Source organism: Mustela lutreola, chromosome 4 (assembly GCF_030435805.1).
Source record: "Mustela lutreola isolate mMusLut2 chromosome 4, mMusLut2.pri, whole genome shotgun sequence".
NCBI classification, from domain to species: Eukaryota; Metazoa; Chordata; class Mammalia; order Carnivora; family Mustelidae; genus Mustela; species Mustela lutreola.
Window position 1 is genome coordinate 49,024,892 of NC_081293.1, and position 143,852 is coordinate 49,168,743.

Below are 143,852 nucleotides of genomic sequence, written 5' to 3' on the forward strand. Positions count from 1 at the left end.
TGGGCTGGGAACAGCAGTCAGGCCAGTAAGAAACAGCTCCAAAGCCCTTAGCTGGAGCTTTCAGGGAAAAGGTGCTCTATCTTCTGCTGGCATCGCCCAGCTAATAGGATGTAAGCACAGAGAATCTGGTGGTCATCTTCCAGATAGCCTGCCTGAGAAGTAAACCAACACAGAAGAAAGTGAAGTCTCAAGATATTCCAGAGAATAAAATGGATCCACCAATGCCTGGTTTCTTATACTTCTCACTTATAGGAGTCAGTAAATCCTTCCTTTATCCTAATCTAGTTATATTGAGTTTCTGTTCACTGCAACAAACTCAATCATAGTAATAGCTAATATTTATCTAATATTTATTATGTCCCAGGCACTGTTGTAAATGCTTGACACGGATTTTCTCATTTAATCCTAACAAATATTAAGAAATAGGCATTGATATGACTGTGTTTCCTACAGGTGAAGAAATCAAGACACAAAGAAGTTGAGTGATTTGCCAAAGTCCACACAATCAGTAAATGGCAGACCCAGCATTCAGATTCATGCATCTGTCCCTGAGCCCCCCTCAACCACAAAGCCATCCATTTCCATCATTAAGGATTCCAACCAGTGAGGCATACTCAGCCCAAACACCACACCCAATCCTTTCCTTAATCAGGAGGGAGTTCAGTAGCTGATTAATTCAGGAGAAGTTGGCCTCAAGTAATCCCAGTCTCAGCTGAATTCCCTCACTGCTCCTCCAAAAACCCTTTCAACCCACTTCTTGTCAATTCCCAACCAAATTCCCCACCTCAGCTGTTCTAAATTTTCTCTCTTACTTTACAGAGGCCCTCTGACATGATTTTCTTCAACAGCAACCTTCTCAAACTCAAAATGTTTCTTCAATTATCCTTCACTTGTCCTCCAACACAACTCCCCAAATGAGGCCTGGCACTAACCTGGATGGGGGTCCTTGTCCTTCTACTGTCCCCTTCCCTGGGATCTCACTCCCTCAGTTTAATCATCCCAAATGGAAAAATGACTTACTACACAGTGAGATACAATGAGATAGATACAATGAGATATTCTAATTATATGATTCTATCATTATTACATGATGCTATCAACATGAGGAAATAATATGCAGTATAAAAAGCAGACAATAAAGTTGTGCATGAAGTAGACTCTAATATGTAGAGATAAATGGGTAAAGAATAAAGACTGACAGAAAACCCACAAAAACACTAATAATGCTGTCCATTCTCAGCAGAACAATGGGTGATTTTTTTTGTCTTTCTGCACTTCTTTATTTTTCCAATTTTCGACTTGTATTACTTTTAAGTGAAAAAATATTTCAAATATATAAAGAGAGAGACTATAAACAAGTTCGCTAATCAAAACTCCTTTTGATTACTATTTATTTCCTAAGCCCCCAAATTTTTCGAGAGAAGACAGCTGTACTGATGCCCCCACCTTCCTCACTCCAAATACTCCCTCACTTCTCCCCCTTTGTTTTCTGGCTTTTCTTCACAGCATTCTCTGAAGAAACTCCTCCTCCCCAGGGACTTTGCTAGGTTAACTGCCACATATCTGAACCTCTGCATCAGGTAATACTGCTAATCACCATTCACTGTGTCAAGGGGATTTTTCCTTTTTAGTAGTGACACTAGTATAACGAAGTCCCTGAACCCAGCAACCAGCGTTCCCCATTACTGACTTATACAAACCCAGTTCAAATCATCTTAACTGGTTCATGGGATGAGGAAATACAGAGTGCCATAGCTTCAGAGACATGGCTGTTTCTAAGAATGCAAACAGTGTCACCTGGATCACAAAATGGGTGAGCAGGGAGAGATGAGAACTCTAGCTGCACCATCCACTACAAATAGCCAGAAGCAAAATAATGGCCCACATTCCCCTTACTCAAAATAATCACACTGGATGTTTTGGTATATTTGTTTCATTTCTTTCCCTTATGCACATTTTACTCTGCTCACATGCAGATGTTCAATGAAGCCAAGTACTGCATCCTGTAAGGTGCCAAAATAGACACAGATTTTCATCAGCTTCATCCCAAGAAGTGACCAGTGCACCACACATCACCTACAGCCCTCGCAGGAAAATGTCTAGGAGGGTGTGCGGTGCCTGCCCCAGTTCTCTGCAGCTACCATTCTGCAAATACAGGGCTGTCCAGCAGAACTTTCTGCAATGACTCACGCTGTACAATATGGTAGCCATAAGCCACATATGGCTATGAGCCCTTACAATGTGGTTCATGTGACTGAGTAAGCACACTGTTAATTTTATTTAGTTTTAAGTAATTTGAAATGTCTAACAGCTTTATTGACCTACTATAACATTCAACTTTTTAAAGTGTACAATCAGTGGGTTTCAATATATTCACATAGTTCTATAATTATCACCACTATCCAATTATATTTTTAATGTAATCTTTTCTTTTTTTTTTTAAGTAAGCTCTAAACCCAACATGGGACTTGAACTCATGACCTTGAGATGAAGAGTCACATGCTCTACTAATTCAGCCAGCCAGCTGCACCACCACTATCTAATTTTAAAACATCTTCATCACTGCCCCAAAAGAAACCCTTTACCTATTATCAGTCATTCCCCTTTCTCCCCTCCACCTAGCCCTTGATAACCACCAATCTACTTTCTGTCTCTATGGATTTGTCTATCTGGACATTTAATATCAATGACATCATACAATTTGTGACCTTAAGTAACGGACTGCTTCCATTTAGCATAATGTTTTCAAGATTCATCCATGTGGTAGCATATATCCACTCTTTATTCCTTTTAACTGTCGAATAACATGCCATTGTATGGATATACCACTTTTGTTCAATGATAGACACATTTCAGATGCTTCCATCTTTTGGCTATTCTGAATAATTCTGCCACTATGAACTTTCAAGAGGATGTACTCTTGGATATATGACTAAGAGTAGAATTTCTTGGCCACATGGTAACTCCATGTGTAATATTTTTGAGGAAGTGTACAACTGTGTTTTCCAAAGCAGCTGTGCCGTTTTACAATCCTACCAAAATGTATGAAGATTCCAATTTCTCCAGATCCTTGCGGACACTTATCATTGTCTGTCTTCTTTATTACAATCATTCTAGTGGGTGTGAAGTGGTGTCTCGTGATTTTAATCTGCTTTTCCTTAAGAATGAATGATGTTGAGCATCTTTTTATGTGCTTCCTGGACATTTGTATGTCTTCTTAAGTGTCTTTGCGTATCTTTTGCCCATTTTTAAACTCAGTTATTTATCTTTTTATTATTGAGTTATAATAGTTCTTTCTCTATCCTGGACATAAGTCCTTTATCAGATCTATGATTTGTAAATATTTCTTCCCATTCTGTGGGTTGCTTTCATTTACTTATTGATGCCCTTGGAAGCACAAAGCTCTTTTATTTTTTATTATGGCCAATGTATCCGTTGCTTGTGTTTCAGCATCCTACCCAAGTAACTATTGCCTAACCTAATATCACAAATATTTAATTTTGTTTTATTCTAAGAGTTGTATAGTTTTAACTCTTAACTTTTGTAAATGTTATGAGGTAGGGGGTCTAACCACTCTTCTGCATGTGGATATTCCATTTCCCAGAACCATTTGTTGAGAAGAATATTCTTTCCCCAATTGAATTATTTTGGCACCTTTGTCAAAAATCAATTGACTGTAAATGTGAGGGTTTATTTCTGGACTCTCAATTCTATTCCATTGATCTATATGTCTACGCTAGTACCACACATTCTTGATTACTGTAAGTCTGTAGTACATTTTAAAACCAGGAATTGTGAGTCCTCTAACTTTGTCCTTCTTTTTCAAGATCTTTTTTGTCTATGCTAAGTTCCTGGCATTTGCACATGAATTTTAAAATCCATTTGTCAATTGGTGGTAAGGGGAAGCCAGCTGGGATTTTGACAGGGATTATGTGGAAGTTATGGGTCAGTTTAGGATGTACTGCCATTTTAACAATTTTAACAACCTTGAACATGGGAAGTCAGTCCATTTATTTGGGTCTTATTTAATTTCTTCCTATAACATCTTGAAGTTTTAGTTGTACAAGCCTTACATTTCTTTGGTTAAATTTATTCCTAAATATTTTGTTCATTTTGACCCTATTATAAATGGAATTGCTTTCTCAATTTTCAGATTGTCCACAACTAGTACATAGAAATTCAACTGATTTTTGTATTTTGATCTTATAGCTCACATTCTTGCTAAAGGCAAGAGATCCTTTCTTGCCTCTTCCCACTTTCGATGATCACAAGCCACTCTGTGGCTTATGGTTGCACCACTCCAATTTCTGCCACCATCTTCACATGGCCTTCTTCCCTGTGTCTCCGTGTCTTTTCTATCTCTTAGCAGGACATTGGCTTTGGCGTCCACTTGAATAATCCAGGATGATCTCATCTCTAGATCCTTTTTTTATTTTTAAGATTTTATTTATTTATTTGAAAGAGATCACAAGTAGGCAGAGGCAGGCAGTGAGAGAGAGAGAGAGAGAGAGAGAGAGAGAGAGAGAGAGAAGCAGGCTCCCCGCTGAGCAGAGAGCCCAATGCAGGGCTCAATCCCAGGACCCCAACCAAGATCATGACCTAAGCTGAAGGCAGAGGCTTAACCCACTGAGCCACCCAGGCGCCCCTCATCTCTAGATCCTTAGTTAAATCTGCAAAAGAACTTTTTCCATATAAAGTGACATTCACAAGTTCTGGAATATGGACATATTGGGGAGGGCGATCTTCAACTCCCTACATCTTTTTTTCTTTTTTAAAGATTTACTTATTTATTTATTTATCTGGAAGAGAGGGAGAGGGACAGAGTGCACAGTGGGAGGGGCAAAGGGACAGGAAGAGAGAATCCCAGGCAGACTCCATGCCCAGCACAGAACCCAATGCAGGGCTTAATCCCAGGATCCCAAAACCATGAACTGAGCCAAAACCAAGAGTGAGACACCCAACCAACTGTACCACCCAAGAGTACCTTGACCCTCTACATCATCTATTCCTAGTTTGTTGAGTGATTTTAATTATAAAAGTGTGCTGGATTTTGTCAAGTGCTTTTTCTGTGTCTACTGAGCTGATCATGTGGTTTTCATCTTTTCATTCTATTGATAAAATACCCTGGTTGATTTTTCAGATATTTAACCAACCTTGCATTCCTGGGATAAATCCCACTTGATCATTTATATGATCCTTTGTATGTGTAGCTGAACTTAATTTACTGGAATTGTGTTTAAGATTTTTGCATCTGTATTTATAAGGGATACTGGCATATTATTTTATTTTGATGTGATATATTTGCCTGGCTCTTGTATCCACATATTATATCTGGCTTTATAAAATATGCCAGGAGTGTTCCCTCCTCTCTTGCTATTTGAAAGAGATTGTGATATAGGTATTAATTTTTCTTCAAATATTCAGTAGAATTCACTAGTAATGCTATCTGGGACTATTATTTTCTCTGTGGGAAGTTTAATTACCAATTCAATCTTTTTACTTGTTATAGATTTGTTCAGATTTTCTATTTCTCTTGAGTCAGTATTGATAGTTTCTGTGTTTCTAGGAATTTGTCCATTTCACCTAGATCATCAAATTTGTTGATGTACAGCTGTTCATAATGCAGTTATAATCTGGTTTCTGAAAAATCCATCATGATCTTATTCTCCTATAATCTATTTATTTCTGTAAGATCAGTGGCGACATTCCTTTTTCATTTTTCACTATAGGCACTTGATTCTTTACCTTTTTACTCAGTCCTAGCTAAAATTTTGTCAATTTTCTTGATCTTTTTAAAGAACCAACTTTTTGTTTCATTGATGTTCTCTATTTTTCTATTTTTTCTATTAAACTTACTGAGATTTGTTTCATGGTCTAGCAAATATTCTAAACTGGAGAATGTTTCATATGCACTTGAGAAGAACATGTATTTTTTTTTTTGTTGGATGGAGTGTTCTGTAGATAGTTCTTTATTGATTTCTGCCTCATTCTATCTGTTACTGAAATTGGGGTATTAGAGTTTCCAACTGTTACTTTTGAATTGTCTATTTCTCCCTTCACTTCAGTCACCTTTTTGTATTTGAGGTTCTATTATTAGGGGCATGTATTTTTATAATTGTTATACCTTCCTATCCTTCTATCATTATTAAATGTCCTTCTCTATTCTCTGTAATTTCCAACTTAAAGTCTCTTTTGTGTGATAATACTATCACTAACCCAACTGTCTTTTGGTTACTGTTTGCATAGTCTATCTTTTTCCATCCTTTACAACCTATGTGGTTATCTTTCAATCTCAAGTGTGTCTCCTTTAAGATAGCCCACCAGTTTGGGACGCCTGGGTGGCTCAGTTTGTTAAGCGGCTGCCTTCGGCTCAGGTCATGATCCTTGCGTCCTGGGATCGAGTCCCACATCGGGCTCCTTGTTCCGTAGGGAGCCTCTTCTCCCTCTGCCACTCTGCCTGTGCACTCGCACTCTCTCTCTCTCTCTCTGACAAAAAAATAAATAAAATCTTTAAAAAAAAAAAAAAAAAAGATAGCCCACCAGTTTGCTTTATTTTTTTTTTAATTTTATTTATTTATTTGACAGACAGAGATCACAAGTAGGCAGAGAGGCAGGCAGACAGAGAGAGAAGGAAGCAGGCTCCCTGCTGAGCAGAGAGCCCGATGTGGGGCTCAATCCCAGGACCCTGGGATCATGACCTGAGCCACCCAGGCACCCTAATAGTTTGTTTTAAAGCAAATACCAAACATGAGATCATTTCACAATACCATTACCACACCTAAAAACACTCATGAAGCCTCTTAATACCACCAAATTCCCAATCAGCATTCAGCATTTATTTTTAATTTCCACCTCATGGGCTCCTAGACATGGTGTCCTCCTGGTCTTCTGCTATATCTCAAAGCACTCTCCTTTCTCAGGTGCTACTCTAGCCCAAACCTCCCAAATCTGTCTCTTTTCCCCAGAGACACTGTTCTCAGCTCTCTGATGGGTCCTCACATTCCCTCAGGCATCTCATCCTGTCCTAGGCTCCCTAGGCTCAACACAGGACACAGACCAGATTTTCTCAGAGCCAGGGGTTTCACACTTCTAACTGACTGATGGAACATCTGTATAGGAGCCTCCACCCTCCAAACTTCACATTTTCCAATTTTAATGCCTCATCTGGCCCCCAACTTTGCTCCCCTCACAACTACTCCATCCTGGCCATTCACATCATCTTCCCAAAAAGCTACACTCAAAACTCCTGTCACATTGGTCGCTCACCTTCTACCTCCACATGTGACCATCCTGCCAATTCCACCACTACCTGCAACTGCCAAAGTCTCTCTGGTAGGTCCTTGGGGTTTCAGGTCTCATGATCGATCCATCCTGCAAGAAATTCCTATCATCAGACTAATGCTCGGCTTGCCTCATCAGCAATGTCCTCAATGAAAACTTACTTTCACCGGGCCTTAGGTTTGTGCAGGGTTTGGCATATCCTATTTGAGTCACAAAATGCACAAAAGGAAGTGATGGCCCAGGGAAGTTAATTATGTTACCAAGCATAGCCATCAACTGGGGGAGTTGAAACCTCAACTAGGTCTACCCATCTCCAGATTGTTCCATCTAGCTTAGCAATGTAAAAAACTTCACCAGGCTTCTGGAGAGAATGAAGACAGCTAAGCCATGGTCCCTGCTTTCCAGGGATTTATGAGTCTAATGGGAAACAAGACACAAAGAGGAGAAAAGTATATTTTGTTAAAAGTATTAAAGATCAGCAAGACAGCAACAAACAGGCAGAGAAGGTTTCCCCAGGTGCCTGAGGGTGCCATTCGCTATAACATAATTATCAATGATGGGCCTGGGGGATATGTCCAAGAGCTGTTCCAATCAGCCATGGAGAAGCAGGACCAGGAGATCAACCTATAAGGATATGGCTTGGATAGGGCAAGAGAGGAAGGAGTCTGAGGCAACAGTAAGAAATGTTACAGGAGTGTGGTAGATTCATACTGGGGAGGCTTGTGCTGCCAGGATAAACCTTTTTTACTTAATTTAGCAATGGTTGTGTTTCCATTTGTTTAGAAACTTCACATAGTAGAAGTTCATAAAAAAGGATTGGTGCAGGGGCTCTAGGTGGCTCAGTCGTTAAGCATCTGCCTTCAGCTCAGGTCATGATCCCAGAGTCCTGGGATGGCGTCCCCCATCAGGATCCCTGCTCAGCGGGGAGCCTGCTTCTCCCTCTCCCTCTGTCTGCTGCTCCCCCCTGCTTATGCTCTCTCTGTCAAATAAATAAAAAAAAAATTTTAATCATTTTTAAAAAGAAGGGCTGGAAGATAAAGTCAGGTTAATTCTCCATATGGTAAACCAAAGAATAGGTACAAAAATAGTTGAATTAGAAATACAGTTGATTAATCTATGGGCTCCAACATTTGAATAACAGTTCAAAAAAGATAAAAGAGAAGGGATGGAATCCTCCACAGAGATGTCGTCTGGTAAGGAAGGACAGGCATTCCGGGCAGAGGAAACAGCACGTGTCTGCCTAAGAGAGCATGAGCTATTTAGGGAACAACAAGCAGTTCTGTGTGACAGAAGGACAGGATTCCTGAGAGGAAAGGCAGGGAGATGAGATCGCAGAGGTACCCTCAGAAAGGCCTTGCATACCACACAAAGGTGTTTGATCTTTAACCAGCAGGCTTTTGAGGAATTTTTAAGCAAAAAGGTAAGATGATCAGGTTTGCAGTAAGAGAAGTTTGGTCTATAGTCCAAAATATGGAAAATACTCTGTTCTGGTCAATTGACATGTAACAAATCACCCCTGATTTAGTAGCTTAAAACAGCAATAGTCTTCTTTTTGCTTATGAATCTACCATGTAGAAAGGTTTCAGTGGGGACGGCTGTCTCTGCTCCACATAGTACCAGCTGGGGAGGCTAAAACTCTCGAACTGACTCAATGGATTGAAGGCTGGAATCACAAAATGGCTGCCGCAGCTCCTACCTCACACCCCTTTGGGAAAAGTTACAGAATGCCCTTCCCTAGGTTCCCATCAAATGTCTCACTGAGTCTCGGGGTATCTGATTTATCTGATTGGGTCACACAGATACATCCGTGAGCCAATCACTGTGGCCTAGGCAATGCAGTTCACTGATTGGCCCAGATTTGGCCACATGATCTCCCAACCAACTTGAGCCAGGGAGGAGCCCCGCCCTAGCATAGACTGAGAGTGGCGAAGGGGAACCTCTCCAAATGATAAGCTGTGGAGAAAGAGGGATGGAAGCTGGAAAGGCAAACATCAGGTAGAAGAGGTATGGAAGCTGGAAAGGCAAACATCAGGTATGCATGCTTCCCACCCCACCCTACCACCCCCCCCACCTCCCTGCTCCTGGTTCCTCCCCCTCTGCCTGTTCTTCCACGGAAGGAAGCTCACTGTTCCCATGTCTTGCTGGGTGGAAGGAATGCTAATTCCCCTAACTGGAGAGCTCTGTACTCAGAAGGGCCATTTACACTCTGCTCAATACGACTGATGAAGCATAAACTAATTAATTCTTAGAGTGAGAGCATCCCTATCAGGTTTTTCCCAAATAGTAATGAATCATTATCAGCCAAAACCTTAACATCTGCTTACTCAATCAACCTACTGCTAGTCACATGCTATTAATGTCGTTTGCCGTGTTCTGCATCCCCAGCCCCCAGAGTCTCATTAGGCTGTGTAGCCAAAGGACCTCAGGCCAGCAAGGGGGTGCGGATTTTACTCTGGGTACTGGGATACAGCTTGTTGGGGGGATGGCTGAGGATCCAGTGAAAGAATGACCTATTCCCAACTCTCAGAAATTCTCAGAACCAAAGGGATCTTTGAGCCAAATGATCCTTCAGTCTTTTCTTACACACCTCTGACGGCAGTGAGCTCATAACCTCACAAGGCAGCATATTACATTGTTCTGCTCATCTGACTTGCATTTCGTAGTCTGTGCCCAATTAGTTATAGGTTAGTTACTTAAATCCAAATTTGAGGCAGCTTGAATGAATATGTCAGATGCTGAAAGAGAATATGATCAACAAAGGGTCAAAAAGGCAGGAAAAAAAAACAAAGCAAGGGCTAAGATGAGCATGCAGAAATGTGAACCATCCCATTTTACAGAGCCACAAATTTGACATTAGATTTCCTTGTGGCCAAAAAGAAGAGGGAACTATGATTAGTTACAAATTCACATCAGTAAGAGATAGATAAATGACAGAAAGATACAGACCTCAAAAAAAAAAAAAAAAAGTTAAAACAACTTGTTGCAGAAATCAACTTTTCCTGAAATCCTTCGCTCATATTTAACCAAAATCTAATTTCCCTTCAATTTCTACACATAAGTTCAACTCAGAGGCACTTAAGAAATCCCAAGGACTGGGACACCTGGGTGGCTCAGTTGGTTAAGCCGCTGCCTTCAGCTCAGGTCATGATCCCAGGGTGTTAGGATCAAGTCCCGCATCGTTCTCCTTGCTTGGCAGGGAGCCTGCTTCTCTCGATGCCTCTGCCTGCCTCTCTGCCTGCTTGTTTGTACTCTCTCTCTGGCAAAGAAATAAAATCTTGAAGAAAAAAAAAAAAAGAAAGAAAGAAAAAGAAAAGAAAAATCCCAAAGACTGCCTCATTCCAGAAACTTCCAGTGTGTGCTGGTGATGGACAAGACATTGGACTACATGTTCTATAGAGTTCATCTTCCCCACGTTACCCATGTGACCTTAAGCACATCATGAGTCTCTGTCTCCTCATCACAAAAGAAACAAATAACCCTGGAATATCTACTTTGCAGGACAGGGAGATGTAAATGATGCAGACCCCACCTTCATCGCCCCCTCCCTGCCCCCTGTGGATTTAGTGCCACTCTACCCTTCCAGCTGTATTGTTAACTACTCCCCTTTCACAAATGCTCTGCTCAAGGTCAGTCTAATTTACCTGGTGTATCCCCAGTTTCCAGCTTCTCAGTCTTACTTTGCTCAAGCTGGGCGGTCCATCTGGAATGGCTTTCTCCCTAATCTTACACCCACCTCGATCTCTAAATCCTGCCCACCCTTCACATCCCAGCTCAGGTGCCAGCTCCTACAGGAAGTCTGCCATGAGTCCTGCAGCTGTGCATTATATTTACCTTCCCCAAACCTGCTAGCTTGTATCTGCACCTCCCTCAAGACCAAGGTCTCCATTCAGAAACTTCCTGTTCTTTCTCAGGAAATTTAAATATTCCTCCAAATCTCAACTCCTGAGAAAAAACAACGAAGAAAACCAAGAAAAGTATCATATTCTCCTGTGAGAATCAAATCCTATCAGTACAGAGGCATTACTGGTTTGAAGGAATCTGCCAATGTCAAGTCAAAGCAAGAGCAGGAAAGACTGACAGGCAGAGTTGAAGGTTAAGGTTGACATGAGTCAGTCTTGCTCAAGGCTGTTGTGTTATCAGTGTGTGTTTGATGCCCTTTTTGCTGCTAATAGTGAGTTATTCTTGCAAATAAAATAAATATTAATAAGTTTATATGCACAGTATATTTTACATAAATCCTATGAGTGGTGTTCCAAGAAATAAATTTTGGAAGACAAGGAATTCCTTAGTGTTGTTAACCTTGCTAGGAGATCTCAATGTGACATTATTCAGACACTACCCAATTATGTTCACTGGCATTTTCCATGTTTTAATACACACTCTAGGCTACAGTTCTACTCTACTAATTTAATATCTCTTATTTCTTCATCAGAAAGTTTAGTTATATATAAAAGTGTATAAAGAGAATGAAGAACATTGGAAGTTTTGTGGTTTTTTAAGATTTTATTTATTTATTTGACAGACAGAGATCACAAGTAGGCAGAGAGGCAGGCAGGGGGCGGAGGAGGGAATGGAGGGAGGAAGCAGGCCCCAGGCTGAGCAGAGTCCCAGGACCCTGAGATAATGACCTGAGACAAAGGCAGAGGCTTTAACCCACTGAACCATCCAGGCACCCCAGAACATTAGAAGTCTTAAGAATAACTTAGGATTTTGCAAAGTCCCTGAAATTCTCATGGTTTGGCCCCTGTATCCCAAAGATTCACATCATTACATGTAGATGCTCCTCCCTTCTCCTTTGCATTATGGTTATCTACACAGCGTCAGCTCCTCTAATGGGCTGCTGGGTTGGATGACAAGATTCACACCTGGTCAGTGCTCATCTTCTCTCCACCTCCTGCACTGCTCAGCATGGCCCCACACACAGGAAACCAAGACAGTTTCTCAGAATACAAAGAGTGGGGGCATTGGGGGGGTTGTCTGGGCTTAATATGTGGCTTACATGTTCTAAACTTCAGCTTCCTCGTCAGAAAAAAATGAGGGTATTAATAATGCCCACCTCAAAGGGCTGCTGTAGGAATCCAATAAGATAATATATATGGAACACACCCAGTGCATATTTTACCTTTCTTTGAAATAAACGTTCAGAGCTCAGAGAATCCATGACTGGGTGGATGGGTGGCTAGCCTAGTGACAGAAACAGCAAGTGCTTCCCATACCGCATTCCCCACTCCTACCCCCAACTCCTTCCCCCATCACCAGAGGGAGAGTCTAAACTTAAAGAACTTAATGAAAGGCAGTGACATTCCCTGGGATGCAGAGAAAGCAGCCCTCAAAAGCTTAGAGTGCTTTTTGTGATGCCACAGGCCCCAGGAAGGACAAAAATAAATCCCACATTCCTCAGCAAAACTGAGGAGATCTGCTCTATCTTACATGGCAGGACCACAGACCAGCTAACAGAGGTAATGTTGCTTTTTAAATTCTTCTGTATAGGTTTAGACTGTGCTTTGGAAGGAAAGAAGGAAGTGAGGGAGAAAGGGAGAAAAAAGGAAGGAAAGAAAAAAGGAAAGAATTAAACAGTGGGCTCACTTAATAGTTCCTCACCCCATGAGAAGACCCGCAGCCCCACAGCTCTCACTCATGGGAAGAGAGTAAATTGGTGACCTGTGCCATGTCTTTTCTTCTTTGGCATGGAACTCCTACTCAGCTACACACAAGCCTGCAAGGCTGGGCCAAGTCAGACCTTGGATTAGTCATGACTCCTTCAGTTGCAAGTGACAGGAATCCAGCTCAAAATGGCTTCAGCAAAAATCTATAAATTTATTGTCTCCAGTAGTATCCATGGTAGACCTGGCTTCAGCCTAAATGGAATACAGGAGCTCAGATCTTTTCTTCAGAGCTCTCTCCCTCTCCCTCTCTCTCTGTGTGTCACTGTTTCTTCTCCCAGCTTTCAGCTCTTATCCCCTCTGTTTTGAATTCACTCTCAGGGAGACCACCTCCCCATCATGTCTCTTGCATGACTCACCTCCCACCAGCTTAGCAGACACTAAAAAGAAAACATCTACGCTAGCCACTGGAAAATGAAATTTTTAAAAATACCTTTATAATAGCATCATGAAATACAAAATACTTGGTAATGAACATAAAAGACTTATACAGTGAGAACAAAACATTGCTGAGAGGAATGAAAGAAGAACTTAAAAAAAAAAGGTTGGGGGGAAGATATACCATACTCATGGTTTGGAAGATTCAATATGGATAAGATGTCAACTTTCTCCAAATTTAGCTACAGATTCTTTGACATTCCAATCAAAATCCCAGGATGTTGTATTGAACAAATGGAAGGGTAATTCTAAAAGTTATATAAAAATTCAAAGAACTTAACAAAAACAGTCTTAAAAAAAAAACAAAATTGAAAACATTTATACTGCCTAACTCCAAGGCAATATACCAAGGTACTGTGATGTTGGATTAAGTAATAGGCAAGTGGATAAGTGAAACAGAATGAAAAAGCCAAAATGGAAAGTAGAACAGGAAAAGTAATCTATAATGATAAAAGTCAGAATAATGATTTTCTTTACTGTGTGTACTGGGAAGAGAGTGGTATTGACTGGAAAGGACAAGAAGAGGCTTTCTGGGATTGACTGGAAAAGGGCCTGAGGGAACTTCTGAGGGTGATGGGAATGATCTATACCTTTATCTGGGTGCTATTTACACAAATGTCTATACATTTGTCAAAACTCTTCACATTAAACACTAAAGACCAGTGAATTTCCCTCTATATGAATTATATCTCATTGTTAAAATTTTTAAAGGAGCTTCTCTGTCCTAGGTTGGGTTTGGTTTTTTTTTTTTTTTTAAGATTTTATATATTTATTTGAGAGTGTGAAAGAGCACAAGCAGAGGGAGAGGGAGAAGTAGGCTCCTTGTCCAGCAGGGAGCCCTACATGGGGCTCGATCCCAGGACCCCTAGGATCGTGACCTGAACTGAAGGCAGACACTTAACAGACTAAGCCACCCACGTGCCCCTGTTGTAAGTTTGGGTTTTGTTTTTTTAAGATTTATTTATTTACTTGAGAGAGAAAGAACAGGGAGAGGGGCAGAGGGGCAGAGGGAGAGGGACAAGCACAGGGCCCAAAGCAGGGCTCAGTCTCATGACCCTGAGATCATGACCTGAGCTGAAATCATGAATTAGATACTTAACCCTCTAAACCAACAGGCACTCCTCTAAGTTCTAATAAGTTCCCAGAGCTATCTCTCATTGCACAAATGTGGTCACATGTCCATCCCTGAACCAGTCACTGGCCAGGAGAAGAGAATGGGTGTGGTTATCCAGGCCTTAGTTATCTGTCTATCTCTGGAGTTTAGGCATGAAGTCAGTACCCTTGAACCACATGACTTGTGGTGCCATATTTCCCCAAAATAAAAGTCAGGATGTTCATCCCTTCACATTCACAAAGCCGTGAGAACAAAAGTTGGAAGGGACACTCGAACCATTGCATTTTACCTTCCCCCTCTAACTGCAGTTTCACGTTGAAGAGATAAATTTGATAGGTCAAGGATAAAGCCAAAGTCAACCAAAGAAGTAAAGGCCCACTCACTTCACATGTCTACTAGCAAGAGTTTTTCTCTAAGAAAAGCCACTCAAAATCTCTCCAACATGGCAGAGTGTGGTGGCACAGCAGCAACTGTAGGAAGAGGCCAGAGGACTGAGTCAGGCAGGTCCCTGACTCTCCACCAAAGAGGCGATCAAAGGAGGGCACACAAAGGTACTAAGAGGGCAGAGGCCTAGCATCAAGAGATAGAGGCCATCATCGACAGGAACTTATTTGTGATCTAAGGGCAAATGGCCAAAACCACGGACTCCACTAGCACATCACCCAGAAGGCCAGAAGAGATAAGTCACACCTTAGGGGCCACCAGTCCAGGGAGCAGACCAGACTAGCTCGTGGATATGGAAGATACCATGCAAATCCAAAGCCTGTCCCTCTGTTATCTGGAGAATGCAGTAAAGCCCTCAAATACCCAGGTGCTATCTTGGAGAGAAGAGAAAGAAATGAAAACTCTGAAAGACCATTTACTTAAAGAGTTATTCATTAATCCCAAAGGAACTATTTAAGCCAGCTCTGAGAGGAAAATAGGAATGAAGAATGGGAACATTTTCACTGAAAGGTGATTGAATAGGCTAGTGGAGCCTGTCAGCTGATGTGAGGTTTCCCTCACAGTGTGAGTCTCTCTTGGTCCATTCCAGAAGTAGTAGTACTCTACTTACATCAGAGTAGTGTGACAGAGTACAGCAAGTATGGCTTTTAAAAGTGTACTTGGGCGGCGCCTGGGTGGCTCAGTGGGTTAAGCCGCTGCCTTCGGCTCAGGTCATGATCTCAGGGTCCTGGGATGGAGCCCCGCATGGGGCTCTCTGCTCAGCGGGAAGCCTGTTTCCCCCCACTCCGCTCTCTCTGCCTGCCTCTCTGCCTACTCGTGATCTCTCTCTGTGTCAAATAAATAAATAAAATCTTTAAAAAATAATAATAAAAAAAAAGTAAAAGTGTAATTGGAACCAGACAAATCTGAGTTTGAGTTTTGGCTAGCTGCTGAAGCTGTGTGCCACTAGGCACATTACTTATCCTCTCTGAGCCTCAGTTTTATGATATGTAAAATGAAGGTAACAGGGACTGACTTGAAGGATCATTTTTAGGATTAAATGCATGCAAAGTTGGATTCAGTAGAATATGAAACTATACACACATTAAAAAAAAAAAAAAAAAAAAACAGCTTTCAAAGTACTGCCTTCATCCATGCCCTGATGAATCTCACATTCCTGTTTTTTGTAATGATATCACAGGAAGACCCCTCAGTCTCCTTTCATTTTCAGTATCTAAGTGGAAATGTCAGTCTGGTTTAAAATCTCAATCACCAGGGCACCTGGGTGGCTTCTTTGGTTAAGCATCTGCCTTTGGCTCTGGTCATGATCTTGGGATCCTAGGATGGAGCCCCATGTAGGGCTCCCTGCTCAGAAGGGAGTCGGCCTCTCCCTCTGCTTCTGCCCTCTACTCATGCTTGTTCTTTCTCTCTCCATCAAATAAATAACAAAAAACAAACAAACAAACAAATAAATAAATAAATTTTTAAAAAACAAACAAAAAAAGCCCCTCAATCGCCTATCTCATTTAGCACTCACACGCTTCCCATACCACCCAGGCAAGACCTATGGTCTATTCTTCCATCCTCCCCCCCACTTCCTCTCCTGGGGCCCTTTCTCCTTGGGAGCTCTTCGGAAGGCCCCACCGGAAGGAGAACTCTCCATTACACATCCCCAAGGGCTGCTCCAAGTTGACGTCCTCCACTTCCCCTCAACTACCACCCTTGGTGGTCTACCTGAAAGCCTCTAGCTGCTGCTAAGCTTCCTTCCCTCCGTCCAGGGTCTTAGCAGAATGGCTGAAGCCTGGCTGTGTTCCAAAAGCTCCACTCAACTCAAGAGAAACTCATGCAGTTTTATTTTGCCAAAACACTATACTCTCTCCAACCCAGTGTCTCTCTGTATTTGCTTCCTATTGCTGCCATAATGAATTACCACAAACAGTGGCTTAACACAACACAGATGGATTGTCTTACACTTCTGTAGGTCAGACATCCAGCACATATCTCCTGGGCTAAAATCAAGGTATTAGCAGGGCTGTGTTCCTTTCTAGAGATTTTAGGAGAGAATCTGTTTCCTTACTATTCCCAGCATTTAGAGGCCACCTGCATTGCTTGGATCATAGCCCCTTCCTCCATATTCAAAGCCAGCAGTAGCAAACCAAACCCCTTTCACACCTCTCATTTTTCCTGCCTCTTCTTCCGTCATCCCAGTCATACCATCTCTCTCTGATGGCAGCCCAGAAAGGCTCTCCAACTTCCAGAACTCAGATTAGGCCCACCTGAATAATCTAGAATAATCTCCCTGTCTTGAGGTCTTAACTTCATCACAACTGCAAAGTCCCTTTCACCATATAAGGTAATTCACAGGTTGCTGGGATTAGGACATAGACACCTTGGGGTGAGATGGGGGGCATTTTTCTGCCTACCACACTCTCCGATTATCTTTTCCTCCTGTTCAAATAAGCACAGGGAGCAGATCAGCAATTCCCCTGCTAAGAAGAAGCTAAGCCAAGAATTAAAATGTCAATCTTCTTTTATCCAGGACCCTTCCATCTCTGTGAGTGATTCTCTTAGAATCCTTTATATGGAGTGGGGACAAATGCCCCTCTAGCCTCCCGCATGAGAAATGGGAGGAAGAAAGCCACATTACTACCCTCCTAGTACACCCCACTCCCATTAGAAAAATTATTCAAATATTTAAATATTCTTGAAATAATTTAAATATTTCTATTTCCAATAGAAATACAATGTAGGACCACATAACTTTAAATTCCCTACTATTCAAATCAAAATAAGCCAAAAGAGGTGCCTGGCTGGCTCCGTCGGAAGAGTGGACAACTCTTGATCTTGGGGTTGTAAGTTTGAGCCCCGTGGTGAGTATAGAGATTACTTAAATAAGTAAAACTTTTCCAAATGAGCCAAAAGAAACAGGTGAAATTAATTTTAATATTCTATTTCACTTAACCCAATATATCCAAAATATTACAGCATGTAATCATATAAAAAGTTACTGAGATACTTTACCTCCTTTAATTGTGCTAAATCTTTGCAATCCAGTGTGTATTTTACACTTACAGCACATCTCAGTCTGGAATAGCCACATTCCAAATGTTTGTTTATTTTATAAACTTTAAGATTGTATTTATTTATTTAACAGAGAGAGACACAGAGAGAGAGGGAACACAAGCAGGGGGAGAGGGAGAAGCAGGCTTCCTGCCGAGTGGAGAGCCTGATGCGAAGCTCAATACCAGGACCCCAGGGTCATGACCTGAGCCGAAGTCAGATGCTTAACAACTGAAGCACCCAGGTGCCCCTGCCACATTCCAAGGGTTTAATAGCCATCTGGGGCTGGCAGCTACCATACTGAACAGTGCCACATCTGGACTTCCATCTCTCTAGGCTGGGACAGTGTGAAGCCAGGGTCTGGGCTACAGTAATGGACGGAGGTAGAAGAACCCATGCAGTAGCTTCTGGGGAAAGTCTATACCTCTCTGCTTTTGGTGTTCTTTATAACACAGGTGTTTTCTGCCTCTTATCCCTACATTTACTTGGCCCATTTCCAAGCAATGGGAAAGTCCTATTCACTGTGCTCTTAAATACTGAAGTGATTAGTACATAGTTTGTATTCATAAATGTTACTATTATCCTACATAATGCCGAGTACAGGGACAGACACACAGAAGATACCCCCAAAAGAAGCTGTTGAAAGAATCAGCTTTTGTTCATTCCCCAAGTATTATTTCCCACATTCCACGAAGTCAAGCCAATACCAGGCCCAGGACCAAGCACAAAGTGAAGTCAATAAGTATATTCCACACACCCCACAACAGGGCCCAGTCCTGAGCACTGAGCACAGCAGATGATCAGTAACAGTGTACTTTCACTCCACAAAGAAGTGAGAAGAGAGGGTTACAGTCTGGAAATGGAAGCTAGACTTCCTTCCTAAAAGTATGAAGCTATAGCCAGCCAGTCGGGGAACTTAGAAAGTGGATGGTGATGTGGAATGTCAAAGCTAAAATAAGGGAGTCTGAAGGGTCATCTCATCAGCCCCTTTGTTGTACAGACAAGGAAACTTAGGCCTAGAAATGGAAAGGGATTTGCAAAGCCAGGAGAGCAACCCAAGTCCCCCACCACGGAACCTAGGGCTCAGTTCTGGACTAAACACTCTGAAATGCTCCCCATGGCTTTTAGTGCAGACAAAAAGTAATGTTCTGATTTGAGGGATGAAGGGGTAATGAGAAGTGGGTCTGAAAGTTACATTGACTCTACCTCCAATTTCCCGTTTGGTCTTGAGAAAGCCCCCTCCCTCTGGGGTTCCCATCTAGACGGCAAGGAACAAAATCCAAGCAAATGACACGCTGCTGAACTTCTACCAAGATTTCATAAAATCACACAGACCACCCAACACAAGACCCATTTTTCAGATGGGAAAACTAAGGCCCAGAGATGGAAAAAAGTCTTGTGTAAGATCAACTAAATAGCAGCAAATCTTCACTTAGGGATCTTTCTTCTCTGCCAGGAAGTGTCTCCCCCAGTGAGGGCACTCCTACCTCTTTACTCCTGTTTTCCATAGCAGGGGCAACCACCACACCTTTGAAAGGCAGAAGAGAAGAAAGAGGCATCTGGAGGAAAGGGAGGCAGTCAACTGACTTTTCTAAGCAGGGCTCTGACTCTGGGGGGAAAAAAAGAGAGTTCAAGAGCCAGGCTGAGGTGAAAGCTGACAGCCAACAATCAGACCTAGAGAAAAATGCAAATGAGAGAAAAACGCAGCCAAGGAGGAGAAATGCAGAGAGACCCAAGGCTGGTTACACCAAGCGTACATGCGCGTGCGCGCATACACACACACACACACACACACACACACACACACACACTCAGCCTCGCGTCCCGCGTCATTCAATTCCCCTGCGTGTTCTAAACCTAGATGATCAGATAATAAGAGGTTGAGTGGTATGCATAACATCAAGTTGATTAAATTTGTTTACTGATAATTCTTTCAGGTTCCCATGAATATCATGTAATTTCCTTGCTGTATTTCAAACAGATTTGGGCTAATGCATTATTGACAGCACCCTTGCAGACCATCTCGACAATGTCATTCAGGATAATTATTTCACAACAGATTTCCAGAGCCCCTGGTTCCTGTTGGGATTCACTTGGGCATAAATTACAGAGCCGAATATTTAATCAGTGTCCCCATTAGAACCCCGCGGCTTATTTTTAGGAATGGAGGAGGGAGAGCGGGTGGGGAAGAGGGTATTTGTCTTATTACAGCATGAATACATTTCTTCTGTTCCGGGTGGGTTGGTTTTTTTTTTTTCCCCCCCAAAGCTCAACCAAGCTGAAAAGCAGCCTGAAGCATCCTTGCCTTTTTTAGAAATAAACACAAGCATTAATCTTTTGACTGCATTAAATTAAATATTAATGTTAACGGATCACATAATGTGAAGTTAAAAAAGCGATTAACATTTATATCACATTCTCTCTCCGTGACTTTTCCATTACACAAATTAGTCCCTCCCTTAACCAGTAACACCTAAGCAATGGTACCTTGGAAAGGTAGGAGCAGGAGGCAGGGGGCTGTGTTGACTGTTTCTGGCATTTCTTGAAGAGAACGGTGGTGGGGGCAGGGGGAGGGTGTCAATGGGCAGACGCTGCTGACCAGACCTGCCTCCTCGCTTGCTTGCTCAGCCAGAACCAAGGTGTGATGTAGTTGCTTCCTTGCAAGGAATAATCTCAGGGCTAATTAGCAATGCCAAGGGGCGCTGTGCTGGATCCAGCAGTGTTTACATTTCCGGCTATTTGTGTTGTTCCAGCAGCAGAATCAATCAAGCAGCCAGCCTGAGCTGAGCGCCCACTCCCAGCCCACGAGCCATGCCTCGGCTGCCAGCTTCCCACTGCAGTCTGGCTTTGCCACGGTCACACCCCAGAAGGCGACCACACAGCACTGCTAGTGGCCTCCCACCTGCTGGCTCCAGCCACCTCTCCCCTAACCCTCCAACAGAGTGACCTCTGAAGACTGTGAAGTTGGCCATCACCCCTCCTTTGTAAAGACTTTGTTATGACTTCCTTTGACCCCTCTTGTTACTTGAAATTCTGTGTTACCACCGCGTGCCCATTAGAAGCCACCCAAGCACTGGGAGTCCTCCCGGGCCTTTCTTCCTTCTTCCTCTCCCCAGACTGCTGACCCCTCAGTTCTGGCTGCCATCCCCCAGTCCTCCCCCCTCTGCCTAATTCAGATCCATGCACAGACGTAGGCCTGTTGAGTCCCTGGCTGGCTACATCAAGGCTCTCCCTGTAGTCCCAGGTTTCCCAGCCTACCGCTGCCAGAGCGACTGCGCCTCTGATGGCTCCCACGGCCTCCAGGATGAAGTCCGCCTGCAGCCCGCACAATAAGGGCGTTCACAACCAGCCCCAACTCCGAACACTGGCCCCTGGCCACTCCCTATCACACGCCCTCTGTTCTAACCATATGAGACTCATCAGCATAAAGGATTTCTGTCTGGAGAGTGGAGAAATGAGGGCAGAAGACCTTTCAGCCTTCACAAAACAGGATTGGGCCCCTATAATTTGCCAGAGGGTGGGCAACCTCAAGGAATCCAATCCTGGCTCTCTGCTTGGAGGAGGACTCTGAGGAGACCGGCTCACTCTCCTTGGGGTTCCTGCAAGGTCAGAATAGAGTGATCCAGGCCATTGGGGCTGATCAGAGAACTTTCATGGAGGACAGGCATTTGAGCTGGACCTTAAAGGAGTAACAGGATTTCAATACGCAGAGGATGTTCATCTTACGTATTTATCTGGCCTGACGGGCACTTGCAATGAGAGGAGGGAAATGGGATTGGGCGGCAGGAGAACAATCTGAGAGGGTTCCACAGCCTTCTTCATCCTCCCCGTGAGGAGCAGCTGAGGCCCCAGCCTGAGGGAGTTCCTCCAGGTCAGCCGCTGCCTGTGAACTACCGGTTCTACCAAATCCACTTCTCAAATCCAGGACCCTGAGTTCTTTCCTGTTTATACCACTCACTCAGAGACAGTAACTTGAGTTCCAATCCCAGCTCAGCTATTAACCAGCAATGCAGTCTTGAGCAGGTCCTTAGGGAAAATGAGTTTCTTCATATGCAGAAAGGGGTTAGCAATAATGCCCCGCATGGGTACACAGGAGATCACGTAGGGAGAAGGGCACTGTGATCGGGATACCCTGTTGGTGAGCCACCATGCCCCAGCCCAGCCTCACGCCCTGCCCTCTGGCGCCTCTGGGGTCCTGGACTCCCATCATGCAAGTGTCGCTGGAGTCCACAGTGAGGTCAGTGCTCTGCCTGCCTGGCAGGCACAGCTCTGCCTTCTAGAGCTTTGGTGTGCGGCCTAGTCCACAGCCTACCCGCAGAGGCCCTCTGCACCTCCGTGTCCCCCTGTCCTTGCACTGTGCAGACAGAGGCTTGGACAGGGGGCCGTTTGTGCGTGTGTCCCAGTGAACTCTGCCGACACCCGCTGCCCTACTTTCCTCTCCTCCTCGCTCTCAGGGCACCACAGGAGCCTTGTTCATCTTTGACTTGCAGACTTGGCTGCCACTGCTCCAAGATCAAAACATCAGAGAGCCAGACAGGACTGTGGTTCTCTATTGCAGGTGCTTTTTGTTGCATTTTCATTTTTTTACTAGTATGAGAACAGTTGGTCCTTGAACAACGCAGGGGGTTACGGCGACCAACCCCCTGCGCAGTTGAAACTGCACGTGTAACTTTTGGTTCCCCCAAAACTTAACTACTAACAGCCTGCTGATGTCTTACCAATAACATAGTCAATTAACGCTATTTTGTATGTTATATGTATAATATACTGTATTCTTACAACAAAGGAAGCTAGCGAAAAGAAAATGTTACTAAGAAAATGATAAAATACATTGACAGTACTGAACTGTATCCAAAAAAAAAAAAAAAAAATCCACATATAAGTAGACCCATACAGTTCAAACCCATGTTGTTCAAGGGTCAACTGTATAGGCTTTAAAAACTCAAACAGTACCAAAGGGAATTCAGTGACAAGTGAGTCTCACTCCTATCATCCCCAACCCCAGTCCCTAAGGGGCCTTTCCAAGAGGGATCTGCTATTGCCAGAGATATCTGACATAAACTCAAACATGTATTTGTATCTTTTCACACAAATTTTAATATATATATTGTTCTTCACCTTGGTTTGTTTTTTTTTTTTTTTCACTTATTTTGAGAGATGAGCCCCAATCAGTACAAACACATTGTCCCCCCTCTCTCTGACACTGTAGAATATTTTATGGCACAGATGCAGCATAACTTTGTGTCCTCCTTGTTGACCTGTGGCTGTTTACAGTCTATACTGGTGCCACAGCAAACCACCTTGCAAACACACCACAGCACACAGCAGGGGCCACAGGGGACCAGCAAAGTCACCCAATCCTGTCCACACCCCAAGGTGCCGCCTCCTCCATGAAACTGAACACCGTCCCTTTGCTGAGAAAGGAAATGGTCCCCAGAGAGGTTCTGTGACTCACCCAAGGACGTTCAGCTAATTGATAGCAGAACAGGGTGAGGATCCATGGAATTACTTGAATCTGTACTTTTAAAAAAATCATTCAAACTCTACCTTACAGAGAGGGGGAAACTTGAGGCCCTTTAAAAACGAGAGCCTCTCCTCAAAATCCTAAAGCAGTTGTTCTCAAACTCAAGCACCAGCATCCCCTGATTCATTAAAACAGAGGGCTGGGCCCTACCACTGGAGTTTTTGCTTCAGTGAGTCTGCCATGGGGACTAACAGCTTGCATTTTTCACTTGTTACCTGGTAATGTTGACGCTGTTGATACAGAGAACTCCACCCCCTGAGAACTAATGTCCTAAGGGTTCCTGGTATTTGGGTGAGGCAAGGGAGGCCATGTGGGTTTTCCCCATCCAGCCGGCCACCCACCCATGATTTGAATGCAACAGCAATACTTTTTTCTGCTTGTGTGGATAAGATTAGCTTTCATTTTTTCCTGGTGTTTGACTGCTTCAGTGCTGTTGTTGGGGAATGACTGGAGTACATCAGAGTCCTTATCATTTGACAATGGGAATCAACTTTTCATTTCCCTAGAGTGGTCATCCCCCATGGGGAGCAGGGGTTAGGTGAAGACCCTGGAACACAAGGTGTGCTGTCAGAGCAGGAAAAGGGCCTTTCCAGCCAGTCTCCTCCCCACTGGACACACTATCCCATGGGGGGGCCTGGTGAGGAGGGGCATCACAGCCCAAGTGTGTCCCCAGAAAGGCATGGCAGCTCCCATCTTAGCTGCACTGCCAGCTCTCCCTCTGCCCTCAACTGTGGCTGTGATTCACTGGTTGTCTGGACAGCTGGACTCTGCCGTTGGCCTGAACTTTTTGACCAGCTGCCTTCGAAGGCAGGGAAAAGTCCAGCCATCACTGATACCCTCATTTTCCTCCCCGACCCGAGTTCCCAAGCAGCCTGTTGATGCCTTCGAGATCTGGGCCTCAACTTCCAGGAACAAAAGTCCCTTTCTCGACACAACAGAAGACAAAGAAGTACCAGTCAATGCAGAAATATGCCAGAAATGTGCCAGTGAAGGTTTCAACATCCTTATGGTCCACTGCACGGGGATGTAGAAGACTGCTGGTATTTGTCATTGACATATGTTACATTAGGGCTGAGTCTTCCTACTAGGGAACATCCTACAGTATGAGTCTTTGGGAGGCAGAGCCCTCCTCCTAAGTCAGAAAACAATGGAGGCCTGATAGTTGTCTCATAGTTCCATTCTCCTCTTTGCGGCTGAAGCCCAGTGTGTCATGCTCATGACTTGAAGAGGCATGGTCAGGAGAAAAATGCATACCGGAAGCAGAGGCAACTCCCAGGTCCTAAGGGCATCACAGTGGGGACAGAAGTGGCACCAGCTTCACACCAAGATACCCTGCAGCTCATTCAGACTGCGGTCCTGGTACCCAGCCACTCTTACCCTGCTTCCCCAGCTATCCTGCTGAGGTACTGATAGGTCATACTCTTGTTCAACAAATTCCTTTCCTACTTAAACCAGCCTGAAGTCATTTCTGTTAACAGTGAACTTGGACTAACATCATACCAATGTCAGAATCCTCTGAAACTGATGGGGCTCCTGGGTGGCTCAGTCAGTTAAGTGTCTGCCTTCAGCTCAAGTCATGATCCCAGGGTTCTGGGATCAAGGCCCACGTGAGATTCTCTGCTCGGTGGGAAGCCTGCTTCTCCCTCTGCCTGCTGCTCCCTTGCTTGTGCTCACTCTCTCTCACTCACTCTATCTCAAATAAATAAAAGAATCCTCTGAAACTGAGGAGAAATTTTGTCCTGAACTACCCCCCCTACAAAGTGATTAGAGCAAGCCATTCCATCCCTGGAATGTGGGAATCTGCAGCCTTCAACTTCCCTTGTTAGTAACAATAATCTCTTTTGCTTCAGCACCAATTTTGTCCTTTTCAAAGCTGTCCCCTCCCCTATCCTGCTCACTATCACCAAGCACAGATGAGGGTGAGAGAAGCCAAAGGAGAGGAAAGCAGAGAGAGACTGGGACTTGGGGTATTTTTTTAAAATCACTACTATTAACAACAATAATAAAAGACACTATTTGTTAAGAGTTGACTATCTGCAAGCACCAGCTAAACACTTCATTATACGTTGTGCAACCCTGCAAGGTAGATGTTTTGCTACGTGTTCTAGTAATAGGAAAACAAGCTCAGAGAAGTTAATTTGCTTAAGAGCATCCAGTTTTTAAGTAGAGAACTTGGACTTGAATCCGGGTCCAAAGCCAGAATTCTTAGTCATTATATTAAGTGGCTCCCGACTGTTCTGCCTCTGCTTACCTTTCTGACAAACCACTTAATCCCCTCTGAACTCCAGGGTCACCAGCTGCAGTAACTGCTCTGACTTGCAACACTGAAGTTTACATTCTCCAGGAAGAAACGGAGTGCCCTTGAGACAAGGTTCTCTTCAGCCAAGCTCTGCTTGGGAAAGGAATTGAATTAGAACCCAGGTGTCTCAAACCCCAGCATCGAAGCTGACTGGACAGGCTCACATCCAGCCAGCCACGGAGCCCTAGTTTTGCACTCTCAGCATTAGTAAATCCTCTCTCTGACTCTTTGGTAGTCTTGTGCAAGGTGGCTGGCTGGACAGGTGGGCACTGCCACATTATTAATTTGGATGCTGATTCACCGCACCTCCTGAGAAGGATTCTAATTACAAAACCCTGGAAAGTGGCAGGTCCTGGGAGCTGACAGAATCAGCCCCTTACTGCTCCTTCCCTTGCCTTGCCCCCGCAGTACAGAAAAGGAGCACAGGGCGGAGGGAGTGCTGGTCAGAGAGGGCATGTCTCTGCTGGTGGAGGGAGCGGGCAGTAGGGTCTGCTGCATAGCAGAGAGGGGGGCTGAGTTCTGGGCAGCTCAGCTGGGGAACCCAAATAGCTGACTCTGCCCTTTCCCTGTGCTCAGAGGAGGCGGAGCCACACCCCACCTTCAGCCCAGTGGGACCAATTAAAGCATTTACAGTAAAACACAGGAAGGGATGTACCTCCCCGGCTCCATCTTGCCACGTTTGTTGAAGGAGCGCCTATGACATTACACAGATTAATACTCCACTGAGCAAATTAATCCTTGGGATTTCACTCACTACCTGTGGCTTATAAATTTTAATTGGCTCTAAACCACCACCTGAATTGATGTGGGAGTGTAGTGATGCAAGGCAAGACATCAGAAACAGTGCCAGCCACACGTGTAGCTTCAGGAAGGAGGAAGGAGGGGGACGCCATATTCCAGGTGCCAAAGGGGTGAGGGAAGGAGAAAATCTTTCAGTGGCCTGCCAGCAGTATTTCCCTGGGCATTCAAGGGGATGGGCAAAAGGATGAAGAGGCAGCCTTGGCCTCCTTCCCTCTGCTTATCTCAATCTTGTCCATCATTCAAATCTCTCTGGAATTCCACAACTGGACAAGCTTTGACTAAACATTTGTATGTGCCACATCCTGGGCTGGGCAGTAGGGAGTCAGTGTATTTAGAGATCGCTGGGTTGTAAGAAAGGGAAATTCACGGAACTGGCCCCACCCCTGCCCCGCCCTTGGTTAACATGGCTGTGAAGACGCCCAGGTGTCACAGGGAGAAGAGAGGGCCTCAAGGGAACTAGACGGTGATCAAGCCATGCTGTCTGCCTCTGTCCCTTTCAGGAGCGTGGTCCTCTTCCTTTCTGCCCATACACCTACTGTGTTCCACTCTCTCCACAGACAGGCTGCTCATCTTCCCACACAAAGCCTTCATAGCCTCCCAAATACAGCAGCCTCAGCGGCCACAGTTAATATCCTCAGTCACTGTGTCCCAATTCAAGTTTCCAGGAGAAAGCTGCTGACCAGCCCAGGCTGCATCTCTCCTCACCATTTCTGCACATTGCTAGCTAGCCTCACCAGTGGCTTCTACTTATTGAAACTTCCTTCTTGGCTTCTAGGACTCAGCTGGTGCCAGCTTTCCTCCAACCTCTAATTAGGCCTTTTCTGGCCACTACCATCATTTTGGCCCTGTTAACAGCCGGCTTCGACTCCACCCACCTGCTATCCCTGAATGTAGCTCCAGTCTGGTCCCCTCTTGCCACACCCATCTTTCCCTGCCACGAGTAGTGCATGGACCCACCCAGACAGCGTGGTTCTGATCTAACTAGTGCTGTCCAATAGAACATTCTGCAGTGATGAAGTCTATATGCACTGTCCAGTGGCAGTTACTAGCTATGAGTGGCAAACGAGTCCTGGAAACATGGCAACTACTGCTGAGGAACGGAAGTTTTATTCATTTACTGATTTATATCTTATTTTCATTAACTTTGCCTCCCAAAGTCTCCCAGCCCTGCCAGACTTCTCTTCTAATCCCACCCCCGCCTAACAGCAGCCTGAGTCACTCTCCTTGACTCTGTTACCTGTATTTCAGAACGAAGTCTGGCTTTTCCGCTTAATAGTCAAGGTTTTCATAATCCTGCTTCCTCTCCCAGCCTTCCTCCTTCTTCTCCCCCCAGCATATACAGCAATATCTGCACCCACATTTTTTTTTAAGATTTTATTTATTTACTTATTTGAGAGAGAGAGAGAGACAGCCAGAGAGGGAACACAAGCAGAAGTGGTGGAGAGAGAGAAGCAGGGTCTCCGCTGCACAGGGAGCCCAAGGAGGGGCTCAGTCCCAGGACCCCGGGATCATGACCTGAGCTGAAGGCAGACGATTAATGACTAAGCCACCCAGATGTCCCTGTACCCCTTCTTTATGCTCTTTGAACAAGCTCTGCCTTTTCTCACTTCAGTGCCTTGCAGACGGTCCTTTCTGCCCAAAATATTCTTCACCCCACCTTCACTCCAGTCCTAGCAGACTCTTATTCATCCTTTGAGCCCCAGGTAGACTGAACTTCCCTGATCTAATGTGTCTTCTTCCATGCCTACATATCAAGGTCAGGCCTATATAAACTTTGGGTAGACTGGGGCATGTGTAGATTAACACTGAGATGATATTCGCATCACTGCTGGGGTTTTTTTTTAAGATTTTATTTATTCACTTGACAGACAGAGATCACAAGTAGGCAGAGAGGCAGGTGGAGAGAGAGAGGAGGAAGCAAGCTCCCTGCCGAGTAGAGAGCCTATGCAGGGCTCAATCCCAGGACCCTGAGATCATGACCTGAGCTGAAGGCAGAGGCTTAACGCACTGAGCCACCTAGGTGCCCCATCGCTGCTATTTAAATATTAACTCCACCCAAGGTCCCCTATATGTGTGAGCATCCCTGGAGGCCCCTGCAAAGGCATAACTTGTCATGTTGTACAAGTGTGGACTTGAATCTCATTCTGGAAGGCTACTGTGCATGGGATTGTACAGCTGTTTCATGAGACTGACCAGCCACTTGACATCCATTTCTCGACACATACTGCTTATTTTCTATTCATTATTTATGAGAAAAAAGTGATTTTTTTTAAAGATTTTATTTGTTTATTTGACAGACAGAGATCACAGTAGACAGAGAGGCAGGCAGAGAGAGAGAGGGAAGCAGGCTCGCTGCTGAACAGAAAGCCCGATGCGGGACTCAATCCCAGGACCCTGAGATCATGACCTGAGCCGAAGGCAGCGGCTTAACCCACTGAGCCACCCAGGCGCCCAAAAAGTGATTTTTTTAAATGGAAAAAACTTTATGAAAAAAATGCCTCTCTCATCTGCTAGCCAAAAACATCTCTACAGCATATATAAATATATATACACATATATATCATATATAAATATATAAACATATATAAAACATATATATGCATATATATAATTTATATACAAATTAGCTTTATAGCATATATATAAATTTAGATACAAATCTTTTCTTTTTTACCAATCCTACAGTGTTAGTTCAGGTGTACGATATAATGATTCAACAATTCCATACATTTCTCAGTGCTCAAGGCAAGTGTCTTTTTAACCCCCTTCACCTATTTCACGCACCACCCCTCTGGTAGCCATCAGTCTGTTCTCTGTATTTAAGAGTCTGTTTTTTATTTGTCTCTTTGTTTTGTTTCTTAGAGTCCACATGAGTGAAATCATACGGTATTTGGCTTTCTCTGGCTGACTTACTTCACTTAGCATAATACTCCCTAGCTCCACCCGTGGTCTTGCAAATGACAAATTTTCATTTTTTTATGGCTAATATTCCTGTATGTGTGTGTGTGTGTGTGTGCATTCTTTGTGCATTCTTTATCCATTCATCTATCAATGGACACCTGGGCTGCTTCCATATCTTAGCTATTGTCAACAATGCTGCAATAAACATAGGGGTACATGTATCTTTTCAGATGAGATCGGGCGCGTTCAGGGTGGTATGGCCGTAGACAATGTATCTTTTCAAATCAGTGTTTTCACTTTCTATGTGGAAACAACCAGCATAATAACTGGATCATATGGCAATTCTATTTTTAATTTTTGGAGGAACCTCCATACTGTTTTCCACAGTGGCTGCACCAATCTGCACTTCCAACAACAGAACAACAGTGCTAGAGGGTTCTTTTTCCTCCACATCCCCGCCCATGGTTATTTCTTGTGTTTTTTATTTTGGTCATTCTGACATGTGTAAAGTGGTATCTCATTGTGGTTTACATTTGCATTTCCCTGATGATGTCTGTTGGCCATCTGTATGTCTACAGAAAAATCTAGATGGTCTTGGGATATAATTTCTAAGTCCCATGAGTCTCCCAGTGTTTCTCAGAGGGAGATCCCTGGACTAGAGCATCAGTGTCACCTGGGAGCTGTTTCAATATGTAAATCATGAGCCCTCCCTAGTCTTGCTGTATCAGAAACTCTGGGGTGAGGCCCAGCACCCCAGCTTTAACAAGCTCTCCAGTCTCTTTCTGTATTATGAGAGCTCCTGAGGGGGGGTGCTCCGCCACCCTCAGCTCTCTATGCCCAGCCCCTAGTCCAGTATTCTCCTGTGATGCTTGCTGTGTGTGTACTGAATGAGAAAATGAATGCATACATGAGTGGATGAACAAAAAGATAAAAACAAATAGAAAAGAAATTGAGCAACAGATGAAAAAGAAACTAGACTAACTTCTGGTTAGGCATTCATTCAGACCTTCTGGTCCAATGAGTAGGAAGAGAAGTGTGAATAGACGATTCAAGCATTGTAGATCCCCCTAGACCTGCTCCTCTCCCATCCCCCATCCCCTCGTCTTGTTCTGAGACCTGAGTGCCAATGCTTGGTCACTCAGCCTCTCCAACCCAAGTCTCAGGTAAAAACTCCTAAGTTCCTCAAAATAGAACCCAGGAGCAAGGAAGCACTGGGTCCTAAATGGCCTGTGCAGGACCCATAAATTAATTACTTAATATCATTTACAGAAGGCCAGTTGGTCTCAGGATGAATGGAACTAATGCTGTTCCTGGCATCCAACTTAAAGATTCAAGACGCCAGAAATACAAAGGAAGGCTTCTTTCAACTTCCAGACTAGGCTGCTGAATAAAGCTGGAAGGATGGGTTGGGGGGAGGAGGGCTATTCAAAGAAGGAAGAAAGGTTTCTTTGGTGAAGAAATATTAATCTCAATATTCACATGGTGTTAAAATATATGTTTGAGATCTCTAGAATGAGATGTTCATAAATAGATAAGCTCTAAGTGGATGATTTTTTAGCCTTGATTTTCCTTTACTGAAATATAATTAACACTTCCTGAAACCAGCTAGCTTGGAATAATTTAGTTCAATTGTAAGTATGCAAAACACTTAACAATTAGCTCCATGAAATGAGACCAGCCAGCGCTGAGCCGACTTCATTAATGCCCTAAGTGCATATGCCCTATTATAAGAGCTTTCAGAAATATTGTATAAATCTGAAATGCCCCCATAGAATGAAACGGGGAGGGAGTTTCCGATTATTTCCATTCATTTGAAAGCTACATCTCATAAACGCAGCGGTCTGAAAGATGACGGCAATTGGTTTTAATATTTTTACAGCCGCTTCGAGGTGGTAAAAAGAGAAGAAACCAAGGTATTGTAATGGGGTCTTTAAAGGCAGAGTGATTTAACCTCCCATAAAGAGGGGCAGCTTGGGCGGGAAAAGCTCATGGGATCTGAGTCCAGGGCCCTGGGCTCAGTTGCAATGCCTGGCACACGTCCTTCATCTATATGGGTTTTCTCACCTGTAAAATGGGGATGACCAGGGATACTATCCAAATAAGTAGCCATCAGTGCAGCACAAGCCCAGAGCAATCGGAATGAATGCTGGAGGAAACGGCCAGAACCACAGGCAGAGTGGTATCGTCTGCACACCTAGTACCCTTGCCTGTTCATCCTGCTCGAACATCAGAGCAGCAGATTGAGAATACAGCCCTCAGAGAGCTGCTGAGAGCATTACAGGAGATACTGAATGGGACAGGGCTTCAAAGGGGGAATCTGCCTCTTCAAAAACAGATAGGTACTAGCTGGAGGAAACACCAGCTCAGGCTACTTTTATCTTGGAGCTCTGAGTGGAGTGAAAAATGAAGACTTGCCAAAGCAGAATTTAAATTAAAAAAAAAAAAAAGTGGGCAATTTTCAGTGTGTACATTTACCAAAATACTGTTCTAACCCACCAACCCAAGACAAAGTGCAATCCATGTGATTTTGCTAGTCCTGAAATAAAGCCTGTATTCCTGAGCAGTGTGGAGCTCTACAGACATGAAGGCAAGGACAGAGACACGAACTCCAGACTGTAAGATGCCCATCTTTCAGTCACACCAGTGAGCTCTAGGACGACATGTGACCACGTGGGGTGCTGACATCAAAGATCCGCATCCGAAGTCCTAGGATGGGCAGCCGTAACACCTGGGTCCCCTGAAAACCAAGGGGGCAAGTTGCTGGCTCCAACTCTGAAGAACGCTGGCTGAAAGGGAGCTCTTCCCCACATCTGACACTAACCCTGCCCTGGGCACTGCTGGGCAGGCCAGCTGCCCATTCCCCAGGAGAACCCCAGAGACAGGAGGCACTGAACACAAAACCCACGAGTCTGCTTTCCCCAGACAAGGGCTCTCCTGGGGAAGCATGGTGCCATGCATCTGAGTTGGAGGAAGCAGGCAGCAATATGAATTATGTTAGAAGCTACTGAGTATCTAGCCATGTCAAGTACTTTCATGTGTAAAACTCTCTCCTTTACAGACATGAAAACTGAGGCTCAGAGAGGTCAGATGACTGGCCCAAGGTCACACCACTAATGAGCAGTAAGGCTGGGATTCCTGCTGGCCTCTTCTGCACGGAAGCTCCTGCACCCATTCATCACACTGTTTATAGAGACACATTTAGGTGAGGTACCTAGCACAGTGCCTACTCCGGACAGGGTACTTATAAATGCCTATGGAATTTGAGTAGAAAATACTAAATACAGATCTTGTATTGATTTCTTACTGCTCCTATTAACAAATTAACACAAACTTCATGGCTCAAAACAACATAAATCAGGGCGCCTGGGTGGCTCAGTGGGTTAAGCCTCTGCCTTCAGCTCAGGTCATGATCTCAGGGTCCTGGGATGGAGCCCTACATTGGGCTCTCTGCTCGGCAGGAAGCCTGCTTCCCTTCCTCTCTCTCTGACTGCCTCTCTGTCTACTTGTGATCTTTCTGTCAAATAAATAAATAAAATCTTCCCTGTAATTTAGACATTATTACCTCCAATTTACAAAGTAGGAACCAGGGTTTTAAGTTACATGATTTGTTCAAGGCCACAGTTAGTACATGGTGGAGCTAGGATTTGAACTTGGGACTAACAGAGGAGGAACTGGCCGTCCTGATTGTTGGTTCAGGAATTATCTCTACCAGGTGGTCTGTGCATGAAAGAGAAAGCACTCTGGAAAATATTCATAAAGAGGTCTTAATATTAAAAGGACACATAAGGAATATAAGTAAGAAAGCATTTAGAGCCAAATTCTGGTTCTGCCATTTGGGCCTCAGTTTCCTTATCTGTAAACAGTCTTAAGCATCTTGGGTTGGTCCGGATTTTAAGTGGAGACAATCCAGGTGGAGCATGGTAACAGTGTTCCATCTACATTAGCTGGGCAGGGAGGAAGGCCAGGTGTGGCCCTAAGGGTCTCAATGCTGGAACTAGTGCCGGTCAACCTCAAGCCCCTCTTTCCCCTGTCTGGACCTGAGCTCCCTCTCCCCCCAACCCCTCAATGTGCAGTGAAAAAAAATGGGCTCAGCAGCTCTGCAAGCAATCTTCTCCCTAATTTCCAGTGAGAAGATAGTACAGGCTTCCTGACTCTAGACCAAAGGCCTTCCTGGTACTGTGAGCATTCTCATTTCTCAGTCCCAGGGCAGCCTCAAAATGGATAGAAATTCGTAAAAGGGTCTTAAAGAATCTTGCTCAGAACCACTTTTCACAGACGCCCTTCACGCCTCTTCCAGCAGAATCGTTTATCAGGCACATGAAAACATGAGAGCAACTACAGGGTCTGGAGCCTGGTCCCAAATTGTGTTTTACGTGAGGATTAATGAGTAGTGTGATCAACCGGGAAAGGCTGGCTCTGGCGGCTATACGATGACATCATCTGGGCAGCTCCTTTGTCCCTGGGAAGAGAGCTCCACCCCTTGCTATCTCACACCCTTGGGAGAGTCCAAGGCCAGACTGCCGTGTCAAAATGTAGCAGACAACAACAAGCAGGGTGCTACAAGACCAGCTACTCCATGGGAAGAGGCCCAGAGCCCTGCTCCAGATCACACAGCCAGCTAGCATAGCCACTGACTGTCCGCTCAGGGCTATTGTGACCTTGGGCAAGTCACTTACTCTGTGCCTCAATTTCATCGACTCTAAAAGAGGTAATAATGAACCTATTTCATAAGGTTGTCATGAACACCAAATGAATTAAAATATGTAAGATGCTTATATAAGGTATTCAACCTACAATAAGACTGTGTTATTATTAATAACTACCTTCCTACAGCTTGGCTCCAAGCCTCCCGGATCCTGTACTCATGCTTCCCATGATATCAAAGCATGTCCTTCTGCCAGGTCAGGGCTCTGACATTGCCTTGTCTTCTCTCCACAGCTAACATGGAGGTCCTGGGCCAGCAAGGACCTCAATGTCTCCCATTCTCCTAAATTACCCAAATAAGACTATTGCTTCATCAACACTCTCCCTGGCAGTTTCTGGGATCACTAGAATACAAAAAGTTAGAAAAGCCTAGGAGTTAAACACTCTGGGCCAGAATTTCCTTTTCTCAGTAGTGATGAAGGCCATCAGGTACGATGGAGAAGGGAGAAGGCCCTCACCCCAGTTCCAGAAAGCTGGGCTCTCAAAATCAGAGGGAAGGCTGTTCCTTGTTCTCCAGCCCCGCCTGATTCCTGCAGAGCTCTAAGAGCTGGCTGCCACATGGTTCCCAGCACAGCTGCCCTTGAAGGAATCAAGAGGACTGTATGGATGTAGTAGGACACAGTTGGCTCTTATGCTGGCCAATTAAGGACTGTCACTTTGTCCCTTTGCCCATCAAAAGACCCTATGCCAAGGCCTGCTTTGATGTCTAATACTCTCTCCCTCACACACACAGCTTGTCTCTTCAGTGAGCACACAACCCCAGCAGAGGGGAGGTCCACAGTAACACAGAGGAAATGGCTGGCAGGGGCAGCCACAAACATGGCCCCACTTGGTCATCTGGGTCAGCAGGGCTCTCAGACACACATACAGCACCCTAGTTCACTTGAGCTACTATAAAACAGGGGCACCTGGATGGCTCAGTGGGTTAAGTGTCTGCCTTCAGCTCAGGTCATGATCCCAGGGTCCTGGGATCAAGACCTACATTAGGCTCCTTACTCAGAAGGGAGCCTGCTTCTCCCTCTCCCTCTGCCTGCTGCTCCCCCTGCTTGTGCTCTCTCTGTCAAATAAATAAATAAAATCTTAAAAAAAAAAAAAAAGGGCTACTATAATACAACACCACAGACTAGGGGGCTTATAAACAACAGGAACTTATTTCTCGCCTTTCTGGAGGCTGGAAATCTATGAACATGGTAGCAGCACTGCCTAGTGAGGACCTTCTTTTGGGCCACAGACTTCTCACTGGGTCCTCATCTGGTGAAAGGGGTGAGAGAGCTCTCTCTGGTTTCCTTCATGAGAATATCAATCCTGTTCTTGAGGACTGAACATCTTGCAAAGGCCCCACCTCCAACAATACCACCTGGGAGATTATGATTTCAGTACACGAATTTTGGGGGCCACAGACATTCAGACCACAGCACATGATGTGATGATGTGGCCTACAAGAAGGCTAAGAGTCTCTGTGACCTTGGCATGGGAAAACCACACAAGGAAGACTAGCAAAGTACGGAGAAAGCAGAATGAAGCTCTGGAAATGAAGGGGGAAGATGGGAGGGGCATGCCCAGGACTCCTAGTCCGCACCACTCCTTCAGGAATGGAAGGAGCCAGCTAAGACAAAGGCCATAGGAACTTTACTTCCCAAGAACCCCTTGGCCAGCAAAATCTATCTCTACACAGATTTCCTGGCCTAAATTATAAGAGGCCAGCAGGCCTGGGTTCATCTTCAGACTGTGCCACTTACGAGCTGTGTGATCTTCTACAAAAGATTAACCTCTCTGGACTTCATTTTCCCTATCTGTAAAATGGGTTAAAAACACATATTATTTCATTGGGTTGTTCAGAGTACTAAAAGGGATAAATATGCAGCACCCTCTTCCTTCCCATGGTCTCTGTTCTACAGTTCGCTCGCAGTAATGTGAGCCACTGCATACCGCTGTATCTTCAACAGTCAACACAGCCTCGGCACCCAGGAAGCACTCAGTAAATGCCTCATCAACAAATGAACATGTCACCATTTGTGTGACAGGAGTCAGCAGGCCCATTTTTCCTGGCAGGTTATGAGAATTAAATGGGATTGCAGGTGGTATGTTCTCTCACAATGCCTTCCCTCCCTTATGGGCTCAAAGTGATCTGAGTTCAGGAAAAGCCCACCAGCAAACTGTGCTCTTTGAGGCCTCCTTAACAGTACAACCTTCCTGCCCAAAGACTTGAGGAGGCGGCCAACTGCCCATCAGGAGAAAATCAGACCCCAAGAAACTGCTGTTGGTTCTGCTCTCCTGCCCACAGCCTGGAGTGAGACAAACAGCTTCAACTGACCCTTGGCCTGTGGCAGGGCAGTGGTGTATTTGCCTGCCCGCAGCCCCATCTACAGGGGCAGCTCTAAGTGGCCCTGCTTGTACCACCTGTTCTCCTCTGACTCGATTGGAGTTGGATACCTGGCCTAAAAACATCAAGGTTCTTAAGACATCTGCTGGCTACCAGCAATCTGTCAGGTTTTTTCCTCCTAAGAATTTGGACCAAGTTAGACAGGGATAGGCACTGTGGGTTATGTAGTCATGGACACAGTGGGCCCCACAGCAAACCATGCCATCTGCAAACAAGCTGGGGGGTGGGGGGCAAAGAAGCCATGAGTAAGCAAAGGAATCCTGCCTACAGAGCAGAAAACAGCAGAAAGGCTGCTCAGAGATGGTCAAAGGACAAAGACCACACAGCCCAAGAGAGATGGGAGAATAGAGATACAGACAGAGGGGAACTGCCTCCCTCTCTGGTGGCCTCCTTGACCCCACCACCATAAGCCCCACTGGCCTCGCTTTCCATCTACAGGTCCTTGTCCTTTTCCAACCACCATGTTCTGCCCAGCACAGGAGCGGGTTCACATGACTGTAGTCTATGCAACCCAATGGTCCCACCTACAACAATGGGCATGGTGCTTCCCAAGGGGCAAGGTTGCCTCTTGGCCCCTCTTGTCCTAATGTCCTTCTTTCCATCTTTCTGAGGGGCCCAAGCCCCATATCTCACAAGGACTTCCCCTGAGTTCCTGGGCAGTATGCAGACTAGGCTGCCACAGAATTCAGGGCATCATGGCTAGCTGTCTAGAGATAAGAGGAGGCATCTGTAAAATACTCCTGGAGTTACTGTTGTTCAATGAGGAAGGTTCAGTGCAGCCAGGACATGATAGATTATTTGTTTGGGTCCCCTAGAATTGAAAGTCTTCTCACCAAGTGAAAGAAAAATATAACTCCTCAAGGCACTGCATCATTAGCCAAGCAATCGTCTGGAGTCAAAAGACTTGTGTTCAAGTTCTGATCCCACTACTTACGAGCTCTGTGACCAAGGGCAATAACTTAACCTCTCTTTTGTTCAAGTTTCTAACTGGTATGGTTTGGAAAGAACTCAGTAAGATAATGCATCTAATTTTAAATATTGGAAGAGGCTATCTACCCATCTGCCTGCCTTTCCTTCATCGTAAGTGACTGGCAACAAACAGGTATTAAATAAGTGTATTGTGAAAGCTAAGCCCTCCTCATCCAACACAGTGGCTAGCTGTGATGCCCAGTGCCATCAAACACATGTCACAGAATCCACTCCCAGCTGCACTAGACCAGGAACCCCTGGAGAAGAGGAGCTGTATCTTATTCTTCCCACCATCCCCCAATTCCCAGCACCAGCTTTAGTACAGATTGGAGGAGTGAAGAAACAAATGAATGGGTTCCTTACACATGTCCAGCTCTGGAATGGTTCAGCTATGGTTATCATGAAAATGCATTCTCTAAGTTTGCACCTGTCGCCTAGGAGAGTCATGCGTAGGTATGGACTTGGACCAGGCCTTCTATCCACCTAAGATGGAACACTCCCACTGTGGATAATGTATGTGTATGTGATTGAGTCAGCACCCAGGGTGCCCAGCTTCCTGTGAGTCCTGGGAACAGATTCTCAGCTGGAACGCTGGCTCTCTACCAATCTCTTTCCATACACACACGCACACACATACAGGCAGCAGGGAAGGACGTGTCCAAGCTGGCCTCACCTAGAAAGTCCCAATCCTCCTAGACAGTTGGGTGGAGGCCAGGAGTTGGGGGTCCTGGACCAGGTCCCATGGGGATACCTTGGGGCCCAAAGGTGGGTCCTTTTCTCTGAGGGTATATCCTATCACGTGCAAAATGCCAATACCAACAGAGATGGATCCAACTAGACTGCCTATTCAAGTGGCCACATGGAATCTGGGAGCCAGATTCTATAAACTCAGAGACCAAGAAAGCAAAGGGAAGTCAAGGATTAAGGAGATTCAGAATTCAGACCAAGAGCTGAGCCCAGAGGAAGGTTAGGATACAGGAACTGGCCATGGGGTAGCAGCCTTACTCCAAAGAGCCTCCCATCATCATATGGCTCCCCCAGCCCACCTCCCCTAGGAGAGACATCATTATACTCACCTAGGATAGGAAAGTGGGAAGTGGGAAGATACCATGTGATCAGTCACCTCAACCTCTCATTCATCCTCTGGTGGGATGGATGGCAGGGGTGATGACCTGCTAAAGAGAGTCAGCCACAACTCCTTGCACATGGGAGACTGGGAGGACAGAGGCCCAAGAACACAGAAAGGAAACCAGCCTGTCTCTTACCATTTCCTCCCCACATATTAGATCCCAGGAGCATGGAAGTGCTTCAATTTCTCAGTGTACCCCATGCTATGCCATGCATCCATGTCTTTGTTCTCACTCTTCTCTTTCCACAGGATACCCTTCAAATATTTCTTACCCTGCCTGTTACTACAATTCAGGACTCGGCCCAAAGGTCATCCCCTCCAGAAAGTTCTTCCTGAGTGCCCAGGAGCTTAACGATTAGTGAGCTAACCCATGACAGCTCTCTACCCCCATGCTTGCCTTACCTCTTTACATTTCGTACCAAGAGTCTTTGTAGATGGATGGCCCTCACTGGGCCAAGAGCCCCTTGAGGGCAAGCACTATTCTCACTGGGCCAAGAGCTCCTTGAGGGCAAGCACTATTCTTTGCCATCACTAGATCGCCAGCATCTATCACACAGCTTGATGCTCTAGTGAGTGCTCCATCAGTGCTCGCTGAGCAAGTTCTTAATACACAGAAAACAGTGGTTTGGATCATGGAGAAGAGAGGGGAACGAGAGAGAAAGAGGCTGAATATAAGCATATCGAAATTTGGTCAGATCTCCAAGTGGAGACAGAGCCATGGAGAGAACTCAGGGCTGGTGACACATTTGGGGGTCTCCCATGTGGAGGTGGTAACTAAAGGCATGGGAGCAACTGGAGCTCTTTGGCTTGACAGGTAGCTTAGAGGGGAGGATAGAAACCCTCATGATGCTCCTAAAATTGTTCCTGTCATACACAAATCCTCTCCCTCAGTGTGTCTGCAGGATGTCAGCTGTGATTTTTACTGTTGCCCCAGACTGGTCATGGGGACATAGCTAAAAAGAAAGAAGTGTCAGTATCATAATCTAGAAAGTCACTAGTAGCAGACACCTCCCCAAAGGTTTTATCAAGAAACTGAAATAGGCCCTCTAACACTAGGCCTCAGTACAAACCATGACAGACAGACAGTCTACATAAGAGACAGGAGAGGAAGAAAAGAGGATCACTGGGGAAACTGGTCTCAGAGAGAACATACTGTTTCAATGAATGGGGCTCAAGAGATCCACTCATAGAAATGGGAGTTGGGGGTTGCCCACAAGAGGGGAAGCTGGCATTTCCCTCCCCAGCTGGATGCTTGCTGAGCTGCATTATCTGGAGCCCCACCTCACACTGCCAGGAGAGAGGAACCAAACCCAGGGAGGTAGTGATGCCAGATGAAGCTGACATGGGTCCCCTAGAGCCTGGGGATTTACATGAGCATAGAACAAGGCATCCACTTTCCCCGGGAGATCGCTCAAGATAGAAGGCTTGGAGGAGGAGCCCATAAAGAGGGCAGTGGGGTAGAGTGCTTAGGAAGAAAGAGTGCACCCACAGCGCGGATCAGAAGGCACAGTAGGCCTCAGCTGCCCCTGTGCAGACACATGGAGGTGTAGAGAGAGAGGGTGGGCCAGAGCCACAAGACAGCCCAAGAAATGCTGCCCCTCATTCCCCCCATAGAAAGGAGGCAAGTGTGCACCCTTCATGGGGCTGAAGATACCTGCCGCCTCTAAGGGCATCCTCAGGGACAGATGGCACTGGCATAAGCTAGACTCTGCCCCTAGGATGCCAGCTTGCCATCCACGCAGAGACCACCAGGTCAGCCATGGCAGCAAGCCGAAGTAGAGATGCCTCCCCCGCACACAGGGACCACTTCTCTAGGAAGCCTGCCTCCACAGCCCACTGTCCCTGCCCCCAAGAGGTGGGCCCCAAAGCTCTGCAACGGGAAGAGAAGCGAGAGCATGAACACTGCCCCCTCCTCACCTGCATCAGCAGGCCCAGCCTACAGTGGGCCAATGGGAGAGTTTCAGTTGAGACGCACACTGCAGTTCTGACCATTTAGCCATGGCCTCCGCTCCACGTAAGGTTAAGGGTAATTTGACAGAGTCCAACAGAAAGCAGTGACTAGAGAAACATCAAACCGCTGCACATCTCTATGCCACCAAGTTGACACTTGTCGATGAACCAGTCACACGGAGGTCAATGTGAAAGCCCTCCATAAACTGACGAATAAAGCAAAGTGGGAAGAGGTGGGAGCTCTTGGCCCCCCACCTCGGTTTCTCAAGAAGATAGAACTTAAGTCAAAACCTCCTCAGTCTTAATTACCAAACAAAAAAATAACCAGACGAGCTTCTCACTGTATGTCTTTATTTATACTGTCATCTGCTCCGGCATTTTAATATCCAACTTTCCGTTGGAAGACAGATGCCTGGATGTTCACACCCCGTTCTAATGGCTTAATACCCTGGGTACTGGAGCAGGGAGGGGGCTGCAAGGAAGGAGGGGGGATGAAAGCCACTGCCACATTGAGCACAACTTTGGAGCAAATGGGTTTGAATATTCATTAAACAACATTTAATTTAAACACCCAAACTCTGAAAGCAGCAACATATGGCCTGTTTTATTTTACATAAACTGAATAGGAGGTTGGGCCATTCGTTTCTGCAGACATAATGTTCATTACCAATGAAGAATGCTTCCCTTTGAGGACACCCCTGCGCTATACTGGGCCTACTGCCTCACGGCCCCCATGGGCTCAGGCGAGCCCACTCATGGTGGCACAGTAACATTAACCAAATCCCCATCACCCTTTAGGGGCAGATTAGGATTTCATTAAGGAAAAGAGAAGACTCTGAAGGCCTCCTGGCCCCTTGGTTTGTACTTGGGAAAGAGGATTGGCAGAATTCTCGTCCTCCTAGATTGGGCCTTCTTGGTGCCTGGAGGCTAGGTGGCAGCATCCAGATGGTGTGAGCCTGACCTCCTCTGCCTGTGCGTGCTGCCATGCACCAGTCACACCAGGCCCCAAGGCTCTGCCTAGAATCTACGATTGTGCACATTTCTACAGAAGTCTCTGAGTATAATGAGTTGTGTGTGAGCATACATGTACATGCCTGGGCATGCACTTTAGTGGGGTGGGCCCCATGTACTGCTTATGTGTATGTCCACGTGCACATATATGCAGTGTCTCTATGGGTGTGCCTACAGCTGTGTATGTGTGTCCATGTGCACACCAGGTCCATCTGGAGAGATACAATATGTCCTCTGTAACTCTGTGCAGGTAGAAAAATTCTAGTAGCTGTGCAAGTTCACACATCTACAATGCGTCTGAGTGACAATGTGAGTATGTGTATAAGGGGTTTTGCTTTTCTTTTTCTTTTTTCTTTTTTTTAAACAACGGTCACTCAGTGGTTCTTAACTTGGGACCCACAGACATCTCCCATGGCATCCGTGAACAGAGTGCTGGCGGGGGGGACATAAACTTGGATGGGGAAAAAAATGATATCTTTATTTCACTTACTTCTTTTTTTCATCATGAATACTGACAACAAACCCCAGCAGCCTGATCAGTTACAATAACTGTGTCACCAACAGAAATCAGAGATATTTTCATACAACACCCCAGATGTTACAGATCTCAGAATGTCCTTTATGCTCTCGATCGCTACTTTGAATTAAAAGGTATTAGACCTGCCACAAGATACTATTATCTCATTAATAAAGAAGCATATGATACTTCATTACAAATTATTTAATATTTTACTAAGTGTACTTGAACAGAATTGGTTTTCTTTTTTTTTTTTTTTTTTTTTTTTTTTTAAAGATTTTATTTATTTATTTGACAGAGGGAGATCACAAGTAGGCAGAGAGGCAGGCAGAGAGAGAGAGGAGGAAGCAGGCTCCCCGCCGAGCAGAGAGCCCGATGCGGGACTCGATCCCAGGACCCTGAGATCATGACCCGAGCCGAAGGCAGCGGCCCAACCCACTGAGCCACCCAGGCGCCCCCAGAATTGGTTTTCTTTATAAGCTGATGTATTTCATGCATTTAGAAATATTCTGGGAGGAAGACCCTTAGTCAACAGCCCACCCAGGGGTGAAGAAAAGGTAAAGGACCCTCTGTGGGGGGATGGAAGGAGCCACCTGTGGTCCAGGAGGCATTCACAAGACATCACATGGACAGGACTACAGAACCCTGGCAGGGGTGGAACCAGCATCTTCTGAGGGAAACCCTCCTGAAGTGGCATGTGTCCACAAGGGAAGAGGGGCTAAAAAGCCAGTAACCCTCTAAAAAAGACAGCTATCTCTCCATAGTCCCAGAGTCCCACAGTCCCTGTGCCAGACATGCAGACAGCCCAAGCTGGCATCTCCTTGACACTACCCCTCCAGGACTATGGGATAGGCTTCTTGAGGAGCAGCGACTTGCACAGGGCTGTGGAACATGCTCCCAATGAACAGCCACACCAGGCTCCCCATCCCCACCCATGGCTCCTCATCACTGCCTATCCACCCAAGTATCAGTTGGGCTTCCTTCAATGACCAAGACAGAAAAGCCAACTCAAACTCCCTCACACGAGAGACAGCATTCATTAGCCTCCCTAACTAGAGTCCAGGTCAAAGGGTGCTTCGGGTAGGTTTGAACAGGGGTCTGCCCTGCTCCAAATCTCAACTTTGTCCTCGGGCTGGCTTTCCTCATGGTAACAAAATGTGTAGAGTGGTTCTAAGTTTCATTTCTGCCAATTGCACCACATGGATCAGGAGAGATCTCTTCCCAGCCATCAAGGGGAAGCCTTCCCACCAACTGCAACTGGCCTAACCTCCCTCAGCTGCTTTGGCCAGGGGCAATTCCGTGCACCAATCGTTTTAGGTCTGGGTCACTGCACGTCACCAAGCCATTACTATTCCAGGAGCCAATGCCATACTTTTATTAGCTTAGGCCAGTGAAGGCCCATTCCCCCCACCCCCAAGAAAAACAAGTGGGCAGAGTGGTAAGGGGATAAAATGAATGCCTAGTGAGGTGACTGGAAGATCCTCTAACATCTGTCTTTCTGTGAACTGCTAGCAGGCATCTCAGCTTCCAACTGAACCAGCAGTGCTGGGGCAGGGGCCATCTCATGCATATTCACCAGTCCCATAGTGACCACTGAGAAAAGCACTTTGTATGTGCCAAGTCACCATGACATGCCCTCAATCAGCCACTGAGTACACTAGCAGCGCCTCTCAGTCACTGCCACACCACCTGAGGGGGCTCCCCTCTCCCAGAGACCAGAGCTCTTCAATAAGATACTGTCTGGGAGACAGGAAGGCTCGGGAATTCCTTTCACAGGCCTCAGCTTCCCCACACGATCAAAGAGGGAACTGGACAAACTAAACCTCAAAGTGCTTCTCAATTGACAGTGTGCACATTACAGCAAGGGCAAGAGGAGTTTTGTAGACCCAAGAACCCCCACCATCTCCTGTCAGAGATTCTGCCACAGCCTCCTAGCTGGTTTTGCCACTCCACTCACACCCCCGAGAACAATCTGCTCGCCATACAGCCACCATTCAGTTGGTCAGTGAGTCATTCAGCAAATATTTACTTCTCCTCCTGGCTACCAGGCATTATTCTAATCACGGGGGATATAGCAATGATGTACACACAGGAAAAAAAAAATTTTGTTTTGTGAACACACACACACACACCCCCTGCCTTCATGAAGCTTCCTTTCTAGACAGAATGTAGTCAAGAAATGAGGAAACAGGGGCACCTGGGTGCCTCAATGGGTTAAGCCTCTGCCCTTCAGCTCAGGTCATGATCTCAGGGTCCTGGGATCAAGCCCTGCATTGGGCTCTCTGCTCATCTGGAAGCCTGCTTCTCCCTCTCTCTCTGCCTGCCTCTCTGCCTATTTGTGATCTCTCTCTCTGTCAAATAAATAAATAAAATCTTTTTAAAAAGAAGAGAAATGAGAAGACAAAAGATGTGAATGCTGAGGAGAAAACACCAAAGTCAAGAAGAAAACTTGAAGATTACAATCTTTGATAAAGTGGTCGGAGAAGGCATCTCTGAGAAGGAAACACTTGAATGAAGATCAGATGAAAAGGAGAGCATGACCCGCAAGGTTAGCTGGGACAAGAGTGGGCCAGGCTGAGGGAAGAACACATGCAAAGGTCCTGGAGCAGGAACAGGGCTGACAGGCTGCAGGAGCAGAGCTAGTGGCTGGGAGGGAGATGGGAAACCAGGTTGCAGGCTATGTGGATGATGAAGAGACTTTGGCATCTCTTTAAGTGACATGTATAGCCCCTGGGGGGCTTCTGAACAAGAATGACCTCATGCATCTCTCATTCTCACAGCGCACTCCAGTTGCTGCATGGAGAATACATCTAAGGGGTAAAGGTGTAATCAGGAGTGCCCTGAAGTGCCACAGCAGGAACAGGGTGAGAAATGTGCAAGCTGTGATCAGAGAAGCCACCAAAGTGGTGAGAAACAATCAGGTTCAGGATAGATCATTTGAAGGAAAAGCCAGAAGATGTGGAGATGAACTGGACATGGGAGTGAAAGTGGAGGCTATGTGCCATCCATGGGTGGGGGCAGCCAGCAGAGACTAGGAGAAGCAGGACTACTAGGGCCTCGATTTCTTGCCAGTGCCCTCTGTGAGAGGCACATCTGATGCACCATTCCTCTGCAAAAATTTTCCAGGGGCTTCCCCTTGCCCTCTAAGTCAAGTCCAACCTGGAAACACCTGCTACAGCCCCTTCATGGGCCAACCCCTCCCACCCTTTTGGCCACATTTCTATACGCTCCCCATTCCTGGCTCTCCTACCTCCTACAAATCCACCTACCTTCTCTTGCCTCTATCTTGGCATCTGCTCATCTCTCTTCCTGAAAAATTCCTCACCTGCTTACAACTCCAAGCCCCAGTCACCTCATCTGCAAAAGGGGGAAGCAGAGTATAGTACCCAAAGACTTGCAAGAGACCTTCCAGCTGCCAACAATCTGCAGTCTGTGGCCAAGAGTTTCCGGGTCCTCCCTTGCCCGGGCCCAGGAAGATCAGCAGCAGAGGTGCACCAAGAGTGTCCCCGATACAGGCTGCAGTCTTCACCAAGGGCCTGCCTGGAGGACAGAACCAGGCTTGAAGAGGAAGAGCATGGAACAGATGTAGAAGAGCCTGAGTAGAGGTAGAAGCAACAAACAGCACAATCTGAAGTAGACAGGAGACCCAAAGCCAATATGCTGTGGTACAAGCAGAGCCCTCCACCTGGGGCACTGTTCCCTTCCATCCCTGCTCGTCCTTCAAAGCCCCTGGTGTAACTCGGCTCAAATCCCCTCTCCCTGAGGAAACCTTCCTGCTGTCTCTGGACCTTCCAGCTCTGCAAGCCAGCTGGTGGTAGACACATCAGTCTTCCCTCTCACCTCTATGCTCATCCACTCCCACTCCTGACAGAGTCCACTTGGAGACTCACACACCACGGTGTATCTTAAAGCTTTTCTTGGAATCAGATCACTAATATACTTTGTGTAAGGTATGAGCTTCCTGCCAAGGCAACACATCCTTTGTCCCACGCGGAACCTGGTCTTTGTGCGGGGAATAAGCCAGAGGGCCTGTGATTAGGGCCATAACACCAGCCCCTGGCCTGCACCTAAGCCAGCCATCTCCTCTCACCTTCAGGATGTGGAGAAGCCAGAGACTCTTCCCTCACCCTCCCTCACCTTCCGCCCAGGGATGTTATGAGAATTAATGGGATAACAGATGAAGTGCCTCCAAGGAAACGGGCTACATAAATCCAAAGTGTTGTTATTAAATTCCAAATTTAGCCCTCGGGATCAGTGAGACATGACAGATCTGGGCTGGGAGCAATCCCAGCTGTGTGGACAGGAAGTCCCCATAAAATCAGAGGCCATAATATACAGCCTCTGGGGGTCAAAGAAAACCCTAAAAAAATCCCCCAGGCTTACACCTTGTAGAAGGCCCAAAGAGCCTCTATAGCAACCCCACAAAGTAAGCAGCTAGACTCTGCTGTACAACAGCAGTGACAAGAAGCTCACTACTCCCAAAGTTAGCTCCTGCCCTCTTCCATTAGCTCTGGGTTTCAAAAATTTCCTCCTGTCCAGCCACACCAGTGAGCCATATTTTCCACACTCCGGGACAAATCTCACCCTTTTCCACATTATAGCCCTTAACCAATAACACCTATCTCTGCTCATTTCCAGCTAAATACCTCCAGACCACACTAGATATCATCCTGATACTCTTTCTGAAAGCTCGGCTTCACAGCTTCCAAAAATAACGTAACCCCAAGAAGCAATCCAACAGGACAGGGCAAAAGAGAACTCACTACTCCTTCAGTCTAGGTGCCCACTTCCTATGGAGCAGCTGGAGGCAACAATCTGTGCTTTTTTTAGCATCCAAATCACACCATGAAATCATATAATCTCCATTTAAGTTTCAGGCCATAATTCCTGCCACACTATCTATCTGGCTAGTTATGGTCCTGAAGGACCCCAGAAATGACACCCAAACTAGGTGGGTGGGCCTCCGGGGAGCAGAGAACCACCACAGGCATGAATGCAGCCTTTGGAGCCAACACTGACCTAAATTCAAGGCCCAGCTCTGCCACTGACTGAACAACCTTCAGCAAATGACTAAAATCCTGAGTTCCAATTTGTTTATCTCTGAGATGAGGACAATAATGTTCACCTTGCAGAAGTCTGGTGAGGACACAAGAGAATATATACAAGGTGCCTAGCACACTGAGCACTAGATACTCAATAAAAGGCATTATTGTTACATCCAAAGTCTCACAGGAGCCCTGACAGGAGTTTCCAAAGACAGAAAATCCAGGAAGTGACAGCACAGTCCACTGAGTTTCAGTGGGTTCAGTGGGTGCCAATGAGTAATGAATAATCTTTTCAACAAGTTTTACGAGAATGAATAGTCACATGAAAAAGAATGAAGTCAGACCCCTTCCTCACACCGTATATAAAAATTAACTCCAAATAGATCATAGACCTAAATGTAAAAGCTAAAACTATTAAATCTTTAGAAGAAACCAAAGGAGTAAATCTTCATGATCTTTCGGTTAAGCAATAGTTTTTTAGATTTAACAACAAAAACAGAAGTGACAAAAGAAAAAAATAGATAACCATCAAAATGTAAAACATTTGCCTTTTAAAGGGCACCATCAAGGAGCACCTAGCTGACGGTCCATAGAACTTGTATGCGGCTTTTGATCTCAGGGTTGTGAGTCTGAGCCCCACGCTGGGTATAGGATTTACTTAAAAATAAAATATTTTAATTTTTTAAAAAATAAACAACACCATTAGAAAGTGAAAAGACAGGCGTGCCTGGGTGGCTCAGTGGGTTAAGCCTCTGCCTTTGGCTCAGGTCATGATCCCAGGGTCCTGGGATTGAGTCCCGCATTGGGCTCTCTGCTCCTCGGGGAGCCTGCTTCCTCCAATCTCTCTGCCTGCCTCTCTGTCTATTTGCGATCTGTCAAATAAATAAATAAAATCTTTAAAAAAAAAAAAAAAAGAAAGAAAGAAAGAAAAGAAAGTGAAAAGACAACCCACAGAATGGGGAAAAAATTTTGCAAACCATTTACCAGATAAGACTTTGATCTTATATATATGAGGAACACTTCGAGCAATAAAAAAACAATCCAATTTTAAAATGAGTTAAAGACTTTCTAAAGACATAGAAATAGCCAATAAACACATGAAAAGATCCTCAACACCACTAGTTAGTAGGCAATGCAAATCAGAACCATAATGAGATACCACTTCACACCTACTTGCATGGCTAAAATCAAAGATACAGATAATAGTAGGTGTCGACAAGGATGCAGAGAAATTAGAACTCTCATACACTGCTGGCAGGAACAGAAAATGGTGCTTCCTCTGTGGAAAATAGTCAGGGAATGCCTCAAATGTTAGAGTTACCAAGTGACCCAGCAATTCTACTCCTTGGTATATATCCAGAGAAATGAAAATGTGCATCCACACAAAAACTTACACATGAATGTTGACAGCACCAGAATTATTTATACCAGTCAAAAAGTAGAAACAGTTCAAATGTCCTTCAACTGAAGAACGAATTAAGTCTTCAGTCCTTCAACTGAAGAACGAACAACCACACAATGAAACAGTATTTGACAATGAAAAGGAACAAAGAACCACTGCATGCCACATGAACTTGGAGAACCTCGTGCTCAGTGAGAGAAGCCTGTCATAAAGTCCTGCACATGATAGGATTCCACTTACATAAAATGTCCAGAAGAAGCTCACCCACAGAGACTTTCAAGCAGATGAGTGGTTGTCAGAGGCTGAGAGAGGGAGAGACTGCTCATGGGTAAGAGATTTCTTTTTTGGAGTGATAACATTCTCTGTGAATATACTAAAAATAACTGAGTTGTACACCTCATAAGGTGAATTTTATGGCATGTAAATTGTCTCAATAAAGCTGTATTTTTTAAAAGGAATGAAATATTGATACATGCTATAATACGAAGACTGAAAACATGTTAAGTGAAAAAACCAGTCACGAAAAGGTCACCTATTGTATAATTCCATTTACAGGAAATGAAAATGTCCAGAACAGGCAAATCTATAAAAAGAGAAAGTAGGAGCATCTGGGTGGCTCAGTCAGCTGAAGGTCTGCCTTGGGCTCAGGCATGAACCCATGCTCAGCAGAGAGCCTGCTTCTCCCTCTCCCTCTGCTGCTCCCCGCTTGTGCATGCTCTTGCACTCTGTCTCTCTGACAATTAAATAAATAAAATTTTTAAGAAAAAGAGAGAGAGAAAGTATACCAGTGGTTACCAAGGGTTGGGGAGTAGAGACGGGGGGAAACAGGGCATGACTCCTAAGGAGCACAGGGTTTCATTCTGGCACAACGAAAGTGTTCAAAAACTAGGTGGTGGTGATTAGGTGCTAGATTCTGTGAATATACTGAAGCTCACTGAATTATACTCTGAAAGGATGACTATTATGGTATATGAATTATGAATAAAGTAGTTTTTAAAAAGAATTTTTTTTTTTTTTAAATGGCAACATGGGGTGGTCTGGAAGTGATGTGGAGAAAAGGCAGAAGTCTTAGCAACATGAGGGACGGCTGCTGTGGACCCCTCAGCAGCCCTCTCTCCTCACTGCCTCTCTGCCTCAGTTAAGTGAAGACGGATCCATGAGCTGGCAGGACCAGGGAGGGACCCCTGTCCTGAGTGGGCCAGTCAGTGTCACAGTCCTGTGAAGTGATAAGTAGGATGCAGGGTCTAATGAATGGTACTGAATGCCTGGAGTGGGAAGCAATGGAAAGGGCAGCTGTGAGAAAGAAAGGAGAGCGTAAAAAGCTGCCTGGAAAGAGAGTGGGAGTGAACTCAGAGAAGGTGAAGGAAGGAGGGAAGAACTGATTTCTTAATCCTGATAACAGGGAGGCCACCTAGGACTACCTACACCTTGGTTTTTAAACCTCTCAGCTTTCCAGTAAATTCCTTTTGCTTGGGAGACCCCTGTTCAAAGAGTCCCCATGATGCATCCATTACCTTCTTCCTGCCATGGCAGAGACTTGTAGCTATCCCCCAAAGCCATTCTCCCCACCTTTCCCCCAACTAGAGCTAGCCTACATTTCCCAGCCCTCTTGCAATTAGGTATGCCAGGAGACTGAGAGCCAGCTAATGTGACAGGAACAGAACTGATGTGGGTGACTTCTGGTCAGGTTGTAGAGAATGGGTGCCTCTCCTCCACATTTTCCCCATTCTGCCAGGCAGATACAGGAGACCATGAGGCCCTAAAGATGGCGAAGGCACAAAATAGGAGGAGCCCGGGTTCCTGACTCACCACCTGCAAGGGACAGCTTCCCGCTGACCTGGAATACCCCCACCGTAATTGGCAACCATTTACGAAATGGAGCCAACACTGTGATTAGCAAAGCAGAGGAAATGTCTAGGTCTTCGTGACACTGTTGATCTGCTGCATCCATCAACCCTGAACACCTCTTTGCATCTAGATGGCTTCTTATGTAAGCAAATAAATGTCCTCATTGTTCAAGACACTTTAAGAGGAGCTCTCAGTGTTCTGTAGCTTCAGCTTCAGCCTTCAGGCCTCTTACCTAATACACCACCTAAACCAGAGACAAAGCCAGCTCAGGGAGCAACAGTAGGCATCTCAACTCTTAGCTTCTCAGGGAGCACTTGTGTACCAGTCTGCAAGACAGCAGAGGGCAATGAGGTGAACAGCACGGAAAAGTGCCCCAGACAAGACTGCAGTGCTTTGTAACCTTAACAAGAGAAGAATGGTATTGAGAAAACGAGCAGCCACTTGCAAAAGAATAAAATTAGACCTCTATCTAACACTGTGCACTTAAGACAAAAATCAACTCAAAGTGAATTAAAGACTTGATGGTAAGACCCAAAACCATAAAACTCCTAGAAGAAAACCTAGTGGGTAAGCACCTTGATATTAGTGGTGGCAATGATTGTTTGGACTCAACACCAAAAGTAAAAGCAACAAAAGCAAAAATAAACAAGTGGAACTACATCAAATTAGCAATGGAAACCATCAACAAAATGAAAATGCAACCAATGGAATGGGAGAAAATATTTGCAAATCATGTATCTGATAAGAGGTTAATATCCAAAATATATAAAGAACTCCTACAACTCGACAGCAAAAGCAAAACAAAACAACAAAAAAAACACAATCCAATTTAAAAACAGACAGAGGAACTGCATAGGCATTCCTCCCAAAGAAGACATACAAATGGTTGATACATGAAAAGGCGTTCAACTCACTAATCATCAAGGAAATGCAAACCAAACCAAACCACAATGACATATCACCTCAGAATGGCTATCATCAAAAAGACAAGAGTCTGAGGCACCTGGGTGGCTCAGATGGTTGAGCATCCACCTTTGGCTCAGGTAATGATCTCCAGGTCCTGTGATCAAGCCCCGTGTCAGGCTCCCAGCTCAGGTGGGAGTCTGCTTCTCCCTCTCCCTCGGCCTCTCCCCCTGTCTCTCCCCACTGCTTGTGCTCTTTCTCTCTCTCTAATGAATAAAGTCTTTAAAAAAAAAAAAAAAAAAAAAGAGAGAGAGACAACAGTTAAGTGTTGGCAAGGATATGGAGAAAAGGGAACTCTGCACTGTCGGTGAGAATGAAAACTGCTGCAGCCACTCTGGAAAAAAAGTATGGGGTTTTCTTAAAAACCTAAAATTAGAACTACTCTATGATCCAGCAATCCCATTCACAGGTATGCATCCAAAGGAAATGAAATTACTTTCTTGAAGCAGTATCTGCATTCCCATGTTCACTGAAGCATTATCAGCAGCTAAGACATGGGAATAACCTAAGTACCCGTGCACAGATGAATGAGTAAAGAAAGTGTGGAAGACAAATACACACAATGGAATATTATTCAGCCACTAAAAATGGAGGAAATCTTGCCATTTGAGACAACATGGATGGGCTTGAGGGCACTATGGTGGCATTAGAGCAAGAAAATACTGTATGATCTCACTTCCATGTAGAATCTAAAAAAAAAACCCAAACTCAGAGAAACAGAACAGATTGGTGGTTTCCAGAGGCAGGGGGTAGGGAGTATAGGAAACTGGTAAAGGCAATCAAAAGGTGCAAACTTCCAGTTATAAAAATATGCCCTGGGGATGTCATGGACAGCATAGTGACTATAATTAACGATACTTTATTGTGTATTTGAAAGTTGCTAAGTCTTAAAAGCTCTCATCACAAGAAAAAGAAAACTTATAACTCGAGGCGAAGGATTTTAACTCAACTTACTGTGATGATCATTTCACAACATATACATGTATCAAATATGCTGGACACCTTAAACTAATCATATTAGATGTCAGTATTAGCTCAATAAAATGGAGAAGTGAGAACCAAAGGATGTTTTGGTTTTTTGTCTTAAGAGAAGGAAGAAATGACTCCTGAGTAGCAAATGGCTCCTTCTGTTGTTGGAAGGAAAGTGAGCTCAAGGTGAAAAGGCCCAAAGCTCAGTCCTCTGCCCACCACTGTTGAGCTGTGTGAGCTGGGGAAAGTCACTCTGTGCCTTCATGGCCTCATTCATAAACAGAAGAAAATGCAGTGATACCTGCCTACAAAATGGAGGGGCCAGATCAGCTAAAGAACTTTCTTCCTCCACAGAGCCTTGCCAGAAATATGCATCTTGTTTAAGACTTTTCCTCCATGAACAAGAGATGCAGTTCAATGATGTTCGCCTATGAGCTGCACAATTTCTAACCAAACTTTCTAACATCCTAGAGGATGGGAGCCAGCACAGTGCTGGACTCAGAGCCTCCCTTGACTCCCCCACGGCCCTGTGATATGAAGGTCTACAGCCCTTTGAAAACACAATTCCAGAGATTAACGCCCAGGCACAGCATCTCGATACAGTGAGCTGTAGTAGGCCAGTCCGTGGATTAATGAGGTGAATGCTGAACCCCCCTCCGCTGTGACAGACCCTCCCTCCGAGGCAATGTATATTCGGAATGCACACTGCAGCTGAGAAAGGGTGTAAATCTTTCCTTCTTCCAAGAAACGCAGAATAGAAATCTATAGCAAACGTAACATCTAGAGATCTGTACTTTTTTAAAAAATCCAATTTGATAAGTTCCACCTTACTGCCTTGCACCAAGTCCCTGGCAAGGCTTACTTAAGTGGATACAGGAGATGGATGTCTTCCAGCAGGGCTTGCAGCTGTCCTGCAATCCAAGATCCTTGAGTAGGACAAGTCTGTCTTCTGGTTCCCCAGGACAAAATTTTATGAAAGGTACTGAAAGCCACCACTCTCAGTGTCACTCCCTCATCCTAGAGAGTAGGGAACTGATGCCCACAGGAGAAAAGGGACTTGCCTGAGGTCAGGAAGTATGGCTGAGACAGAGCTAAGGCCTGAATAAGGTCTTGGACCCCGTACTCTGGCATCCCACCCAAACCATTCAAGAACTGAACCAAGCCATCACACTATAGGGAGAACAATGAATCATAATCAGGCCAGTAGGATTCAAGTGTTCTTCCTCCCAAATAAATTGCAAGCCCCTTGGCTGGGGCAGCTTACAAAGGAGGAATGCTATTTGCACTGGATCTGCAGAAACACTGCAGCACGGATGGGTAGCCACCACCAAGCGCATGTGAACAGCAGAAAGCCCTGCCGGTTCAGCTTCCCTACGAAGGCCGAATCCTATAAACAAGATTACCACCCCCATTAGACCTTCTCTGAGAAGAAAGAGTGACCTCTCCAGTTGATGTGGCATCAGGCTTTTTTCATGCTTCCGCAAGGATAGCAGCCAGGACAACAAAGCAGGCAGCTTCCAAGTCTGTGCCCACAGTGCCCCCTCGTGGGAGTCTTTGTGGCTCATCAGACCTCTTCATGCCACCAAAGCAAAGGCCAGTGATTGGAGCAGTCCATAGCACCACCCTTCCTTGGGGAGCTGCCAGCCCCTCTGGAATGTCCTCCCCTTCCCCTAACTCAGTGAGTGGTTCTCAAACTTCAGTCTGCATCAAAATGGCTTGGAGGACTTGTTAAAACACAGGTTGCTGGGAACCCGCCCAGTTTCTGATTCTGTAGTTCTGGGGTGGGGCCCGAGATTTTACATTTCTAACAAGTTCTCAAGTGATGCTGACAACAGCCTGTTCAGACTCACTGCCTCTCCTAATCTCTCTGCATCCATCAAGGCTCAGCACAAATTCTAGCTCTTTGAGATGTTCCACAAATGTCCCCAGGCCTATCATACAATGTCAAAGCTATGTAACTTTGATCAAGTTCCTTAAGCTCTTTGAGCCTGTCTCATCTGTAAAATGTGGGTTAGTAGCTCCCTCATAGAGTAGCTACAAAGGGCAAATGAGATACAGATATACCCCTCAAAAAACCTACATTAGCACCTGTTTCTACTAACCAAAAGAAATCCAAAGAGGATTTTCACTTTTGCAGGGGAAAAAAAAAAAAAAAAAGGGAAAATAACATTGTTTTGCAGCGCTCCCTGAGCAGCAAGAGGCACCACAAGCCCCTGGCCCCAAAATACACTCAGCATCTCGGCATCAAGACGCTATAGCTGTGAACGGTATTGTGAGCACCTGTGCTTTATCTCAGTGTACTTTGGGCATCCATTAGCAAGATGTTTTCTAAAATGCATCCTAAGGCTGGAAGGTTATTTTCTGGATCTGAGAACACTCCAAAATTTTCCCATATAAAATTAGTTCTTCTCTTTACACCTTTTCAGGTTCTCAAAGTTTTCACAGGATCACTCTAATTTCAAATACCTGGGAAAACCTAGAATTCATGCAACAGGGTTCCTGGCACATAAAAAACAATAAAGGTTAGCTCTTCTGTCATTATTTTACTAGCAGTAGCAATAATAAAATTACTGTTCATCTGCCAGCTTTCATTTATTTGACTGAAAGAGATCACAAGTAAGCAGAGTCAGGGTGGGGTGGGGTGAGTGGGGAACAGGCTCCCCGCTGTTCAGAGAACCTGATGCAGGGCCTATCCCAGGACCCTGAGATCATGACCTGAGCCAAAGGCAGAGGCTTAACCCACTGAGCCACCCAGGCGCCCCTCATCTGCCAGCTTCTTGAAGGCAGGGACCATTTCTCCTATTCAACAATTCACAGAGGCAGGAGGGATCTCAGGGACCCATGAGTCCAAAATACCCATAACGTAGCAGCACCTAGGAAGTAATCACAACCTTAGACTCTTGCCTGCCACCAGAACTCACCTGGGAAACTGGAGCAGGAAGTCTGGGCATTTGTATTTTCAACAAGCCCCCAGATGCCAAGTTTGGGAACTATTCATCCATCCCTGTACCTCATCTAGACACAGGGAAATGGTGGCTCAGTAAAGTCCCTGGCCACCCATAACCCCAGATGGCAAGAGGCTGAGCAAGGATCACAAACCAGGTCTCCAGATTCTAATCTAGTTCTTTTCCATCAAGCTACATGGCATGGATGCCATCTTTTCAATGCCTGGCCTCTGGCACAAATCCCCGCTCCACTATGCATGATGAAGAGCTTAAGTATCTCCCATGCAGAGGAATTCAACATGTGACAAGGACACTCAATCCAGTAGTTTTTATTCAAACAAAGTGTTGAACAAGAAAAACCCTTAGCCTGAAGTACGAGATCCTCTTTTTAACTTGCTCCCTGCTGGCCTCTGTAGTCTCAGTTCCCTCAGGACCTTACTTATACCCTAACCCTCAACCAGACTGTTCACACCCTGGACCCACACTGCAGAACTCCAAAACTCAGGAAAGCCTCTACTTTTTGTCAGCACAAATGAATCAAGCATACCTGTGCCCTTAGAACCAAGCTGAAGTCTATTTTTGAAATGGAGTTTTTGGTACCAGGTGCATTATGCAAAACTGCTGGAAGGCACCACAGTCACCTGAGATCTTCCATCTCACCTATAAGCACTCTGCTCCCACCCTCCCCAACTCATCCCACTTGTACACCATGAGAATGACTGGGTTCATTTCACCCCACAGCTGCTACTTGTTCCCACCTCCCTGCTTTTACCACCTTAGATCAGAAAACCCTGCTCCCATGCATCCAGATCAGGTTGTTAGTGATATTCCTTCATAAGCCTTCCAAGACCCAGTCAACCTTCAGATTCTCTTGCCTCAGATTCCTATCATGTAATTTAACACAATTATGCACTGTGTGCAGCTTCACAGTGAGGAACCAGGCCATGAGACTGCAGTGAGTTGTTAAACCCCCTGAGCTTTGAGAGAAGGGTTAGTTCATTCATCTCCCCAGGCCCCCCACAGGGACCAGGGTACACAGCAGTCTAGCCAACAGGAAATTCAGTTGGCCATCTACCACTTCAATTATCCCATTGCAATGGGCACCTTGTTGAGCACACAGTGGGTATACGAATCACAAGTCTTGTTCACCTTTAAACTTTACATGCCCTGCAGAGACCTGCTCAATTCGTATTTGAATGAATAAAGGCACAGGAGTCAGGGGCACCTGGGTGGCTCAGTCCTTAGGTGTCTGCCTTCAACTCAGGTCATCATTCCAGGGTCCTAGGATTGAGCACCACATGGGCTCCCTGCTCAGCAGGAAGCCTGCTTCTTCTCCCACACCCCTCTTGTGTTCCCTGTCAAAAACCTTCAAAAATTAAAAAATTAAAAAAAATTCTCTAGAGTCAAGACAACTGTGCCCTACTCCCAGCCCCACCACTTAACTGCTCTAAACTCTCCTCCATAGGCCCAGTGAGATCCGTCTCTTAGGGTTATTGTGCAGGATAAAGGAGAAAATCTACACAGAATTTAGATGGTACTCGCCTTGCCTCCAAGACTATGACCTACTAAGATGCTGTTTTTAAGAACCCAAAATAACTTACCAGGAAACAAAGAAAGAGCAGAACACTGTTAAAAGCTGCTTGACTGCTTGGGCACATGCAGCTAACTATAAATCCAACTTCGGTGGTGGGATAAGAGGCCAAGCAGCACCCTAGTATTCACTGGAGACTGTAAAACCACCCCATTCAGAATCACTTCTAGCCTCTTCACCACTCTAAAAATCCCTGCTTCCTCTCATGAATCCACAACCTCCCCAGTGCCAAATTAAGGAACGGAAGGTACTCTCCCTCCCTGCTGACTCTGCTTAGGAAAGGCAACTTTCCATTTTCCCAAAAAGGCTCTTTCAAAAACTTTTGACCAGCAGAGAGCATGGTCTGGTTACTGTCTGGAGCAACAATGCTGGATCTCTACAAATCCTCAAGTTCAACAGCACATACCTTGCACAATTTTGAGTGAGTTCCTGTGTGTCCTTCCTTCCTATCACACATTGCTTAGCATTGCAGTTTCTAAACTGTTCTTACAGGTCCTCCATCATCTGGGCCTCAAAATAGCCTCTTCAGTCCGGTCAACAGAGCAGGTATCCTTGAGTACACCAATTTAAAGTTAATCCATGGGCACCTGGGTGGTTCAGTCAGTTGGGCATCCGACTCAGGGTCTGCTAGCTGATCTCAGGATCTTGGGCTCTCTGCTCAGCAGGGAATCAGCTTGAGATTCTCTCTCCTCTCTTTGCCCCTCCAGAGACCTCCCTCTCGTGCATGTGCTCACACTCACATACTCTCTAAAGTAAATAAATCTTAAAGAAAAGCTAACCCGGAGGCACCTGGGTGGCTCAGTCAGTTGGGCATCTGCCTTTGGCTCAGGTCATGATGTGGGATCCTGAGAGTCCTACAACCAGTCCCTTCCTCAGCAGGGAGCCTGTCCCCCTCTCCCTCTGCCTACCACTCCCCCTGCTTGTTCTGTCAAATAAATAAAATCTTAAAAAAGAAAGAAAAGCTACTCCATCAGTTGACCAAGTGACTTGCCAACACCCAGCTGGACTAAATGGAAGAATCTTGGAGAAGGGAAACAAAACCAGAGGGCAGGCAGAGAGGTTACAAGCTAGCTGTAGGAGCAGAGACCATGGAGGCCATGGTGGACTGCACAACACCTATCCTAAGGCAGGCACCCAAGCATTTAACCTTGCAAACTATCATCACACAGGAAGGTGAGAAATTGTTGGTGCCTGGTATTTCAAGAAGCTGGAAATCTCTATCTTTATGTGTAACATGTCCAGTTTCAAACATGTTGTGCCTGTGCAACAGAGCTTACAGACAAGAGTATCAGTTAGTGACTTCTGCAATAGCTCAGCCTAGGCAGCTCCCCTGGAAAACCAAGCCCAGCCAGAGTTAATAGTAACTCCCTTCCCCAAAGAGGCTACACTGGCTGAATGACTGTCAACTCTGCCCTTCCTGAGTACATCCCAACAGAAAAGCTTCTTCATCTTGTGAATGCTACCAACCTTCACCTCCACTCAGGCTGGCCACAGCTGTCCCCTCTATCTTCACACCAGTCTCTAATACCCCACTCTCAAAGCCACCTCATACCCTTTATTTTGCTTCTCTTAGCTCTGCTCCTCAACTTTCTAACACCTCCCCCACCTCCAATTCATCCAGTGCTCTACCCTGGGCCAGCCCAGGTGTCACCTCTCCCAGCTCTCCCTTCTTTGCCCCTGCATGCTGTTTACATCCTCTGCTCCCTCAACCTCGCTGCCACAGGAACCCCATCTTCCGCAATGTTAGCCACCAGGCAAGAATGGCTTCTGCACTACTAGCTGAAAAATCCCCCACTCCACATCACCTTTTAGCCACTTTGGTGAAAACTGACACTAGCAGTCCTGAATCCCCTACTCCTCCACACTCTCCTGTCAGTACAGCCAGGCTTAGGTCCTGGCCCTAGCAAGGGAAACCATAGGGCCATCAATTCCACAAACCCAAAAGCACAGCCTGAGCTTAGCTCCAAGTGAAACTACACCCACCATCAGCAGGCCCCAGCCCTTACATCCCTGCTCTCTATTCTGCATGTCCCTCTTCAATTGAGGCCTCTCACCATGTTCTCCAAAACACACAACCATACCTCCCAGCATCCTCATGCCTTCTGCTATCATGATCCTTCCTTCTTCCCGAATACCCCATCTACTCAACCAAGCAGGTCCTTTACTCCTTTATAATTTCCTGAGGTTTCACTGGTGCTTTTCATCTACTTACATAGCTCCTAATCATATTTATAAGCTTGACTCCCAGATGGACTCATGTAAGGTACAAACCAATCCTATACCAACTTCAGGGGAAAATGGAATCCAAAACCCTTAAGCCATTAATGCCTCTTCACCCCATTCCCAAATACCCAAGCACTCCCAACTCCTCACTTTCTACCCCCTCATCAAAAGGCACCCCAACCCTTACAGTAACCCTAAAACAACTGCCCTTCAAATCTCTCAAAGCCAGGGCTCCTTGAGTGGCTCAGTTAAGCGTCTGCCTTTGACTCCCAACCATGATCCCAGGGTTCTGGGATCAGACCGCACATCAGGCTCCCTGCTCCATGGAGAGTCTGCTTCTCCTTCTCCCTCTGCTGGTACCCCTGCTGTTCTCTCTCTCCCCAAAATAAATAAAAATCTTTAAAAAACAAAACAAACAAACAAAAAAAAACACCTCTCAAAGCTGAACAAGTGACCAATAACCCAGAGCTCAGGGTTATCAACCTGGTTATCAACTCTGATACCTGAAAAAAACAAACTCAGAAGTGACATTCAGCAAAGAAAAAGTGAAACTACATAACCCTCCATGTTTCACCAAAAGCACATACAGATTTACCAAGCAATTACACACTACATCCAAATATTCATTATATTAACTTCTTCTTCAAATTCCCCACTCATAATACACCATTCACTTATCCCACAAGCACAAACCTACAATGCACAGATAATTTTGGCAGATCCTATTTACTTCATGATAAATAATGAAAATGTGGACTAGTAATTTTTTGTTGAGGTCGGCAAATAATTTTTCAGTAATAAGAACGATGTCAGGTTCTAGAGACCAAAAGGAATTAATTCAGATTTCAAGTGTGTCTTTCAGATAATGATCCACTAGACTGATGGCAAGTATTAACAATGAGCACACGAGGTTGGCCCTATATGATCCACTAGACTGATGGCAAGTATTAACAATGAGCACACGAGGTTGGCCCTATATGCTCTCATGTTGCTGATACCCTATACATACATTATTTGTGCTACTAAAAGAAACAACAAACATACCAAGTTTTCACTAAAAGCGTACTGGAACATGTAAACTTGGGCAGCAATCTAAATCTAGTCTAACAGTAGAGTAATTTTCTTGACACTCCCAGTAAATTTCAAATACATTTCAAACAAACAGACACATTAACATTCTTAGTTTATTAATCCTCTCATGAAAAATCTGCACAATCACCAAAGATAAAGCCACTGCAGCATCTTTACTCCTTCTGTGAAACAAAGAAAAGGAAAAACTTAGTTAGTTAACCACCTTTAAAACTCTTTGAAGTTCAAAATCTTCAGCTAACTCCAAAATTAATGACACTCATGCAAAACAGGTATTAGTGACCTAAAAGGTTAAGTTTGCGATAACACAATGAGAACATCAAGAAATAAAGCTTGGAAACATTCACATTAGAAATGAAACAAACAATTAAATATTAAGTTTTAAAAACAAAACCAGTATTTAAAAAGCTATGATTCTTGAAAGTATTTGCGAATCAACTTCTAAAACTATTTCACATGCAAAAACAAACACAAAAAAACAAACTATTTCACATGCTCTAGACTTTCAAATTATTGTTATCAGTAAAGCCTAATGATACACATGAAAAGCTTGAATTATACCTGTTGTCCAATCTCCAGCTCACTGAATCAGTGGCAGGGAAGGGAGAAAGGAGGGAAGAAGGAAAACAAACATTTCATTAATAGTCCCTTTTCAAACTCCAAAATAATCTGCATTTACATGCATGCAATCAGTCACCTTAAAAATAACTGTTTTCTTTTTAACTGTATACAGAGCACTGCTTAGACACACTCTTTATTCCTCTCAATTTGGAGAATACCTCATGTGATTACTATGTTTCTTATGTAAACAAAGTGGCATAATGGTTTCACAACCAAGAGATCATCATACCAACAGCAGTGCCAATCCAGGCTGCCACTGCCTACGGATACATGAAGCACACATACCTGACCCTCCACCCTCCTGTTCTGCTCAGCAACATCATGTTGGGCACAAAAGCACCACCAAAAGAGCCAGGAATCATCTCACACTAGAGACTAACCTCAAAGAGAGTTCTAAATGATCAAGCTATGTCTTTTAAAACCTGTCTCAGCCGAATACTTTAAAAGCTACTGTTCACAGCCACCAAAAGTAGTGCAAATTAGTTTTTAAAAAGGCAGAACTGGGCTGAAATGAAAATGCTTCAAGCACTCTTCAAACAAGAACAAGTCCTTAATTTGAAACAATTCTATTGTTCCCAAAAGGTAAGAGCAAAAACCAATTCCAACATCCAAACAATTAACAGTTAAAAGTAGTATTAGTAAACCTGGCTAGTTGGAGCCAAAGAACACATGTGCTCATTCATGCATTCAATTCCCAGCCAATTTTCCAGAGCTCTGCTAATGAAATGCACCAGTGCCATGTCAAGAGGGAATAGTGATGGCTCAGGTCCCTACAGGGAGCCCCTCCACACGTCACTGGCGAACACTAATGAGCACAAACATACGGGGCCCAAAGGCTGAATGAAGACGAGAATGGGTTAAATGTCCTTGGGTTCTAGATCAGTCCACTAACTTTTTGCAACCTCAGCAAACTCCGTTGATAAGTGTAAGCCTCACAAACAGGGAGCAGTTCTAAGCAGAAGATAGTTCCTCTGGCAGGTCATCCATTACTAGAACTCCATGGCTGGAAAGACAATGGGATTAGAGAGGCCTGGGCAGGCATACCAGATTTACTGCCTGGCAGAGCAGGGAGTCATTGTTACAGGAAGTAAACAGGGGCAGGACTACCAGTGTTTCAAAACCCTACTACTCCCAATCCCTCTTAAACCCACTTTAGATGATTTAGGCTGCTCAAATATGCAAAAATGTCACGGGGTAGTGGACCACTCTGACCAAAAATTTACAGAGAAAGTATATCCTATATCAGTATATCTTATCATATATCATATATCCAATTACCTTGGAATTTTTTCAATTAAAAGAAAAATGGACATCAGATGAAAAATTAGAGATCAATAAAAAGCAGTATAACCGTAAAAGGCAGATCCGAGTGAACGCTTTCTAGACAGAAGCTTCGCCAGATCTCCTAGGCCATTTTATTACCAGAGCTGCCAAAGAAATTGACCAGTCCTCAGGGTCCCCAAGGGAAAGACTGTTGATGACAAAATGAAAGGCCCTTTCTCAGGCCCTGTGTTAACTAAAGCTGTTTCCTGGGTATATAACTCCGGGACACAGCATTTCCCAACTACAAGTTAAAAGATGCCTACTCAGTAGAGTACCCACCTTCCTCCACCAGGTCACTTCGCATCATTAGCATGCATTTTTGAGTTTCCAAAATAAACGTGATTAAAAGTTTCTCTTCCTTCCTCATTATACACCATTTTAAAACAAAGCAGTTAAATTATAAGAGATCATACTACATAAAACTCTTGTTGTCCAAAAGCCAACACATGCAAAGCATCAAAGCAAACTCAGTGAAGGTGATGCATCCCCACACCGTGCTCACAATCTCAGTACCTGCTAGACACTTCATTTCTGATGAATAAGAAATCCAAGAAAGTAGAGGGAAAAGGCAAAAAAAAAAAAAAAAAGTTCACAGAACACTTGATTATTTGTTAATTTAACAACCCAACACCTTAATTCAACTATTATTTACAGTTAGCTGGCAAAGCTGGTAAAAAGCTGCTTATCATTAAAATCACTTAAGTCTTGGCTAACTGGAGAGGAAATCAACTGAGATTTCAGCTGCCTCTCCAGCATGCCAGGAAAACATGGGCCACATTGATTCAACTGCTTCTTAAACCAGTTATCTGTTTTAAGCAAATAAGTTTAATCTTCCCCTTTTAACAGTCCAAACCAATTAGCAGAAAAATGAAAACTTTTTCCTGACAGGGCTTGCTTGCAAGGTGCCTACTAGGATCACTGAACCGATGTGGCCCCTGTGTTGTGCTGATCTGTGAGCTGACAAAGGGTGGGCAAAGCTACTCTAGTGAGGTGTTAAGATACTACACATCATGTAGCGTCTCAAAACACGTTACCTTCTGTAATCCAGAAGAAGTGGGAAAAGAAAAAACATTAAAAAAGGTTATTAAGGAAACAAATCCCTCCTTTCTAGAAACTAAAGACCTGCAACTGACATTTCTGTATTCTTCTTGATGAACAATACCTTTTTGCCAGCACCAACATTGGCTTTCGCAGTCCCCCTGACTTTCTTCATTCTGTTCTTGCGTTCTTTTCGCTGTTTTCTTGAGGTCTTTTTCTTCTCATACAGACCATGCTAAAGGAAAAAGGAGTACCTCTAAGTGACCTGTGAACATCAACTCAGCATTAACTGATCTGGTAGGGACCATAAGCAAGTCAAGCAGCTCAAGAAATGCACCTTCCCAAATCAAAAGTGTTTCAAGTACATTTAACAATGCTTGTTTGTACTAAAACAGGAAAGGTAATCCAATTGAGACACGCAGACTGCTTTCAAATCTTCACACAGATTTCAGCTTAAAGGTCACCTCCTCAGCAAGGCCTCCGAGGGAACCCAACTAATGAGTACAGCATCTGTCTACCACACCATCATTTCCCCTCAGCTGTTCTACTGGAAGACTTACCTGATGGCAGTGGATAGAGAGAAAAACACAAGTACTGCTTTAAAATAATAATCGATAGTTTATAATCTAGAATCTAAGGGAACTTGCTCCACTCATTGCTGTAATTCACTAGGAAAATGATCAAAAGCCTTTTCACGATTCCTGGCTACCTATGAGGGTGGAGTCCAAACTCAAGACTTGGAATTAAGGATCTCAATTTGGTGCCAACCTTTCCAAACCCATTCCCCCTCCTTGTGTTCCCTCTCTCGCTGTCTGTCAAATAAAAAAAAAAAAGAAAAAAAGAAAAACTCAGTCTTCAGCAACTACTGAACAAATGAGAACACCTACTCTTGCAAGTCTATGTTTGGGTTCATTTTTCTTTGCATAATCCAAGGAATCATAAATCATGCCAAAGCCAGTTGTCTTGCCACCACCAAAATGGGTTCTGAATCCAAATACAAATATGACATCTGGTGTGGTCTTGTACATTTTGGCTAGTTTTTCCCGAATTTCTGTCTTAGGTACTGTTGCCTTTCCAGGATGAAGGACATCAATAACCTAAAAAAAAAATAACAGGTTTTAGTGCTTATTATTACAAAATGAATCTCTTAAAGAGAAAAACAATGAAACTTTGATATACCCGCCCTTACCATTTGTTTGCGCTGAAGTAGTCGGTTGGTCATGAACTTCCTGGTCCGGATAGTTACTGTGTCGTTCTAAAAACATACATAAACCATGAATTAGCAATCCACTCAAACTTTTCTTGACCCTGCTTAGTTTCCAAAGTACAGAACTGCCAATGGGTACCTAAGAGCCACATGTGGATGATTTACAAACATAAAGTCACGATTAAGATGCAATTCCAAGGCTGCAGGTGCCACATTTTAAACCTTCAACAGCTACATGAGCTAGTGGTGGGAACGCTTTCACTGAAAGAAAAAAAAACCACAACCCCCCCACTGCCTAACTCCTAAGACACACCTAACACACATATGCTCAGTATCAAGAGAACATACTCCACAGCTTTATGGAATCTTCCTTTTGCTATGGGAATCACTATGGAGCAGGGTTTCTCAATCTCAACATTACTACTCTGGCCCCACTACTTCTCTGTGGGGGCTTGTCCTGTGCATTTTAGAACGTCCAGTAGCACCCTTGCATTAGAAGCCAGTAGCACCCCCAACTCTCCAGTTTGGATCAAAAATGTCGCCAGATTTTGCACCGTCTCCTTGGGGCGGAGGGAGACCACCCTCACCCTCATGTAAGGACCCTTTCTGTGGAGTAAAAACTGCATGAACTTGTACAAACCTTACAGCCTCCATTACATTCATAACACCCTCACAAATTTGACATAAACGTTGCCACTATCTGCATGTCAACTACCCACCGTGCATGGCCAACTTACACCCCCACAAGAAAACCTACTCCCTTCTAAATGGCCCAACAGCTTTTACACAAATAAGCACCTAGGAACGTGGGCATTCAGCATGCTTACACTGAAAAGGAATTTCATCCAAAAGAAAGGAGAGGCTTTCATGGCAACGACTGGTTGCTGAATTTCTACTTCAGTGCGAAAAGCCGCACCGAAGTAAGTTCACTCTAACAGCCCCCACCTCTTGAGGACATTGGAGGGAAGAGGGAACTTGCACGTTCGGTGGAATTACGAACGGGTGCTGAGCCTTTACTGACAGAGCTCAGGGGTCATGTACTCAAGACAAGCTTTCTGCGGGCCTCCCTTTCCAAGGTCTCGGTTTCCGCAAAGTACAAGAGGTTCCGTCCAGTTAACAATGTTCTAGCTTAGACATGCGGACAGCTTCGCGACACAATCGGCCGGGCGCCAGCGGCGCCCGCTTCATCTCTGGGGCTGCCATCACTTGCAAGCCGCCTATCCCAAACCGAGAACGCAGGTGAGAGGAGTCTCAGACCACCCCGCCCGATCCACTAGACTCCACGACGCCGACAAACGCAGCAAGCGCCCTCGCAATCCCCAGGCCCTGGATTCTGAAGCCCGGCGTGTCCGGGTCAGGTCCCTGCCGACGGCTCCGGGACTCTCGGCAACCAGCCTCCGTCAGACACAGCCAAAAAAAGAGCGACAGGGCTTCGGGTGGCTGTAGCACAAATGGCAGGACCCGGGGACGAAGGATGGCTCAGATACGTGCAGGATGACTGCACGGGTCTGGGGAGACTCACCATGATGGCGGCCGAGCTTCAAGCAGCCGGAGAGGAAAAGAGACCCACTCTCCGCCGGCCAATCATATCAAGGCGCAAGGAAGGCCCCCGCGGAGGCGTGGGGGCGTGGCCAGCCCGGCGAGGGCGGCCGCACCAATGCCTGATTGAAAGTGCCCAAGGCCCGCCCCCACAGACCTTACATAGACTAGATTTACGAAGGCAGACGTTCAGTCTCAATTCAATTCGCTGTCCTGAATTTCCCGTACTTAAAATTACGGTAAACCGAATTATAGTTTAAATTATCTCAATGCGAGTTAAACCTTCGTAAAGCTAGAAGACATCTTAGGAGATCCTGTTGACCAGCCTCATTTTATAGCGAGGGAAACCGCAGAACCAATTCAAAACCTTTTGTTATTTCAACTGCACAAAACCGACCGTTTTAGTTTCTTGCTAAATATTGCTTTTTTTGAGATCCTGTGGTAGTTTTCTGAATTAAAAATAAAAGAATCTTTCTTTAATTTGTGTTTTTTCTGAAAACCTTAGTCCTTACCAAAAAAAAAAAAAAAAAGACTTATGAATATTTGATCCATAAGTTTGTTATTTAAAGTGACATGGCCATGCAAAAATAAGGAACATAGGTGCATGTTCAAATACATACATTAAGACCTCCAAAGATTAGTGTGGAAGAGGCGACAAAGGTGCAGGCTTTGAGGATAGCTTTTCTACGTTTTTCAGAATAACAATAGTTAATGTTCATTGAGTGACTGCTCTGTGCCTGTTACATTCTAAATACTTTCACATTCATTTTGCCATTTGACCTTCCCCATAACTCTAAGAAGTAGGATACTTATTACCTCTCTTATAAGGTGGGGAAACCAAGACAAAATAAGACCAGCTTTAGGTGGTGGTACCGGAGGAGCGACTGTGATTCCAGAACCTTTGCTTCTGACCTCTATGATAAAAGCCACTCGTCAAATCTTGTTAGTACTGTCTATATTCTTCTAAAGAGATTTTAAGTGATTAACTGCTGAAATAAGTAAAGTCTAATTTGCTTTGCTTTTGTTTTACATTTGTGTTTTCCCAATGAGGATCCATGGAGTCTGAATAGCATCCCTTCTTAAAACTCAAAGGTGTTGAACCACTTGATTCAGTTCTGTCTAGAGTTTCTTACAAATAGTAAAGAAGTTTCAGGCTCTGTAGCACTAAATCCTACAGTGGTGTGGTTTCCTTGGTAGTCTCATGTGCTGAGATGTCGCACTAGGATCACCTCCCACAGGTTGTCACAGACTGCACGCAAGTTGTTTATTTCTTGACTACGTTAATGATCTCCAACTCCTATTCTCCCTTCATCTTGCTCACCATGACTTACTTTTCACAGATTTATAGCTTCGAGTTTTGTAATCAATCATATAAGTTTAATTCATTTCTTTTTTATTTTTTATTATTTATTTATTTGACAGATAGGGAGAGATCACAAATAGGCAGAGAGGCAGGCAGAGAGAGAGGGGAAGCTCGATCCCAGGACCCTGATATCATGACCTGAGCTGAAGGCAGAGGCTTAACCCACTAAGCCACCCAGGTGCCCCTCATTTCTTTTTCAAAGAAAAATGTAAACTGCACACATGATCTTGTTTCCTGACCCATTTATTTCCTTTGGTGGTCTTCCAGTTTGGTACTTCTGTTCCCTGGGAAGATCCCAAATTAGAGGATCGATCTTAATTACGGTGGTATTGATGTGGATAATGGCGATTTTCCACTTTATGCAGTTTTTGTCTCTGATGGCCTAAACGTTCTGAGGCAAGGCTTTGCAGTGTCTCTGCAGGGGTCACATGACCTGGAGAAACGAACCTCAAAAAGGCTTTTGAAATTACCAGAACCGGCTCCGCTGCAGTTTCAACGAGGTGCCGCAAGATGGCAGTGTAGGGAGAAGGCGGAAAGCGGTCTGTCCGAAGCCCTCTCCTGACTGACAGACGCGCCAACGAGTAGCGGAAGAGGAAGTGACCACGTGGGGCGCTCTACGGTGGCCGACAGGATGCCACGGAGGTGTTAGCAGCGAGGCGACTAGCAGCCTCAGGAGGTGCGGGGACGTACGTTTCTCTAGCTCCCCGCGTATTGGGGAGGGTACCTCGGCAGCCGTCACCATGGTGAAGGAACAGTTCCGAGAGACGGATGTGGCCAAGAAAATGTAAGGAGAAGCAAGAATGGTCAAAGGGTGGAGAAATGAGGGGCAAGGGGGTGCGATGTCAGGGGTCCCGGGTCTCGAGGAGTCGGAGATGAGATTCGGTTGGAAGGGGAGGGCCGGGAGGTCCGCGGAAGGTGTGGGCAAAACTCAGAAGTATCAGGATAGGCCAAATACTATTGGTCAGGCAGAGGGTAATCCAACACCTGGGGGACTGCAGGCTGGGGGTGGTCCCGGGGCTTGCTGTGTGACGCGTCCTCCCGAGGTCAAACGATGACCTTTCCCAGCAGATCTTTTTGCCACTGCAGCATGGGGCGCAGTCTCGGGCGGGGACTGTGTCTAATTGTGGTTTTGCTGCAGAGCATGTAACACGGAGGCGATATTTGCTGACCGAAAGGATAGAGTTTCCAGTTAGAAAGCTATCCCACTGGGCTATGTGTAGCAGTCTCAGATATGGGGCAGCTCTTCTGGACCTTTTATCCCTCAGAACTTATTTATCAGACCGTGGCCTCCTCTTAGAGCTGACACGGAAAAAATAAACCAGTCATTCTTGCAACAGACGCTTAACTGAGGAAGGTGTTGTGTGCTAGGCCCCGCCATAAGTATTAGAGCTAGGACGCGAATAAGACCTTACTGCCTCTTTTAGTTGGAGAAGGTAGGCAAGTCAGTGTTGGCAAGTGCAAGGACAAACACCTAATAAGAAAGGGATTCAAACAGAAGAATGCAGACCCAGCAGCCTATAAGGAGCATGCTGGAGGGAGAAAGGGGTGATGAGAAGGAAGCAGGAGATCTGAAGCTGTGTTCCAGAATCCTCTTGCAGGCCATAACGAACCTCTGAAGCTATTTAAGCAGGGGAGTGTCGGTAATAGAGTTCTCCTGAAACGTCCCTCAATTCTTGGGGGACAGAATGAGAGGGAGATCTTGGATGCCACTGCAGGGGTCCAGGCAGGGGATGATGATGTCCTTCTGCATGAGATTGGTAGAGTCACTGGAGAGCTGGATTTCAGAGGAGTTTAGGGTGTAAAATTGACACACAGAATCTCTTGCTTGGGCAGCTGTTTGGTGGGTTGCCGTTCATGGGAAACAAGTGTCTTACTTGGAGGAATCCTTGCTAGTGGTCTCTCCGTATTCACCCTGGCCCTTCATTCCCACCCCCCAAACCCCACCCATATTCAGATGTAATCTGTTCTCACAAAGGAGCCCAAGAGACCCTGTTACGATGCAAATTAGATTTTCTGACTCCAGTTTAAAACGTTCCTGTGGCTTTCCATTGTACTAACATGTAAAATATCTACCAGCCTTCCCAAGCACAGCATGACTGGACCCCATACACCACACTGATTTCATCTTGTGCCATTAATTTTCTGCACTGTATTATGCTGGCTTGGTTTTGTTTTGGTTTTTTGGTTTGTTTGTTTGTTTGTTTTTAAGATTTTATTTATTTATTTGACAGACAGAGATCACAAGTAGGCAGAGAGGCAGGCGGTGGGGGGGGTGGGGGGGAAGGTGCCCCGCTGAGCAGAGAGCCCGATGCAGGGCTCAGTCCCAGGACCCTGAGACCATGACCTGAGCTGAAGGCAGAGGCTTAAACCACTGAGCCACCCAGACACCACCACCCCTGTTTTTTTTTTTTAAATTCCAGAAGCCACATCTGTTTTGGAATGAAGTCCCCTGAGGAGATGCGCCAGCAGGCCCACATCCAGGTTGTGAGTAAGAACCTGTACAGCCAGGACAACAACCATGCTCCCCTGCTGTACGGTGTGCTTGACCATAGGATGGTAAGGCCTCATCCCCTCCCAAGCCATGTGTTTTGACATGCTGATGAAGCTGATGATTTGCCAGGTTCAGAAGAAGCAAGAGCTTCCTTCCTCCCTTATTCGTTCTGCACCATCTCAGGGAATCTTTGGTCAGTGGGGTGTGAATACACTGCGCCTTCCAGAATCACCTGGTCCCACTTTCCGGTCCAGTAGTCTCCGTTAATAATTGGATATGCTCTTATCCAAAGGGTACCAGTGAGAAAGATCGTCCTTGTGAAACCTGCGGGAAGAACTTGGCTGACTGTCTGGGCCACTACGGGTACATTGACTTGGAGTTGCCGTGCTTTCACGTGGGCTACTTCAGAGCAGTTATCGGCATCTTACAGGTAGGTGCAGACATGTTTGTTTTCAAGGCGTAAACTTGGGAATTACTGCTCAGGGATATTGGAGTGAGTTTAGGATTGTGAGTGGTTAGGGATACATATAGGGAGAATGTTTACATTACACTCATAATATTGCATCTTGCAGTAAATTAAATTGCATAAGGATTCTTTATTCTTTATTTTTTCTTGAGTAGATGGTAGATAGAACACTGTGAAAAATAATCATAAATCCAGCAGTACAGAACAACACAAAATTAACAAATCAGTTAGCAAAAATCCTGCCAGCAAGCTGTGATGCTGAACATCACCCAGCTCTCTGGGCATGTTGCTCCGTTTCCGTGTCCTGGGCATGAGGTAGGGGTAACTTTTTTTTTTTTTTTTTAAGGTGCTGTTTTCTTTTTCTTTTTCTTTTTTTTTTTTTTTTTTTTTTTTTTTTTTTTTTTTTTTTTTTTAAGATTTTATTTATTTATTTGACAGACAGAGATCACAAATAGGCAGAGAGGCAAACAGAGAGAGGAGGAAGCAGACTCCTTGCTAAGCAGAGAGCCCCGATGCAGGACTTGATCCCAGGACCCTGAGATCATGACCTGAGCTGAAGGCAGAGGCTTAACCCACTGAGCCACCCAGGCACCCCGGGGTGACTTTTTTAAAAGAAGACTTTTTCATCTCTCATCCTTTTCTCTGTTTTAATTTTTAAAAGATGATCTGTAAAACTTGCTGCCACATCATGCTGTCCCAGGAGGAAAAGAAGCAGTTTCTGGATTATCTGAAGAGGCCCGGCCTGACCTACCTCCAGAAACGTGGACTGAAGAAGAAAATCTCAGATAAGTGCCGAAAGAAGAACATCTGCCATTACTGCGGAGCGTTTAATGGTGAGCAGTACACGTAAAAGGCTTATGAAAGCCCTTTCCATTCACTCTGGCCCATTTAGCTTATTAGTTTAATGCAGTGTTGGGAAGTCAGGTTTTTTTCTTGCAAATGATGCTTTGGAGCCTAGCAACCGATGCCCTGTTAGCAAATGCATTTTCAGTGATCTCATTACCCAGACTACAACCTTGGGGCAGCCTGACCAACTATCTCATTAGTACAAACTTGGTAAATAAAATCACTCTTAACAGGTACCGTAAAGAAATGCGGATTGCTGAAGATAATTCATGAGAAGTACAAAACCAACAAAAAAGTGGTGGATCCTATTGTATCGAATTTCCTTCAGTCTTTTGAAACAGCCATTGAGCATAACAAAGAAGTAGAACCCCTGCTGGGAAGGGCACAGGTAAGTCTGAGCACACATGCCTGTCCTCTGCCTACCTCCCCGTGCATCACATGTACCTGTTCTCACCCCCTCCTTCTCTCTGATCTTCTCTCATCTTTCAAAATGAGAAGTCTGATTAAGTTAGATCTCTAGGAATGCTTTGTGTAAAGTGCTTATGGTACACTATGTTTAAGATAGACTGGCCTTGTAACTAACACATTTTTCATGGTACAGATAATGTGTTTTATCCTAAGAGATTGTGGCTATATAGATCATAAATTGAGAGATGCTGTTTTTCATGTGGGTATTGAGATCTAAGAAATTGTAGGTAACTCCCATTACTTAACTTGGCACTGAGTTAACTAGTAGAATTTTATGAGAGACCCTGTTCAGTCTTGCTCTGATTTCGAGTAGTATTTAATTCCCACAGTACAGTCTAGAATTGGTAGTATACAAGACTAACAAACGAGTTGAGTTGTTACTGAGTACCAAGTTCTGTCAGACTTAGGGGGAGTATCAGGAACTGCAAGATAGTGGTTCTACTATCACTGGTCCCACAGTTTAGATGCGTCGCAGGCAATTAGTCTGTGAAAAGATAACTGGTATCCCTAGGGTAGAGTGTTGACCATCACACGAGTGGTGGAGACAGGAAACTCAGGAGGAATGGGGAGGAAGATGTCACTTCGGACTTGGTTAGGGAAGACTGAGGAAAGACATGGTGGGATCTGGGTGAGTCAGGTTTACAGAGTCAAGGGCCGTGAGCTCAGCATGTCCAGGCAACAGTGTCTAGGCTGATGCTGAAGCTGAGGCTTTGAAAGACCAGGGAATGCTAATAAAAGCACCCTGCCTTCAGCAACTGCAGCTAGGGTCAGGCACTGGCCAGGCTCTTCACATGGATTGCCTCCCGTGTAATCCTCAGGAACGCCTGAGACAGCCTTGTCTGAGATGACCCAATCAACTGTAGCCCAGGGAACTGGAATTTTGGGGACCAGACAGGTGAGAGCTTATCCTGCTCTGAGAGTGTGGAGCCAGGGAAGGCATTAAACAGGAAGGTTCATGGTGAATAACTGATGAAATTGCAGAAGAAGAGCCTGGCTGCTCCTCCAGAGACCCCATTACCGGAGTAAAAAGGCTAGGCCATGGGCTGAGAGAAAGCAGTCAACGTTTGTGTATCTGACAAAGGACTCTCCTATCCAGAATATAGGAAAGGGTCCTTTAAAATCAACAAGAAAAATACAACCTGATTTGAAGCCATGGGAGCAAAACTTGAATTAATACTTCACAAAAGGATATATTCAAATGGCTAATAAATAAGTGAAAATTTGCTCAATATGATTAATCATCAGGTAAATGCTAGTTAAAACTATACACACACCAAAAAAATTAAAATGTGAAAAAAAAAAAAAAACTGTGAAAACCACTTGCTGGCAAGGATGTGAAGCGACTGGTACTCCTGCATTGACAGTGGTAGTGTGGACAGTTATCACCACTCTGAACATCCATTTGACGATTTCTTGTAAAGTGACATCTACGCTTACCATACGGCCTAGCAGATTTACTCTTCAGTACATACCCAAGGGAAATGGGTGCCTGTGTCCACGGAAATACTTGTACAAGAATGTTCATCGCAACTTTCTTAATAAAAGCCACTATTGGAAATAGTCCAGATGATTGTTAGTAGGAGAATAAACAAGTTGTCATAGATCCACACAGTTGAATACTATCCTGTGAAAGAAGTGAACTCTTGACACACACAACCTGGCCAAATGTCAGAATCCTGCTGAGAACAAGGAACTCCGTACCAGAGGGTCCATGATGTACGATTCCAGGTAGATCAAGTCCAAGAACAGGCCAGACTGATCTGTGGAAACAGATGTCAGAGCACTTCCCCTGGGCTGAGGGCTTGGTACTGATAAAAAGAATTATCAGGGTCCTTTTATGAAAATATGAAAATATTCTGTATCTTGTTCTGAACATTAGTGTGTGCAGTGTATATGTGTTAAAATGGGTCAATTTCTTTAGGATTTGTGCAATTTACTATATGTGAATTCTGCCTTGATGTTGTGCGGGTTGTGGGGGTGGGTTAAAAGGAAAACAGACCCTGAGCCTAGGTGGCAATGAAGGAACCAGAGACCAGAGTCACTGTGTATGATAACGGACAGGAGTTGATAACCAACCACCAGGGAGATGGGCGGGAGAGGAAGTGGTCAGAGGTGAGTGAGCACATGCACAGACATCTGGAAAATGGAAGTGATCCTGGAAATGGGGAGACAGGGTGTCAGCGATTGATTCAAGCAGAAGCATCTTCAAGGCAGTTACGGTGAAGCTACTGCAGGGGAAGTAAGGGTGTGAGCTGAGGAAGATGATCTTGCCCTTGTACAGCTGTGAGAAAGGCACTTGGCAGGCTCTTGGCTGTTCACAGACCTGTCAGAAGCCTGGGGGCAGCCTCAGTCTGTGAGTTTGAGGGGTGTCCAGGCTTTCTTGGTGGCAATCTTACTTGCCATCCCCCTGCACGCACTCTGCTCCTTCCAGATCAGCCTCCCAGGCATCCCACCACCACCACTTCCCCTGGCCAGCTCTCTGCCCAGGCCCGAGCTTCTGCTTTCTGCTCCACACTGTGTCCACAGCAGCACGATACTCCCATATGGCCTGGGAGGCCTCTTGTTTGGGCATTCTCCTAAATGACTCAGCTCTGGAGGTAACCTCCTCCCATTTAAGTCACTATCCTTGAGCATCCAGCTCGACTCTCAGATCATTCCCCCACTACCACCGCCTCCCTGTGGACCGCACCCCACTCTGCCCAGAATGACACCCTAGAGGTGGTTTAGGATGGGAGTTTAGAGCCCAGTTCTGCTTATTTGTTCAGTGACTGTAGACATGTGACCCAACCTGGACTTGAGTTTCCTCAACTATCAACAGGGATTACAAGAGTATCTGCTTTAATACTATCGTAAGGATTAACAGATGAACTCCAGATACTGTGCTTAGCACAGTGCCCAGTGCAGAGCAGGTGCTTAGAGTGCATTACCCAGTTGCTACCCACTGCTACTGACGTTATCATGATGATAATGACAGGATGGGGCACCTGGGGGGCTCAGTCGGTTAAGCCTCTGACTCTTGATTCTGGCTCAGCTCATGATGTCAGGGGTGTGAGATCGAACCCCGAGTCAGACTCCATGCCAGGCTTAGAGCCTGCTTAAGATTCTCTCCCTCTTTTTTTTTTTTTTTTTTAAAGATTTTATTTATTTATTTGACAGAGAGAGATCACAAATAGGCAGAGACAGAGAGAGGAGGAAGCAGGCTCCCTGCTGAGCAGAGAGCCCGATGTGGGACTCGATCCCAGGACCCTGAGACCTTGACCCGAGCCAAAAGCAGTGGCTTAACCCACTGAGCCACCCAGGCGCCCCTCTCTCCCTCTCTTTAAAAAAAAAAAGTCTTAGTAGTGACAGGAGTGCCTGGCTGGCTTAGTCAAAAGAGTGGGACTCTTGATCTTGAGGTCATAAGCTCAAGCCCCACATTGGGTGTACAGATTAGTTAAATAATCTTTCAAAATAAATAAATAAAAAAAAACTTTTTTAATGCAACTATATGATCTAATTTACAACAAAATTCTAAAAATGACAGTCACGGTAAAGACAGGTGAGGATTCCTCCCCTCTCCACGTGTATGCTGGGACTCAGCGTCCTCTCGGCTTATTTTACTGATGCTGCTCTCTCCCCTCACTAGAGGCCCCCTTGCCCTAGCTTTTCTGCAGCTTCTGCTCTTCCGACCCTTTGATCTCACTCACCTTTTCTCAACCTTTTCTCATTGTCTCTGCTTCATGTAACACTTGTATTCCATCTTGTATTTCTATGAGTTTCTCCTTTTTTTTTTTTTTTTTTTTTTAAATATCTTATTTATTGGGCACCTGGGTGGCTCAGTCAGTTAAGCATCTGCCTTCGGCTTGGGTTGTGACCTCAGCGTCCTAGAATCGAGCCCCACATCAGGCTCTCTGCTCAGCGGGGAACCTGCTTCTCCCTTTCTCTCTGCCTGCCTCTTTGCCTACTTACGATCCCTCTCTGTCAAATAAGTAAATCTTTAAAAAAAAAATTTTTTTTTTTTTAATATATGTTTATCTGACAGAGAAAGAGAGCACAAGCAGAGGGTGAAGCAGGCTTCTGGCTGAGCAAGGCAGCCCGATGCGAGGCTTGATCCCAGGACCCTGGGACCATGACCTGAGCCACCCAGGTGCCCCAGTTGGTTTCTCCTTTAGTGTGGTCTGTAGCAAGATCTGTTTTTCTGAGGTCCTGTTTGAGGCCTTTATAGTGCTTGGAGCAGTGGCAGTGCCACCAGAGTTGTCATCCTGGTTCTTACGCCAACTGTGAAAGGAGGGAGGGGGCGAATCAGGAATTCAGCATTGCCAGATTCCGAATGGCCCTCCCTCAGAGAGGGCCCCGTAGTCACCAAAGTGAACAAAGCATCCATGAGTCACTTTTAGCTTTTGTAGAGAGAGGTGTCATGCAGACAGGTGAGTGTATTACCCTGAAGCTCATTAATCTCAGGATGGTCCAGATCCCAACATGTTTACCCATTTGATTTCCAGGAACATGGAACCTCATGTCCCTTTATGGGCAGCACAGCACCCTTGAGTTAGACAACACCTTAGAGCAGTGGTTCTTGACCTTTTCTGGGTCACAGACCTCTTTAGGAATTAAACTCTGGACTCTGTCCCCAGAAGACTAGTGTATATCTACTCCCTGTTTTAACACAAATCCAGGAGTTGGCCAACCTCAGATAAGACTCTCCATAGAGGGGCATCGGGGTGGCTCAGTTGGTTGGGTGTCCAGCTCTTTTTTTTTTTTTTTTTTTTTTTTTTTTTTTTTTTTTTTTTAAAGATTTTATTCATGTATTTGACAGAGATCACAAGTAGACAGAGAGGCAGGCGGGGTGGGGGGGTGGGGGGGGGAAGCAGGCTCCCTGCTGAGCAGAGAACCCGGCACAGCACTCAATCCAGGACCCCAGGATCATGACCTGAGCTGAAGGCAGAGGCTTAACCCACTGGGCCTTTTTTTTTTTTTTTTTTTTTTTTTTTTTTTTTTTAAGATTTTATTTATTTATTTGACTAAGATCATAAGTAGGCAGAGAGAGAGGGGGGGAAGCAGGCCCCCTGCCGAGCAGGGAACCTGATGCGGGGCTTGATCCCAGTACTCTGGGATCATGACATGAGCCAAAGGCAGAGGCTTTAACCCACTGCCCAGTGCCTCGGATGTCCAGCTCTTTTTTTTTTTTTTTTTTTTTTTTTTTAATTTTAGGGTGTCCAACTCTTGATTGGGTCTTGATCTCAGGGTCTTGAGTTCAAGCCCTGTGTTGGGCTCTACCCTGGAGATGGAGCCTGCTTTTAAAAAAAAAAAAATTAATAAGAAAAGAAAGAGTCTTCTTTTAAATAGCATCAGTCTTGCCTCCCAACCCCACAAGGTAGAAATGCCTTCCACAGCATCCCTAGCAGACTGAGCAGCAAGCTAAGCATCTCTGCCAGCCAGGACAGCCCACACACTCCACCAGGGAGCCCAAGCTATTTAGATATTGTGCCTCAGACCAAACAGCCCTTCTTCTGTCTCTCCAGTGGTTTCTGACTAATGTTTTCCTAGTATATAACAATAAATCAGGCCCTCTTCTTGTGCCCTATGGAAGGCAAGTGTTAATTTCGTTCTCGAGTAATGGCTCTGGCCAGGAACTGGTCTCCAGGTTCTTGCCAGTCTTCCTGCCCTCCTGTCCTCTAGACCTCAGTAACATGATATTTTTTTTTTTTTTAAGATTTTATTTATGTATTTGATAGAGAGAGTGAGAGACCATGAGAGGGGAGAAGGTCAGAGGGAGAAGCAGACTCCCTATTTTGCTGGGAACCTGATGAAGGACTTGATCCCTGGTCTCTGGGTTCATGACCTGAGCCGAAGGCAGTCGCCCAACCAACTGAGCCACCCAGGCACCCCAGTAACATGATGTTCTTGTCTAGCCCTGACCCTGGTACTGTAAGTGACATCTGGCCTTCACCCTGTTCCTAGAACTCTTAGTATAGATTTCCTCTGACTGCCTCATGTAGCGTGCGGTGCTCGTTGCTGGGAGGCAAGGAAGGTGAGGAAGGGAATTCTGTGGGCAAGGACCTGGACTGCAAATCTTCAGGCAAGATTCCTTCTCTCTCCCCAAGTCTGCTGTCATGTCTAGGGTGAGCCCACAGAAACCTGCTCTTGGGACAGTATCTAATAGAAGTGGATTATGGGACTTTTCTTAACTTTGTTCCCTGTCTCATCAAGTTATGCATAGCAAGTTCTGCTTGTAACATGTATTCTTTGTCACACAGTCTTTAATCCCAAGAAAATATAACTTAGAGCAGCAGGACACAAGCTGACCATTCCTATCTTTGATCTTTGAATATCTCTGAGAAGGTGCATAGTTCTTATGAGTAAGTTGTTACAACATAGCAATTCTATAACATGAAGGTGATACAAAGGCAATATAGGGCGCCTCTTCCAGCTCCCTGCTCAGTGGAGAATTTCCTTCTTCCTCTCCCTTCCCCGTGCTCATGCTCTTGCTCTCTCTCAAATAAATGAAAAATAAAATCTTTAAAAATAATAAGGCAATATATGTTCATTACAGAAAATTTATTTTTTAAGATTTTACTTATTTATTTGACAGAGCACACAGCAGGGGGAGGAGCAGGGAGAGGGAGAAGCAGGCTCCCTTCTCAGCAGGGATGTATGCCTGATGTACAGCTCAGTCCCAGTACCCTGGAATTATGACATTGAGCCACCCAGGTGCCACACTGCAGAAAATTTAAATGTAAACAACGATGCAAAAAGATTATAATTCCATTCATCTGTGGACAGTACTATTAACACCTTGCTAAACATCCATTTCCTCTTTTCTGTACAGATACACATTTTCCCCCCAAAATGAGATCATATCGTACACATGCTTCTTTCATTTACCAGTATGTTATGAACTTTTCATGGCAGTAGCTAAACTTCTGTGGTGTCATTTTTTTAATGTCTACATGGTTGCTCACGTAGGGGTATACGATGGTTTTATCTAGCCAGCAACCTGTCAGGCTGTTTCCAACTTAGCACTCTTAACAGCTTTAGAGAACATCCCTATAGCTGCTGAATCTTTGTGTTGATTTCTAAAGTCATTCCCTTTGGAATAATTAGAAGTGGAATTACTGGCTTAAATAATTGAATTAAAAGGCATGTACATGTTTAGGGCTCTGCCACTGTAGCATGTTACTGACAGAAATTTCTGTCAGTGCGTATAGTTAACACTGAGGTAAGTGGTGAATGGTGTGAAGAGCATGGAGAAGTAAACCCTTGCCCAGACTAGAAAGTTAACGTGTCTCTCCATTCTTCTTTCCTCTTGTCCATAGGAAAACTTGAATCCCTTAGTAGTTCTGAATTTATTTAAACGAATCCCAGCTGAGGATGTCCCTCTACTTCTAATGAACCCAGAAGCTGGAAAGCCCTCTGATTTGATTCTCACACGACTTCTAGTGCCCCCTTTGTGTATCAGACCCTCTGTCGTGAGCGATTTGAAATCTGGCACCAATGAAGATGATCTGACGATGAAATTGACAGAAATTATTTTCCTAAATGATGTCATTAAAAAGGTCAGTACTTTCAGTCCCTAGGTTTAGGAGCCTATATATGCAAACACTGCTCATCAAGAAAGTCAGGATGACCCAGGATTGTGTTTTCTTCATACTTCGCTCATTTTTAGCATCGGATATCAGGAGCAAAGACCCAGATGATCATGGAAGACTGGGATTTCTTGCAATTACAGTGTGCCCTCTACATTAACAGCGAGCTCTCAGGCATTCCCCTCAACATGGCGCCCAAGAAATGGACTAGAGGTTTCGTCCAGCGTCTAAAGGGAAAACAGGGTACGTTTCCAACAAAATGTGCAGAAAACAGTCTACTGCCTTTGTCACCTTTTTCTGGAGTGTATGTCCAGCTTATCTGATTGGAAATCACAAATTTTCCTAGTTCTCTGCAGTCATACTATTCCGAAACAGCACATGTTTGTTCCAGGGAGATCTATGACGTGTCTTTATTGATTTAGGTCGATTTAGAGGCAATCTCTCAGGAAAGAGAGTGGATTTTTCCGGCAGAACAGTCATCTCACCTGACCCCAATCTCAGGATTGATGAGGTAGCTGTGCCGGTTCACGTGGCCAAAATTCTTACTTTTCCTGAGAAGGTAAGTACCATTCAGCCACTCACTTCTGTGTTTTCAATCTAGTCTTTTATTTTGAGATTCCAAACAATAGACACTTGGGAAATCCCAGGTAATGCACACACACCCCAATTTGGTGTGTGTATGTTATCTTCCAGTTTCATACATCTACCACCGTGGATGCCATCTACAACAGTACAACAACAGATGGGTCTGGCTCTGTATATATATAATCACAGATACATTAGACATAATCTGCTACAACTTATTTTCCAAGTAGTATGGTCTTTGACCTCTTAGTTCATTCTTACCTCATTTTTTTTTTTAAAGATTTTATTTATTTGAGAGGGAGCACAACGGGGAGCAGCAGGCAGAAGGAGAAGCAGACTCCCAGCTGAGCAGGGAGCCCAATACGGGGCTTAGTCCCCAGATCCTGGGATCATGATCTGAGCCGAAGGCAGACGCTTAATGACTGAACCACCCAGGTGCCCCTACCTCATGTTTTTAAAGTAACTAACTAATAAGCACCACACCTAGTTAATTACCTTGGGATGGATTTTTTTTTAACTTTATAATCACTGAGTCAAATACTTTGAGTATTTTAAGGCTGTTGATGCATAGCCAGAAAGGCTACACCACTTTACATCAACTCACACTCATCATGAGTATAAAATGGAATTTATACTGAGGTATAGAAAACTGTAAGCCCTAATAATAGGAAGATATGGGCTTTAGCTTTGCTTTTGAGATTCATAATTAGCCCCGTTCATGGAATCTTCTGGTAAAGCTTTTATAAAAGAGCCTCAGATACTTTATGTATCTAATCCAGAGTTTCCTTATCTGAGATGGTGTCCCACAAGATTGCTGTCTGAGAGGTTGCATGATGTGACAGTGCAGAGCAGGGCATAGTGGTATTGGAGTCACGGCTTTTAAACCTCAGGAGCCCATGGTACTTCGTTGCTAGTGAAGATGCTAACTGTTCTTAGATCACAGTGTGTGCCAGAAGGTCCCTACAGCTGAGTCCAGCCCACTCATTTTACTAATAGGGAAACCAAAGGCCAGTAAAGGACTTGGCCATTTCACCCCACCAGTGATGAGTTCAGATTGGAACCTTGGTTCCTGTGTGTCAATCTGCTTTTGTCATTTAACTCAAGACAGGGGCTCCTGGGTGGCTTAGTCATTAAGCACCTGCCTTCAGCTCAGGTCATGATCTCAGGATCCTGGGATTGAGCCCCACATTGGGCTCCCTGTTCTACGGAGAGCCTGCTTCTCCCTCTCCTACTCCCCCTGCTTGTGTTCCCTCTTACTGTGTCTCTTTCTGTCAAATAAATAAGTAAATAAATCTTTTTTAAATAAATAAATAAACAAACTGCAGTGGGGGTAAGAAAAAAGACCCAAGACAGCACGATGCTGCCTTTCTTTCTCCTGGAGTCACCCAAGGGAAGTCAAGATTGAGACACAACTCAGGATAATGCTCTATCTTACAGAAACCTCATGGTATCTCCTCATGTCTTCTATTGTGCTCATGCAGGTGAACAAAGCAAACATCAATTTTTTGAGGAAACTCGTTCGAAATGGCCCAGAAGTTCACCCAGGAGCCAATTTCATTCAGCAGAGACACACACAGATGAAAAGGTAATGCTGGCCCAGGATAGCTGTATGTAACGACGTTCTTGCCCCCAAGGTTGCCATACTCAGCCACAGAATACAGTCCAGAATACGTCTGTCACATGTTAGCATGTGGAAAATACTGTTTAAATTGCAATGAGTGCAGGTTCATCATTTGCTGTGTTTGCTTATCGCATAGACACAAAATATCCTCTTGTTCCCTAGCATTTATCGTTGGATCTAGGTAGACAGAACATGTGGAGTTAGGAAAGCCAGTCATTTTCTATGTCGCACACGCTCTATGGGGTTACTTATTGTACTTCCAGCCTTGTTTTGCCTGCTCTGGCTTTCCACTAATCACTGGTGCCTTTGGATCTCTTGAGATACACCAACAGGCCACTATGGGAGAAGCGGACTTATTACTGCATTTCTGTGATTCTGAGACATAACTCTTTTCACATTTTAACATACATGAAAGGAAGATATACTGACAGTGCGTCATAGTTTAACTGACGGGCTGGTGGAGGCACCTTCAGCTCAGTGCAATGTGATTGTTTTCGAGACTGAACCCTGACGTGAAGAGGGAGCGACTGGGTGAGGAGGCATTACTCTCACAGGTCACGTTTCTTATCACACACTCAGGTTTTTGAAGTACGGAAATAGGGAAAAGATGGCTCAGGAGCTCAAGTATGGGGACATTGTGGAGAGACACCTCATAGACGGAGACGTGGTGCTGTTCAACCGGCAACCATCGCTACACAAACTGAGCATCATGGCGCATCTGGTGAGCGTGACGTTTCTGTTTTTAGCTTCTGTTGGGTGGGAATTGGCTGGGCCAGCGATGCAAAATTCCAGGCCCCTAAAACTCAAGATTGCCAGTAATCTCAAATTTTCAGGACTTCTGATTTTACTCTATACTCTCACTTTTTAGTTGGAGTGAAACTTCTACATTTCAAGCTTCCTTTCAGTGTTTTTCATATTGATAAAATCCACACACAACAGTGAAACAGAAAGGCGCTAATTGAAAATGAGCATGAAAGTGACTGGCATGATTCCACTTGCAAACAGAAATATATACGTATATGTGTGTGCACAGACTTGTGTAAAATAGATGTGGCAGAGAGTCGATTACAGGTTTGACTTAGCATATTAACTACGGAACAAAAACGCTTAGGAGATTTCTCGTCACAGTGGCCCTCCAACGAAGACCTTCAAGCATATTTTCTTCGGTGATTTAGTTTTGCAGCAACAGCAGTTCCTTTTTCTGGAGATGTAAAATGGAAATTAGATGCAACTTTGATTCGCTAAATATGCATAAATTGTCCTATCTCCAAAGCCGTTAAATCCATGAGCGTTTGCAGACAGTGCTTAAACAGGCTTTTTGGTTAGTGCCTTTCTAGATTTAGTTTTTCCCTTCATGAACATGTTTTGTCAGTCTTTTTACTTAAGTCTGGAAATCCCAAAGAAGCAGTTATGATTATGGGGGTTACAATATGGGGATCTAGGGAGGGAAACAGAAAGCCTTCCCTTTCTAGAAACTTTTGCTTGGCTTTCAGGCATTCTCCAAATGAAAATTTTTGTGTGAAAATTTCAAATATAAATACAAAAGTAGGAAGAATCCTATGAAGAGTTCCTATATTCTCATCCTCTGTATTTAATAATTTTCAAGGTTTTGCCACACCTGTTTCTCTCCCTTTTTCCCTTGATGGCCCCAGATGCCATGTCCTTTCTTCGTGTGTATTCAGTTTACTTCTGTAAAACACACATAATCATAGTGCCATACCACACCACACAAAATGAACACTCACTCCTTGGTATTGTCCAGCACCCAGTCCATGTTCACATTTCCACAAGCTTCTCAACAATCTTTTCATGGCTAGTTTGTCCATATCTGGATGCAAAGTCTGCACGTGACATTTGGTTGACATGTCTTCGGTCTGTCTTGATCTAGAACAACTGCCCCCAGCCTTTTAATCTCTCTGTTACTGAGAAGGCCAGGTCATTTGTCCTGAAGAAATGTCCTGTGTTCTGTGTATGTATACACATGGCATTAAGAGTTTCTTCATTCTTCCTTTTATTCCTGTAAACTGGACAGCTCTCAAGGCAGGATCAGATTCATGTTCAACTTCTAGCAAGAGTAACTCCTAGGTGCTGCTGGCTAAATCCTCTTGCCTTATTTCAGAAGGCATATGTTGTCTGATTGCCCCACTCTTTGGTATTAGGGCATTAGAAGATTAGGGCATCAGATACTTCAGCCTGGTGTCTCCCTTGAAAGTTTCTTTATTGACCTTTTTTCTAAACGCTTTCTCCACTTATGATTATTGCCAGCATTATATCATGGGGTCTTCAAAAATGGAGATTTTCTAATTTGTCATTCCTCTCACATTTCATAGCTACCATTTGTATAATGAATTTTGTTTTATTAACTAGGGTTATTTGCTTATCCAGAAATATAATTCCTGAAGGAACAAGCATAAATGCCTGATTCTTTTTTCCTTTATTATCAGTTTGAGGAGGAGAAAGTTGGTGTTCAGTTTCTTCCAACTAGGTTGGTTTGGGTTTTGTGTGTGGTTTTGCTTTCCTTTTCTTCAGTGTCATTATAAACTCATGGGTTTTTATTTAGTCTGTTTGTGTGGTTTTTTTGGTTTTTGTTTTAAGATTTTATTTTTTTATTTGACAGACAGAGATCACAAGTGGGCAGAGAGGCAGGCAGGCAGAGAGAGGAGAAAGCAGGCTCCCTGCTGAGCAGAGAGCCCAATGTGGAGCTTGATCCCAGGACCCTGGGATAATGACCTGAGCCGAAGGCAGAGGCTTTAACCCACTGAGTCACGCAGGCGTCACTAGTCTGTGTGTTTTAATCAACTTCTGCCATGAATCTGTTTGATATCAAACTGTGACATCATTGGCCAGGGGAGCCCTTTCTTGTGGCTCTTAGGTTGGTACTTGCCTTTTGTTAAACTCATTGCATTGTTTTGATCTAACAAATCTACTTGAATAAGTCCACAAGTGACATGTTATCACTGGACCAAATGTACTAGAAATTTATTTTCTTAATCTAAAGTATCCAGTTTTCCAGGAAGCCATTTATTAATGTTTTGAAACCATGAAGTTTTTGAATAAATGACTAAGTCCTTCTCCATTTTGTTTTGTGTGTGTGCGTGTGTGCATTCCACAGGCCAAGGTCAAGCCACACCGAACCTTCAGATTTAACGAGTGTGTCTGTACGCCCTACAACGCGGACTTCGATGGTGATGAGATGAACCTTCATCTTCCTCAGACGGAGGAAGCTAAAGCAGAGGCCCTTGTGCTGATGGGAGTACGTAGGGTGGCAGCCCTGCCTCTGTAGAACAGCTTGAGAGGAGGGGAAGGGCAGTGGGTCCTGTTTGAAAGCACCTTAGAGTGTGTAAGGGAGTGTCTGTGACAGGTGGGGAGTCAGGGGAGTATCTTCTGGCCTATAATGTGCATCTCTAAGGGAAAGTTCCTGTGCGAGCTCTCGCAACAATAAGACAAGTGTGTAGCCCTAGATCCTTTAGTTTACATTTAACTATTAGGTTTTATCACAGGTCAGTCCCTTCAATCCATCCTTCTCTCTATCCATAGTCCATCTTATATCTGGAAGCATTTAACCGCGAGTGGCAGACATTTAGCATACTGCCTAAACTCCGTCCTCATATAGTTATTTTTAATTAGTTAATTAATTAATTAATTTAAAAGATTTTTATTTATTTATTTGACAAACAGAGATCACAAGTAGGCAGAGAGAGAGAAAGAGGAAGCAGGCTTTCTGCTGAGCAGAGAGCCCGATGTGAGGCTCGATCCTAGGACCCGGAGACCATGACCTGAGCTGAAAGCAGAGGCTTAATTAACCCCCTGAGCCACCCAGGCACCCTCTTTTTTTTCTTCTTTGTTAAACATTCTGAACAAAAATCTTCTAACAGTATATTACATGCTTGTTTGTTGTCTAAAGGACATGCTAAACAAAATCATTCTATAGAGGTTAGGTTTTCCTTGTTTCCAGTATTCTGGTTTTCTGTGTTATGGGCCGATTTGTCTGTCGCTGTCCAGGTGCCTACTTCTAAAACAATTCACACTATTTCTGATTCCGTGCTTTTTAAATCTGTTTTAGTTTAGGGTGTTAGTATTGATTCTAAAGTGAAGGCAATTAACTTCTGCAAGCATATCTATTAAACTACAGAAGGATTCGGTAGAGACAGGCAGGAGGGGCTGCATTCTTGGCCTCTGCCTGGGTTCTTCATGCTTGAAGTTCACATTGTTTTTCTGGTAAAGTAAAGTATTTAATGTGGTGCAGATTTTATGTACACGCTTAACTATTAAGAAATTCATGTGGCTAAAATGCACTGTGATCTTTAATTTCTTTTAAAAATTGACTCTTATTTAGTCAAATGTTTCAGCATAATGAAGTGATTTAAATAAGATAAGGTTTTTCCATATCACAACTCCTCTGGGTTCTTTCTTTCCACCTCTTTTATCTGTTGGTTCCTTCTCTGGAATTTAGATACTTGTGGTCATGGTTTGTGATAGTAATACTTAATGTATTATAAATGTCCCCATTTGGGCATTGGGTGGCTCAGTTGATTTGTGTCAGACTCTTGGTTTTGGCTCAGGTCATGATCTCAGAATTGTGAGATCAAGCCCCTCCTTGGGCTCCATGCTAGACAAGGAGCCTGCTTAAGATTCTCTATCCTTCTCCCTCAGCCCCTCCCCCCCTTAAAAATTTAATAAATATAAATTTAAAAATAAATTTCCCCATTTGTTGTAAAGTCTTCATAATTAATGATTATAATGGCTTCACAGAATTTCACCAGGTTAACATACCAAAATTCATCTACCTTCTGTTAAAACTTGAGGGTGTTTTCCCTGTTTTGCCATGAGAATGACTCCCTCAGTGAGGAGTCATACACTCCATCTTTGTGTATTTGGAGTCTTTCTTCTTCTGAATCATTTCTTCAGACTCCTCAGCCTTTTTAAATGATTTGGTTGATACTTACTGAGCACCTACTATGTGTCAAGTACTCTTCTAGGAACATAGCACAGAATAAGAAAGTCAGTTTTTGTTCTCATCCCTATTCAAATAGGGAGAACTAGAGTATAAACAAATGGAAAATAGTTGAGGTGGTAAGTGCTGAGAAGAGAATAACGAAGCACAACAAGGAGGAAAGAAAATGAGAGAAGTCCTATTCCATAGAGGATGGTCAGGGAGGGCCATTGGAATGATAACACTTGACCTACCTTCTGAAAGAAGTAGGAGAATGAGCAGCGTGACTGTCAGCATACGAGCAGTCTAAGCGGAGGAACCCGGTGGTACGATCATACCTGGCGTGATAGGAGTCTAGCCTGTTTCCTCCTAAGCATCCGTATTTGTAGCAGTTATCATGAGCACCAGGTTAGGTGTTGACAGAGTTCCATGCTCCTATAGTCAGACAGTATGTTAATCATTCCTTTTGACCTAGCAATCAGGCCATAATCAGAGTTGGAAAATTACTTGTAATAGTAAAACAGTAGAAACAGGCAATGTCCACTAGTAAAAAAATTGGTAAGATTAAATTATGTCACATTCATACCACAGAACCCTGTGCAGCCCTGAAAAATGAGGACATAGTTTGTATCATTGTTGGCATGAAAGCTACTTATGATTTATTTTTTACTTAAAAAAGCAGGGTTTGTGTATGACATGATCCAATTTTGTTTGGCAAAAAGATGCTTCTATGTTTGTAAAAACATTTATAGCCAGAAGTTGGAAGGGTTATATACCAAAATCTTATAACCAGTTCTCTGGTTCCTTGGAGAGATGTATTTTTGGATTTTGGATTTTTTTCACCTTTTTTACGTGTTTATATTTTTAGGGTGTTTTTTTTTCTCTAAGGAACATACTATTTTTGTAATAAAAAGTCATGTTTATAATGTTCCCAGTGGTATCAGCTGTGTAACTGGTTTCTAGTGATAACAGCCTGTCACCAACCAGTTAGACTTCAGCATTGGCTTTGTACTGAGGGCCCATTTTGTGATAATAACATATTTCATCAGTTAAAAGTGACAACCATAAAACACAGGCTCCAAGGATATTGGGATGGAAGAATCTTAGGTATCATGGGGACAAATCCCCTCCATTTCATATAAGAAAATTGTCAGCTATTGTATTGACTCAGCAGTTCTGACTCAGAGGAGTGGGTATGGCCCTAGCCTAAGTGTAGTCCCAAGTTACCCCCGAGACTTGCAAAATACGCAGATCCCAGCTTCATGTCCTTAGCCCTCAGACCACCTCCCTATCCCACCCCAGAGAGATTCTCAAAAGCAAACACAAACAACTGTCTTCCAGCCCTAGTTGGAGGATCACTGTTCGTGCAGCATTCTCAAGAAGTCAGGAGAGGTCTCTCCCTTCGGGGGCCTCTTACTCTAGGTGAGGTTGCCCAGGCAACCCACAATTAACACGAGCCATCGCCATGTCAAGATTTGAGCAAATTTATCTGTTAATTACATCTCAACAATAGCAAAAATTGACCAAATGCATTCTGATGCATAGAATCTTCTTTTAACTTGTTAATTATGCCCTGAACAACTAGCACCCCTTTTTGCTCAGTGCAGGCACTCATTAAATTTTAATTAAATCCTGTTGTTAATTATTGTTAGAACCTAGTGTCTTAACCAAGAAAAGTTCAGTAGTTCTGCCATTGTTGTGGAGAGGTATGAAATTGATTGACCTCAGAGGTAACTGCTGCTCATCATTTATAGAAGTGAATTTTCTTTGAAGAATTGCATTTATTAATAACTACAAAGTCTTACACATACACAGTTCTTGTAGGAATCCAAAACAACTTCACTCAGTATTGATTTTTGTGTTGCTATGTCTGAGGTCATTTTCTTGTCTCCCCTTGGTGAATAAAGGAAAGAGGAGCTGGTGACAAAGCTGGGATTGGGACCCCTGGCTTCCGTTTTTCAGCCTCTTTTTTCCGCTCGCTGGCTATTCTGTATATGCAGTGGTTCGTCGTCTTTCTGGTGCAGTTCCGTGGCCTACATCATGCAGTCCACAGAGATGGATGGAATGGCTAACGTATTTCTGTTTCCTTCAGACTAAGGCAAATCTGGTAACGCCGAGGAATGGAGAACCACTAATTGCCGCTATTCAGGATTTTCTAACAGGTGCGTTTATGAATTCACTTGAAAGGAGACTGGAACACCAGGATTCTCATTCACAGTGAATCATTCAGCGACTTGAAAAGCTGTGTGATTTCCTGTGTTTAATTCTGTTGTTTGTATATCAATGTGATTGTGAACCAGCTTGAGATATTTTGTGTTGATTGGTTATGCCTGGAATTAGTAAGCCTTTATTGAGCTCCTAAGGTGCCCTAGACATTTTTCTAAGCACTGGAGATATGGCAGTGAGTCAAACAAAGTCCCTCTCCTTGCGGAGGTTTGATTCTGGTAAGAGAGAGCCAGCAAGCAGCCAAATGTTTTAATTCACTCTTTTAGTAATAGCCCAAATTCATTTTAAAATTGAAACCTTGTGATTTTTCTCACAATTTCATTCCATTTCTTTGTGTTGTGTTGTTTCCAACATTCTAGGTGCCTATCTCCTCACCCTTAAAGACACCTTCTTTGACCGCGCCAAGGCTTGCCAAATCATTGCTTCAATATTGGTTGGCAAGGATGAAAAAATCAAAGTTCACCTCCCACCCCCGACAATACTGAAGGTTTGTGTGGGCGCTGGAAGAGCTCGTGGCAGGTTAGCCCGCAAACACTCTGCATTTGAGACCAGGCCCAGCCAACTAACACTGTGGCTTCCTTCTTCCTGCAGCCTGTCACCCTGTGGACAGGAAAGCAGATCTTCAGTGTCATCCTCAGACCGAGCGATGACAACCCGGTGAGAGCCAACCTCCGAACAAAGGGCAAGCAGTACTGTGGCAAAGGAGAAGATCTCTGTGTCAATGATTCCTGTGAGTGAAGGTCGCAGGTTGGAGGGAGCGAAAAGCAGGTGGCCAGTGACTTCCTTCCTGGTGCAAGCAAATCCGAGGTTTCTCTGAGGCAGGAGGTTTTTTTTTTTTTTCGGGGGAATGTAGTAGGCTTTTCTCCTCTTAGTGTGACTCCCCATTTCTCGAGAAAGTAGAGATCATGTAGATCTGTGGTCCAGTGATTAGAATGTTCTTCTTCAGAGCTCCAGATGTGTTTTAGGGACTAGTTTCTTTAAATTCATGCCATTTCTTTTATTCCGGCCCTACTTTTTTTTTTTTTTTTTTTCTATCAGCAGGGGTCTCATTATTTAAGGCATATAATTTATCATTTTACATCCAAAAATGTGCTCATTGTCTTAAAGTATAACTAATAAGATTGTTTTTTTACTGCTTCCTGGTCATTTAATTTTTTATAACATGAAGATCAGGTTTAACCATGAGAGAAGTTTTTTTCCAAGATACTTATTTATCTGTTTATTTATGTATTTGAGAGAGAGAATAAGGTCTCTGACAGCAAGGGGAGCATCAGGCAGAGGGAGAAGCAGGGTCCCCACTGGGCAGGGAGCCTGCAGTTCCCCAGCAGACTACTCTGAACGACACTGACTTTGAATGGGCTTTGTTAGCCAGGCCTGTGACAGGGAGTAGATCTCCAGGACTTTGTACTGAAGAACTGAACTGCAGAGTCTCTGAAGGTCAAGACTTGCACTGTTTTGTCATGAGTAAATGTTATGAAGGGCACCGATTTTTCTCGGGTTTATAACCGTTAACTTTGAAAATACATTCTCAAGCCTTTTAGGTGTTTTTGGCTTCTTGTTTTAGACTGTGTTTTGTTTCTACCTAGATGTGAATTTCCTTTTTTGGTATAGGCTCTTCCAGCTGCCATGGGTTTTCATTCTCTTGTGTGAATAACAACGTGCTTTGTAGTTTATAGAGTATACTGCATATGATTTCATCAGATGCTCAAAATATCCCTGTGACATAAAGATGATGTGGTCGATACTTTCATTTTCAGCTCATAGCTGAAAATGAGGGTCAAATAGTACATTTCAGAGTTAGGATTGTAAAGTAACTAACTGGACTTTTCATGCTTTTCAAAAGTCCCTAGATGTCTGTTTTTTCTCCTCAAACATTTTTAAGAGAATTTTTATTTGCTCTGCTTTAATTTTCAATATGGGAAGGTATTTTCTCAACTGCCTCATGTTGTTTTAGAGCAAGGCTAAGTAGTAATTGTTCATTTAAGTGCATGGTCCTCATTGTCCTTGTAGACGTTACTATCCAGAACAGTGAATTGATGAGTGGCAGCATGGACAAGGGAACTCTGGGGTCCGGATCTAAGAACAACATTTTCTACATTTTGCTGCGAGACTGGGGGCAGAATGAAGCGGCCGATGCGATGTCACGGCTTGCGAGACTGGCTCCTGTCTACCTCTGTGAGTATCTTACCATCCTCGTTTTATTGCTATACTTGCTGAGGTATTAGGGGCTCTGTGCTATTTCCTTCTTTTACCTTTGACTCCCCCCACCCGCACACACCACACTCATACCTGTGCACCCAAAAGGAGACTTACTACCAGCTAAATCATTTGTGACTTCACTCCACAAAATTAGCTCAGTACTGACCAGTTTGGTTCAGATTTGAATTTGCTCTTGGGTTCTTGTCTCGCATATGCCATAGGTCTCTACTGCCCATCAGACAGGGTTGTTAGACCAAGGGCCCTTCACGGGCTGCTTCTCAGATGTCTTCACTCCGACCACAGCCCACTGGGCCCTCTTGACTCATCTCTGCCAGGCCCTCATCTTTCCCTTCTCTCCTTGCACTGGTCTGTTTCCTTTGTTAGCTTGGGCTTTGAGCAGGCCGTAGGTCCAGATTTTTACATGCCCAAAAGCATTTTTATTCACCTCCTACACTTGATCATTTCTCTGGCTGGGTATAGAGCTCTGGATTGAATTCTCTCTTTCCTTGGAATTTTGAAGGTCCTGCTCTACTCTAGCCTTCAGAACTGCATTAAAATGGATTTCTGTTCTTATTTTCACATTGTTGTATCTGTCTTTTCATTCTGGAAATTTTGAGAGTCCTGTTCTTGGTGTTCTGAAAGTTCACAGTGGTAGACCCTTGGTATGTATCTTTTTTCATTTATGGTGCTGGGCACTCTGTGAGCTCTCTTGATCTGCCACCATGTGTCTTTCAGTTGTGGAAATTTTCTTGTGTTTGGTTTGGTTTGGTTTGGGGGTTTTGTTACTACTGTTGGTAATTTTCTCACCTTAATTATCTTTGTTCTTTCTTTTTGTAGTTCCTAGTCATTGCATAAGTTGAACTTCTAGATGGGCTGTCTGATTTCCTTATCTTCTTTTCCCTGTTGTCCATCTCCTCATTTCTGGATTCTTTTTATTTTTATTTTTTTAAGATTTCATTTATTCATTTGAGACAGAGAAAGCAGGAGTAGGGGGATAGGGAGTGGGAGAAGCAAACTCCCCACTGAGCCAGGAGCCCAACATGGGGCTTAATCCCTAGACCCTGACACCATGGCCTGAGCCAAAGGCATCAGACACTTAACCATCTGAGCCACCCAGGTGACCTTCCTTTTATATTTTAAAATGAATTGTTCTGTTGATTTTTTTTTTAATTTAACAATCATTTATTTAGCTTCCAACGATATTTTCCATTGTTCTCATTTGCAGGTAATTTTTTGCTTTTCAGGGTTTTGTGTTGTTTGGGGTTTTTTTGTTTTTTTTTTTTTTTTTTAAAGATTTTATTTATTTATTTGACAGAGATCACAAGCAGGCAGAGAGGCAGGCAGAGAGAGAGGAGGAGGCAGGCTCCCTGCTGAGCAGAGAGCCCGATGTGGGACTCGATCCCAGCACCCTGAGATCATGACCTGAGCCGAAGGCAGCGGCTTAACCCACTGAGCCACCCAGGCGCCCTGTTTGGGGTTTTTTTATTTTTGTTTTTTTGCTACCTGTTTTTGTTTTTTTGTTTTTAATTTTTATTTATTTTTTTGACAGAGATCACAAGTAGGCAGAGAGGCAGGCAGAGAGCGAGAGGAGGAAGCAGGCTTCCTGCTGAGCGGAGAGCACAATGCGGGGCTTGATTTCAGGACCCTGAGATCATGACCTGAGCTGAAGACAGAGGCTTAACCCACTGAGCCACCCAGGCACCCCTTGGCTACCTGTTCGTGATCTCTAGATACATCGTCTCTATCAGACACAGTATTTTTCATAGTTTCATTTGCCTCCCAATTTTCTTTCCTTTTTTTTTTTTAAATTTAATTTGACAGAGATCACAGGTAGGCAGAGAGAGAGAGGAGGGGAAGCAGGCTGCCTGCTGAGCAGAGAGCCCAGTGCAGGGCTCGATCCCAGGACCCTGGGATCGTGACCTGAGCCAAAGGCAGAGGCTTACCCCACGGAGCCACCCAGGTGCCCTGCCTGGGTTTCATTTTTCTGTGTCTTTGTTGTCTTCAGTCATTCATGTTGAAGACTTTCCTCAAACATCTGGTGGTCCCTGGCTATCCATTCATAATTTTAGGAGTAAGGCACCAAACACTGATTAGAAATGGAGTCTGTTAATTTATGGGCTTCTTTGTTCCTTGATTGAGCTGCAAACCAGCATTTTTGTTGAGGAACTGCCAAATGCCCCTATCAGTAATGCTTTTCTCTAGGGAGACTTGGTTTCTCCAGGAACGTATCTTCCAATCTCAGTCTCCCCTCCCCACTGCCTGTCCGCCAGTGGTTGAGACCTGCTTGCCAGGATTCTGGGAGCCAGGCAGGGAAAGTGTCCAAGGGATCACAGCCATGAAATATACTTTCCCTTGTGCCCTGCTTCCCAGTTGTTCCCATCTTTTTGCACCTACTATTCCCCAGTCCAGAGTTCTCTAGTTCCATTAGTAAACTTCCATCTCCCACAGGAAAATACTGGTTTTCCACTAGGTTTCCTTGCTTCCAACCCTTATATTATCTCCAGCATCTGAAGAAGTTGGTGATATAGTTTCTGAGCCTTCCCAGTCTCGTGGGTCCTCATATCCACAGCCACTCTTAAGCATCCCTTCCCCACACTGCTTAGGCAGGTGCCTCTCATCCACCCATTTCTATGCATCTTAGGTTAAGTCATTGGAGGGGCATAGTTCCCTCGAGGATGGGGTTTTTCTGTGTTTGGGAATGATTTCTGAAGAAGGAAAGGGGGTGTGGGCAGAAAATTCTCTAAGATGGTGTCTTAGAACCAGAAGTCACAAGGCTCACTTTCCATTGCTGGCTTTCTCTGGCTGCTTTTTAGTGTTTAATATTGGTCTCCTTTATATTGTAATTAGTTGGGGCAGGACTTGCCCCCCGCTGGGTTGTAAGGTCTCTGACAGGATTCAGTGAGTCTTGGTCATTTTTACGTAACTTGCGAGGGACTGCCGTGATACATTTTTATTTAATTGGATCATGACGCCTTCTTTGAAGGTGTAAACTTGTTTCCATGTAGTAGGTTGACGACCATTCATGGCCCTCTCTTTCTGCTCCACCTGCCAACTGTTCTGCAGCCAACCGTGGATTCTCCATTGGGATTGGTGACGTCACACCTGGTCAGGGACTACTGAAGGCCAAGTATGAGTTGCTGAATGCTGGCTATAAAAAATGTGACGAGTACATTGAAGCCCTGAACACTGGCAAGCTGCAGCAGCAGCCTGGCTGCACCGCTGAGGAAACTCTGGAGGTGCGTCAGGCTCTTCAGCTGGGTTAGCCACGTGGTCCGCGTGGGCCTGTGCTGCAGGCCGGAAGAGTTGGTAGCAGAGGGTAGAGGGACGTCAGCACGGTGTGGCTTTAGCCCCAGGTCAGCTCTCTGCTCCTTGGGTGTGTGCTCATTCATTTAATGAGGGGAGCACTCTCGACTAGATCCTTTATATCCCCTGGTGGCTGTCTCAGTCCTCAGTGGGGCCGTCGGCTCACTCTGACCACATGGAGCCGCTCTTGCCCCAGCATCACACTTAGACCCCTGCTGTAACTGGTACTCGTGCTTCTGCCCTTTCTGTTTCTAGCATCTTTCCAGTAGAGCCTGGCAACCATAGCTCTTTAAATGAATGGTCTGATGGGACTCCTGGCTGGCTCAGTCGGTAGAGCACACAACTGATCTCCGGGTTGTAGGTTTGAGCCCCACGTTGGGTGTAGAGATTACTTAAGCATTAAATCTTCAAAAAATAAAATAAAAAGCAACAGATGTACTTCGAAAGAGACTTGGACACAGAAGAGGGAATATTCATGTCCGAGAGTCACATGCCTTTCTCCTGCCCTTGTCCCCTCTGGAACTAGGTTAACTGAGAACTTGACCAGCAGGTGTCAGAATCAGAATGACCATCAGCCTCTATGAGCCCTACATTCTCTCTCAGGCAGTCAGTATCAGCAGTCTGACTGCACCGGGATTTTGCTTGGCTCTCTTCTGCCTCTCCTATAGCCCCTGGCTAAGGGCTTTTAACTCACCTAAGTTTGCGAGAACAGATAAACAGTTAGAAATTTTCTGATGGAAGGAATTTTTTGTGAACTAGGAAGAAAGAAGAGTTGTAGGCCCTATTCACCATTAGCTCCTTCTTAATCTCACCGAGTCCTGAGAGAGACACACAGGTTTCTCACTGACTTGTAACTTGGGCCTTCAGCAGCACTTGGCTTTCATGGAACCTGACTCCTCACTGATTCAGCACCCTAAACTGTGAGTTGATAAAGGACAGCCTGAGCTCAAAGACTAGAATATTCTTGTAGAGACACCTTACCACACACTCTTAACTTGTGGGAATTCACGTTTGTGCCTGGAAAGTAAAAAACAAGAAGTAAGTACAAGCAGTTCTCCTTCACTATATGCTACACGTTAGCTTATACTTCGTTTGTTTATTTAAGCGGATGTGGATGCATACGGTAAAATATATACAGACATATTGTATTGTAGGCCACTCTCTATATACAGGGCCATTCGCATTCTACCTTATGGGCCATTTTTTTTTTTAAGATTTTATTTATTTATTTGTCAGAGAGAGAGAGAGCGATCACAGGCAGACAAAGTGGCAGGCAGAGGGAGAAGCAGGCCCCCTGCTGAGCAAGGAGCCTGATGTGGGACTCGATCCCAGGACACTGGGATCACGACCTAAGCCAAAGGCAGCTGCTTAACCAACTGAGCCACCCAAGTGTCCCCCTTATGGGCCATTTAAAGGATTTTAAAAATAAGGATTTTTCAAGGTTTTGTTACTTATCAGTTTTACCTTAAGCACTGATTTTAGAACCTTGTGGAAGATGTGGGTCTTTATAGATAAGGCATACTGGTCTTCAAAGGCTCAGAAACTTAACTTAGAAATATGACCTCTGGCTTAAATTTTTTCAAATTCCCTTAAATGTCAGATTGAATGTTGGTAGTTGGCAGAGACCCCACTCACCTTTCACCTCTCTTCCCCCACCCACCAGGCTCTGATCCTGAAGGAGCTGTCTGTGATCCGAGACCACGCCGGCAGCGCCTGCCTCCGGGAACTGGACAAGAGCAACAGCCCACTCACCATGGCTCTATGCGGCTCCAAAGGTGAGTGCATCTTGGGCTACCGCGACCATCGTACTCTCTGTGTCGGCTGGCCAGGGTTGTGCCAGCACATGTATGCATCACAACTTCAGACCTTCTGTTTATAAGGGGATAGCTTTTTAAATCACATGTACAGAAAGAGAATTGTCTGCGCTGCAGTAGTTTAACTCCTCTGGAGGAACTTGTATAATATGTGTTGATTTAAGAGCTCAAGGATGCTTTAAGCCAACTTGATCTTATTTTTAAAAAATAACCTTTCTGAACTAGTATATTTAATGCAATAGCAAAACACTCAAATTTCATAGTTATTTAGAACCTGCATTAGGTTTCATGGTACTGCACTCAGATTGAAAAACTCCATGCTTTTATTTCTTTAAAAATTTTTAGCAGAATGAAGTCCAACTTTGCTGCCTTTCCCCTCAGTATTCTACTTCCTGCTCCTGGTACACATACATGCCCCCCACTTTCCTGTGTCTTTCCTTCCCATTCTTCCCCTTACTTTGGAATTCCTCTCCTCATCCTTTTCATGTCCAAATTGTAGTGTCCTGCCACAGTTCAGCCCGGTTGCAGCCTCACCTACAAGTCTTTCCTCCAGTCCCAAAGTGCTAACTTCCTGCTGAGCTTTGCCCACCCTCCTTCTGCTTTTGTTCTGTTACCGAGGGCTCTATCTTATACTATTCTCTTTCTGGCTCTTACTGTCCCTAGACTGGGAGCCTGGTACGTCATGGTCCTGTTTTATCCCACAGATCTGCTCATGCTTCAGTTAATGTGATTTTGGTAAACGAGTATTATATTCCTGACCTGTTTTCCCAGGTTCTTTCATTAACATATCACAGATGATTGCCTGTGTGGGACAGCAGGCCATCAGTGGCTCTCGAGTGCCAGATGGCTTTGAAAACAGGTCCTTGCCTCACTTTGAAAAGCACTCAAAGGTAAGTGTAGTGGCTCAGGCAGAACTTTGAAGGGCAACCGATGGCACAGGAGAGGAACAGAAGCACATGCCACTAGCCAAGGAGCCCTTAGAGGAGGGGTTGTGAGGCCAGGGCTGCTCAGGGGTCTACTTTCTTCATCCCCAACAGAGTCCTGTAGGAGCCTTGTAAGACTCGAAGCTGTAAAACTGGAAGATCAACACCCTCTCCTGTTTTCTCTCCAAGGAGGAGGATTTCAGGGTCCTATCGAGCCTACATTCAATAGTCAGAATATAAAGTTACCTCATGCGTGATCAATCTCTATGCTTATTTGGGGGGCACTGACATCAAAGTATGGTGATATTAAAATAGTGATGATATATTGGCCGGCAAATTCCAGATTCTCCTCTTGAGTTCTCAAACTCATTTTTTCGGTTTATTTATTTTTGAGAGAGAGTGAGCCCGTGCTTGTTGTGCATGTGAGCAGAGGGAGAGCGGCAGGAGAAAGAGAATCTTTTTTTTTTTTTTTTTTAAAGATTTTATTTATTTATTTGTAAGAGAGAGTGAGAGCGAGCACAGGCAGACAGAGTGGAAGGCAGAGTCAGAGGGAGAAGCAGGCTCCCTGCGGAGCAAGGAGCCCGATGTGGGACTCGATCCCAGGACGCTGGGATCATGACCTGAGCCGAAGGCAGCTGCTTAACCAACTGAGCCACCCAGGCGTCCCAGGAGAAAGAGAATCTTAAGCAGGCTCTACCCCCAGTGCAGAGCCTGACACAGGGCTCAATCTCACACCTGAGATCATGACCTGAACGGAAATCATAACCTGAGCCAAAATTAAGAGGCAGATACTAACTGACTGAGCCACCAAGGTGCCCCTCAAGCTCAGTTTTTATTTTATTTTATTTTTTTAAATTCATTCTTTTTTCTTTTTTCTTTTTTTTTTTTTTAAGATTTTATTTATTTATTTGACAGAGAGAGATCACAAGCAGGCAGAGAGGCAGGCAGAGAGAGAGAGGAGGAAGCAGGCTCCCCGCCGAGCAGAGAGCCCGATGCGGGACTTGATTCCACGACCCTGAGATCATGACCTGAGCCGAAGGCAGCGGCTTAACCCACTGAGCCACCCAGGCACCCTCAAGCTCAGTTTTTAAATGACCTCTTGGTTTCATTGGCTTTGTGGTTTGAGCGCTGATATAAGCAGAGATAGACAAATCTGTGCTGGGCTTTTTCTGGAACTCAGGGGCAGACAACTATTAAATCTAGTTGAGGAACTTAGAGTAGATTTGGTTACTCGGATTCTGTATTTGGAGTCAGCTCTTACTCCCATTAAAGCACAGATGCCCCAGCAGTTCCTGTCCCATGGGACTGCAGGATTTCTGTCCAGCCCCTCCTGAGGAGACAGGACTGCTGTCCTAAGAGTGTGTAGGTACTGTCTGTATCCAAACAGCCCCGGGGCGCCTGGGTGGCTCAGTGGGTTAAGCCGCTGCCTTCCGCTCGGGTCATGATCTCGGGGTCCTGGGATCGAGTCCCGCATCGGGCTCTCTGCTCAGCAGGGAGCCTGCTTCCCTCTCTCTCTCTCTCTCTCTCTCTCTGCCTGCCTCTCCGTCTACTTGTGGTTTCTCTCTGTCAAATAAATAAATAAAATCTTTAAAAAAAAAAAAAAAACAGCCCCAGGAACATTTTAGGGTCTCTGCCCAAGATCAGAATTCACTAGAAGTTAGACAGCCAAGTGGTCATTGGAATGGTGCCTGCTGTGCATGTCAAGCTCAGAGTTCTAAGGGAGACTGACGAGTTTGGAGGAGAGGCTGGGGGTGTCCCAACTTCCCTTGGTCCACTTGCCTGTCACTGGCACCAGCACCAGCCCTGACTGGGACATCACCCTTGCTTGCCTCTGGAAAGGATAGTTTATGCCAAGTTATTCCTCCTTTAGGAAAGCGCTTATAAAGTCTCCCCCTTCATAAGAGTGCACTGACTGGGTATTTATAGTCTAAAGGTGGGGCATTTTGTGATTTGAATGGGTTTTAAAATTGTGGACCTTGTAGGTTTTTTTTGTCTGATTCTTCTTCTCTCTCCCCAACCCCCCACCGCCTCTCTTTAGCTCCCAGCTGCCAAAGGCTTTGTGGCTAATAGCTTTTATTCCGGTTTGACTCCAACTGAGTTTTTCTTCCACACAATGGCTGGCCGGGAAGGTCTCGTTGACACAGCCGTAAAGACCGCTGAAACAGGGTACATGCAGGTAATTCAAAGAAATGTAGGCCATTTGAGGCCGAGCACTACAGGGTTCCAAGGATTTTGACTGCTGAGTGTTTACATATTTTGTACATGAGCTGTAATTTATCGAGTCCTACAATTAAAAAGGAAAACTTGAGAAATTCAGGTGCCATAGAAATAAATAGCCTAACAAGGTAATGTGTTCCCTTCATCTGTGTACCTTGAGGGAACTAGATAAGGCCAAAACCACACGCACCAAAGCTCTGCAGAGAACATACTGGAAGTGCATCTGGGGACACAGCATTGAGCCGCACTGGGCCTCTGTGTCCCAATACATGAAGATGGGGATGATAGTACCTCCCGATCACTGAGAGGATTCTGTTTCTCACATGGCAACTATTTGTGTAACCTGTTATTAGGATAATTTTAACTGACGCCGAGAACTTAACTCCAGTGCCAGCAGAGGCCTTGGCCACTTGGAGGGATGGCTCTTTCTCCATTGTTTGCACAGTTCCAGGATAATAGGCTTAGGGGGGAGAATGAAACTAGAGGGTTTTGCAATGCCTGCGCTTCTCCAGCCGCGGTAAAAAATACCCTGGATGGCAGAGGAGAGAGAACACATCCCGACTTTGTTCTTCCACAAGACCACAAGCACAGGATTTCTTTTCATTCTCTAATTATCATTTTCTATTCTGTCCTCTATGATCTGTGTTTGCTTTTACATTTTTTCAATATTTTTGTTTCCTCATAACACCAGATGAAGTTAAATCTCCCAGTTGTGGGCCATGCTCTCGCTGTGGTTTTGTGTCCCCTCTTTCCCTGCTGTGGACCCCAGTTTGAGAAGCACAGCCCTTTGCAGGCTGGGAGAGCAGGACTGATAAAGCAGGGTTGTGGCTGAGGGCGCCAGAGCAAGCAAGGCTGAGGGTGGGATCAGACTCGCGTCAGTAGGCAGCTGTGTCCAGACGCTCTCCTGCACGTGCGTATCCTCATCTCATCTACTTCCCTTCTCGTTATCTTTGGGTGGGAAATTGCCCTTCAGTTTTGGAGTGTGCTGCTTTTGTCAGAAACCCAACAGACTGTTAAATGCTTTTCACCACTCTTGCCACAATGTGTTTTGACTTTATTTTCTGACTTTACCTTTTTGAAGTAGAAAGTATGACTTTCCCAGAGCACTGTGTTAACCTAGAACAAATTTATTCTGGCATGAGGGATTTTTGTTTTGAAGTTGCCTGGAGGAAAATTTCGCTCTCTTTTAATTCACTGAGCCACCATCCTGTTGCTAGCTGGAGTGCTCCACTGGTGGAAGGTTCTCCCTAAGCAGATTTGGGAAATGGGCGGCTGCTGCCCGCTGGTTCAGACACAATGCTGTCCCTGTTCTCTCTTCTTCCCCCTGTGTCCCAGAAGAGGGCCTGCACCTGATCCTCTGTAATTCATATTAAAGTCCACAGGGGTCCTGGATTAAGTTGTGTTTAGAAATGCAAAGCTGTTGCATTAATTTATACTTTAGGGAGAAAGAAAGGGAAGGCAAAACAGCCTAGGAAAACAGCTAGTGTTTGCAGAGTCCTTTGGGGGTGATGAGGCTTAAATTGCATGTACTCAAAAGTACACTAGGATGCATGAGGTTGGGGCATATTCTAAATCCCCCTGCACAGGCTGTTGGGCCACTTTGAGCTTGTTGTTCTGAGTATCAGGGGACAGTTTTTTAAAATTTTTCCTTTTTTTTTTTTTTCTTTTAAGATCTTCTTTATTTGACAGAAAGATCACAATTAGGCGGAGATGCAGGTAGAGAGAGGGGGAAGCACGCTCCCTGCTGAGCAGAGAGCCCAATGGAGGGCTCGATCCCAGGACCCTGAGATCATGACTTGAGCCGAAGGCAGAAGCTTAATCCACTGAGCCACCCAGGCGCCCCTAAAAGATTTCTGATAAAATGTTTTAACTGGTGAAAGTACTAGTAACCTTGAAACTTAGTGTGCAGATCCCATCCTCTGTACATGTGACTGGTCTTCTGAAAGCAACTGAGCGTTTGTTTCCTCTCTTTCTTTTCCTTCAGAGAAGGCTTGTCAAGTCCCTTGAAGATCTTTGCTCACAGTATGATCTGACTGTTCGAAGCTCTACGGGTGACATTATCCAGTTCATTTACGGGGGAGATGGCTTGGATCCTGCAGCTATGGAGGGAAAAGATGAACCATTAGAGTTCAAAAGAGTTCTGGACAACATCAAAGTAAGATTTAGTATTATATCTGGGGTTAGAATGTTTCTGAGGATGTGTTCTTAGAATGCAGGTGTCCTCTGGAGTTTCACACACAGTTAATGCCTCAGTTACTTCTACCCAGCTACCGGGTTAGTATTTTTCTTCTTGTGTGCTCTGCTTAATTTTCCCAAATATTAAGGGAAAATATTTTTCCAGTTTCAAAGCCTAGCACTGGTAGTGATTGAATGCACAAAAGAGGGCTTTGGGTTTCTCTCTGTCTAGGGCAGCATGTCACACTCCAGTGTCAAAAGCCGTGGGTGTTGAGAAGAAAGTTTACTTTAAATTTTTACTAAAACCATATTTTAACTGGGGGTATAATTTAGAACAACCTTTTCAGAAGGTAGTTTGACAATAGTGATCTGAATTTAAATGTGAGTGTCTTTTGACATGGTAGTTCCACTTATAGAAATTTGCCTTACAGAAATGATGTAAATGTGCCAAGACTGTTTTTCCAGCATCATTTATAGTAAAGGCAACCATCAGTAAAGTATAAATCAGATACATAGTGATTTACCCATATATTAGGGTAATATGCAACCATTAAAACTTTGGGGAAATCCCACAAGCTTAGGGATGGGATTTTTCACTTCTGAAGTGTTTGGGTTTTTTTAAAACAACAATATATATTTTTAATACAAATCTGGGATGGGGTGAAGATTGAGGAGTAACGGAACAATGCCCACTATTCCCTAAGTCTTTGTGTGGGGTGGAGTGGGGCTATCGTCTTTTGACCTTCACACTAAAGGTAGGATATAAAATACGTTTTGAAAGGAAAAAAAAAATCATAGGTTGGTAAAAGTTCGTGCTGAGAATAGTCATTTTGTCTCTTATAAATTCTTTCGCTTAATATTGCCTCCCACCCTTGGTCACCCCCATACACATCACACTATCTCCTTTCGATACTCGAGGCAGTCTTCCCGTGTCAGAGTGAGCCTGCACTAAGTAAAAATGAACTGGTCCTGACCACTGAATCAATCATGAAGAAGACTGAGTTCCTCTGCTGCCAGGACAGCTTTCTGCAGGTGAGTTCTGCTCCCAGGGGGTTGTGGCAGGGGAGCAGTGTGGCCATCACCAAGAGTTGGTTGGCACAGGTTGGGGAGGAGGACATTAAGAGTATTTCTTTGTTAAAAATTTCAGGATTGGGGTGCCTGCATGACTCAATCATTTAACCGTCGGCCTTTGTCTCAGGTCATGATCCCAGGGTCCTAGAATTGAGCCCCACATCAGGCACCCTGCTCAGCAGGAAGCCTGCTTCTCCCTCTCCCTCTGCCTGCTGCTCTGCCTGTTTGTGCTATCTTTCTGTCAAATAAATATTTTATTAAAAAAAAAAAAATCAGGGGCACCTGGGTGGCTCAGTGGGTTAAGCCGCTGCCTTCGGCTCAGGTCATGATCTCAGGGTCCTGGGATCGAGTCCCGCATCGGGCTCTCTGCTCAGCAGGGAGCCTGCTTCCTCCTCTCTCTCTGCCTGCCTCTCTGCCTACTTGTGTTCTGTCAAATAAATAAAAAAAAAAAAATCTTTTAAAAAAAAAAAAAAAAAAAAAAAAAAATCAGGATTGATCCAGACAAAATTTCACCAGCCAACATATAAAGAATTTATGTCATGACCTTAGTGTATGGGTCATACATACCCTGCTAGAAAAATACTCCTTTAGAACTCATTTTTTTTTAACCTTGTCCTATCAACCCCTTTATTTACTTCCCCATCTGGAGGGACCAGCTCTTGTCACAGTCGTTGTGAATCCCTAGTGATTTTTTCCTAGTGGTGTGTTTACTTTTTCTTTTTCAAAGATTTAATTTGTGGGGTGCCTCAGTGGCTCAGTGGGTTAAAGCCTCTGCCTTCAGCTCAGGTCATGATCCCGAGTACCTGAGATCGAGCCCCGCATCGGGCTCTCTGCTCGGTGGGGAGCCTGCTTGCTTCCCCTCTCTCTGCCTGCCTTTCTGCCTACTTGTGATCTCTGTCTGTTGAATGAATGAATAAATAAGTAAAGATTTAATTTGTAAGTTATCTCCACACCAATGCAGGCCTGGAACCCAGAGTCACCTGCCCTACCCACTGAGCTGACCAAGCGCCCCTAGTGGTGATGTTTTAAATTGCTCTTCCTGTTACCATAGTGTGAATCCGAAGTTTATTGAGTTAGCCAGCCTCCTTCTTCCAGGGAACTGTTACCGTGATAGCCTCTTAACGTTTTTTGTTTGTTTGTTTGTTTGTTTGAATATTATTTATTTATTTATTTGACACAGAGAGAGAGATCACAAGTAGACAGAGAGGAGGGAAGCTGGCCCCCTGCTGATGGAGCGGGGCTCTATCTCAGGACCCTGAGATCATGACCTGAGCCAAAGGCAGAGGCTAAAGCCACTGAGCCACCCAGACACCCCTCTCTTACGGTTTTTTAGTTTGTTGTTTTTTTTGTTTTTTTAATGTCACTGACCTGCTCAGGCAGCTCCTTCCTGTTTATAATGATGGTTACAATCAAAAGCAAAGGGGTACAAAAACCAGTAAATAGTTACCTTTGTGTACTGACTGGTGACTCAAATGCAGCACAGGATTGTCTGGAATCTATCCCTTTCAGTATGTAAAACGAAACTTAAATGTTTTAGGTAAGGAAGCTCTTGACTCTTTTTATATATTGACTCTTTTATATGTTAAGGTGGGAAAAAGAGACTCTTCCAGATTTTAGTAAGTTTAAAATCCAGAGTATGGCTGGGCTGAGTGCCTTTTGTTTTGTCTTCTTACCTTTTTGGTTTTTTAAGATTTTATTTATCTATTTGACACACAGAGAAAGAGCTCAAGTAGGCAGAGAGGCAGGCGTGGGGGGCGGGGAAGCAGGCTCCCTGCCGCTCAGAGCCTGACATGGGGCTTGACCCCAGGACCCTGAGATCATGACCTGAGCTGAAGGCAGAGGCTTAACCCACTGAGCCACCCAGGCGCCCTTACTCTTCTTTTTTAACACATTAGAATTGTGATTTTGTTTTTATATATGATTATGTTCACTTACTTACTTTTTTGTTTATCCTCAAAGACCTTAACTGAGACAGGCTATGAGAAGTATAACGAGGTACTGCACTGAGCATGCTGGGAATGCTGAGCATTAGGGGTGAAGTCTGCAGCAGTGCGGCTGTCGGCCAGCCCCAGACTCGACAGGCTTCTGCCTCACTTCTGGCACACGTGGCTTCCCTTTCCATCACTCTGGCTCCCTTCTTGCCTTTGACAGGGTTTAACGGGTGCCCACCCCCTGACCCGCAGTGTGTGCTTCCTCAGCAAGCACTCCTTCTAGCCCTCAATACGTGTCACGTGCCTCAAAAGATGACTAAATGTGTCTATACCCTCTAGGGGCTTACCACCTAATGAACTCAGGTCCAAAATCATGGGCCAGAACAGATGTGTCTGACCCCCTCACGTGTTCTCCAGCCCCAGCCTGTGCCGGAGCTGAGGCCCACCAGAGGCCACTGCCTGTGCTCGCAGATGTGCTGTGGAGTGAGTGTGAGAACGTAACTGCTGGTTAACCGTGTAATTAATTGCCTGCCAGTTGTCATGTTGTGAGTCCCTTTTAGTATGCATGGATCGATTCAGCTGAACTCTTAGTAGCTTATTTCAGTTTTCATTTCTACAAAGTGAGCTTTTTTTTTTTTTTAAGCCTAACTTTGAGAAAATCCACCCTAATTTTTGTGTAAGGAAAATTGTTCCTTTCAGCAAAGCCATGGAAGCATGTCCATTTGGGTGGTAGCTGAAAGACCTCCTTTCCAGTTCCCCTACCAGTTCCCCTAAGCTGAGGAATGGTTTTTGGTGCGTGTTCTTTTACTCGTGTATGCAGAGTTCCTCAGATGAAAATGCCCTGGGTCTGCTGAGCCTTCGACTCCCGCTGTGGTTTTACTAGGTCAGCAGTGGGGCAGCCTTGACCAGCTGCCGATCAGCAACTTGCCCTAAATAACACAGCCACAGCTAGATGTGTAGGCTGGGGGAGGAAATCACCAATGCCAGAGAGGCTCTGCACTGAATGATGCAGAGGGAAGATGAGGCGGCGGCAGCTAAGAGTGCCTGTGTTGAGCAGAGCCGTGCAGGAATGATTGTCTCACTGCCCCCTGCAGTCTAGATTCCCCCCTCTGGTTTGCAGTCACTGACTACCTAAAAGTGTGGTCTCCATCTCACAATCAGTAAGTAAACCCGGAGAGCTTTTTTTTAAAGAGAGTTTCTTGAAAACTTTTAAGATCTTGTAAATTAATAAAAGTCCTTTCCTGTATGGAATGACAGTGGAAAGGCACAGTACCCCTCACATATTCCACACTTTCTCAAGAAGGAAGAGAGTTGGCCCATAAGTGCAGTCATCACAAGAAAGCTACGTTCATGAGCAAGGGATAGAATATGATGGACAAGCAGCCCTTTGGTTAGCTGAGCTTCAAGGAAACCGAACTCGCCAGTGGGCAAGGATGACATTGCAGAACCCCCTGTCCCAAGAGCAGATTTCAGAGAAAGCATCTGACTTCAGGGAGACGCCTGCCACCTTGGCCAAGCCTGTGACCTCCCTGAGCCTATCGGTGCCCTCCGCTCTAGAGTGATGGGGTTGATGCAATGCCACCTCATGGGGAGGGCTCACCTTGCCAGGCAGCAGCTGACTGGGAACCGCCCATGAGCCTTGGACCATTTGTATATTAAAAGTTAAGGCTACTTAAAATACAAACATTAAGAATTAGGGTTTTTGCTTTCAGGAAACATAGTAACTAGGATTGTTACTCACCTCCCACAGGTGGTCTGTGGGAGGCTAAGGAGACTTATTATTGCAAGGTTAAGGTAGAACTGGGTTCTGGTAAGTTTTAAGCTCTGCGTGAATACCCGTAGGGTTTTATTTTTCCAAGAGTAGGCTGCTGGTTCCATCTGCTTTAAAATATTTATTTCACACAAAACAGGTATTTTCAGCTATGTGATATAGATGGAGTAGACTTTGGATAGGGGGTTATGTTGGTCTTCTCCTTGTGGTCCCTCAGCCTGCCTTGGAATCAAGAAATAAGACTTCCTAAAGCTTTGCAGCCATGACGGTATTCCCTTCACCCTTGGACTGCCTACATGTTTGGATCTGCCCTCAGCCAGCCACACAGAGCAGCTGGGTACCTGCACTGACATTCAAGAGAAACAGTTAAGCTCACTGCCACTGTTATTTGTCCAAACTCAATGAGGGAAAATACATTTCCAGGGGGGCTACTGAGGCGAAGTGCAGTCTAGCCACTCTTTCCCATTTTCTCAAAAAACATCCCTGGATCAAACTAGAGTGGCTGATGGCCAGCCCCCAGGCCTGTGTCACAGCAGCTTCTGGAAGATTGCTGTCACTGCATGGCGTGTGCCATCCACTCACCTGGGAAGTATTCTTAGAGTTGGTCCCACAGTGCTTGATGCATGAGGCCCTGGGAGCAAGGCTTTGATGGGCGTAGCTCTCTAAAGCCCATTACCTCCTCCATAAGCTCTCCTTGAGTGCTGGCCAATCCTGGTTCTAGATCCTGGCTCTAGGGGTGACTGAGGGCTTGTCTGTGTCAGAGATACACCACAAATTACAAAACAGATAAGTTTTACAGCTTGAGTGATTACGAGAAAATGTAGGTCTGTGGCATCTAGCCCTGTCCTGTGCTTCCTCCACATGATGTCCTTGTCACCTTCCTTGCTCCATATAGTCCCCATCTGGGGGCTAGAGTGCTACTCTGCAATGCAGAGGGGACCACAGACACCCCGATATTCAATTCCCAGCCTGGTTTCTCAGAATCCTTACCAAGTCCTGATTGTTGGGAAGGGCAAGTAAAACTGGGGGTAGCGGTGATGCAGAGGCAAGGATCAGAGAAAGAAAGAGAAGTAGGGATTCGGGAGTGTCTTTGAAATGAAGGCAAGCCGAAACCATGTGTTTGAAATGTGTATGGCATCTACAAGGCTATGCCTTAGCTGGTACTTCAGTCGACAGTAACTTCCGAAGAAAGCCTCAAAAATAAGCCTGTTCAGAAACTGCAGGTTTATAAGTTCTAACCGTTCTAAGCTGAGAGGATGGGAGGAGACAGCCGACAGGTATGCCTGGAGGGGAGGTGGCTGTGTCAGCCTCTCCTGCCGTGGCTCCCACTGGCTGTGCAGGCGGCTGCGTGGAAAGGGCAGAGAGGGTGTTGTGAACCATCGTGAGGCTGGTGGGCTCATCACACTGCCGAAGTTTATAAAACAAACTGCCATCCAAATCCCCACAGATTCACAACTGATGTTTGCTATGTAATCTTTCAGGAAATAAAAAATTTCATCAAGGGCGTTTCCGAGAAGATCAAGAAGACCAGAGATAAATATGGCATCAACGACAATGGTACCACAGAGGTAGTGCTCGGCTTCCCCAACGGGCTCTGGTGCCTTCATGGGCTCGGGTCCCGCAGCCTGACCCCTCACTTGGTTTCTGTCCCTCCAGCCCCGTGTGTTGTACCAGTTGGACCGGATCACTCCCACCCAAATCGAAAAGTTCCTGGAGACCTGTAGGGACAAGTACATGAGGTACAGATGCTAATTTGCCTAGACTGTGGGGCAGGCGCATGGGGCTCCTGTCCTTCCTGTTGCCCACTCCTTTTCCAGTGCCAGCATGCAAGCAGGTTCCATTACCTCTTCTTAGGGGTTCCAGTGGGGAGGCAGGCTGGATGTTCCAAGATGCGGAAATAATTGCAAAGGCATTTCTGAGTGTCTTTACTCCATGGAGTCACTCCCAGTATGCTTTGTGGGTACCAGCTACACTGTCTACTGTTGGCACCGTTTGTTAGCAGAGCTCTTGGATCTTCTCCAGGCTGTCGATGTTTGGGCCCAGTCACTGCAAGCGGACCACAAGTAGCCACACAGCGTTCACGTCAATTATTGGGCCCCTTGGACTGTGGCACCCCCACCCGAACCCCCTGTCTACACCTCTGGCTGATCCATGCCAGGTTCTTCCCGTCAAAGCATGGCTTGGCTCATAGCATATTCCCTCCTGACCCAGACAACACCTGCATTTTTTTCTGTTGAAAAGAGATAATCAGAAGCCTCTTCCCAACAGTTTTGCTGGACTCTTCTTCCATGCCCTTACCTTCTAGGGCGCAGATGGAGCCAGGTTCTGCGGTGGGCGCGCTGTGTGCCCAGAGCATTGGTGAGCCAGGCACCCAGATGACCCTGAAGACTTTCCACTTTGCGGGCGTGGCCTCCATGAACATTACTCTCGGTGTGCCCCGGATCAAAGAGATCATCAATGCTTCCAAGGCTATCAGGTGCTTCCCTCCACCTCCCTTCTATTCTCCTGCTGCCTGTCATGTGCTTCTCTAACTACGGCTGGTAGTCTAGTGGGCGGTATTGTCAGCTCTGGTGGCATGCTTGCCTTCATCAGATCCAGATTGTTTAAAAACCCCATTGAGAAAAAGAGAAGTGGAAACTGGGTATAGTCACAAATGAGGCAGTCATTCTTTGTGGCCACAAGTCACATGAAAGAAAGAAACATTAAAAAAAAAGTAAAAAAGAATGACTAGAAAGACTGTATCAATATGTCTGTATCAGTTTAAATTTCAGATGTTATTCCCAGCCTAAGCTTGACTGGTGAGTTTGTCACTTGAGCTGTGGCCACAGTCTTTGACTCCCTAGTGATTTCGTGGTAGGATTTATAGGTCATCTGAGACCAGAAAAGATAGAACTACGTTAACAGTGCATTCTGTGACCTCATGATGATTCACCTGTGATCTGAATCCTCCAGAGTGATGACAGATAGCATCCAATGAGGGAACACGACACTGTGTTCTAGAGCAGCACTGGTGGGCGTCCAGGGTGGCAAGAGCTCTACTGCCGCTCTGATTGCTCTGGTCTCCCAGGAGTGCATGGCCAGGGGACACCAGCCAGGACAGGGAGGGCAGAAGCTCAAGCGAGTGATTGGCAGGTGTCAACCTGGAAAGGGGGTGATAGGATTGGACAGAGGGGTGGCAGAAGCTCTGATACACGAGCATGAAGTGTCAGTACAGAATTGAAATAACTACCTGCTAGGACCAGAGAGGAAGAGGTCGGTTCACTTGGTCAGGAAGAATGTTCCGAAAACCACCTCATTCACTGATGGAGTCGGTTGCATGTGAGTTCTAAACAGAGAAAGTCTGGATAAGAATGTGAAGCCTCCCGGGACGCTTGGGTGGCTCAGTTGGTTGGGCAGCTGCCTTCGGCTCAGGTCATGATCCCAGCGTCCTGGGATCGAGTCCCACATCGGGCTCCTTGCTCCGCAGGGAGCCTGCTTCTCCCTCTGCCTCTGCCTTCCACTCTGTCTGCCTGTGCTCGCTCTCACTCGCTCGCTCGCTCTCTCTGACAAATAAATAAATAAATTCTTTAAAAAAAAAAAAAAAAACCAGTATTAAAAAAAAAAAAAAGAATGTGAAGCCTCCAGTGAGTGCTTCAGAAATTGTAGCTGGTTTTAGCACTAGGATTCCTATAGTGCCTCGGCCTCCCCATGGGCTCCTTCCTGGGCTGTAACCGCTACCCCTGCCTTCTCTCAGTACCCCGATCATCACAGCACAGCTGGATAAGGATGATGACGCAGACTACGCTCGCCTCGTGAAGGGCAGAATCGAGAAAACCCTCTTGGGAGAGGTAAGAAATCCGTCTTGGTGACAAGAGCACTTGGAGCAGCAGTGTGGCAAGCACGCACATGTAAACTCTGGTTGTGGTGGGCCTTCTAATCAGTGGGGCCATTCTGTCCTGGGTCCCTCAAAATGAGCAGCGTATGCTTTTTAAAGGGGGAGAGTGACCGTGTAATGTTCTGATCTTCTGACATGACAGATTTCAGAGTATATTGAAGAAGTGTTTCTTCCGGATGATTGCTTTATCCTCGTCAAGCTCTCCCTGGAACGGATCAGACTTCTGAGACTAGAAGTGAGTTATATCATTAAATGTAGGTAGGAGGTCATCCTCTGTGAGTCCCAGGTTGGGCACTGATCACCGAGCAGGAGCTAAGCCAGGCGTGAGAAGCATCGAGGAGGCAAGGCTTTGTTGGGTTTCTGTTCTGTAAGAGTCTATCGTACCTTCCAATTCTCTCTTTCTGAACCTGACCCTCACACACACATTCCCACCTAAAGACACACAGGAATTTTGTGAGGCCACGATAGCCGTTTGCTGTGACACATATTAGAGGGTCTGGCAGGAATATAGGACCACCTGTATCTTACTCATGCGTGGGTCCCAGCATGGCGCCTGGCTGGCTCTGCCAATGTTTTTGGCTGGATGGACTAGTCTGGCTTAGTATTACTGGTGTTCATGGTCAGGTAAAGATCGAGAGATTGTCAGCCTTTCTCACAGAGCAGCTGAGGCAGGGATGCAATCTGAGTGACTTTCTGGCACTTTCGTCTTCCTGACCACATTGTGTCTCAGCCCATTCTCTCAAGTATCAAGTTCGTGTTGCCCAAAGACTATGATTCCAGAATTGAGCAGTCAGGTTTCCAGGCTAGGGACTTCTCTGGCTTACCTCTGGCCATGTGCCTTATGACTCTTGAACTAGGGCTAAGTTGCATCCAGGCATGTGACCCGTGAGCAGTTGTGGTGAGGTCAGGTGAAGGGGAGGCTTCACTAACACAAATTGTCCTGCTCTCCAGCCCACTGCCTCCTGGAACCACCTCAGAGCTTGTGTGTGTTACTGTGAATGCAACATGCATTTTCAGTCGGGGCGAAAGTTGGTTTAGGGTGAGAGGAGGTTGTGAAGAAAGTCTCCTCTGTTTATAAGTAAAATAGACATACTTATGCGGTACATAAGCAAATATACGATATGTCACATGTTAGGACTTTATGGTGAGGAATAAGAGTAAGGGGAAAAAATGAGGCTTGTCAGGGGGCAGTGATGGAAAAAGGCCAAGAAACACTGGAATCAAAGCCTCCAACCCTGTTAGTAATATCCTGGGTGGGTGGGCCGTGTCTGGTCACCTTGCAGGTAAACGCTGAGACCGTGCGCTATTCCATCTGCATGTCCAAGCTCCGTGTGAAGCCTGGCGACGTAGCTGTTCATGGCGAGGCTGTGGTGTGTGTCACCCCCAGAGAGAACAGCAAGAGCTCCATGTACTATGTGCTGCAGTTCCTGAAAGAGGATCTCCCCAAGGTGAGGAAGAAGTTCCCTCTTGGAGGCTCCACCCAGCCTAATGCCTGGACATTTGTAGGTGGAGAGACTGTGTTTACTTGTGGCCCAAATACCCAGGTGTCAGGAAACCTGAGGACTGTGTCACTACAGAGACTGAGAGGGGTCCCCATTTCTTCTTTCTTGCCATATCCCACATCTTTTTTGCCACATCCCCCTTTGCCCAGCCACACAAACTTACCTGTTAGATTCCTGTGTGTTCTGTGGTAAAACTGGTGTAGACTGAGGCTCAGCCGCTTGAACTTGTGCTTTCTCCCTAAGCCCTAACAGCACCCGGGTACTTTCAGGTTTGTTATGTTCCCGATAAACCCCACTGAGAAACAGGGCTGGTCAAGGTGACAACCCAGGCATGACGTTCCCAGTTCTCACAGCCATGTGATTTCAGAGGCTACCAGGATGGGGGAAGGGGGGCGGCCGTCGGCCCCACTGGGCCTTGAGCCTTCTGTGTCTCTGAGTCCAGGTGGTGGTGCAGGGCATCCCAGAGGTTTCCAGAGCTGTCATCCACATCGACGAGCAAAGCGGAAAGGAGAAATACAAGCTCCTGGTGGAGGGTGATAACCTGCGGGCAGTCATGGCCACCCACGGTGTGAAGGGTACCCGCACCACCTCCAATAACACCTATGAGGTAACATTCATGCCCCGAGTCACCTCAGGGTTGTCCCAGCACACTGGTGTGACAAATGCTACTGTTTCTTCTGTTTGAAGAAGAAGATTGCCCAGCAGCCTGTTTCTGGTAGAGGGCCTATAGTATGCTGGGAAGCCGCTGAGCAGAGGAAGATGTGGGGAGGACTTGGGCCGCCGTGTCAGAAGAGGCTGCTTGCACTCAGCCTGGCTCTCTGTAGGTGGAGAAAACCCTGGGCATCGAAGCTGCCCGGACAACGATTATCAATGAAATCCAGTACACGATGGTCAACCACGGCATGAGCATTGACAGAAGGCATGTGATGCTGCTCTCCGACCTGATGACCTATAAGGTTTGTGGGTGTGCATGGCACACCAGCCGGCTCACAGCTGCCTGGAGAACACGCAGCTGTGATGACCACCGCAGAAAGAAAACAGGATGTCCCCATTGCTCAAAGACCAAAGCATGGGGTTGGGCTGGGTGTCCTGGTGAAACTCTGGTATGAAACTTACAGCCTTGTGACAGGAGGTGGGGCATTACTATTTTTGTCCTTATTAGAAATGTTGCCATTGCCAAAAGCCCAGGGATTTCCATGGCAAACCAAGGTGTTTATTTCCTATTGAACCCATTCCTCACATTTCTGTAGCCATTTTCAGGTAAAGGATAAGTTACCATGATCTGAAGGGGAGGCTAGGTGGGAAATGAGGTTGGTCATTTTCTTTCTCTTTTTCTACAAAACGTATCCATTCCCCATAGTAGTATGCATGTCCCGTAGCAGTGCCATAAGGTTTTCATGGTGCCTCCCCATAGGAACCTGTCCCTGATGACAGAGCAGATAGAGAAATGACCTGTTTCCTCCTCCCTGTAGTAAAGGCTGTCACTTTTAAGTCTTGCCTCCTGGTCTTCTCTCTGCACATATTGTGTTATGTACTTGCAGTGAATAGTGGGCTTATGGGTTTTCTCTTATTTCATGTAACTTTCTGCCTATTTTCCATGTCACATAGTTTTTATAAATATACTTTTTTTAAAGATTTTATTTATTCATCTGAGAGAGCACAAGCATGGAGAGAGGCAGAGGGAGAGGGAGACGCAGACTCCCCACTGAGCAGGGAGCCCGATGTGGGGCTCCATCCCAGGAACTGGATGGAGATTGTGACCTGAGCTAAAGGCAGACACCCAGGGGCGCCTGGGTGGCTCAATGGGTTAAAGCCTCTGCCTTAATCAAGCCCTGAATCCGGCTCTCTGCTCAGCGGGGAGCCTGCTTCCCTTCCTCTCTCTCTGCCTGCCTCTCTGCCTACTTGTGATCTCTGTCTGGCAAATAAATAAATAAAATCTTTTTTTTTTTTTTTTTTTTTTTTTTAAAGATTTTATTTATTTATTTAACAGATAGAGATCACGAGTAAGCAGAGAGGCAGGCAGAGAGAGAGAGAGAGGAGGAAGCAGGCTCCCTGCTGAGCAGAGAGGCAAAGGATGCCGATGTGGGACTCGATCCCAGGACCCCGAGATCATGACCCGAGCTGAAGGCAGAGGTTTTAACCCACTGAGCCACCCAGGCGCCCAATAAAATCTTTTTTTAAAAAAAAGATTCCTTAAAAATAAGTAAATGAATAATAAAGGCAGACATCCAACCATCTGAGCCACCCAGGGGCCCCATAAGTATACTTTTTTTTTTTTTAAGATTTTATTTATTTTTTTGACAGAGACATAGCGAGAGAGGGAACAGAAGCAGGGGGAGTGGGAGAGGGAGAAGCAGGGTCCCCGCCAAGCAAGGAGCCCGATGTGGGACTCGATCCCAGGACCCTGGGATCATGACCTGAGCCGAAGGCAGCTGCTTAACCAACTGAGCCACCCAGGTGTCCCAGAAGTACTCTTTTTTAAAAGTTGGATTTTGAATTCTAGCTCTCAGTTCATGACTGTTTGTTCCAACAGCATGTGGTTGGGAGTGTAAGGATCCCTGTCGTCAGTGACTGCTAGCCCTCAAGGGGATGCCAATGGGACAGATTACAGTGAGGGTCCTATCCTGACCCGAGACTGACTTGAACAGCTGCTTCGCCGATTTGGGCTAACTATGTTGAGGGGAGGCAGAAGGTGTGGTTTGCTGTGGCCTTCTGTAAGTGGTGTGAGTACCACCCTGACTCCTCCTCCCCCAATGCAGGGTGAAGTCCTGGGCATTACGAGGTTTGGCCTGGCCAAGATGAAAGAAAGTGTGCTGATGCTGGCCTCCTTTGAAAAGACAGCTGACCATCTCTTCGATGCTGCCTACTTCGGGCAGAAGGACTCCGTGTGTGGTAGGTTTGGTGTTTCTAAGACTTTCATCAGAGGGCCTTTGTGGTTTATAGCTGAGACTGTGGCTGAGGATTCCCAGGAGGTGAGGAAACTGAGTAGGCAGAGCGTTTATTTTTTAGGCATAAAGTCACAGATCACAGAATGGGAAATAAGATCTTTTATCTCCACATCCTGGCTGTGGCTCCCTTATTCCCCTTCATCTGTTAGAAGGCTTCTCTGTCAATACAGACAGCTTTTTGGGGCAAAGAAGAAAAGATCAACCTGGGCACCAGTGAGTGTTCTAGACCTTAGAGATGCGTTGGGCCAGTATGATCCTGCTCCTCCTGTATGGTGCCGGGGCTGACAGGAGGGAGCAGCGTCTGGTGGCCCTGCTGTCATGACCTCTGGGGAAGGAGAGCTGCCAGCCCAGCACCTTGCATGCACTGAGCACAGCACATCTATAGGGACAGGTATTAAACCTTTGCACCAGTCGCATAGGGAACTAGCTTACTGGCTGACGAGTCTCGCCCTGCACTGGCCGCCTCCCCACAGGACCCAGTGCATCTCTGATGGCAGCCTGGGAGAGAAGGGCCTTGGCAGAGCTGTCACCATCTACCTGCTGCCCAGCTGGCTCTTCCCTGGCTCCCGCACCACATGTCGAAGAAGGGAGTCCGCAGGGGGCTCAGTAGCTAGGCCAAGGTCACATACTCATCAGGCTCAAGCAGGGATTCCCAGCCTGGGAAGCCAGAGGTTGGCTTCCTCATGGCCATTTCCTGTCTCCTCTCCCAGTCTTACATGGATTTGCCGAACAGGTGCTGGCCAGGTGAGGTCTCGGGCAGGGGACATGCTGCTGCTTTGTTCCTAAGATTAACTCTTCTCTTTTCAAAAGGGACACAGGTTGCAGACAGAGGAAAAGAAAAATTACTATATCATTTTTTAAGATAAGTCAGAGGAAAGAAAAAGGGAGAAGAGATAGGGGCAGAAGAACAGGACAAGGCCAAGGCCAAAGTAAGAGTGAGTGTGCTTGACAGTGGAATTAATGGCCAGCGCTTTGACCCTACCATTGGGGTGCTGAGCCTTACAGCCCCACACACTGCCACCTTGATGGTGGCCTGGCACGGTCACCCCACCCTGCACTGTGAAATCTTCCCCTTCCTCGCCCTTTACATTGTTGTTAACTAAGAGTCAGCCCTCGGTCCACGTTGGTCTTTAGCTTGGCAGTTTGTCTCTCTGGTCTCCTAATAGCACAAAGCCTGGAATAGAGTAGGCAAGCACTTGCTTGTTACAGAACCAGAAGTCTGAGCCAAAGCTGGACTGGAGTTCGGAGAAAGAATCTGCTCCATTGCCTTCCTCCTGTCTCTGCAGGGGCCTTGCCTTCCAAGTGTCTCCCATTAGGGCTGTGGGTTTCCAAGGCACAGGGGTGCTGGTAAGCTGTTAAGCTTGACCCAGCCTTGACCCCTGAGCATAGGGAACAAGTTTCTCCTGCTGTTTCCACAGGCACTTGTCTTTACCGTCAGCCTGTTTGCTTTTCTTCTAGGCCCTAAACTGAGGAAACATTGGGTGGCAAAGTCAGGGTTCTGCTCCTACAGAGCAGCTGCGGCCCAGACGGAGAGGAGAGCTGGGAGCCCACCTGTGTGGTGAAAAGCCATCTAATGCCGTGTCTGTTTGATTTCAGGAGTGTCTGAATGCATCATCATGGGGATCCCCATGAACATCGGAACTGGGCTCTTCAAGCTGCTACACAAGGCTGACAGGGACCCAAGCCCTCCCAGGAGACCCTTGATCTTCGACACAAACGAATTCCACATCCCCCTTGTCACATAGTTCAGGGAAGAGGAGACCATTCCTGACCTCGGCTCCTTGTCCTGTCTGGAAAGGAGTCGAGACTGGCAGCTGACCCAGAGAGATTGTGCTCTCTGGGACAGTCCCTGATATCACCCCCAATGCCGTCACGCAGAGAAGGCCTCTACGTCCCCAGGAGCAGCTCACCCAGGTCCCTCATCACACCACAGTGCCTGGTTAGGAGAACTGAGGTTTGTCTGTTTGAAACCCTAGCCTCACCAGAAGGCCCCAGCCAGGCATCTTTGCTCATTCTCAGCTCATCCTTCCAACCGTCGGCTTTCAGGAGTATCCCACCATGATCCAGAGCCAGCTGTAAGGTCTGAGACCAGGGCCTGTTCTGGTTTTTCTGTTGCTGGTCATGCTTGAATCTCTCAACATGGCCTACTCATGTAAATATTATCACTATTATTTATTTATTCAGTTTGAAGAGTTTAGAGTTATTATTTTGGCTTTACTTTTGAAATTTGAAAGCAAGAGGCTATAGAAACCAAGAAAGCCAGCATTGAAGTATCATCGGAAAAACTGGTTAAGCAGATGGGACTGCCTAGGATTTGTAACTGAGCTAAAACCGTCATGAGGCCCAAGCTGCTCTGTAACATCTTCCACAGAGGCCTCTAGCCACCCCATTGTTTTGTTTTTGTTTTAAAGACTTTATTTATTTATTTGACAGACAGAGATCACAAGTAGGCAGAGAAGCAGGCAGAGAGAAAGGGGGAAGCAGGCTCCCTGCTGAGCAGAGAGCCCGATTCTGGGCTTGATCTCAGGACTCTGGGATCATGACCTGAGCTGAACGCAGAGGCTTTAACCCACTGAGCCACTCAGGCGCCCCATACCCCATTGTTTTTGTCTACCTCTGACCTCCATGGGTGAACCATGTCTTTGTGACAAGAGTGGGACCCATTCTTCATGGCCATTAGAAGTCTTGCCAGAATTTGGAGCCCACTGCGGTGGGGATGGTCAGTGTGCGTGGAGGTAATGGGGTGAAGCTGGTCCAGGCCCCTGCATTGCCTGGGCGGTGACCACACCCCCTGAGGTATCCATGCAGGGGCCCTGCCTCCCATAGCTGCAGAGCAAGCAGGGCAGGTGCAGAGCTCTGGGCTAAAAAGTGCCTGGGGGCAGAGGTGGGGTAAGGCCCTTCTGGGTACAGGCAGAGGTGAAAGGGCCACCCAGACAGGAAGGGAGGAGGCCCAGGTGGTGGTGGAGAGGGAGCTAGAGCTGGCGGTGTGCCCCATTTGGCAGTAGCAGGTTCCTAAAAAATTAAATCTAACAACTGAGAGCACGTGTCAGGCCTGGAGGAGCGCTAGCAGGGTATCCCAGGAGGACCCCACAAGGTTTGTGATGGGGTTTTGTGCAACAGAAGAAAGAAATGTACATAGCTTATCTGAGCAGAAGGGTTTTGCTGCCAGAGACCATGATGCTTTGTACTGAATTTGCTCCGTAAGATTGGGCCAAGGTCACAAGAGAAGTGGTATGGCTGCCGCTCACTACTCCCTCTGGAGAATGTTCCGTGAAGCCTGCCCTTCCCTCTCCTATCCAGAGCCAAGTCCCACTGCCCTGGCTCTTCCTTCCTTGCCAGGGGGCCTTGGAAAACCAAGGATGCTTAGTTGGGAGTGAGGTGATGGTAAAAGTAGGACTTTGACCCTACCTTCTGGCTCCATGCACCTAGGAAGCTCTGCTTCTGAAGCTACATTGCTAATTTCTCTCTTTGTATCCCGCCCCTGGAAGAAACAGCAGTGCAGACTGAAGAGATGGGAGTTTATTATTGAGGGAGAAAATGGTTTGGCTGTTAAAGAGGTGGATGTGTGGGTGGGGAGGGAGTAGGGCAGGCACTCACAATTCAAGTTGTAGTACACAGAATCACACTCTACTTCTTCGGACATCTCTAGCTGATTCCTGAAAGTTCTGAGTTAATGCCGCTGAGGCACTTCATGTAACCATCAACTGTGGGGCTGTCAGGATGAATGCTTTCTTTCGCATCCTGATGGGATCCTGAATCCAGAATTCTTTACCTGAACCTTTGGCCCTTCTCTGGTTTAAATTCTGTTTAAATTAGTTTGGCCCTAAGGACATGGCCCTGTACCCATGAGGTTGACTTAGGAAGTTCTCTTAAGGTGAAAAAGTCACTTTTTCATCTTCCTCCCTCTCCCACATCCACTGTGCTAGCCTGGTTCTAACACAGATGAAGCCTATTAACAGACTTACTCAGGGGTGCCATCTGAAACCTCAGCACAGGCCTTGCTTCCCTCATACAACCAGCCAAGAGCCACAGAGTGCCACAGCTGCCTTCCCAAAAACCTGCCTGGGGAGTAAGTCTTGGGTCTGCTCAGATCCAGAACTGCAAGAAGACACATGAGGGCCGTGGGAGGGTGGACTCCCCAAGTGGGAGGGAGCACCAGCACCTGACATGTGTGACATGTCTCTGAAGTGGGGAGGGGAGCTGATGTGCTGATGTGCGGGGCTGTGAGTAATAAAGACAGCCCCGCCAGGAGCTGCCTGCTGCTTGAGCAAGGACTCTGGGTGCCTGGACACGCGGTGTGTGATGGTGCTACATGCGGGCAGGGGCCTGGGATCAATCAGCATGTGGCACTGTGGAGATAGAAGGCTTAATGAAGCAACACACCACCCAGTCAGAGACCATGGGTCCTCATCGCTGCGGCAGCCCTGCAGAGACCCCTAGCATAGGCGGTGTTGGCTGGTGGGCCCTACTCTGTGCTCCCTGATGTGTGTACCCTAGGTGGGTGTGCAAACTCCCCAGTGGAGTGACCTGCTGCCCTGGCATTAGCTTTATGCAAGCACATGACACCGGATCCAGAGAGCAGTGTCTTGAAAGGAAGTCCCATAGGAGGTTGGGATTTTACTCTAGGCCTGTTGGGGAAGAAAAAAATGCATTTAAATGGTCTCATGCATTAACAGATTCATATTTCCAACTGGTGATACTATCTAATCCTTTGCCTTTTTTACATCTTTTGTACAAAGGGATTCAAGTAGCGATTGACTCAGTTACAGCCCCCTGCTTTTTCAGCTCTTTGGGTGTGGGTGAGACATTCTGGAATCTTTCTGTGTCTGTGTTGGAGTCAAATTACAGTGCTGTGTTTCTGTTTCAGGGTTTATCCATGGGTATTCACATTGATTCATGTCTGATTGAACCTGACACCATATAATGATTATTTTTCTTGAATTTTGGTTGCCTCTTGACAGAACACTACTTTTTTAGAAAAACGTAACTGCATATAACGGTAGCAGTTCATCCCTATGGGTTGTGGAACAGAGTGAGTGGGATACATATGGGCTCCAACTCCCACAGCAATTAGTGTCCCCTGCCACAAGCCCACCTCTCAGGAGCTAGAAGTCAGCAGTGAGCACTGTGCCCCTCCCCGCCCCCATCATGTAGCTAATCCAAGCCCAGTGGGACACCGTGCAGAGCCTCCTGGAAGTGCCACCTAGCTGGGGCCAAGTGCCTTGCCTAACTGTTCTGAAGTTCATTTAGCAAATAAAGGCCTACTATATTCTAGGTACTAAAAGCAGCAGTAAATAAAACCGGTATATCAGATACCAATGCAACTAAAAACAATTCTTCCACAAAAGGGGCAGAGCCAAGAGGTGGCAGATCAAGCCTGCAAATATGTGTCCAACACTGTCTAGGGTCATAGCTGCAGAACTGAGGGTCCTGTGCGAGGTCTGGCACCTCCAGCTCAGAGACCAGTCCTGCAGCTAGCACAGCCCCTGCTTCCAGGCCCTCTGCAGCGCACTTCCCACTGCTGATTGGCCTCCATCCCTTGGACTGGGGTTCTAGAGGGTAGGCCCTGAGTAGACACAAGCCTACAATCGTGGGGAAAGAAGGCTCCCATACTTAGCCTGCATTCCCTGTACAGTGTTCATAAGTGGACATTTAAGTCCATGAAAATTTGCTAAGCTGCTCTGTGTCAGGTGGTGTGTGGGCCTCAGAGAAAATCCCTGTGTGTGTGGGACTTCCCATCTGGTAAGGGTCAGCTTGTGCTTAAGAGCCAGGTTTCTATGAACAGAGTATCAGAATGCAAATCCCAATTTCCCCTTTATGTCTGGTGAACTTGAGTTAATGATCTAACCTCTCTGCCTCATTTATAAGATAGGAATGCTGTTTAGTGGTACCTCATGGGGTCATTGTGAAGTTTCAAAGTGATCTTGCATGTAAGACCCAAGTATGGTGTCTGGCACAAAGGACACACTCTTAAGTGTGTTTGCAGTTATGGTGACCATCAGTATTTTTACTGGAAAACATGGTCTGAGAATTCAGAACTAAAACCCAAACTCTGACCCTTTTTCTTTTTTAAGAGCACGTGCATATGTGCTCATAGTGGGGGAGGGGCAGAGGAAGAGAGAATCTTAAGCAGGCCCCACACTCAGCGTAGACCAGGGTTCCATATCCTGACCCTGAGATCATGACCTGAGCTGGAATCAAGAGTCGGCTGCTCAACAGACTGAATCACCCAGGAACCCATAACTGACCCCCCCCTTTTTTTTAAAGATTTTATTTATTTATTTGACAAAGACAGAGAAGGAATACAAGCAGGAGGAGTGGGAGAGCAGGCCTCCTGCGGAGAAGGGAGCCCTATGCAGAGTTGGATCTGATCCCAGGACCCTGGGACCATGACCTGAGCCAAAGCCATACGCTTAACAACTGAGCCACCCAGGTGCCCCAACTCTGATCCTTTTAAGTCCCACAAATGGAGTTGTCCTTTGTGGCCTTGGGAATCTAGCCTCCCGAGTCATAACTTCTGCCCCACAGTCTGCTCGAACATTAGGTCAGGGAAGTATTTCATACCAGGGAGGAAAGGCTAGAGAAGGGGACTGACATTTGGCAGTCACATGCTGAGTGCGTAAACATTTTAATTTGGGCCATAAAATAAAGGTGACCTCATTGTAAGAGTTGTGGACAGTAGCTCAGAGTTGTTACAGAGGTGGTTGTGGATGTACTTATTTATATAGATCTAGTGTATAAAGTCCTAGGAGATGAGACTTTTTTTTCTCTCTAAGGGAGAGGTTACCATTTAAAAGTCTTGCACAGGGCGCCTGGGTGGCTCAGTGGGTTAAGCCGCTGCCTTCGGCTCAGGTCATGATCTCGGGGTCCTGAGATCGAGTCCCGCATCGGGCTCTCTGCTCAGTGGGGAGCCTGCTTCCTCCTCTCTCTCTGCCTGCCTCTCTGTCTACTTGTGATTTCTCTCTGTCAAATAAATAAATAAAATCTTTAAAAAAAAAAATAAAAAAAATAAAAGTCTTGCACAAACTGGTAATAATGGTTGCTTCTGGCAATAGAAACAATGACTGAAGAACAGAGGTATTTTTCACACTACGTTCTGTTGTGTCTTTCTAATTTTGTTCCTTCTGAAGGTATTGCCAATATCTGATGGTAAAGAAATCAAGTCATCTTGAAGCCAACTTTGTTCTTGGAGAGTGCTCAAGTGCTCTGTTCTGAAAGGAGCAGAGTGGTCTCTTCCAGTTACACAGACAGAGCCAGGAAGCACCAGAGATGCAGGGAGGACACTGTTCCTGGGATAAGGTGACCACAAAATCTCTCATGGCCATGGCCTTACATCTCCAAGATTTTCTCTTCTGACGTTAAGACCATAGTGGGCATTACAAGGCTGAAATGGCACTTTCACAAGGCTGTCAGACTCAGGCCCTGCCAGCCTCCCCCTCCACCACCTCTAGGTTCCGGCTCTGTCCTCCCTCATGGTCCAAGGCCACTGCTCCATTTCCAGGCATGCTAGCCAGAAGACAAGGGGAAAGAGAGGTAAAGCTCTTCCTTTAAGGAAAGTTCCCAAAAGTTGAGCGATATTTCTATTTCCATCCCTTCATCCAGAACTAACCAAACCTGGTTCCAAGGGAAGCTGGCAGATGCCACTGGGGTTCTGGGTAGCCATGTGCCTGGCTAAAAGTAGGGGCTTCTGTTAGCAAAGAAAAGAGGAGGAACAGGAAGTGGGAAACAATCATGTATCTGCCTCTGGTCTATCAGGGCCTTTAGGGGGGTTTTTTGTGCATTCGTTGTTTTGATTGACAAAGGTCCAAATATTCCCCTGAACCCCTCAAAGAAACAGACTGAGACCCGGACCCCTTCATTCCCACTTTTCTTTTCACTTTCTGGCAAATTTTTTGCCTGAGGGTTTTTGTTTTGGCTTGGTGGTGGTTTTTTTGTTTTTGTTTGTTTGGCTTGGTTTTTTGTTTTGCTTTTTAATAAACTGACATTTAAATTATACATTCCCTTAGGCTGTTCAAAATGTTTCTGGGCTGATGGAAAATATAACCGTCAAACACACATTCACTAAATAACCCTGATTATTGCTCCCCTACTGCCAGGTGCTGGGTGTAAAGTGGGGACAAAGTTTGCATGGCCACTTACCTTGTGGACTGAATCTAGTCACGGCACTGTCCACCAGAAATGTGTGTGATGGTAAATTTCCTAGCAGCCATACATTAAAAAAAAAAATGGTAGGCTTAATCTCAATTTATTTTATTCACATCCAAAATACCATTTCAGCGTTCATAAAAATTCAGCATTCATAAAAATTATGAATGAGACGTTGAGTCTTCAGCATCCAGCCTATGTTTTATACTCATAGCACATCTCAAGGTCCACATGCACAATAGCCATGTGTGGCTGGTGGCTGTCATTGACATTGGAAAGCCCAGATTAGTGAACAAGTGTGTAACCAGTGTACAATTATAGCCTGTGCTAAGAGCCAAGGAAGAGCTACAGTGTTGAAGAACATAGAGGTCGGTGGTATGAGCAGGCCTCAGGGGAGGGGACATCTGAAGGATGAGAAGGGTAAGCAGAGGGACTGGAGTGCAGGGGAGCCCCTGTGAAAGGGGAGCCTGGCTCCCTTGAGGGCTGAGGGCCATCAGCAGGAGACCAATCACAGCTTCTCCAGAAACTTCAAACTGGTATCTGAGCTAAGCCCCAGCCCAGGGAGTGTGTCAGCCTCCTGCGCCTCCCGAGGCTGGCCACTTGCCTCCTCGACTCCTTGTCCAAGGAACTTTCTAGTGAACTTCTCTTGGGGCTTGACCTGTCCAGAAGGCATTTTCTGTGGCCTCTTCACCTGACTCCAAATCCCAAGCCCGCAGAGGGAACCTAGTGTATAAAGACAGGCCTCCTGGAGCACCTGGGTGGCTCAGTGAGTTAAGCCTCTGTCTTCGGCTCAGGTCATGGTCTCAGGGTCCTGGAATCAAGCCGTGCATCAGGCTTTCTGCTTGGCAGGGAGCCTGCTTACCCCTCTCTCTCTTCCTGCCTCATTGCCTACTTGTGATCTCTCTCTGTCAAATAAATAAAATATTTAAAAATAAAAAAAATTTTAAATTAAAAAAAAGAAAGACAAGCCTCCAGAAGCTTTTTGGGGGCACCTGGGTGGCTCTGTGGGTTAAAGTGTCTGCCTCCAGCTCAGGTCATGATCCCAGGGCCCTGGGATCAAGCCCCACATCAGGCTCTCTGCTCACTGGGGAGCTTGCTTCCCTTCCTCTCTCTCTGCCTCTCTGCCTACTTGTGATATCTCCCTCTCTCTCTCTCTCTCTCTGTCAAATAAATAAATAATCTTGTGGGGGGGGGAGCTTTTTGGCACAGAACACTCTGTGTGCATGGTATGCCTGGGGCCTGTGCTTCCAAACTTCTTTCCTGGAAGAGTAAATGTGTCTCCCAGAGAAACCAGGGTGAGAGGAGTTCTGCCCCTGTACCTATCAGTTGGCTCCAACACCAAGGAACAGGCCTGAGCAATTCACCACATGCAAGTCGGGGAGCATATCTTCGCCACTCCAGGTTGGCATTAGGAATAAAATAAACCAGATTCTCCAGATAGACTACACCAGTCTCCCAGGTGCTCAAGCTATTTATTCAGCCTTCAGTAAGACAGCGCTCAGGGTACGTGTAGATTCAAGGAGTTGTTGAAAAATCCTCTGGTCAGGCGGAAATTGTCCTGGGCTAGGCTAACCAAGACTTGAGTGGTCACTCCACATGGTGTTAGCAGTGCTGCCTGCTTTCACTCTCAATTTCCCAGTCTGTAAACCACTGTCAGGCCTGTATTTTTTTTTTTTAAGATTTTATTTATTTATTTGACAGACAGAGATCACAGGTAGGCAGAGAGGCAAGTAAGAGAGAGGAGGAAGCAGGCTCCCTGCCCAGCAGAGAGCCCGACACGGGGCTCGATCCCAGGACCCTGGGATCATGACCTGAGCCGAAGGCAGAGGCTTTAACCCACTGAGCCACCCAGGCGCCCCTGGCTGTATTTTTTTTTTAAGATTTTTATTTATTTTAGAGAGAGAGCAGAGCTGGGGAGACAGGCAGAGGGAGAGGGAGAAGCAGACTCCCCACTGAGCAGGGAGCCCAATGTTGGGCTCTGTCCCAGGACCCTAGGATCAGGACCTGAGCCAAAGGCAGATGCTTAACCCACTAAGCCACCCAGGCACCCCTGTCCTGTGTGTTTTACCTTAATTATTTTGCTGATTGTGTCTCCCACAGTAGAATGCAAACTTCATGAGGATGTGTAGTTCAGTTTGTTTGATCACTATTGTATCCTCAAGGCTTAGCACAGTGCCTGGCGCATAGTGGGTTGAGTAAGTGAAGAAATGGATTCAATCTTGAATTTCTTCTTAATATTTAGCATCAAGGAGTGAGGCCCTTGGATCCCAGCAGCCTAGATTTGAGTCCCTGCTCAGTCACTTTCTGGCTTTCTCAAAGCTGCCCCTGGTCCCATTGAGGGTGCCCTCCTGCCACAGTGTTTCTATTCAAGGACGGCAGAAGCCTAACTGCTTGTGCTCGCCCCATTCCCCAAAGGCTTAGTTCCACCTTTGCCCAGAAAGGGCCCCTCGCAGCGCTAGAACCAGGGGCAACAGAGCTGATGAGCCCCTCCCCGCCGCCTCCCATTCCTGCCTGAAGGCCTGGGCCCCAACCTTGGCCCCAAACCTAAGAGTCGGAGCCAAACGCTTCCAGCATATACCACCATGGGTGATTTATTTAAGGGTCTCCAAATAATCACTTAAGTGTCACCATGGCAACCTGAAGAGTTGCCATGGAGACTGGAGCAGGAAACGTCCCCATGGAGACCCCTGGGAGACTCTCTAGGAAATCATTACCAGGTGGATGGGGCTTGGGAAGGGGGAGCTGGACAAATGAGGGAGCCCCACCGTTCTGTGGACCAGAAGGGGGAGGGGGTGAAAGGGCAGGGTGGGAAAGACCAGGCTGGAAAGCCAGGCAAGTTAATGATCTCCACCAAGTCTAGGGTCCCGTGTGATAAATAACTTCTACAGTATGCACAGAATCTATCCAAAGGGAAAGACGGGAAACTAGAAACAGTTGGTGGCCCTCAAGAAGGGGGTGAAGGAGAGAGACTTGTTTTTCATGTATGCTCCTTCATGTACTGTCAGACTTTTTTTATCATAGATATGTAAATATCACATATTCCAAATTAAAATTATTTACAGAAAAAATAAAAATAAAATTAGAGTATTTACTACATTAAATACTTACACCCTCAAGATACTTATATCCTCAAGATATCCTCAAGATATAATCAAGATGGTCCTTGAAAATGTCATGCTAAGTGAAAGAAGCCCCTCGCCAAGGACCACCCAAAACCACGTATTAAATGTCTGCACATACGTGAAACAGCTAGAGCAGGGAGCTCTATAAAGATAAGAACTAGGTTCGTGGTTGCCTGGGGTTGGGGGTGGAGTGGGAAGATTGGGTGGTGACTGCCAGTGGGGGTGGGGTTTCTTTTGGGGTGATGGAAATGTCCTCAGATTGTGGTGATAGAGGCTTGACTCTGAATATTCTAAAAACCACGAAGTTGTATACTTTAAGTGGATATGTGGATAATAGCTCGGTAAAGCTGTTTAAACGAGAAAATGAGAGGGAAAGTACTAACCCAAGGTCACACAACAACTTATGTCTGCTCTCAAGTTCCAGCTCATGTCCAGCCTACATGCACACCTTCTGCTCTCTTAAAGAGGGTCAGCAGGGCCTCTTGGGCTGCTTCTGAAATGAGAGGGTGCCGGCTATTGGGGGCTTCATATCGTACCCTCCATCCAGCTGCTCTCAGGCAGAGGAGCATTCTTTAACAAACAGGGTGGCCTCAAGATTTCACTTGAAGAAAGGGGTCCACTGTCAAAAGGCAAGAAATGTCAAAGTCTGAAAGCCACTGGCCAGATTAAGTGTTATGGAGGGATGACAAAGTAATTAAGAACCTGCCCGCTGGCCCTATGGGAAGCATGTCTTTTTATTCTGATGCTTTGACATTCCCAGGCCTCATGCACGGGAGAGACTGCCCCTGTCAGAACTCACCTAATCCTGGAGATAATGAAGAATTCTCCTGTGAGTGCATTTGTCATATGCAAACCAACTCATCTGGAGCCCAGACTCCAATCACTATTTTTTTTTTTTTAAGTAATCCCTAGACCCAGGGTGGGGGTCAAACTCACAACCCCAAGATCAAGAGCCACACACAAGTTCCACTGACTGAGCCAGCCAGGAGCCCAAATCACCTTCTTATTAAGTCTTTACACTTGGTCCTCTATTCCCCTGCTCTAATACCCCAGGTCTAGCTACCAGACTATGAGGGACAGCCCTACAGCCCAGAGCCCACTGAAATTATTCAACCTAGCCAATCCCCTGCCTGCTTACTCTGCCTTGCCCATCCTTCCTGCAGAAACCACAGGAAAGGCTCCTGCTCATGTTTCTCCATTCACATCTGCCCTCTGGTGCTTCCTAGTGTAGCCCTGGGAAGGCATGGCCCCTCTTGGAAACTGTGAGTAACATATTCTCTTTTCTTTTCTTTTCTTTTTTTTTTTTTTGAGGTGTAATTGACATATGCCATTATAGTAGTTCGAGGTATATAACATAATGTTTCAATATTTGTATATATGCAAAATTATCACCACAGGAAGTCTAGCTAACATCTGTCACCATGCATAGTTACAAAAAGATTTCCATTTTACTTTTGATGAAGACTTTTAAGATCTACTCTCTTTGCTAAGATATGCAGTATCTTTGCTAACTATGCAATATACTATTGTGAATGACAGTCACCATGCTATGTGCATACTATCTTTTCAATGAGGATAATCTCCAGATCCACTGGCCTCACCACACCTAAGTACAAATAAGGGCTGAAGGAAGGCCCCATTCTGTTCTAGGTTTGCGTTGGCTCCCTGTGACCTCAGGCAGACTCCTCCACCTCTGTGCTTCCCTTTATTCAACCATAAACCCGGGTTATCAGCTTACTTATTTATTTATTATTTAAAGATTTTGTTTTTTAAGTTATCTCTACACCCAGTGTGGGGCTTGAACCCACAACCCTGAGATCAAGAGTCACATGCTCCACCGACTGAGCCAGCCAGGTGCTCCACAAGTGTATTTATAATCAATTGTGGCTTGCACACCAGAGGGCTCTGCCAAGGGCCTAAGTGGGCACTCCAATCCAGCTCCTGCTCTGCTTTTCAAGCTATGGATGTGCCAAGAAGAACGAGACTTTTTTTATGCATAAAAGGCCCCAGGGGGCAGGCAGTGACCCTCAGCCACCTTATGGGGGCTACCACCAGGACTAAAACAGGTAAGATTTGTGAAGTACCTAGAACAGCACCGAGCACTCCAGAAATAGTGTCGCTGTGGTCTCCGAAAGGTGAGACAGGGTTCTTAGATATAGTGACAGTGTCAAAGAAGGTTCCTGTTCATTTTTACTTCGGAGGGCGAGGGGTGGAAAGGTGTGGCTGTACTTAAGCCAATGTCATTGAAATCTCAAAAGAAGAAGAACTGAGCTAACACCCAGACTACAAAGAAACAGTTACTTGTATACCCACATTCATAGCAGCCCTGTTCACAACAGGAGAAATGTGGAATCAGTTCCAAGCATCCCCTGACAGACGAACAGATGAACAAAATGTGGGATAGAGATACGTGTGTGTGTGTGTGTGTATTTCTTTCCTTTTTAAGGCTATATATAGCCATATATATATATATATATATATATATATATATATATATATATATATATATATAGAAATTTTGTCAGAAATTTGTCAGAAAGAAATTCTGACAAATGTGACAACATGGATGAACCTTGAGGACATCATGCTGGGGCATGGGGGTGGCTCAGTCGGTTGGGCATCTGACTCTTGGTTTCAATTCAGATCATGATCTCAGGGTTCTGGGAATGATGGACCCAGTCGGACTCCATGCTCAGCAGGGAGTTTGCTTAAAGATTCTCTCCCTCTGCCCCTCCACCTACTCTCTCTCTCTCAAATAAATAAATAAACCTTTTTAAAAAGGACAAATACTGTATGATGTCACTTACATGAGCTGCCTAGAGCAGTCAAATCCTCAGAGACAGAAAGCAGTATGGTGGGTGCCAGGGGTTGCAGGGAGGGGAGAATGGAGAGTTGTCCTTTAATGCGGACAGAGTTTCAGTTTCCTAAGATGAGGAAGTTCTGGAGGTGGATGGTGTTGATGGTCCTACCACGATGGGAATGTACTGAATGCCACTGAACTGTCCTCTTAAACATGGTTAAAATGGTCAATTTTATGTTATGTATATTTCACCACAATTTTTAAAGACACAGCCAAGTCCTACTTTCCAACAAATCCATGCATGTGGGAGTCATAACTGTTGCCTCTCTTGTCCTGTAGGAAAGCCGCTTAGGGTGGTGGGAAGCAGTCTTTCAAGTGCTTCTCTACTGGGAAAGTGGAGACACTTGTCTGGGCTCCTCAGAACTCTGGGACACCGAGAGCTCTGTCTGTGAGTGCCTGGAACGTGAGGATCCTCACCATGCCAGCTATTGTATTGTTTATTGTATTTTTATCTTAATTACAGTATAGTTAACATACAGGGTTATCTTAGTACCCGCTATTTTAATTTAATTACACATACACATATTCTTGGGTGCATTATTTGCTAATGTGATAGGAGAAAAAAATGCTGTCTCTTTCATTCGTATTTCTTTTCTCCTAAAGGTCAACTTCGTGTTGACTATTGGTGTTCCTTGTTCCCGAGCAGCCTTCTCAGTGCTGCAAGAACAACCAGCAGGACAAGCATATTCCCTTTAACTTTCTGGTCTCCCTGGCACGTCAAGTGTCATTGGCCTGTTTTTGGTAATTTGCTAGTCTTTGGCATCAGGTGTATCCATCAGAATTCCTAGTGACAAGCAGTAGAAACCAAATCCAGCTAAGGATGCAGAAAAGTGTTGTTTTGTTTGTGTTTAGAAACATATCGGGCAGCTCACAGAATCATCACGAAGGCTAGAAAGGTGGCGAAGGGCTTCACAATGAGAAGAAAGGCAAAACCCAAGGACAAACATCAGCAGAGAGCCAGCGGGGTCGCCCCCCCCATCCCCGTGCATGGCCCAGGACACTCTGCTAGCGGGCCTGGTGCTGCCTTAGCCCCTGCTGCCAAATAAGACTCTGTTCTCCCTGGGCAGGCCATCCAGCTGACCACTCGGGCCACCAGGGACCAAGAGCAGGGAGAGAAAGGATTCTCATTCCTGTCCTGGGGGACGCAAGGAAAGGCCTTCGTTCGATGGAGGAAGAAGATTTAGATCCTGGGCTGTCCAGGTACTTAAGATGGTAAAAAGCATCTCTGTGTCCATAAAAATAACAATCAACAGCCACTGTTGATCAAGTTTTGCTTATCCACTTTGGTCTGTGGGGTTATGTAGCAGGAACCCCACTGAACATATTAAATGCTGTCATTAACTCTTCACATGATCCTCTGAGGTTGGTGTATTCTCTCTGTTTTGTAAATAAGAAAACTGAGGACCAGCATGGTTCTATCACTTTCTTGGGACAGACTGTGACTGTTGGAGCCAACAAGCAAAGCCAGCTCCCTCCAAATCTAAACTCTCCAGACTTCCTGGATGGCTGATGGAACTGTCACAACACCCGCCTCCCTGCGAGTGGCCAGAGGCCACCCAGTGAGCACATAGCAGAGCCTACAACCCCAGAACCCCTGACCAGATTTATTCCCTCAGGATCCCTAGATGCTCTTCAAGGTCCAGAAAAGCTCCAGACACAAACGCTCCCTGCCTGACAGCCACAAGGAAGATTGTGCAGGGGTGTTCTCTTCATGTCCTCGGAGTTAGGAAAAAAAAAGTATAAAATGTGTATTTAGGAAGATATTTTATACTTCCGGTTCCAGGTATGATGGAATAGTTGGAATCACATTTATCCCTCCTCGACCCCAATGTGAACAAGTGTAGAGGCTGAAAAAAATACATGAAAATAACTCTTTGCCTACGAGGAATGTCAACAAGTGCAGGGCTGTGATCATGAGGAGAAAGTTCATCTCAGTCTTCACCTTGAGAACGTCTCCTGAACTGTGGAAAATATTGTCCAAGGAGACCGTGGCAGTTTCACTCGGTGGAAAAAGTAGATTGGGGTGAAAGGCTGCAAATGCGGGGGTGGTGGGGAGGAAATGCAGAGAAGGAACCCCCTCAAATCTACATTAAAATCCCCCTTGAGGGCACAGGAAGTTTTCTGAGGGGATAGGAATGTTCTATATTTTGGTTGTGAAGGTTACAGACCTGTTTACATTTGTCAAAACTGTACTCTCAAAAATAATGGTACTCTTACAATTAGTGAATGTTGTTGTAAGTAAAGTCAGTATATTTTATTTTATTTTTCATTTATTTATTTATTTATTTTAATGGTATAACTCCTTTGTACAACAGGGATCCTATTTATTTATTTATTTAATTTTTTTTTTTAAATTTTATTTATTTGACAGAGATCACAAGTAGACAGAGAGGCAGGCAGAGAGAGAGGTGGAGGAAGCAGGCTCCCCGCAGAGCAGAGAACCCGATATAGGGCTCGATCCCAGGACCCTGGGATCACGACCTGAGCCGAAAGCAAAGGTTTTAACCCACTGAGCCACCCGGGAGCCCCTATTTTATTTTATTTTTTAAAATATTTTATTTATATTTTGACAGAGAGAGAGACAGTGAGAGGGGGAACACAATCAGGGGAAGTGGGAGAGAGAGAAGCAGGCTCCCCGCCAAGTAGGGAGCCTGATGCGGGGCTTGATCCCAGGACCCCGGGATCATGACCTGAGCTGAAGGCAGACACTTAATGACTGAGCCACCCAGGTGCCTGGTATATTTTATTATTTTTTATTTTTTTAAGATTTTATTTATTTATTTGACAGAGATCACAGGTAGGCAGAGAGAGAGAGAGGAGGAAGCAGGCTCCCTGCCAAGCAGAGAACCTGATGCGGGGCTCGATCCCAGGAGCCGAGGAACCCACTGAGCCACCCAGGCACCCCGGTATATTGTATTTTAAAGCAGTAGAGTTGATTATTCCAAAATCTCCTCTGAGGCTTGGCTGACCCCTAAACCACCCACCCGCAGCACCAGACTTGGCGATGGAGCAGAGAGCAGCTGCATGGAGCTTTCAGAGGCTATCCAGCACTGGGAGAGCTGGAGTCTGGCCCCAGCCACAGTGGACTGACCTTGGCAAAGCCCTGAGGGGTCTCTCGCTGGAGGCCCCCAGAAGGCCATGACCACATAGGAAGAGCCGGGTGTTAGGAATAGGAATGGAGCTGGCAACACAACTACTCAACGTTGGATACTGGAAAAAGTAATGAGCGGCGATGAATGTAGCAGGTCCGAGACAGCCGAATCCTAAAATCGGCAGGGGGAGAAGTGAAAGGCAACTAGGTTTACTACAGGGAATCTCCAAAAGGCTCAGGAATTGGCGGCAACAGCATTTAGCCGTGAAGTTCACGCTAGGAACAAGAGAGCTATTTGGAAACTTAAGAAGAAATTGGACACCCCAAATACCCACTTCTATTCTCTCATTTAAACATTGCGTAAAACTGAAAGTTTATTCTCAGGAGAAAGTAAACCAGAGGGTATCCAGATTAGAACATACTGGCTAAGCTAGTCATGGGGCTCCATACTTAAAGCACGGCGTTAAACAAATATTTACAGACAAAGTGTGGAGCCCAGCCTCCGTTACTCACTTGGCTCCCAGGACAGTAGAACTCCAGGAGACCTATGAAAGCCTACTTTGGGGAATCTGTCTAACCCAAGGAAAAAGCCCTGAGGATATGCTGATGCCAGGACTTCATCAGTGATATAGCTCAGTCAGATTCCCCACAGAAAAGCACCTGCTCAAAAAGCTCCAGGCACATGCTCAGTTTCCAAATGGCTTTTTGGTGCCTTCACTCAGATAACCAGTGTTACCAGTCCTCTGATGAGATCCTCTGCCATGAAAGGCAGACACTAAAAGTAAGCAGAGAAAAAAAATTAGAGAAAACAGTTTATGCATGAAGAAGAACAAGTTTAAAAACAAAATTAAGGGTGCCTGGGTGGCTCAGTCCATTAAGCGGCTGCCTTCAGCTCAGGTCATGATCCCGGGATCTTGGGATTGAGTACCCCAACAGGCTCCCCTCTCAGTGGGGAGCCTGCTTCTTCCTCTCGCTCTGCCTGCTGCTCTACCTACTTGTGCTCTCTATCTCTCTGTCAAATAAATAAATGAATAAAATCTTTCAAAAATAAACAAAATTTTTAAAAAATTTATCATTAATATCTTTAGAGATTTTTTTTAAAAGATTTTATTTATTTATTTGACAGACAGATCAGAAGTAGGTGGAGAGGCAGGCAGAGAGAGGAGGAAGCAGGCTTCCTGCTGAGCAGAGAGCCTGATGCGGGACCCTATCCCAGGACCCTGGGATCATAACCTGAGCCGAAGTCAGAGGCTTTAACCCACTGAGCCACCCAGGCACCCCATCTTTAGAGATTTTTTAAATATACTGCATTGCTAAAACAAAAACACAATACTTTTCAATACACATATGGACATATTTTATATAGATAGTAGATGTATGTACATACAAAACTAAAAGAAAAACACAGTATTACTGTTTCTTGAATAAGGGAGCATTCAGGGGCACATGAGTGGATAAGTCAGTTAAGCACTGGACTCTTGATTTCAGCTCAGGTCATGATCTCAGAGTCCTGAGATCAAGCCCCATGTCAGGTTGTATGCAAGGCATGGGGTCTGCTTAGGATTCTCACTTTCCCTCCCCTTCTGCCCCGCCTCCCTGCTTGTGCACACTGCTCTCTCTGTCTCTTTCTCTTTAAGATAAATAAATCAAATCTTGAAAAAAAAAAAAAAAAAGAGTTCCTTTCCCCTTTGAATGGTCCCTTTTTATATTTGTTTGTTTGTTTGTTTGTTTGTTTTTAGAGAGAAAGTGCAGGAGCTGGGGTGGAGCCTGACCTGGGGCTCCATCTCAGGTTTTGAGATCATGACCTGAGCCAGTATCAAGACTCTGATGCTTAACCGAGTGAGGCATCCAGGCGCCCCCAAACTCTTAAAAATATCATGCCTTATGGGGCACCTGGGTGGCTCAGTGGGTTAAAGCCTCTGCCTTCGGTTCAGGTCATGATCCAGGGTCCTGGGATTGAGTCCGAGTCGGGCTCTTTGCTCAGTGGGGAGCCTGCTTCTTGCCCCTCCCCCGCCCCGCTCTCTGCCTGCCTCTCTGCCTGCTTGTGATCTCTCTCTGTCAAATAAATAAATAAAAAATCTTTTTAAAAAAATATCATGCCTTGTAATGAATCCTGCATTTATTACCTATTAGAGCAGGGATGGATCAGAGTTTATGTAAAATTTTTCCTAACATATTACAGCAGTCATTTTTCTTGTTAAAAAAACTCTTTTTTAAGGGGTGCTTGGGTGACTCAGTCATTAAGCATCTGCCTTCAGCTCACGTTATGATCCCGGGGTCCTGGGATCAAGTTGCACATCGCGCTCCCTGCTCAGCACGAAGCCTGCTTCTCCCTCTCTCACTCCCCCTGCTTGTGTTCTCTCTCTTGCTGTCTCCTTCTCTCTCTCTCTGTCAAATAAATAAATAAAATCTTTAAAACAACAACAACAACAAACTCTTTTAAATATCAGAAATAAAAAACTTAATAGAAGGATTGGAAGATGAAGTTGAGGAAATCTCCCCCTAAAGTAATACAGAACCACAGACATGGGATGTGGAAGGGAACAGACAAGAGAATTATCCAGGAGGACCCCTGTATGAACAAAAACAGTTTCAGAAAAACAAAAACAGAGAAAAGGAATGGAGGGAATGGTCAAAAAAATGCTTGAAGGAATTTTGCCCAAATATGAAGGAAACGCATGTCCAGATTAAAAGGACCCTTAGAGGGGTGCCTGGCTGGCTCAGTCTGTGGAGCATGGGACTCTTGATCTTGGGGTTCGAGCCCCACATTAGGTGTAGAGATACCTTAAAAATAAAATCTTTAATAAAATAAATAAACAATGAATAAATAAATACATGGCCCCACTGAATGTCTGACACAATGGATGATAATAGACTCGTATCACGAAAAATCATCATAATTCAGAACACAGAAGACAAAAAGTAGGTTCTACAAATTCCCAAAGGGATGAAGGAACAGGTCAGAAATAAGGGCTTGAATGTCTCAAAAGAAGTACTGGAAGTTAGAAGACACTTATGCAATGTTTTCAAAATTCTGAAGGTATAAGTTATCCTCAACTTAAAATCTTTACATCCATGCAAATTATGAGTCAGGTTTGGAAGGAGAAGAAGACAATTTTCAGTCATTTAAGATTAAAAAAAAGAAATTGTTTTCATGGACTCAGGAGGCTGCTGGAGGATGACTCACAAGGCAGTAAACCAAGCAAAAGACAGACACCGGGGGGCACCTGGCTGGCTCAGTTGGTGGCGAGTGTGACTTTTGATCTCAGGGTTGTGAGTTCAGTCTCCACCTTGGGCCTAGAGATTGCTTAAAAAAGGAAGGAGGAGGGACGCCTGGGTGGCTCAGTTGGTTAAGCAGCTGCCTTCGGCTTAGGTCATGATCCCAGCGTCCTGGGATCCAGTCCCACATCGGGCTCCTTGCTCCGCGGGGAGTCTGCTTCTCCCTCTGACTCTGCCTTCCACTCTGTCTGCCTGTGCTCGCTCTCGCTCTCCCTCTGAAAAATAAATAAATAAAATCTTTAATAAATAAATAAATAAAGGAAGGAAGGAAGAAGGAGGAGGAAGAGAAGGAGGAGGAGAAGAAAAGACAGTGCACAGGAAGCAGGATTCTAAACCAGGTGGAATCCTGCAGGATACCTCTGAAGGCAGTGACTGCAGGAGGAAAGCAACGTTACCAGGCCCAAGCAGCTCAAGTCTCCAAGAGAGGTTTCATTAAGGAGGTTTAATTGGTAGAATATCATCTGAGTTTAGTGAGAGGAGATTTCAACGACCGAGAGAGTTTGGCATGGGGTACAAAGAAAAGGAAGCAAATGGAGGGGGGTGGATAATTACTCACTCCGGGGAAAATAAAAACCTTGTGCATGAAAAGGGAAGTCCTCACAGCCCATCTATAGCTCATAGTGGAAACACAGGGAAATCGTGTTGACCCGGCACCCATGCTCTCAGCACAGACCGTTGCTCTAACCAAATTACCATGTGGCAATGTTGGAAGGATGGGGGGCCAAAGGAGGGAGGTAGTGGGTTGTTGGAGTGAGAATGAGCCGTGACAATTGAAAGTGGGTATCTCTGATGAGGGATGACCTCTTTTTCTTAAGTCTTACACCGCTGTTTGACTCTTTGAGCTATGTGGATGAATAGGTTTACTAGAAATCAACTTTGCCCTGATTTCTATCTTTGAATGTACAAGAGGAGGCAGGCAGACACAGGAAGCAACGCTAAGATAAAAATGAAGAATCCAGGATCTTAAAAGAAAACTTTGGCTGTAGACAGGGAAGGAAAGAGTACCTACAGGTATGAAAGGAACGCTGGTGCCCAGGATAACAGTGAGACCTCCTCAGACTCATCCAGGAAACTGGCACAAATAATGTAACCTTTGAACCTGACCTTCAGGATGCGACCCTGTTCTCCAGAGAATGTGGCATGGGATCGGGATGAAATGCAGAGCAGCTGTTCCTCTCCATCCTCTGCTCCACCGTCCAGGCTCTGCTCCTGCCCCTCAAGGCTCCTGCCTGGAGGTGTTGACCTATGCTCAGGCTTGCAGAGATGGAGCTGGCTGAGATGAGGATGTGCTGTTCAGAGCCAGCAGAGAAACCTGGCTTCACTTGTGACGCACCCCCCACCCCCCGTGCGCACCCCCAACATCCTCTAACTCCAGTCATGGTCCTGTCTGCAGTATCTGGCCAGACCTCTCAGCCGACCCACCTGCACAGCTTCCCCAGACATTCCACACTCAGACAGTGGAGCCGGAGTAAAGCTGCAGAGAAAGGGAAGGTATTAGGGGGAATTAAGGTGAGGAAGTGACTCAGCCCAGCATAAGCCTGCAGGCACCCAGAGGAGTTCTCAAGAACAGGGGCGGCTGCTGGTTTGGGCTTTCAAGTCAGCTTGGGTGTGTCCCTGAAATGTGACTCTGCTTTGCCCCCCTGAGCCCTGAGGTGGGAGGGGAAGGGGGCTGGGTTCCTGCCCTTGCCCTCCCCAGGTCCCCAGAGCATCCCTGGTGGGCTGGGGGCGGGGGTGTTCTTGGATTTTGCCGGCCTGCTGGTGTCTTCCTCCTGGATTTGTTTGCCTTGTGCAGAATGGAGCCAGGTTGGGGAAGTGACTCTGAGGAGAGGCTGCCTCTCCCCACCACCTCCAGGAGCCGGTCACCCGGAGGAGGGATGGTGGGCCTTGGGGCCTGGCAGGCAGAAACCAAACTCTCCAGGCTCAGGGGAAAGCCACTGCCTGGAGAATGTGCAGTCTTACCACCAAACAATCCAAATTCAAGTTCTTGAGCTCAGAAAAGACACCAGACTATTGGATACTATTTCTTCATCAAACAAACCCTGGGAAACAAAACTATCTCATCCATTTGTGGTTGAATCCATTCACTCCATAAATACTCTGATATGCCAGGGTCAGGGCTCATTTAGTAAGAATTGTATAAAGTAAACCACCTCACACCCATTAGGATGGTTTCTAATAAAACCAACAAATGTTGGCAAGGATGTGATAGAAAGTGAGAGAGAGAGAATGGAGGGGCAGAAGGAGAGACTGAGAGAGAGAATCTTAAGCAGGCTTCACACCTAGCAGACCTGGGGTTCAATCCCACGACCCTGAGATCATGACCTGAGCCAAAATCAAGAATCAGATGCTTAACCGACTGAGCCACCCAGGTGCCCTGATCCAGCAATCTCTGAGTGTAGACCCAAAAGAAGCAAAAGCAGGGTCTCAAAGAGATACTTGTACTCCCTTGTTTACAGCAGCATTACTCATGATGGCCAAAAGCTGGAAGCTACCCATGTGTCTATTGATGGATGAATGGATAAACGGAACGTGAAACGTACCTATACTGGGAGACTCAGCCTTAACAAGGAAGGAAATCTGGACACATGACACAACACAGATGAACCTTAAGGACCCTATGCTAAGTAAAATAAGCAAATTATAGAGACAAATATGGTATAATTCCAGTTATCGGAGGTCCCTAGAGTAGTTAAATTCACAGAAACAGAGAGCAGAATGGTGGTTTCCAGGGCCTGGGGGTAGAGGTAAGGGGGTGTTGTATTTTATTTATTTATTTATTTATTAAAAGATTTTATTTATTTACTTGACAGAGATCACAAGTAGGCAGAGAGACAGGGAGAGAGAGAGAGAGAGAGAGAGAGAGGAGGAAGCAGGCTCCCCGCTGAGCAGAGAGCCTGATGCGGGGCTCGATCCCAGGACCCTGAGATCATGACCTGAGCCGAAGGCAGAGGCTTAACCCACTGAGCCACCCAGGCGCTCCAGGTGTTGTCTCTTAATGGGTACAGAGTTTCAGTTTTTCAAGATGGAAAACATTCTGGAAATTGGTTGTGGAAGGATATACACATAATTACCATTACTAAACTGTGCACTTGACAAAATCTTTGTTTTAAAAGAAAGGGTGTGGGGGAATGCCTGGTTGACTCAGTTGGTTAAGTGTCTGACTTTGATTTCGGCTCAGGTCATGATCCCAGGGTCCCGGGATGGAGTCCCATGTCACTCTGCCTGCCACTCCCCCTGCTTGTGCTCTCTCTATCTCTCTCTCTCTCTCTGCCCCCCTTCTCTGACAAATAAGTAAATAAAATCTTTTAAAAAAATTAAAAAGTAAGTTTACTTTCTAAGTTTAAGTACACTTGAAAATGGTTAAGATGGTTAAGTTTTAGGTTATGACTATTTTGTATAATTAAAATCATAATTTTTTTTTTAAAGATACACATTTCCTTCCACCAACATATCCAGCTACAGCTGGGCAGAAGAAAGACAGGAACATAGTCACCCATCCTAATAGGTACCGGGGACGATTTGTTGAATATTTGTTGGCAAGTGCTGCACATAAGAATGCATATAGTACAGGGAAGCACAGAGGAGGAAACATTCATTTTGCTTAGGGGTGGAGATGGGGGCAGGAAAGGACATTTGAGCTGCACTTTTGAAGGTGATTAAGGTTTTTTTTTTTTTTTTTTTAAGATTTTATTTATTTATTTGACAGAGAGAGATCACAAGCAGGCAGAGAGGCAGGCAGAGAGAGAGGAAGGGAAGCAGGCCCCCTGCTGAGCAGAGAGCCCCATGCGGGACTTGATCCCAGGACCCCGAGACCATGACCTGAGCCGAAGGCAGTGGCTTAACCCACTGAGCCACCCAGGCGCCCCGAAGGTGATTAAGGTTTGATCAGACTAGAGGATTCCGATTATCACACCCGTGTGAGGACTCTGGGAAAGCTCCATGACTTCTTTTTTTTCTTTTTCTTTTTTTTTTTTTTCTTTTTTTATTTGACAGAGAGGGATCACAAGTAGGCAGAGGGGCAGACAGAGAGAGAGAGCGGAAAGCAGGCTTCCCGCCCAGCAGAGAGCCCCGATGCGGGGCTCGATTCCAGGACCCTGAGATCTTGACCTGAGCCGAAGGCAGAGGCTTAACCCACTGAGCCACCCAGGCGCCCCATTCCATGACTTCTTTGAGCCTGTTTCCTGTCCATAAAATGGCAAAAATGTCCATAAAATGGCACCATTGTAAGGGAGCCATGAGAATTAAATAAGAGAAGGTATAGCAATCGACTCATGCAGGAACTGGCACAAAATACGCAATCATTTAAAGATAACTTCCAGAGGGCGCCTGGGTGGCTCAGTGGGTTAAGACTCTGCCTTCGCTCAGGTCATGATTTCAGGGTCCTGGGACCGAGCCCCGCATTGGGCGCTCTGCTCAGCGAGGAGCCTGCTTCCCCCTTCTCTCTCTGCCTGCTGCTCTGCCTACTTGTGATCTCTCTCTGTCAAATAAAGAAATAAAATCTTAAAAAGAAAAAAAAAGATAACTTCCAGGATCACTCTTGTTAGGAATTACCGTCATCATTATTGTCATTATATTTTGATCCTTGTTGACAGTGGCTGAAGTGAAAGCTAAAATGGTAGGTCAGGGTCAGGTTAGAAAGGGCCTTAAACAGTCAAGACTTTAGGCATATCTTCCCAGCAGTTAGGAGCCTTGGAAGGTTTTTGAGGCAGAGACTATCTGGAATGTTCTCACCGGATTTGTTGCAGTTAAGTTTATATATTGACTTTTTATTTAGCTGGGTTGGTTGTGTGGGCTTCTAGGCCATCCCATCTGGGTTTCGGTGCCATGTTTATTATTAGAGAGGCTTTTATGCATTTATTTTTTAAGATTTTATTTATTCATTTGAAAGAGAGAGACAGAAAGAGGACAAGCAAGGGGGAGAGGCAGAGGCAGAGGGAGAAGCAGACTCCCTGCTGAGCTGGGAGCTTGACACAACAATGTGTTGTTTCGTGATATATATATATACACACACACACACACACACATACATATACATATGACACAACAACGTGTTGTTTAGTGATAAATACACACACACACACACACACACACACACACACGCACGCATATACATATGGCTGTACTATAGAGAAAAGCCAAAAGTGGCTCACACCAGGTTCAGGACAGAGGTTGGAGAGGTAGAGGTGGGTGATGGGCTGCCTGTGGAGGGAGCCCAGGAGGCCTTTGAGTCTGGCTAAATGCTGTCTCTTACCCTAGGGGGGTCGCAGAGGGCATGACTCTGTGGGTGTGTGTGCTGGCATCATCCTTTATCCACGTGCATTTTTCTGCTCTCTTCTGAACGTGAGAGACAGGGAGAGAGGGAGGAAGAGTGAAGGCTCTGTTTTGACAGTGCAGGGGAGAGAGGATGAATGCCTTTCCCCTCTTCCTTCCCCGTCAGCAATAATGACTCATTCCACCACCATTTAGCACTTACTCCATTCTGCTTGAATTCCTCTGAGCTGTTAACACGTCTGTCTCCCTCTGTCATCAATTTATTCATTCAGCTGACAATTACTGAAAGTCCCCCAAGTGTCAGCAGGAGGGAGGGGGCGACAGGAGGGAGTTTGCCCATGGAGATGAGCAAACCTGGCCTCTCCTCCTGTAGCTCAGAGTCTGGTTAGGAACGCACACAAGTCTCTAACAATGTGGCTGCATTTGGCCCCGTGCCTTCGGGAGTTCTGGGTTCTAATAGAGGGGGCAGCATTTGCACTGAAGGCAGTGATGTACTTGAGAGCCTCGATGGGTCTCCCAGGTGTATCCTGCCCCTCCTAGCAGCAGCGGGGCACTCGGAGCGTTTGGGGGCTGGTGTGCATATCAGTGGGAAGCTGTCCCAATTTAGCACGCAAGCTGCATTCGGAGTCCTGGTACGGGGCCCCGGTTTCCCAGACTCAACAACTCAGGTTGTCAGGCTGCCACCCGGGAGGGCCTGGCCTTGAGGTCTAAGCTGGGGCCCCAGAAGCTGCATGTCAGGCTCTCTCTGCAGAGTCTCGTGGTTGTCTAGCAATACGTATATTCTGCTCCCTTCTGAATGTAAGCTGCCTTTCACCCTCTGGAATGCCCTGAGGGACTGGCCCAGGATTAACAGGGTGGCCTCTTCCTCCCCAGAAAGGTGCTAGACCTCAGGTGGAGAATGCCTTATTCCCATCTGTCTTCTCGCCACCTCTTTTCCTTGCTAGCTGTGCGTCCTTGGACACCTCACTCACCTCCCTGTGATTCAGTTTCCCCATTTGTGAGGTGCGTGTGTGGATAATGGCTCATACTCAGCGGGCTGCTCTGAGGACCGAGAGAGCCGATACCTGGGAAGCTGTGAGAACAGTTCATGCCCCCACATGGTGCCCTGTTGCTTTTGTCTTGTGGTGAGAAGCTGCGGCCAGCGATGGGGTGGAGCTGACCCCCTAGAAAGGGGAAGGGACATGGGAGTGAGTTGCCTGAATGAAGGAGGCTCCGAGAGGCAGGGTGGGGCGCCCTGAAACCAAGCAGGAAAAATCCTTCCATGTACAGGCTGTGACGAGCCTTCCCTGTTTGGGAAGTTTCTGGGCTCCTGGTAACTCACTATGTGGTGTACTTTTGCTCTCTTTAGCTCACTTCACTTTCACGTGTAAGTAAAGGTGACACGTGTGGAGTTCCGGTAAAGGCTCACCTGTTTGCTGTCAGAGCTCTGGAGGAGAGGACCTGGGGTAAGTAGACACTTCTTCTGCCTGGGCTTCAGGGTCCTTCCCTGAGAGAAATGAGGGTCCTGGACATGTGGGTATACCCAGGCATGCTCCAAACCAGAGGGTAGTGGGTTATGTGGCTACTGAATGGAGATCAGAGGGGATTTGGGGAACGGGGGTGTATCAGGAGGCTCTCCCGCAACCCAAGGCAGTTTCTTCCCCAAAGATTTGTGCCCAGAATTATTATCCCGTTGCACAGGTATGACAATAGAGTCACAAAGCAATAAGGCAATTAAGAGATGTGGAAATAAATGAAGACCACCTAGAGGAGGATAAGCAGAGGCCATCTACTCTCAGTTTGCTATAGCAAAGGAGTCAGCCCCTATCACTTGCGTTTTGGTGCACAGAGAAGTGGTCAGGTTTCACAGTGGAAAGGGGAAGACTCCAGGTGCTCCCAGACGGGAGGCTTGGCATAGGGAAAAGTTGGAAGCAGAGCACCCTGGGGCGAGGGGAGCATATCTTGCTTTCTCTGGTGGGTCCTACATGGGAGGCAGAAATCCAGGAAGCTGTCAGTTCTGAAGTCTTAGCTCTTTGGGGCCGATTGCTACAGGCATTGTTGTTTGTCTCCCTGGACCAGTTGCTGGAGGCAGTGGGTTGGCTCCCTGAACCAGTGGGTTCGGATCATGGGTCAGAGCTCTGTTTTTATATATGGTCTGGGTATTGTCCACCTGGATCTTCAGTCTCTTAGAGGTCCTCATGGCCTTGCACTCCAGCAGCTACCTCTGCTTTGGCCTGCAGCCTGAGTGTGCTGGCCTCATGAAGCTTCCCACTTCATGAGGGGGCTTTCCCCCAGGAAACAACCCCAGTAAAGCCATGCAGAATTGGGCGCTTCTTGCCAAGGACTAGAGGCTCATGTTCCATCCCACAGCTGTTTCTCCAGCTCCCGCTTCTGCACCAAAGAGGTTTGCTGACACATGTGGGGAGTTGTTCTAAGGCTGTCCAGGCTACCCCGATACCATCGCTTTCCATCTTTGCAGTCCTGAGCAGGTTGACTTGCTTCTCTGAGCCTCCGTGTGGACTAGAAGCACGGTGACCACCACGTGGTGGTGGTGGTGGGGAGAGATACTGGACAGAATGTGCAAAAGGATTTCGAATGTCCTAGAAGTGTTGGGGCCCCCGGTGGTTTCTGATTTTACCCAAACCAGGGTTCCTAGGCTGCACCATCCCTTCTAGCAGACAGTTTCTGGCTTCGGCTCATTCTCACTGCCTCCAAGAGTTCAGCAGGCCCACGGGGCCATTTGCACTTGATGGACGTGTGTCTGTGCAGCTTTACAACTGCTGCTTTCTAGCTTGTTCTCTGGAAGCAGGGTTTCTCATTCCTTGCAAGGCAGGGGTAGTCCTGATGCATTTTCTGAGGCTTCTTGGCTGTTGCCTGGCACTAGGGATTCTTTCCCTACTAGATGAGAGACAGGCACACAGCCAGTGGGCTGGGAGGGGTAGGAATGCTGAGCCTCGAGCACCTCATCTGGTGAATGGAGCTGATGGTGGCACATGCTAGTGGGGTGTGGTAGAGAGTGGTAACTGTGGGCTGCTGGGCGTGTAGTTGGCACTCAGGAAAGTGGAACTGTCATCATGTGCCCTGTGGCTGAGGCTGTAATGAGCCTGGAGACCCTGGTGCTCCCAGACTAGAGGCTCTGGTCTAGACCAGAGAGATGATGTGGCCCCAGGGAGTTCCTGAGCGTAACCACGGGCACCAAGAGCAGGTAATCTCCTGGCCTTCTCTAATTCTCTCTTTAAACATATAGTCCTGAGCCTCCATCATGCATCAGATGAGATGTTGGGGATACACAGGTGAGCCAGACAGGTGTTCAGTGGAGCTTACAGTCTGGCAGGAGGTGGTCACTAAACATAGAGTCCTATAAGAGATAATGTGAACCATGAGGAATGTCTGCTCAAAGGGAATGGAAGCCCACTTTGATAATTTGGGGGAGATGCTGGGACTGTGTGGGCTTCTGCAGAAGTGACCTTTAAAATGAGGTCTGAAGGGTGGAAAGTGCTAGCTTCTCTCTGCTCCTTTGCCTGGGTTTTTTGGATCCTCAGGTACTTTGGAAGCATCTGTGTCAGGCTTCTACCAACCTAGGCCATCCCAGGAAGGCTGTGGGAAAAGGAACACTGCAAAGTCCCTGTCACAGCATGTTCGGGTGCTGGAACCTTACCTGGTGAAACTGGCAACAATGCAAGGAAATGGGTCATGGCAACAGGGAGAGAAGTTGTTTGAAGCAGAAGCCCCTCTGGAGTTCTGGGGAGGGGAGGATGTGGTCAGCAGGAGGCTTTCCTGATCCTAAAGGATGAGAGGGATTTGGACAGGTAAAGAGGAGGCATGGGAGGAGAGGGCTCAGAG

The 143,852-nt window shown here is 45.6% G+C and overlaps 2 protein-coding genes across 3 annotated transcripts; one reads left to right on the forward strand and one right to left on the reverse strand.

The window, feature by feature from the left end:
* Positions 1-60,317: 60,317 nt before the first annotated feature.
* RPS24 (ribosomal protein S24) lies at positions 60,318-64,571 on the reverse strand. Of its 2 annotated transcripts, none has more exons than XM_059169788.1 (4): positions 64,414-64,571; positions 64,112-64,321; positions 63,349-63,459; positions 60,318-60,406 (listed from the first exon to the last, which is right to left on the reverse strand). In XM_059169788.1, exons 1-4 carry the CDS (start codon positions 64,444-64,446, stop codon positions 60,398-60,400), a joined length of 363 nt encoding a protein of 120 aa, XP_059025771.1. In that variant the 5' UTR covers positions 64,447-64,571; the 3' UTR covers positions 60,318-60,397. The 2 variants fall into 2 exon arrangements, with proteins under 2 accessions (XP_059025771.1, XP_059025770.1); XM_059169787.1 differs by lacking the exon at positions 60,318-60,406 and adding an exon at positions 62,751-63,223.
* A 3,364-nt stretch (positions 64,572-67,935) lies between these two features.
* On the forward strand, positions 67,936-116,452 carry POLR3A (RNA polymerase III subunit A). The gene is made up of 31 exons (XM_059169789.1): positions 67,936-68,117; positions 69,754-69,889; positions 70,117-70,254; positions 70,952-71,123; positions 71,370-71,524; positions 78,900-79,139; positions 79,250-79,412; positions 79,592-79,728; positions 81,236-81,339; positions 81,955-82,096; positions 84,488-84,628; positions 88,401-88,470; positions 88,894-89,021; positions 89,126-89,264; positions 90,545-90,709; positions 93,797-93,969; positions 95,700-95,811; positions 96,622-96,740; positions 98,812-98,949; positions 100,975-101,145; positions 102,084-102,197; positions 107,420-107,506; positions 107,595-107,677; positions 108,244-108,414; positions 109,672-109,765; positions 109,955-110,047; positions 111,096-111,260; positions 111,757-111,921; positions 112,139-112,270; positions 114,074-114,206; positions 115,859-116,452. The coding sequence occupies exons 1-31, from the start codon at positions 68,074-68,076 to the stop codon at positions 116,005-116,007; spliced, it is 4,173 nt and encodes a 1,390-aa protein (XP_059025772.1). The 5' UTR covers positions 67,936-68,073; the 3' UTR covers positions 116,008-116,452.
* The last annotated feature ends 27,400 nt before the right edge of the window (positions 116,453-143,852 follow it).

Coding starts and splice junctions, on each gene's coding strand:
- RPS24 (XM_059169787.1), bottom strand. CDS start 64,446: ATGACCAACCGACTACTTCAGCGCAAACAAATG. Junction 63,460..64,111: donor CCAAACATAGACTTGCAAGA/GTAGGTGTTCTC, acceptor TTTTTCCTTTAG/CATGGTCTGTATGAGAAGAA. Junction 63,224..63,348: donor ATGTTGGTGCTGGCAAAAAG/GTATTGTTCATC, acceptor TCTGGATTACAG/AAGGTAACGTGTTTTGAGAC.
- POLR3A (XM_059169789.1), top strand. CDS start 68,074: ATGGTGAAGGAACAGTTCCGAGAGACGGATGTGGCCAAGAAAAT. Junction 82,097..84,487: donor TGAGCATCATGGCGCATCTG/GTGAGCGTGACG, acceptor TGCATTCCACAG/GCCAAGGTCAAGCCACACCG. Junction 89,265..90,544: donor TCTCTGTGTCAATGATTCCT/GTGAGTGAAGGT, acceptor TTGTCCTTGTAG/ACGTTACTATCCAGAACAGT.